Source organism: Lontra canadensis, unplaced genomic scaffold, assembly GCF_010015895.1.
Source record: "Lontra canadensis isolate GAN:19392208 unplaced genomic scaffold, GSC_riverotter_1.0 scaffold100, whole genome shotgun sequence".
Taxonomy (NCBI): Eukaryota; Metazoa; Chordata; class Mammalia; order Carnivora; family Mustelidae; genus Lontra; species Lontra canadensis.
In genome coordinates this window covers 218,622-362,800 of record NW_022631094.1, presented here as the reverse complement: position 1 = coordinate 362,800, position 144,179 = coordinate 218,622, and the positions used below count along the sequence as shown (strand labels likewise).

The 144,179-nt window shown below is 40.4% G+C and overlaps 1 protein-coding gene and 1 pseudogene across 1 annotated transcript; one reads left to right on the top strand and one right to left on the bottom strand.

Annotated features, from left to right (window-relative positions):
- Positions 1-28,776: 28,776 nt before the first annotated feature.
- Positions 28,777-136,091, bottom strand: CCDC3 (coiled-coil domain containing 3). Its single transcript, XM_032837814.1, has 3 exons — positions 135,550-136,091; positions 133,010-133,184; positions 28,777-29,215 (listed from the first exon to the last, which is right to left on the bottom strand). The coding sequence occupies exons 1-3, from the start codon at positions 135,921-135,923 to the stop codon at positions 28,940-28,942; spliced, it is 825 nt and encodes a 274-aa protein (XP_032693705.1). The 5' UTR covers positions 135,924-136,091; the 3' UTR covers positions 28,777-28,939.
- On the top strand, positions 45,661-46,882 carry LOC116855250 (annotated as a pseudogene).
- Positions 136,092-144,179: the final 8,088 nt, after the last annotated feature.

Below are 144,179 nucleotides of genomic sequence, written 5' to 3'. Positions count from 1 at the left end.
TTGTGACAGACCCTGAAGTGAAGAACCCAGCTCAGCTGGGAAACTGTGAGATGATAAATGCAGATGTCTTTAAGCCAATAAAATATATATATTATTATCTCACAGCTTCACTAAGTTATTAGTAATGACATGGTTATTACTCACCTTGTGATAATTTGTTACATAGAATATATACTGGTCTAAAGTATTTGCATTCGGATCAGTTCACCAATATTCAGAGGTGCTCCAAGTACCTGAACTTCTATGTTCTTACCAAGGGGCTTCCCCAAAATAATTTCTCCTAGGATAAAGTGTCCATTCTAAAGATCAATAACCTTATTTTACCTACAGAGTGACTTCTCAGTCCCTGCTGCATATTATCACATGGCAGGTATTTTGTTTCACTTTTTGATTTGATTAGTTTTTAAAAAATTTTTATATTTTTATTTATTTTATTTTTTCAGCGTTCCAAGATTCATTAGTTTTGTTTTTAAATGCCCTGATGCTAGAGCCCCATTCAGGTAGGAGGGGGGTGGATGGGCAGGCATCATTTTATTTACAATTCCTCCATTATTCCTAAGGGCTGCCAGGGTGGAGAGTCACCAGTTTAAAGTCCCATTGTGCAACTGTCTGGCACTTTTAGAATGGCAGTTTTATCTCTGTTTCCAGCATTCAAAGATTTAGAAATATTGAGGTTCACTCAGAGTACCCAACTACCCCATTAAGAAATGTTTTTAATAAAGAAAAGAACATTCAGTATCTGGTTTGAATTTTCTCATTTTACCAGACAGGAAGAAATGAAACGCCAGGCCATCCAGTTCTTGCCCAGTCATCTGGCCTATGGGCATTCATCGCAGAGGGACAGAGAGATGTGGCTAATTCATGACCCTTTAATGGGGAGCAGGATTAATTTGAAAACAACAACAACAACAAAAAAGCAGATCATCAAAGTTTCATTTTAGTTCCTTTGTTTGGCGTCTTCTGTGAGCCTTCAGCAAAAGCTGAAGAAAGCAGCAAAATTATAGTTTTACCCCTTCCCTCTGTTTAGCCTTTAGTGTCAAAGACAACAAGCTCTGTAGACCCCAAGGGGGTGGCAGCCAGGGATGAAAAAAGAAGAGAAGAACAAGGGGCTTTTAAATTCCCTCCCTGGAGGGGAGCCTGGGTGGCTCAGTTGGTTAAGCGGCTGCCTTCTGCTCAGGTCATGATCCCAGTGTCCTGGGATCGCGTCCCACATCGGGCTCCTTGCTTGGCAGGGAACCTGCTTCTGCCTCTGCCTGTGCTCGCTCGCTCTCTCTCCCTCTGTCCCTGACAAATAAGTAAATAAAATCTTTAAAATAAATAAATAAATAAATAATTCCCTCCCTGGAGAGATAATGTCTAAATAACCAGAGTGAGTTTGCCATTTGGTTATTTTCTTGTTTGTTGGCTGTATAAGGTAGCAAGCAAATGGGACCACTTAAGGTGGTTTCCTATGGTCCCATAGTCCAGGAGAGTTGGAAACTAGAAAGAGGATAGATATTTATACACAAAACAGCTTTGGATAAGGGTAGTTCACCTGCTCTAGGACATGAGCCATAGAAGAAACTGCTCTGGTGGTAGGATTTTCCTTGAGGCTAGCAGCTGACCGGACTCTGGAAACCATGGAGTAATCCCCATGGCCCCTGTGATTGGCCAAGGCTAAGGCAAGATGTCAGACTAATACACAGGAAGAGGAGAAAGCCTGAATGATGAAGTCGTACTTGCTTCTCTCCCTTCATGTCCCAGTTGTCACACTTCTGGGAAGCTCAGTATACATTGGAAGGCATTCCTTACCCCTTTATTTTTGGCTTGATGAGCATTCAGTTAGTGTTGCTCAATTGTGCTGACCACTGAGAATTCAGAACAGATTTAGCCACAACTCCTGCCCTGAAGGAGCCCACAAATTAGTTAGGGAAACAAAACTAACCAGAAAGAAATCTAGTCAACACCAGAATGAAACGTATGCCCCAAATGCTTTGGGATCACAGAGGAAGGAGTAATTGGTTCCAATTAAGGGGGGTAAGGAAAACTTCACAAATCAGATTTTAAATGAGTCTTAGTCATTGTGCAGTGAAATATAACTAACACTACTGAACTATACACTTAAAAATGGCTAAGACAGGAAATTTTACATTCAGTGTTTTTTTTTTATTGAATTAAAAAGAAATGATCCTTAAGAAGGACTTAAAATTTAGATTAGACAATCTCCCAAGGTTTCTCAATAGTTACCCACTTATAAACTATAAAGTGCTAAAGAACTAAAAGTGTTGCTATGGGGAATGAGACTCACGGTAGGCTTGGAGCAGATTTTGAAACTTGAATAAGCTTTTCTGAGATAAAGGGAACAAAGAGCAAGACAAAAGGCAGGGCAATAGTATAAACAAAGACATTGGGGCAGACTGAATTTCATCCAGTGTGGCTTAGAACAAGGGAATATAATAAGGGAGGGAAGGCAGAAGGAACTGAAACAATGTTCTTTTTATTGAGATAAAGTTTGTATAACAAAAAATCATATGGTGTATAATTAAACAGTACATTCACAATGTTGCACAAACATCATTAATTCCAATCATTTTTATCACTCCAGAAGAAACCCTGTACCCACTCCCCATTCATCCCATTGCCTGGCAACCACTAATCCATTTTTTGCTTCCCTTTTTCCCCCTCTTTTCTTTCTGGGATTTCCATTATTGTATCTTGGCAAGCTTGGTGTTATCCTACAAGCTCCTTAGTCTCTCTGTTAATTTCTCTTAGTTCCTTTTTATTTCTGTTCATCAGACCGGATAATCTCAACCTATTTTAAGTGTAGTGATTATATATTCTGTCTGTTCAAATCTGCTGTTGAGTCCCTTTAGTGAACTAACTCCAGATTTTCTGTTTCATTCCTTTTTATCATTCGTATCTCTTACTGATATTCTTTATTTAATAAGAGTGTTCTCACTGATTCTATATTTTTGTTCACTATTTGTAGCCTTTAGAATTACTGAAGAGGAAAACCTTCAGGGTTTCCCCTTGAAACCTTCCCTGCCATAATATTCTTAACCCCATGGTTCAGGGATCCAATATGGGCATCTCCCAGATGCTGGGAATACCTATCCCAATCACATACTCAGAAGCTGGGGTAAATAACCACAATACAGCTCCACAAACCCATGAGATTTACTGTAAGATGGACTTGGGCCAAAACACCATTTACAATATGACCCCCTTAAGCAATCCCCTCTGTTGGCTCAAGCATAGCTCAACACCATTGTTCAATCCCATAAAGGTTTTAGGATTTCCTTTTCTCTGGTGCTCATATTTATTCTGGTGAGCACCTGCAGGTCCCTGGTAGACAACTAGGAAGATTTATAGCATCCCGTAATGTTATCACAGTCTCTTTCTTTCCGATCTTTCTGATCTTTCATTTCATCCAGGGGCTTTGTGAAGTATCTCAGGTCTTGGAATTCGTTGAAAAACTAAATAACCCACAATTAGAGACTCAAGGTGGGTTCCTTTTTGAGATATATATTAAAAAAAATATATATATGTATAATATGTACATCAAATATATATCAAATACTTATATATATTTAATGTATATAATATTTATATATCAAATTATATTCCATATTTTATATATATATGTGTATATATATATACACACACACACACATACACATACACATACACACATATATATGTATATATCAGATTTTCAGTCCTGGGAATTCCATGACCAATCATTTAGATGGCTTCCTTGGTCATGCTTTCTGTTAAATACCCACTCTATCTCCAGAAGATGAGTGCATGGCTACATGGTTTCTGTTTGCTAGGATCCCATTTCACATTGAAATCAGGGACCCATTTCGAGGCAGCATCTCCCACTTTCATCTCAGACCTTCAGAAGATAGCTCCCGCCACTTTTAAGCATAGTAACACTCAATAATTTTTCATCTTTCTTGACTTTATTAATATAATTGACATACAATATTAAGTTGAAGGTATACACTGTGTTGACTTGATACATTTATATATTGCAAAAATGATTACCACCATAGTGTTTGTTCACAGCTCCATCACCTCACATATATACCATTGCTTTTTTGTGGTAAAAACATTTAAGATCTACTGTGTTACGGTATGATGCTGAATGAAATAAATCAAACAGAAAACAACAAATAATGTATGATTTCACTTAGTGTGGAATCTAAAAACAAATACCAAAAAGCAGAATCAGACCTATAAATAGAACAAACTGATGGTTGCCATAGAAAAGGGGGTTGGCGGATGAGCTACATGAGTCAGGGGAGGTTGGAGATACAGGCTTCCAGTTACGGAATGAATAAGTCACAGAGGTGAAAGGTACAGCACAGATAACACGGTCAGTAGTATTATAATAGTGTCATATGGTGACACATGGTAGCTACACTTGTGGGGAGTGTAACATAACAGAGTTGTCAAATCACTATGCTGTACACCTGAAACTAATGTAACATTGTGTGTCAACTGTACTTCTGTTAAAAAAGGAAAATGTGGTAAATGTTAAATTGATAAATCTAAATAAAAGGTATATGGTAGTTCATTGTAAAAAAGAAATACTCTTAGCAATTCTGATGTATATAATACACTAACATTATCTATAATCATTGTGCCAAATCAGTCATCTTACAACTATAAGTTTGTAATCTTTGACCAATATTTCCACATTTCTTCCCCTCCATTTTTTACAGCTGAATAACCACCATACATACACATACACACACACACACCCCCCACATCATCTTCATTCATTCATTCATTCATTCATTCATTCATTCCAGAAAGACACTTAGGTTGTTTCCATATCTTGGCTATCATGTATATTGAACATGGGAGTGCAGATGTCTCTCTGAATGCTGTTTTCTTTTCCTTTAAATATATACCCAGAAGCGGGATTGCTGGATCATATGATAGCTCTATTTTTAATTATTTTAAAGATTTTATTTATTTCAGAAAGAGAATGGGCACAACCAGGCAGAGAGGGGGAGGGAGAAGCAGACTTCCCACTGAGCAGGGAGCCTGATGCAGGGTTCAATCTCAGGACACTGGGATCATGACCTGAGCCAAAGGCAGATGCTTAACCAACTGAAACACCCAGGCGCCCTAGTTTTTATTTTTTAAGGAACCATCATACTGCTTTCCATACAGCCTACAACAATTTACATTCCTATCAACAAATACACAATGGTAACCTTTGCCACCCCTTGTTATCTCTTTTTGATGATAGCCATTCTCCCAGGTGTGAGGTAATATCTTGTGGTTTTGATTTGTATTTCCCCATGGTTAGTGATGCTCAGCATCTTTTCATATACCTGTTGGTCACTTGTATGTGTTCTTTGGAGAAATGTCTATTCAGATCCTCTGCTCGTTTTTAAATCTGTTTTTTTTAAAAACTACTGAATTGTCTGAGTTACTTATATACTTTATATACTTATTATCAGAGGCACAATTCACAAATATTTCTCCCATCTAGTAGATTGTCTCCTCATTCTAGTGATTGTAATATATTTTGAAATCATAGAATGTAATCCCTTTAGCTTTGTGTTCTTGCTCTAGATTGCTTTGGCTCTCTGGGTCTTCTGTGATTCCATACAAGTTTTAGCATTGTTTGTTCTATTTCTGTGAAAAAAGGCTATTGTAATTCTTATTGCATTCAATCTGTAGATCACTTTGGGTAGTGCAGACATTTAAACAGTATTCTTCCAATCCAAGAGCATGGAATATCTTTCCATTTAATTGTTTCTTCTTCACTTCATTTTACCAATGTAAATTTTCAGTGTATAATTTTCAGTGTACAGATCTTTTACCTCCTTGATTAAACCTATTCTAAATATTTCACTGTTTTTGATGAGGTGAATGTGATTGTTTTCTTAATCTCTGTTTTTGATAAATCATTGTTAGTGTATAGAAAGGCAACTGATTGGAAATATACTGACATATAGCATTGCATTAGGTTTAGGTTACAACATAATAATTTGACATGTACTTATTGCAAAATGATTATCACCATAAGTTAAACATCCAACACCAAAAAAAAAAAAAAGTTAAAAATTTTGTATGTATGTTAAGGACTTTTAAGAACTACTCCCTTAGCAACTCAAAAAAAAAATACAGAACAAGTATTGTTAATTATAGTCACCATGTTGTACCTTACATTCCCAGGGACTTATTTCTCTTATTAACTGGAAGCATGAGTCTTTCTACCACCTTCACCCATTTAATCTCCTCCCTGCTTGTGGTAGCCACCAAACTCTTCACTGTATAAGTTTGTTTGTTGTTAGATTCTACATATAAGTGATATCATATGTTATTTGTCTTTTTCTGTCTGACTTATTTCACTCAGCATTATGCCTGCAAGGTCCATCTATGTTGTCCCAGATGGCTAAGATTTCCTTCTTTTTTATGACTGAATAATATTCCATTGTACATATGTACACAGCATATTTCCTTTTTCTATTCTCTATCTCTATGAATTTTGGTTGTTTCCATGTCTTTGCTATTGTCAATAATTCCAAAATGAACATGAAGATATAGATACCTTTTTCAGATAGTGATTTTGTTTTTGGATACATAGCCAAAGGCCAAATGGCTGAGTCATATGATAGTTCTATTTTTAATTTTTTGAGGATCCTCCATATTGTTTGTGACCGTGGCTGCGCCAATTTACATTCCAACCAGCAGTGTATAAGAGTTCCTTTTTCTCCACATCCTTACGACACTTACTTCTTGTCTTTTAGATTCTAGTCATTCTGACATGTATAAAGTGATCTCATAATGGTTTTGCTTTGCATTTCCCTGATGATTAATGATGTTGAACATCTTTTCACCTATTGGCCATCTCTATGTCTTCTTTGGGAAAATGTATATTCAGGTTTTCTGTACATTTTTTAATCAGATTGGGGAGATTCTTTTATAGCATTGGTGTATAAGTTCTTTATATGTTTTAACTATTAACCTCTTATTGGCGATATAATTTGCCAACATCTTCTCCCATTCAGTAAGTTGCCTTTCATTTTGTGTTTGTTTCCTTTGCTGTGTAGAAGCTTTTTTATTTTGGTATCATCCCAATAGTTTATTTTTTGCTTTTGTTTTCCTTGCCTGGGAGACCTTTCTAGAAAAATGTTGCTACAGCCAAATCTGAATGCTGCCTGTTTTTTTTTTTTTTTAAGAGTTTTATGATTTCAAGTCTCACATTTAGATCTTTAATCCATTTTTAATTTATCTTTGTGTACGATGTAAGAAGCTACATGTAAGCATGTAGCTGTCCAGTTTTCCCAGCACCATTTATTAAGGAGACTGTCTTTTCCCCCATTGTATATTTTTGCATCTTATGTCATAGATTGACTATATAACATAGGTTTATTTCTGGTCTCAGTGTTCTGTTCCACTGATAAGTCTATTTTTGTTCCAGAACCATACTGTTTAGATTACTACATCTTTGTAGTATATCTTGAAATTTGGAATTGTGATAACTCCAGCTTTATTCTTCTTTCTTTTTTTTTGAAAATTTAAATCTTTAATATGTAATACCTAATCCTCATTATAATCTTAAAAAATCTCTGTTTATACAAATGGAAAGGAAAAGGAATTTGAGCATGCCACTACAAAATAAAATCAATCACACACACACACACACACACACATACACACATTAGGGCTGAGGGAATAAGAAACAAATAAATTAGAACATGCAGAAAACAAATGGTAAAATATATTCTGTATTCATCAGAAATTACTGTAAATATAAGTGGATTATGTACCCCAGTTCTGCATACATTGTCAGAATGAATATATATACTCTGTATAATACATTCAATTTATATTGATAAAGACCCAATTCCATGAAAATGAAAGGTTGTGAAAAGAATACATAATCCATGCAAAGCATAGACAGAAAAATATGAAGTTATGTCAATATCAGCCAAAGTGGACTTTATGTCAGAACTTGTTCTTAAGAGATAAACAGACATTATATATTAGTTATAGTTGAAATTGAACAAAGAAGATATAACAATTATAAGCATATATGCACCAAATATCAAATTCCCATAATATGAAAAGCAAATATTGGAATAACTGTTCTTCTTTCTCAAGATTGTTTTGGCTATTCAGGATCATCTGTGGTTATATATAAATTTTAGTATTATTTGTTATTGGCTTGGGGAAAATGATGTTGAAATTTGATAGGGATTGCACTGAGTTTGTGGATTGGTTTGGAGAATATAGATTCTTTCAATCCATGAGCATGAACTTATCTTTCCATTTGTGTCATTTTCAATTTCTTTCATCAGTGTTCTGTAGTTTTCAGAGTACAGGTCTTTCACTTCCTTGGTTATGTTTATTCCTAGGTATTTTATTCTTTTTGGTGCCATTGTAAGTGGTGTTTTTGTTTTTGTTTTGTTTTTTAATTTCTCCTTTTGCAACTTCATTGTTAGTGTTTAGATACTCTACCAATTTCTGGATATTAATTTTGTATCTTATGACTTTACTAAATGCATTTAGTCTAATTTTTTTTGTAGAATCTTTAGGATTTCTTGTGTACAGAAACGTCACCTGCAAATAGTGACAGTTTAACTTCTTTACCAATATGGATGCCTCATTTCTTTTTCTTATCTGAATCCTGTAGCTAGAATTCGCAGTACTATATCAAATAAAAGTAGCAAGAGTAGACATCCTTGTTTTATTCCTGACTTTACAGGGAAATTATCCACTTTTCACCATTGAATGTAATGTTAGCTGTGTGTTTGTCATATATGTCCTTTATTATGTTGAGGTATGTTCCCTCTAACCCCATTTTCTTGGGATTTTTTATCATGAATGGATGATGAATCTTGTCAAATGCTTTTTCTGCATCTATTGAAATCATGTAAGTTTTGAATCATTTTGTTGATGTGATATGTGAAGTTGATTGACTTGTGACTATTGGACCATTCTTGAATTCCAGGAATAAATAAATGAATTATATAGCCATATAATTTTTCATAGCATTTTCTTATAATCCTTTGTATATCTGTGATGTCAATTGTACTTCTCTCTTGTTTCTAATTGTATTTATTTGGATCATTTCTTTTTTTTTTTCTTAATGAGTCTGAGTAAGGGTTTCTCAATTTTATCTTTTCAAGAACCAGCTCTTGTTTTCACTGATTTTTTTTCTACTGTTTCTTTAGTTTCTATGTCACTTATTTCTGCTCTGATCTTTATTATTTCCTTTCTTTTACTCACTTTGGGCTTTGTTCTCCTTTTTCTAGTTCCTTTTGGTATAATGTTAAATTGTTCATGTGAGCTTCTTATTTTTTTATTGTGTTATGTTAATCACCATAGAGTACATCATTATTTTTGATGTAATGTTCCAAGATTCATTGTTTTTGTATAACACCCAGTGCTCCATGCAATCTGTGCCCTCCTTAATAACCATCACTGGGCCAACCTATCCCTCCATCTCTATTCCCTCCCCTCTAAAACCCTCAGTTTGTTTCTCAGAGTCCAGTCTCTCATGGTTCATCTCCCACTCGGATTCCCCTCGCCCTTCATTTTTCTCTTCCTTCTCCTAATGTCATCCATGCTATTCCTAATGTTCCACAAGAAAGTGAAACCATAGGATAATTGACTTTCTCTGCTTGGCTTACTTCACTTAGCATAATCTCCACTCCCATACATGTTGATGCAAAAGTTGGGTATTCATCCTTTCTGATGGCTGAGTAATATTCCATTGTTTCTCTGGACCACATCTTCTTTATCCATTCATCTGTTGAAGGGCATCTTGGATCTTTCCACAGTTTTGCTATTGTGGACATTGCTGCTATGAACATTGGGGTACATATGGCCCTTCTTTTCACTACATCTTTATCTTTGGGGTAAATACCCAGTAATGCAATTGCTGGGTCATAGGGTAACTCTATTTTTAATTTTTTGAGGAATCTCCACACTGTTTTCAGTGTGGACATACTTTTTTCTCCTTTGATGATCTCTATAATGTAAATACATTTCCTTGTGATGTTATCCAAGAGATCCCTTGGCCTGTCCTTTTTTTTTTTCCTTTTTTTTTCTTTTTTGCTGCTGTTCAGCTTGCACTTCATTACCCTGTCTTACAAAGTGCTGATCCATAATTCCACTAATCTAGTATTGATTTTCTCTGGTGTATTTTTCATCTCATTTATTGTCTTCTTCCACTCTGATTGGTTCTCTTGTACACCTTCTCTTTTTTGAAGGTCTCACTGAGTTCTTCCACTCTTCTCTCTAACCCAGTGAGCATCTTTATAATCATTATTTTAAATTCTCCATAGATACAATGGTATACTACTCAGCCATCAGAAAGGATGAATACCCAATTTTTGCATCAACATGGATGGGACCTGAGGATATTATGCTAAGTGAAATGAGCCAAGCAGAGAAAGTCAATTATCTTATGGTTTCACTTATTTGTGGAACATAAGGAATAGCATGGAGGACATTAGGAGAAGGAAGGGGAGAAGGAAGGGGAAAAGGAAGGGGGGTAAAGATCAGAAGGGGAGATGAAACATGAGAGACTATGGACTCTGAGAAACAAACTGAGGGTTTTAGAGGGGAGAGGGGCGTGGGGATGTGTTAGCCCAGTGATAAGTATTTAGGAGGGCATGGATTGCATGGAACACTGGGTGTTCTATGCAAACAATGAATCATGGAACACTACACCAAAAACTAACGATGTACTGTATGGTGACTAACATAACATAATAAAAAAATTTTCAAAAACTCTTAAGGCATATTGCTTATATCCATTTCACTTAGGTCTTTTTTCTGAGTTTTTTCCTTATTCTTTGGTTTGAAGCATATTCCTCTGTCTCCCCATTTTGCTTGACTTTCTTTGTTTCTAAGAATTAGGTGGAACTGCTACTTCTGCACTTGAAGGAATGGTCTTATGTATGGCCATCCCCTGGGTAGACTGTGTGTGCCTAATGAATTTCACTGGCTGAATGGAGGTGTGGCTGGTGTGTGCTGGGGGTCATGGCACACTCCATGCTAGGGCTTCTCTGGGTAGGATGTCCAAAGCTAAAGTGAGTGCAGGCCAGGGCAGTCCTTAGGCTCTCTACACAGCTGAAGCTGACATGGGTGCAGGCCCTGGGAGTCTGAAGGGTACACACATAGAGGATATGCTGGCAGGACAACTGAAGTGGATGCAAGCCCTAATGACCCCAGGGCTCTGCATACAGAGGGCACCCTGGCAGGATAGCTGAGGCTAGGTGGGTGTAGGCCAGGTGGATCTTGAAGCTCTATGCACAGAGGGTGCCTGGCAGGCCAGCTAGAGCCAGACATGCTGTGCTGGGTGGTCCCAGGGCTCTCCATCCAAAGGGTATCCTGGCAGGACAACTAAAGCCAAAGTAGGTATAGACCAGGGGTGTCCTGGAACCCTACATTAAGAGGATAGCCTAGCAGGATAGCTGAGATGAGGTGAGTGCAGGCCAAAGAGGTCCCTGGCTCTGTGCACAGAGGCCATTCTGACAGGACAGCTGAAGTTGAAGTGGATGGGAGTTGGGGCATCCTAAGGCTCTATGTGTAGAGGTCACTTTAGCAGGATAGCTGAAGTTGAAGTATCTAAGCTGGGGGCTCCTGGGGCTTTCCACACAAATGGTCCCATGGCAGGATAGCTAAAGCTGAACTAGGTATAGGCTGGGTTGTTACAGGGCACACCACAGAGGGAGTGCCCTGGCAGGGTGGCTAAAGCAAAGGTAGGAATCAGCCAGAGGTTCCAGAGCATTCTGTGCAAGAGGTGCTCTGCCAAGCCGTCTGAAGCTGAGGTGGTGCAGACCTGGCATGTTCCAGGATTCTTTGCACTTGTGCTACTTGGCATATCAGCAGGAGTTGTAGTGAAGGCTGACCAGAGACCAGGGCTATCCCAGTGTGTACCATCCTAGGGACTGTCATTGCAGACAACAGGAGCTGGTGCAGGCTAGGAGCCCAGGGCTCACTGAGGCAGGAGCCCACATAGGGCAAAGAGACCCTTCTCCCATTCATGCTATCAAGGCAGAGGGAAAGTGTAAAGTGTGGTGCCCACCAGCCTAGAGAGAATTCCAACAGCTCTTCCACCATTTGGTGAAGTGCAAAGGCTAGCTCTTTTCTGTACTAGTTGCTCTTTTAAATCACGGCTTTTGTATGTGTGTGATCCAGAGTAGACAAATCTGCTCCCCATCCCTCAGTGTTATCCCTCCCCACTGTGGTTTGCAGCAGCATTGGGGAGGGTGTCTTCATTACTGTGACTGTCTCTCTTTCCATTCTATCTTTTGGTGTTCAGAAACTTCAGTCATCCCTTAGTTTTTCTTCAGTGGGAATTGCTCTAAAAATAGGTGTAGATTTGGTGTGTCTGTGAAGGAGGTGAGTTCAGGATCTTCCTATGTTGCCATCTTGGGATTTTCTCTATTTCTTGTCTGTTTGATACTAATTCTAACAGGTGTGAGATATCATACATTGTGGCTTTGATTTTTATTTCCCTAATGATCAGTGATGTTGAGCACCTTTTCATGTACCTGTTAGCCATTTCTATGTCTTCTTGGGAAAAATGTCTATTCAGTTTCTCTGACTACATGATAATTCAATTGTTTGCTCTTTTTCTACTGAGTTGTATGACTTCATAGTGCATTTTGGATATTAACCCCTTATCATTTATATGATTTGCAAATACCTTCTCCCATTCCATAGATTGCCTTTTCATCTCATTGATGGTTTTCTTTGCTGTACAAAAGATTTTTAGGTTTATGTAGTCTGACTTGTTTATATTTGCTTTTGTTGCCTTTGTGGACAAATTCAAAGAAATCTTTGCCAAGACCAATCTTAAGGAGATTATCCATTATTTATTTTTCTGGAGTTTCATGGTTTCAAGTAACATTCAAGTATTTAATCAGTTTTGAGCAATTTTTGTGTATGGTGTGCAAGACAGTGGTTCCATTTCATTCTTTGCATGTAGCTGTCTACTTTTCCTGTCACCATTTATTGAAGAGACTGCTTTCCCTGTTGTATATGCTTGGTCCCTTTGTCATAAATTAATTGACCATAAATAGGTTGGTTTATTTCTGGGTTCTTTATTCTGTTCCGTTGTTCTTTGTCTTTGTTTTTATGCTGATACATACTGTTTTAATAACTATAGCTTTATGATATAGCTTGTAATCAGGCAGCATGATACTCCAGCTTTGTTCTTTTTAACCAAGATCACTTTACCTAGTTGGGGTCTTTCATGGTTCCATACAAATTTTACAATTACTTGTTCTATTTCTGTGAAGAATGCTATTGGGATTTTGATGGGAATTTCATAGAACCTGTAGATCCTTTTGGGTAGTAAGGACATTCAACAATATTCTTTCAATATAAGAATAAAGAATATCTTTCCATTTATTTGTCTTTTTCAGTTTCTTTCATTAATGTCTTACAGGATCAGCATACATACCTTTTACCTCCTTAGTGAAATATATCCCTAGGTATTTTATTCCTCTTGATGCAAATGTCAGTGTGATTGCTTTCCTTACTTTTACTTCTGATAGTTCAATATTAGTGCATAGAAATACAACTGACACATGTATATTGATTTTGTATCTTGCTATTTTACTTATTTTTGGAAGAGTTTCAGAAGGATTGGTATTAGTTCTTAAATTCTTTGAAAGAATAAACCAAGCAAACCTGTCTAGTCCTTTTTTTTTTAAGATTTTATTTATTTGAGGGATAGGAGGCATGTGCAGTGGGGAGGGGTGGAGAAGAAGGAGAAGTAGAATCTCTGCTGAGCAAATAGTCCAATGTGGGGCTCAATCCCAGGACCTTGTGATCATCACCTGAGTCAAAGGCAGCGGCCCAACTGACTGGGCCACCCAGGTCCTCCCTTGGGCTTTTTAAAAAAAATAACAAAGTCAGATTTATTGCTCTGTGTTAAACCAGTTGATATAGGACCCGAAGAGTATGAAGGAAACACAGCGAGTTTATGAACATTTCCTTCCCCACTGGAGTTTTCAGCATCTTAAAAAGCTGATCAGCATACTGCAGATTGTCCCAGACTTTTTGGGAAAATTTTTGATTACTGATGGAATCTCCCTACTATTAATTGGTCTCTTCAGATTCTCTATTTCCTCATAATTCAGTCTTGGTAGGTGTTACATTTCTAGCATTTTCACATTAATTCAACATTGTCCAATTTTTTGACATATAATTGTGCATAGCAGTCTCTTATCCTATATATTTCTATGGTATCAGTTGTAATGTTCCATCTTTCATTTCCAATTTTATTTGTGTCTTTTTCCTTGATGACTCTAGAAGGATTGTCTATTTTGTTTATCTTTCAAAAAACCAGCTCTTAGTTTCACTGACCTTTTATATTGTGACTTTGATCTCTCATTTATTTCTGCTCTGATCTTTGTTATCTCCTTCCTCCTACTAACTTTGGGCTTAAGATTTTCACCTATTTCTAGTTCCTTGAGGTGGAGAGTTAGATTATTTGAGATAATCATTTATCTTGTTTTTTAATGTGTGGATTTGCCATTTAAACTTTCCTTTTAAAAGCATTTTTGCTGCATCCCAAACTTTTTGGTATGTTGTGTTTCTATTTTCATTTGTTTCAAGATATTTTAAAATTTCTCTCATGATTTCTTCTTAGACCCAATTGATAGTTTAGTACCATGCTGTTTTATCTCTACATATTTGTGGCTTTTCTTCTAATTTGTGTGTCTTCTTCTAATTTATTTCTTCTAATTTACTTCTAGTCATATCACTGTGGCCAGAAAAAATGATGTAATTTTAAATCTTTATTAAGACTTGTTTTGTGGCCTAACATGTGGTCTGTCTTAGTGTTCCATGTGTGCTTGAGAAGAACGGGTATTCTGATGCTATTGAATGGAATATTCTTTGAATGTTCATGAAGTCTATCCAGTCAAATGTGTCATTGAAGTCCAGTATTTCCTTACTGATTTTCTCCTGGATAACCTATATATTGATGAAGGTTGAGTATGAAGCCCCTTACTGTTATTATATTGCAGTATATTTCTCTTTTTAGGTTATTAATATTGGTTGATTTTTTTATATTTAGATACTTCTATGCTGAATGGATTAATAGTTATAAACATTATATTCTTTTCTTGGATTAATACCTTTATGATTATATAATGACCTTCTCTCTAACTACAGTCTTTGTCTTAAGGCCTATTTTATCTAATGCAACTATGGCTACATGAGCTTTCTTTTGGTTTCTATATGTATGGAATATCTTTTTCCATCCCTTCATTTTTAGCCTATGTGTGTTCTTAAAGCCAAAGTGAGTCCCTTACAGTCAGCACAGAGATGGGTCTTGTTTTTTTATCCACTCATCCGCTCTATGTCTTTTGGTCTAAGAATTTAGTCTATTTCCATTTAGTGCAATTATTAATAGATTTGAACTTATTGCCATATGTGAATTGTTTTCTGGCTGCTTTGTAATTCTTCTGTTCCTTTCTTCTCTTCTTCTCTGTAAATAGATTATTCCTCTGTAGTGGTATGCTTAGATTCCTTTTTCTTTATCTTTTGTATATCTACTGTAGGGTTTTGCTTTATGGTTACCATGAAGCTTATCTCAAACTCCTAAAAGTTATAAAAGTCACTTTTAAGCTGGTAACAACTTAAGTTTGAGTGTATTCTAAGGCTCTCTATTTTTGCTTCTTCCTTCACATTTTTATTTTTGATGTCACAATTTATACTTTTTATCTTGATTCTCCATTAACAAGTCAATGTAGTTTTAGTTATTTTTAGTACTTTTGCCTTGTAATCTTCATATTGGTTTTATAAGTAATTAACTCACCAATAAAATCTCACTAGACTATTCTGAATTTAACTATATCCATTTATCCTTTCATATGTGTTTTCTGTTATGAATTCATGCCCTTATGTTTCAGCTTAAAGTCTTTTTAACGTTTCTTATAAGGTCGGTCTAGTGTTGCTGAACTCTTTCACTTTTTGCTTGTCTGGCAAACTCTCTTGCAATTATGAAGGATAACGTAAACTCAACTAATTTTTATATAAAGATTTTGTAGCAACATGGACGGGACTGGAAGAGATTATGCTGAGTGAAATAAGTCAAGCAGAGAGAGTCAATTATCATATGGTTTCACTTATTTGTGGAACATAACAAATAGCATGGAGGACATGGGGAGTTAGGAGAAGAGAGTTGGGGGAAATTGGAAGGGGAGGTGAACAATGAGCGACTATGGACTCTGAAAAACAATCTGAAGGGCTTGAAGAGGTGGCAGGGGTGGGAGGTTGGGGGAACCAGGTGGTGGGTATTAGAGAGGGCACGGATTGCATGGAGCACTGGGTGTGGTATAAAAACAATGAATACTGTTATGTTGAAAATTTAAAAAAAATGATTAAAAAAAGATTTTATATCTTGCAACTTTACTGAATTTGTTTATAACTGCGTGTGTGAGTGTGTGTGTAATCTTTAGGGTTTTTAATATGTAATACCATCCTCTCCTTTAATTCTAAAAGACAACTTTGCTGGGTATTCTTGGCTAGTAGATTTTCCTTTTAGCACTTTTTTAAAAAATTATTTTTATTAACATATAATGTATTATTTGCCCCGGGGGTACAGGTCTGTGAATTGTCAGACTTACACACTTCACAGCACTCACTATATCACATACCCTCTCCAATGTCCATAACCCAACTACCCTTTCCATACTCCCCCTCCGCAGCAACCGTCAGTTTGTTTTGTGATATTAAGAGTCTCTTATGGTTTGTCTCCCTCCCAATCCCATCTTGTTTCATTTTTTCCTTCCCTACCCCCCAACCCCCCACCCTGTCTCTTAAATTCCTCATATCAGGGAGATCATATGATAATTATCTTTCTCTGATTGACTTGTTTCTTTCAGCATAATACCCTCTAGTTCCATCCATGTCATTGCAAATGCCAAGATTTCATTTCTTTTGATGGCTACATAGTATTCCATTGTATATATATACACCAAATTTTCTTTATCCATTCATCTGTTGATGGACATCTAGGTTCTTTCCATAGTTTGGCTATTGTGGACATTGCCGCTATAAACATTTGGGTGCATGTGCCCCTTTGGATCACTACATTTGTATCTTTAGGGTAAATACCCAGTAGTGTGATTATTGGGTCAATAGGGTAGCACTATTTTCAACTTTTTGAGGAACCTCCATGCTGTTTTCCAGAGTGGCTGCAACAGTTTGCATTCCCACCAACAGTGTAGGAGGGCTCCCCTTTCTCTGCATCCTCGCCAACATCTGTCATTTCCTGACTTGTTAATTTTAGCCATTCTGACTGGTGTGAGGTGGTATCTCATTGTGGTTTTGATTTGTATTTCCCAGATGCTGAGTGATGTGGAACACTTTTTCATATGTCTTTTGGCCATCTGGATGTCTGCTTTGCAGAAATGTCTGTTCATGTCCTCTGCCCATTTCTTGATTGGATTATTTGTTCTTTGGGTGTTGAGTTTGCTAAGTTCTTTATAGATTTTGGATACTAGCCCTTTATCTGATATGTCATTAGCGAATATCTTCTCCCATTCTGTCAGTTGTCTTTTGGTTTTGTTAACTGTTTCCTTTGTTGTGCAAGAGCTTTTGATCTTGATGAAGTCCCAATAGTTCATTTTTGCCCTTGCTTCCCTTGCCTTTGGCGATGTTTCTAGGAAGAAGTTGCTGCGGAAGAGGTCAAAGAGGCTGCTGCCTGTGTCCTCCTCAAGGATTTTGATGGATTCCTGTCTCACATTGAGGTCCTTCATCTATTTTGAGTTTATTTTTGTATGTGGTGTAAGGAAATGGTCCAGTTTCATCCTTCTGCATGTGGCTGTCCAATTACAACACCATTTGTTGAAGAGACTGCTTTTTTTCCATTGGACATTCTTTCCTGCTTTGTCAAAGATTAGTTGACCATAGGTTTGAGGGTCTATTTCTGGGCTCTCTATTCTGTTCCATTGATCTATGTGTCTGTTTTTGTGCCAGTATCATACTGTCTTGATGATGACAACTTCGTAATAGAGCTTGAAGTCTGGAATTGTGATGCTGCCAACTTTGGTTTTCTTTTTCAACATTCCTCTGGCTATTCGGGGCCTTTTATGGTTCCATATAAATTTTAGGATTATTTGTTTCATTTCTTTGAAAAAAAATTGATGATATTTTGATAGGGATTGCATTAAATGTGTAGATTGCTTTAGATATCATAGACATTTTCACAATATTTGTTCTTCCAGTCCATGAGCATGGAACGTTTTTCCATTTCTTTGTGTCTTCCTCAATTTCTTTCATGAGTACTTTATAGTTTTCTGAGTACAGATTCTTTGCCTCTTTGGTTAGGTTTATTCCTAGGTATCTTATGGCTTTAGGTGCAATTATAAATGGGATCGACTCCTTAATTTCTCTTTCTTCTGTCTTGCTGTTGGTGTATAGATATGCAACTGATTTCTGTGCATTGATTTTTTTAAAAGATTTTATTTATTTATTTGACATACAGAGATGACAAGTAGGCAGAGAGACAGGCAGAGAGAGGGGGAGGAGGTCCCCCACTGAGCAGAGAGCCCAATGCAGGGCTCGATCCCAGGACCCCGAGATCATGACCCAAGCTGAAGGCAGAGGCTTTAACCACTGAGCTGCCCAGGCGCCCCTGTGCATTGATTTTATATCCTGACACTTTACTGAATTCCTGTATGAGTTCTAGAAGTTTTGGGGTAGAGTCTTTTGGGTTTTCCACATACAGTATCATATCATCTGCAAAGAGTGAGAGTTTGACTTCTTCTTTGCCAATTCAGATGCCTTTTATTTCTTTTTGTTGTCTGTTTGCTGATGCTAGGACTTCTAGTACTATGTTGAATAGCAGTGGTAATAGTGAATAGCCCTGCCATGTTCCTGACCTTAGGGGAAAATCTCTGTTTTTCCCCATTGAGAATGATATTCACTGTGGGTTTTTCATAGATGGCTTTGATGATATTAAGGTAAGAACCCTCTATCCCTACACTTTGAAGAGTTTTGATCAAGAAAGGATGCTGTACTTTGTCAAATGCTTTTTCAGCATCTATTGAGAGTATCATATGGTTCTTATTCTTTCTTTTATTAATGTATCACATTGATTGATTTGCAGATGTTGAACCAACCTTGCAGCCCAGGAATAAATCCTACTTGGTTGTGGTGAATAATCCTTTTTTTTCCTTCCATTTTTATTTTTTGGAACAGTTTCTGGAGAATAGGTATTAATTCTTCTTAAAATGTTTGGTAGAATTCCCCTGTGAAGCCATTTGGCTCTGGGCCCTTGTTTGTTGAGAGATTTTTGATGACTGCTTCAATCTCCTTACTGGTTATGTGTACGTTTGGGTTTTCTATTTCTTCCTGGTTCAATTTTGGTAGTTTATACATCTCTAGGAATGCACCCATTTCTTCCAGATTGTCAAATTTGCTGGTGTATAGTAGCTCATAATATGTTCTTATAATTGTTTGTATTTCTTTGGTGTTGGTTGTGATCTCTCCTCTTTCATTCATTTTATTTATGTGGGTCCTTTCGCTTTCCTTTTTGATAAGTCTGGCCAGGGGTTTATCAACCTTATTAATTCTTTCAAAAAACCAGCTCCTAGTTTTGTTGATTTGTTCTATTGTGGGTTTTTTTGGTTTCTATTTCATTGATTTCTGCTCTGATCTTTATTATTTCTCTTCTCCTGCTGGGTTTAGGCTTTCTTTGCTGTCCTTTCTCCAGCTCCTTTAGGTGTAGGGTTAGGTTGTGTACTTGAGACCTTTCTTATTTCTTGAGAAAGGCTTGTATCACTATAGACTTTCCTCTCAGGACCACCTTTGCTGTGTCCCACAGAGTTTGAACAGTTGTATTTTCATTTTCATTTGTTTCCATAAATTTTTAATTCTTCTTTAATTTCCTGGTTGACCCATTCATTTTTTAAAAAAATTTTTATTTCTTTTCAGCATAACAGTATTCATTGTTTTTCACCACACCCAGTGCTCCATGCAATCTGTGCCCTCTCTAATACCCACCACCTGATTCCCCCAACCTCCCACCCCCTGCCCCTTCAAAGCCCTCAGATTGTTTTTCAGAGTCCATAGTCTCTCATGGTTCACCTCCCCTTCCAATTTCCCTCAATTCCCTTCTCCTCTCCATCTCCCCTTGTCCTCCATGCTATTTGTTATGCTCCACAAATAAGTGAAACCATATGATAATTGACTCTCTGCTTGACTTATTTCACTCAGCATAATCTCTTCATTCTTTAGTAGGATGCTCTGTGTATGTGAATTCTTTCCAACTTTCCTCTTGGGATTGAGTTCTAGCTTCAGGGCATTATGTTCTACACATATGCAGGGAATGATCCCAATCTTTTGGGACCAGTTGAGACCTGATTTGTGACCAAGGATGAGATCTATTCTGGAGAATGTTCCATGTGTGCTAGAGAAAAATGTGTATTCTGTTGCTTTGGAATGGCTTTCAACACTTTGAATGCATCATCCCAATCCCTTCTGGCCTGTGAAGTTTCTGCTAATAAACTTGCTGAAAATAGTATGTGGGCTCCTTTGTACATAACAAGTTGTTTTTCTCTTGATGCTTTTTAGATTATCTCCTTGTCTTTAACTTTTGACAATTATAATGTTTTTTACTCTGTAGTCTTCTTTTTTTTTTAATCTGCATTTCTTGAATCTACATGTCTCTTAGGTTAAGGAAGTGTTCAGCCATTATTTCTTTGAATAGACTTTCTGCCCCTTCTTTCTCTCTTTGCTTCCTGGGCCCTTTTAAATATGTATGTTGGTCAGTTTGATGATGTCCCCTAAGTCCCTTAAGCTATCTTTAATCATTTGTCTTTTGCTCCTATGATTGGATGAGTTCTACTTCCCTGTCTCAAGTTCACTGATTTTTTTCTTATGATTTAGTCTGCTTTTCAATGCCTCTATTGAATTTTTAAGTTCAGTAATTATATCCATCAGCATTGTAATCTGTCAGGTATTTTATTATATTTCCTTTCTCTATGTTGAATTCTCACTTTGTTTATGAGTTCTCCTGATTTCTGTGAGCATCTTTAATTTAACTATCAGTTATTTCCCTTACCTCTGTTTCATTAAGATCTGTTTCTGGAGATTCATCTTGTTCTTTAGTTGGGAGTATAGTTTGTTTCTTCATTTCCGTTGACTCTCTGTGTTCGTTCCTGTGCATTAGATAAAACAGCCACCTAAACCGTCTTAACAGTGGTCTCATTGTAGGAGACAAAATTCATCTATCATCCTAGTCCATGTTCCTGGTTGTCTCTTTAACCTTTGTGAATGTTCAAGCCACTATTTTTATTCTTACTAGCTCCCAGTAGTTGAGGGTTGCCAAAACTTGTCAGGGTCCCAAAGGGAAAGATTGCAGTCAGCACCTACATACAAGCAAGTTGGAAGGATCCTTAGGCAGCACCTGGGAAAGTATGTACTTGGGGGCTCAATTTAGGGAGAAATGGATGGTGGGTGTTTTTGCTTCTCTCTTTGCATTGGGCCTAGGAATATCGCTGTGTGTGTAAGGGTGCTCCTAAGCCTGTTAAGAACTGCTTTGTATGCTACAGTTCTGTAGGACTCATGAATGCAAGCCTCATTCTCTATGAGACCCTGGTGATTGAGAAGGCCATCTGTTAGGTGGCAAACACAAAAGCTGGACCAGAGGCATGTACAAGTGCATTCTAGGGAGATCTTAGAGCAGGTAGAGGGATAGGCCAAGATACCAGGTGTCTGCTGGCATCCCTGGTCTTCAAGGAGGTTCCAGTCAGCCTCTAAGTGCACGATAAATTAGAAGGCTGGCCCCCAGGCAGTAGCTTTTGAAGTATGCAAATAGACCCCTTTCAGGGAAAGACTGGAATATGGGCATGTGTGTCTACTTCCTCTATACTGAGTTTGGGGGAAAGGGTTAAAAGTTACCTTTTTGTTTCTTGACAGTTCTGTGGGATTCCTGAATGGAAGCCCCATTGGCTCTCAGAGTCAGGTGAGATAGAGACCTGTCTATTGGCAGCAGCCACAGAAGCAGGGCCTTAGATGTGTGTAGAAGTTCTTTCTATAGGGATACTGGTAACTTGGAGAGGGCTGGTGTGAGAGAGCAGAGTTTGTGTCTACTGGTTTCCTTGGTCGTTGAGAAGGATCACAGCTCCTCCCTGGAGGCTAAACCAAAAACTGCTTCTCAGGCAACAATTTTTTTTTTTTTAATTGAGTAACTGATATACAATATTGTATTATTTTCAAGTATACAATGTAGTGGTTTGATATTTATATACTTTAGTAATGCACCACAATACATCTAGTTCTCACCTGTCACCATACAAACTTGTTACAATATTATTGACTATATTCCTTATGCCATACATTATATCACTGTGTTTTATATATTTTATAATTGGAGTATTCTACCTGTTAATAGGATACCTGTTAATCCCCTTCACCTATTTCATCCATCCTTTCATACCTCTCCCTTTTGGCAATCATTAGTTTGTTCTCTGTATGAGTCTGTCTTTGTTTTGCTTTGTTTGTTCATGTGTTTGGTTTTGTAGATTCTACATATAAGTGAAATCACAATATTTTAATTTCTTTTATTGACCTTAGGACAATAACCTCTAGGTCCATCCATGTTTTTGTAAATGTCAAGATTTCATTCTTTAGTATTATTTAATATTCCATGTGTGTGCATGCACACACATCTTCTTTGTCCATTTCATCTATTGATGGACATTTAGTTTCCTTCCATGTATTAGCTATTCTAAATAATGCTCCAATGAACATAGTTCATATAATTTTTTGAATTAGTGTTATTTTCTTAAGATAAATGTCCAGAAGTGGAATTGGTGGATTGTATAGTATTTCTAATTTTTTGAAGAACCTCTATACTGTTTTCCATAGCAGCTACTATAATTTATATTCCTACCAACAATGCATGAATCTTTCCTTCAGGAGGTTTTATACTTTTCAGATTATGGGTCTTTGTTCTCTTGGTTAAATTTTTCTTGGTTTTTTTTTTTTTTAATTTTATTTTGTATTTATTTGTTTAACTTTTTTTTTTAGTTTCTTTTCATTGTTCCAGAATTCATTGTTTATGCACCACACCCATTGCTCCATGCAATATGTGCCCTCCATAATACCCACCACTAGGTTCACCCAACCTCTCAACCCCCGCCCCTCCAAAACCCTCAGATTGTTTCTCAAAGTCCACAGTGTCTCATGATTCATCTCTCCCTCCAATTTCCCCCAACTCCCTTCTCCTCTCCATCTCCCCATGTCCTCCATGTTATTTCTTATGCTCCACAAATAAGCAAAACCCTATAATTGACTCTCTGCTTGACTTACTTCACTCAACATTTTAAAACTTTTATTGTTATGTTAGACACCATACAATACATCATTAGTTTTTGATGTAGTGTTCCATGATTCATTGCTTGCTTATAACAATCAGTGCTCCATGCAATCCATGTCCTCCTTAATACCCATCACCAGGCTAACACATCCCCCCATCCCCCTCCCCTCTAAAACCCTCAGTTTATTTCTCAGAGTCCATAGTCTCTAATTTTTCATCCCCCCTAATGTCTCCCCCTTCATTTTTCCCTTCCTTCTCCTAATGTCCTCCATGCTATTCCTTATGTTCCACAAATAAATGAAACCATATGATAATTGTCTTTAATGCTTGACTTATTTGACTCAGCATAATCTCCTCTAGTCCCATCCATGTTGAGGCAAAAGTTGGGTATTCATCCTTTCTGATGGCTGAGTAATATTCCATTGTGTATATGGACCATATCGTCTTTATCCATTCATCTGTTGAAGGGCATCTTGGCTCTTTCCACAGTTTGGTTATTGTGGATAGTGCTGCTATGAACATTGGGGTGCATATGGCCCTTCTAAGTATTTTATTATTTTTGATGCAGTTGTAAGTGAAATTGTTTTAATTTCTCTTTCTGAGAGTTTATTAGTGTGTGTAAATGCCACAGAATTTACTATATTGATTTTCTATCTGGCACTTTTATTAATTCACTTATTAGTTGTGATAGTTTTTTGATGCAGGATTTAAGGTTTTCTATATATAGTGTCATGTCATTCTGCAAGTAGTGACAGTTTTACTTTTTCCTTTCCAATTTGGATGACTTTCTTAAAAAATTGAAGTATTATGCCTCCATCAGAAAGGATGAATACCCAACTTTTGTAGTAACATGGACAGGACTGGAAGAGATTATGCTGAGTGAAATAAGTCAAGCAGAGAGTGTCAATTATCATATGGTTTCACTTATTTGTGGAGCATAACAAATACCATGGAGGACAAGGGGAGATGGAGAGGAGAAGGGAATTGAGGGAAATTGGAAGGGGAGGTGAACCATTAGAGACTATGGACTCTGAAAAACAATCTGAAGGGTTTGAAGTGGCGGGGGGTGGGAGGTTGGGGGAATCAGGTGGTGGGTATTAGAGAGGGCACGGATTGCGTGGAGCACTGGGTGTGGTGCAAAAACAATACTGTTACACTGAAAAGAAATTAAAAAAAAAGTGAAGTATATCGACATACAGCATTGAATTATTTTCATATGTAATAGTGGTTGATATTTTTATATACTACAAAATCCCCACAATGTCTAATTACTATCTGTCACCATAAGTGTATTACCATATTATTGACTATATTTCCTATACTGTATATTACATCCCCATGATTTATTTTATAACTGGACATTTGGATATATTAATCCTGTTTACCTCTTTCAACTTTATCCTCTTCCCCTTAAATAGCCAACAGTTTCATTTCCTATATCTTGGGTCCATTTCTGGTTTTTTTCTTCATTTGTTTTTTAAAATTCTACATATAAGTGATCATATGCTATTTGTCTTTTCTGTCTGCCTTATTTCTTAGCATAATACTCATCTTTAATTTCTTTCACCAATGTCTTGCAATGTCAGTGTTCAGATCTTTTATCTCTGGTTAAATATATTTCTAGGTATTCTTTTTCATGCAAACATAAAAGGCATTGTTTTAATTTTTTTCATAGTTCTGTATTAGTATATAAAAGTAAGATTTTTGCTTATCAATTCTGTGTCATGCTATTTGTTTATTCTAACCACTTTTGGTGGCATCTTTAGTGTTTTCTATATATAACAGCATCTGATCTGCAAGTATTGACAATTTTGCATCTTCCAATCTGATGCCTTTCATTTGGATGCCTTTCATTTCATTTTCTTGTCTAATGGCCAGAGCTAGGACTTCCAGTACTATACTGAATGAAAGTGGTAAGAGTGAACATCCCTGTCTTAATATTGATCTTAGAGGAAAAGCTCTCCATTTTTCACCGTTGAGTATGATATTAGCTTTGGGGTTTTCATATATGGCCTTCATTGTGTTGAGGTACATTCCCTCCAGATGCACTTTGTTGTAGTTTTTATCATAAATGGATGTTTATTTTGCCAAACACTTTTCTGGTATCTATTGAGATGATCAAAGTTTTTATCCCTCCTCTTGTTAATAAGAAAATTATATGGAATCCCACCAAATAACCTCTCATTTCTGACATGCATTGGGTCTTTGCGGGGAATAGCAGAAACAACACTTCTATCTTGAGTGCTTACAGAGTGTCAAGAACCAAACTAAGCATTCAAAGGAATGATTTTATTCAATCTTCTGAAAAGCCTTGTTTATTAGCCTCATTTTACATGAGCAAGCATAAAAAGGGAAATCAAGATGGAGTTGAATCCTTGACTGGCCATTTTATACTACTTGTGTTTCACTGGGCAATTAATCTCTTGAAACTCCAGATTCCTCTTTAAGCATGGGGAACAGGACAACTATTTTATAAAGTTATTAGAAATAGTAAATGAGAATATGGTAAAGGAACCTAATACACACTAGGTGCTTGATTTTTAAGACTATTTTAGAATATGGACTGTTGCTGAATCAACAACTTAGGTTATCTCTCCCCTCAGGGAGATGTGGCCTTGCATCACAGATGTGAGAATCCCTGTTACTGGGCAGGTACCAGGAAAAGTGTGACATCAAAAGAAAAAAAAAACCAGTAGGAACAGTCGTCTGGACATTCACATTTAAACACACAGTGGAGGCCCAAGGAACTATCCCATGCTAGCTGTGGCTCACGTGGTGACCTGTGATTCTAGATTCTGACAAAGATTCTAGATTCTGTCTGCCTCTCATTTCATTTGTGACTTTGGAGTTTGAGAAGGTCAAGTGACTTTTCCAAAGTAGAACTCAACAGTGGTTTGCATCTCAGATATGCTCAACCAACCTGTTGTAGTGTTATCAATTTTGAAGTACTTCTTGGATTCTTCTTGCTTAAAAAATTCCTATGGATACAATAAACAGGTTGCAAGGGCTCCAGTAAGATGACAATGCAGCAGATAACAGGGACCTGGGGAGTTTCCTTTGGCAACAGGAAAATATATTTTTGCAGACATTGATTAATGAAGCTTCTTCTCCCCTCTGGGGAGTAGATACCACTGTTTTTCTGCAGGTGGGTTGAAAGGTGGGAACCCTGGGACAGAGAGGTTCAAGCCATATCTCCCCACAGGAACATCAAGAGATTTGAGCTCAGTCTTCTGTGTGTCCCAGGTGTTACTCACAGATGCTTCCCCAGAAGGATCTAAAAAGTACTTTTCCAGGCCAAAGCTGGAATCTCCCTGACCCCAAAGAAACACACATCACCTTACCATTGTGGCTGAAATACTGCTCATATTTATTAAAAAGGCAGAACATAATGCATCTGTAGGGATCCAGGTTCCACAGTTCTCAAAACACTAGCTGTAAATCACCCTTAGGCTTGTCACTCCCTTGGGTGGAAGCCAAATGCTTTAATGAAATGGCCCCAGAAAGACTAAACTATTGTATTGTACTGTGAAGGATACAGCTAATAAAGGAGCAGCAGAAGCTTGGAAATGAAGCAAAAACTGCCATTCTATCCATTCCAGAGTGCAGACCTCTCCCTTTGAGCAGCAGCCTCAAGTAACACAGGTCCATCCTCCCAACCAGCTGCCAGAGCCAAAAAATGTGGTTTTCCTAAAGGAAGTGGAAGGGAAATCTGACCATATAATTGCCATTTCCGGTGGACAGGACAACATAATCAGGTGCTGCAATGTCTGGAGTGGTCTGGGGGCAGATTTCCTGATGAGGAACCTGAAAGTTCTATCTGGAACAGCAAGAGGGACTTGGAGATCTGCAGGTCCATCAGAAGGTAGTCACAAGATGACCATTTGGTTGCCTTCTTAAGAACCCAACTGCCACTGGATGAAATGTACCTAAATTAAGGGCTCAGCTGTTCTATATGTGATTACCCTTCTTACTGGTAGTACTGTCTCTACAGGTTTCTTTCCAAACAGGGTGAAGTGCTCTGAGGTCATGTGCAGACATTACTCCCAGGGGTGGGCAGTCCTGGTGGGTGGAAGGTTTGCATACAGAAGCAGAGACTGGAATGCCTGGAACCCTGTCTGGTATTTCCACCATAGGCATATTTGCCACAAGCATTTTCACTGCATAACTCATTGGGCAGAAGGCAATTTGGCCGTAAAAGATAAACTAACAAAAAATATAAGAGGGACCTTACTAATTTCTTCATTATGTCCTAAGAGAAGTATCTGTTTTCCAAAATCCTAGGATGCATGTTTGTAACTGAGCTTTGTATTACATTATGAAAGCTGTCTACATGACTGTTCATTCTTAGCATAATGATACATGTCTGGTGATAGACATTCAGAAGTTCTATGGGACAGACAAAAAAGCTGTAAAGCATTTGCGTTTTTATAACTGATAAGCTATTATTTTGTATTACAGTATGGTATGCAATCTGGCCTTACAGTCTTATTTCACACTCCCAGTTACTGTATTTTCTATCAAGTTGATATATGGAGTTATCATCCACTGTTTTAAAACCACTATGTAGACTGGTCATAGACTACTAGGAGGGCTAAGCTTCATGTAATATAAAAATGGAACTTAGTTTGCTTTCATGTCTCTATTGACAGTTATTTTCTCTGAGAACAAAATTACCTTACAGCCAATTTAGTTAGGTGGTGAAAATGCTTGCATCAAGCCTCTGGAGAACCGCCTGGAACAAGCTCTTTGGGTGCCTGGTTGGGAATGAGGCAAGGTCACTTGATTCCAATAGGTAAGGAGGTATCTTTGCAGAAGTTAACAGTGTACTGGGTCAACTCACCTCAAATTCAGAGCAGCTGGAAGGAGTTAATGAGCCAACAGTAAGTTTGCATTTAGCAGGGGCTGAGATATTGTGCAGGCTCTTGCCAACTCAGCAACACGGTTTGATAAAGCATGACCAGTCCACAAAGGCAATACCCCTTTAAAGTGACCCCTAGGTATCCTCTTTAACTCTGGGTAACTGGTCTTGGAAATCAGGTATAATTCATCTTGTTCAATTACTCCCCTCTCCCCACTGCACTATTATGAGCTGTGCTTCAGCTGGCTGAAGTAGGGACACCTTGCACATGGTTATTTACAGACATCCTTGGGTGCTTTGCAAGGTTGCCATCCACCTTCCAAAAGTTCCAAGACTTGCTGCAGATCCCTTCTCAAAACTAATGATGGTCCTGGAGCTCAGAGCTGGAGGTCTCACAGCCTCTTCTGCAATAAGGTTGAACCCCTTGATTCTTGTACATGTAGAGATTCTAAAATATTCTTTCCCCCAGACTTTCCAGTGTGCTCCTGAAAGCTGAAGACAGACCCTAGGCAAGCACATGACATTCCAGGATCGTGCTGTCTCTGGACTTCTAAGCACTGGGTCTGGGAGCGAGGCAGGGAGGGGAAGGAGCCCAGCAACTAATAACAAAACTTGCCCATTCAAGTAACTAGACACTACCAAATGCATATTTAAAACATCTACAAGACTTTTTGACCCATGTGCACATTAAAACCTACCATTACTTTACAATCCCTGGCAAGAGGCAACATGTTCCAGCAGAGCCAGGCAAGACCACTACTCAAGCGCTGTTACCCCCGCAGGTACGTGGCACCTGGTGGCTCCTGCCCCAGGGCATTAATGTGTGGGAGGGCACCTGCTGCAGCTGCTAACTTCTCACTGAGCTTCTGGTTCACCAGCTCCAGGTGTCGACCATTCTTCCGTGCCTGCCTTAATGACCTCTTGACCTTCTTCACCCGATCCCGAAGCTGCTTGTTCCGCTTCTCCAGAGTGGCCACCTTCTGCTGCAGCTTCTTGACATGGTCCTCCTCCTCAAACAGAGCCTTCTGCACTGATGAACACATGAGCTGTGGGGGAAAATGCCATGGGAGAGGCAGGTGAGTTTCATAAAGCCTCCCTAGAGGAATTTCCCTGGGTGCTATCAAGTACCCAACAACACAGACTCTGACAGCCAATGGCTCCAGCCCCAGGAAGAGGACAACCCTCAAGTGCCCTTCTTGTTTCACCCTGTGAACCCTGCCCTCTCAGCAAACACAAAGGACCCTCTCTGTACTTCCATAGTTTAATTTTTAAAAGCTATTGCATGGTTTGTCTTTTTATATGTTTACCAACTTGTGTGCTACTGATTCCCTGAGGGGGTTTGTGAGCCTTCACTTTTTCTCTGATTCAGCAATTTTGCCTATTAAATTCTAACCTGAGTTTAAAACATTTTCCAGGGGAGCTGGAGTGTGAGGATCAGCCAAGAGGGCCTTCAGGGTATTTCTACTTATAGGGCTTTGCTGTACTAAGCATCAAATACTCCCACTCTGCAAACTGTTTTGGTCATGGCAGGATGGGCTTGAAGGAAGGGGCACTTTTTAAAACGGAGTTTTTCTTTCTTAACAAAGCCACCCTGGTTCTTTTGGTTTTGTTTTGTTTTTACAGAAAACAAAGATATTCTAAATTTTGTTACGCCAATAAACTAATAAGCAAAAGACCAGGCCCCAAAACAAAAATATACAAAGTGGGACATCTGGCTAGCTCAGCTGGTAGAGCATGTGACTCCCGATCTTGGGGTTCGAGCACCACATGGGTGTAGAGATTAATTTTAAAATATCTTTATTTAAAAAATTCACAAAGAATTGGGATAGTTCACTGGAAAGGAAGCATAAAGATACATGCAAATGAGGGGTATAATGAATTGCTGTTTTTCAGACTGACAAAGTCAAAAAGTTAATTATTAGAGAGATAGGCACTCTTATACTGTGGATAGAGTATAAACCTCTATAAAAAGTGATTTGGCTTTATCTACCAAAATGAAAACTGCATATACCCCATGACCTAGTCATTTTGGAACTTCATCCCACTGTAATATTCCCACTTATACAAACATATACCTACAACAAATAATACTGTTCTAAGGTTGAAGAGTGACATTAGTATCACACAACAGCCTAAGATATCCCTTGTTTTTGTCCCCCAACCCAACAATAAATAGGCATCCATTACTAAACGTTAGTGCCTTTGAGAGACCTATGGGATCCAGCGTCATATGCCAAGGGATTCAGGAGGAGTCTGGGCCACTCATGTATCAGAGAGACCTCATTCCTACCTAGGAACCAGTTCCAGGGTCTCTCAGTCAGAAGACTTCAATAGATTTCTCCAAAGACGACATAAATACAGCCAATAGGTATATGCAACAGTGCTAGACATCACTACTCATTGGAGAAATGAAAATTCATACCACAATTATCATCACTTCCTACTTATTAGAAGGGCTATTATCAAAAAGAAAGATAGGGTTCCAGTTCAAGGTAGTGACAATAAGCAATTCAGTAATATGGCAGGATACAAAATCAATGCACAGAAATCAGTTGCTTTCTTATATACTAACAATTTAACTGTAGAAAGAGAAATTAGAGAATCAATTCCATTTGCAAACTATAAAAGTTGCTACCTGAAGTTCTGCTTTCCAATCAGCATGAATCCAGATGCTGACTGAGATCCTCCCCTTTGAGACAGTGAAAGGTCTTGGCACAATCTCCACTTCTCAAAGCCACTAAAAATAAAGCAGGCTGCTTGGACAGTCACAGGGGTTGAGAGACAGCCAAGAGCTAATAAGCCAGAGAAGAATGGGAGATGTGGCTCTTTTATCTAATGCATAGAAATCAATACAGAGAATAGATCAAAATGAAGAAACAGAGGAATATGTTCCAAACAAAAGAACAAGATAAAACCCCAGAAAAAGATCTTAATGAAATGGAGATAAGTGATGTACCTGGCAAGGAGTTCAAAATAAGTGATAAAGATGTCCACTCAATTCAGGAGAATAACACATGAACCAAGTGAAAAATTCAACAAATATAGAAGAAAGTACCTAATAAAAGGGACAGAGCTGAAGAACACAATAACTGAAGAGAAAAATACTACAGAGGGCTTAAACAGCACACTTGAAAACACAGAAAAAATGATCCACGAATTCAAAGGACAGGGCAGTGTAACTTATCCAGTCAGAACAGCAAAAAGATTAAAAAATAGTGAAGATAGCTGATGGAATTTTGGGGACCCCATAATGTGAATGTTGGTCTGCTTGATGTTATCCCCTAAGAAGAACAGAGAAAGAGGTAGAAAATGTATTTAAAGAATAATGACTGAAAACTTCTCTAACCTGGAGAAATAGGCATGTAGATCTAGGATGGCCAGAATATTAAACAGCATATGAAATAAGATGAACCCAAAGAGATTGATCACAGTGTAGCTCAGTGCTAAATTGTCAAAGACAGGAGAGAATCTTAAAAACAGGAAAAAAAAAACTTACGTACAAGGGAACCCCTACACACCCACACACACGACCATCAGATTCTTCAGAAATTTTCTAGGCCCATAGAGACTTGCATGATGTATACAGGAATACCTGGTTTTGTTGTGTTTCATAAATACTGCATTTTCTGTCAATTTTAAGATCTGTGGCAATTTGCTGAGCAAGTCTATTGGTGCTATTTTTCCAACATTTTTTCACTTTGGTAATTCTGTGTCACAGTGGGTGACTCTTGAACTATTTCAAAATTTTCCATTATTATATGTCCTGGTGACCTCGGATCTTTGATGTTACTTTTATTTGTTCCATATCCACATAAGAAGGCAAATTTAAATGTATGTGTTTTGACTGCTCCACCAAATGGGGGGCCATTTCCCCCATCTCTTTCCCTCACTCTGGGTCTCCCTGTTCCCTGCGACAAAACAATAGTGAAATTAGGCCAGTTTATAAGCCTACAATGGCTTCTAAGTGGATAGTGAAAGGAAGAGTCATATACCTCTCACTTTAAATCAAAAGCTAGAAATAATTAAGCTCAGTGAGGAAGGTATGGCAAAATGTGAAACAGGCTGAAATCTAAACCCCTTATACCCAATAGTTAGCCAACCTGTGAATGCAAAGGGAAAGTTCTTGAAGAAAATTAAAGGTGCTACTCCAGTCAACACAAATGATAAGAAAGAAAAACAGGTTTTTGGCTGATGTGGAGAAAAAAAAAAAAAAAAACAGCTACAGAAGAAAAGTGTGAACTTATCAGAGGCTGGTTCATGAGGTTTAAGGATGACACCATCTCCATAACATCAAAGTACAAGGTGAAGCACAAAGTGAAGATGTAGAAACTGCAGCAAGTTCTCCAGATCTACCTGAGATAATTAATAAAGGCAGCTATACTAAAAGATTTTTAATGGGGATGAAATAGCCTTCTATTGGAAAAAGATGCCATCTAGGGCTTTCATTGCTAGGGAGGAGAAGTTAATGCCTGGCTTCAAAACTTCAAAGGACTGGCTGACTCTTTTGTTAAAGGCTAATGCAGCTGGTGACTTTCAGTTGGAGCCAATGCTTATTTATCATTCTGAAAATCTTATGGCCCTTAGATATTATGTTAAATCTACTCTGTGTTCCATAAATAAAACAAAAAAGCAAGCTGAACACACATGCGTTTACAACATGGTTTACTGAAGATTTTAAGCCCACTGAGACTTGCTCAGGGAAAAAAAAAATATTTCAAGATTTTACTGCTCATTGACAATGTAGCTGGTTACCCAAGAGCTCTGATGGAGATGTACAATGAGATTAATGTTTTCATGTCTGCTAAAACAATAGCCATCTGCAGCCCATGGATCAAGGAGTCATTTCATATTTCAAGTCTACTTATCTAAAAACTATACTTTATAAGGCTATAGTTGCCACAGAGAGTGATTCCTCTGATAATCTGGGCAAAATAAAAACTATTCTAGATGCCATTAAGAACATTCATCATTGATGGAAAAATGTCATAAATCAACATTAACAGGGAGTTTGGAAAAAGTTTATTCCAAACCTCATGGATGACTTTAAAGGGTTCAAAACTTTAAGGAGGAAGTCCCTGCAGATGAGGTGGAAGTAGAAAAGAACTAGAATTAGAAACAATGAATTTTTTGGAACACTGCTTCAAAAACTATTTTTATGGTGATTAACATAATAAAAAATGTTAAAAAAAAAGTGTAGCCTAAAGATTGGACAGAATTGTTACAAAGTCATGATAAAACTTGAACAGATGAGGAGTTACTTCTTACGGACAAAGGAAGTGGTTTCTTGAGATGAAATCTACTTCTGATGAGGATATTATTAAGATTGTTGAAATGAAAATAAATGATTTAGAATATTACATAAACTTAGTTGATAAGCAGCAGGGTTTGAGAGGATTGATTCCAATTTTGACAAGGAAGTTCTACTACAGGTGAAATACTATCAAACAGCATTACATGCTACAGAGGAATGAAAGGAAGAGTCAGTCACTCTGGCAAAGTTCATTGTCATCTTAAAGAAATTGCCCCAGTCACCTCAACCTTTCACAACTACCACTGTAATCAGTTAGTAGTCATTAGTGATTACTACTCCCTGCAAGTTCAGGTGATGTTTAGCAATTTTTAGCAAAGTATTTTTAAATTAAGGTATATAGATAGATATAATACTATTGTGCACTTAACAGACCACAATATAATGTAAACATAACTTTTATATATACTGGGAAACAAAAAACCCCCTCATTTTACTTCCTTTATTGCAACATTCATTTTATTGTGGTAGTCTGCAACAGAACTCACAATATCTCAGAGGTATACCTATAAAGAGTGGAAAGAAAAAAACTGCCAACCAAGAATACCCTACCCAGCAAAACTTTCCTTCAGAATTGAAAGAGAATATTTTCCAGACAAGCAAAAGCACAAGGAATTAATCACCACTAGACCCACCTTTCAAGAAATATTAAAGGTCGTTCTTTAAGCTGGGAAAAAAAAAAAAAGCAGGTAAAAATATATAAAAGTATAAATCTCACTGGTACAGATAAATATAAACTAAAATTCAAAATCAAGTAAGTTTGGGAGTGGGTTAATCATTTATAAAGCCTGTATAAAGGTTAAAACACAAAAGTGGTAAAAATAACTATACACATATTTGTTAATGGATTAAAACGATGTTGTAAATTTTGACATCAAAAACAAAATAGAAGGGGAGAGTTAAAGTATAGAGATTTAGAATGCCTTCAAAAATTAGTTCTTATGATCTTTAAAACACTGTTTTAAGTTGTTTTATATGGACTTCATGGTAACTACAGTACAAAAACCTATAGTAGATACAGATAAGTGTCTCTAAGCATACCACTACAGAATATCATCAAATAACAAAGAGCAATAGAAAAAAAAGGAATAAGAAAGCAACTGACTCTGTTGCTTTCTTATACACTATCAATGAAAATATAGAAAGGGAAATTAGAGAATTGATTCCATTTACTATAGCACCAAAACCATAAGATACCTGGGAATAAACCTAACCAAACAGGTAAAGGATCTTTCCTCAAGGAACTACAGAACACTCATGAAACAAATTGAAGACACAAAAAGATGGAAGACCATTGCATGCTCATGGATCAGAACAATAAACATTTTTAAATGTCTATATTGCCCAGAGTAATCTATACTTTCAATGCCATCCCAATAATTCCACTGGCATTTTTCAAAGTGCTGGAACAAACAATTTTAAAATTTGTATGGAACCAGAAAAGACCCCAAATTGCTAAGGAAAGGTTGAAAAAGAAAAACAAGCCTGAGGGCATCATGTTGCCTGATTTCAAGCTTTACTACAAAGCTATGATGACCAAGACAACATGGTACTGGCACAAAAAAAGACACCTATACCAGTGAAACAGAGTAGAGAGTCCAGATATGGACCCACAACTCTATGGTCAAATAATCTTCAACAAAGCAGGAAAAAATATACAGTGGAAAAAAGACAGTCTCTTCAATAAATGGTGCTGGGAAAACTGGACAGCTATATGCAGAAGAATGAAACTCGACCATTCTCTTACACTGTACACAAAGATAAACTCAAAATGGATAAAAGACCTCAACGTGAGACAGGAATCCATCAGAATCCTAGAGAAGAACATAGGCAGTAACCTCTTCGATATCAGCCACAGCAACTTCTTTCAAGACAGGTCTCCAAAGGCAAAGGAAACAAAAGCAAAAATGAATTTTGGGACTTTGTCAAGATAAGCACAGCAAAGGAAAGAGTCAACAAAACAGAGAGGCAACCCACGGAATGGGAGAAGATATTCGCAAATGACACTACAGATAAAGGGCTGATATCCAAGATCTATAAAGAACTCCTCAAACTCAAGAAAACAGATAATCACGTCAAAAAATGGGCAGAAGACATGAACAGACACTTCTCCAAAGAAGACATACAAATGGCTAACAGACAATGAAAAAAATGTTCATCATCATTAGCCATCAGGGAAATTCAAATCAAAACCACATTGAGATACCACCTTGCACCAGTTAGAATGGCCAAAATTAACAAGACAGTAAACAACATGTGAGGGCATGGAGAAAGGGGAACCTTCTTACACTGTTGGTGGGAATGCAAGTTGGTACAGCCACTTTGGAAAACAGTGTGGAGATTCCTTAAGAAATTAAAAATAGAGCTACCCTATGACCCTGCAATTTCATTACTGGGTATTTACCCCAAAGATACAGATGTAGTGAAAAGAAGGGCCAATGTTCATAGCAGCAATGGCCACAGTGGCCAAACTGTGGAAAAGACCAAGATGTCCTTCAACGGATGAATGGATAAAGAAGATGTTGTCGTATATACTATGGAGTATTATGCCTCCATCAGAAAGGATGAATACCCAACTTTTTTATCAATATGGACGGGACTGGAAGAGATTATTCTGAGGGAAATAAGTCAAGCAGAGAGGGTCAATTATCATATGGTTTTGCTTATTTGTGAAGCATAAGGAATAACACGGAGGACATGGGGAGATGGAGATGAGAAGGGAGTTGGGGGAAATTGGAGGGGGAGAAGAACCATGAGAGACTGTAGACTCTGAGGAACTAAATGAGGGTTTTGGAGGGGAGGGGGCTGGGAGATTGGGTGAGCCTAGTGGTGGGTATTGTGGAGGGCATGTATTGCATGGAGCACTGGATGTGGTACATAAACAATTCTGGGAAACTGAAAAAAAAAAAAGCAAAATGAAACAGATAAGTAATATGGTTGATAAAGATACTCACTGGACTTGAGGGAAAAGTAAATGAACTCAGAACTTCTACAATGGGACAATATAAAACAGAGCCAAAGAATAAGCTAACGGAATTGAAAAGTACACTAGAAGGAATCAACAAGAGATTAGAGGATGCTGAAGAATGGATCAACTTACTGGAAGATGGAGTAATGGAAAGTAATCAAGCTGAGCAGCCAAAATATAAAAGTATATTATAGGAGAAGGGAAGATGGCAGCAGGCAGAGGACCCTTAGTTTGCCCCACCCCAAGAATACAACTAGGTAATTATCAAATCATCCTACATACCCCAGAAATAAACCTGAAAACTGGCAGAACAAACTCCATAACTAAAGGTAGAGAAAAGGCCACATTGAAGAAGATGGAAAGTGCAGAGACATGGTTTGGAGAGAGAAACAGATAGTCATCACCATGGACACAGATAAGGGTGAAAGACAGGAGTGCATAGGGGAAATTAATCCCCACAGCAAGTGGCTTAGAAAGCGAGAGAGGCCAAATTTTCTGATTTTTGGCAACCCGTGGGCTTAAAGTCCGGAGTTTTAAAGGTCATTGGGCTTTGCTTTGAGAGAGCCCAGATTCTGCTATTGGGAGTAAAGACAGGGCAAACAGCCCACAACATACAGCATGGAAACTGATCTGAAGAGCATCTGGGAACACAGTGGGGAGGTTATTTGTACATATCTGAGTGCATCCCAGAGAGGCAGCATTCATAGAGCCATCCCTCACAGGGAACAAAGGAACTGGCAGATGCCATTTCCCTCCCTGGTCCCACAGCATAACCACAGGACCTGCAGGAATCAGTGTAGTGCAGACACGGGCTGACTACTTTGCTTACACCAAACTTCCCCCCACCTACTCCAGTGGAAGTGCCTTCCCAGTCATGACTGCATTAGTCCCAGCATGACAGGCCCTGTTCCCCAGAACATCAACCCAAACCCTTACCCACACCATGTTTCCTGACCCAGGAACTTTGCAGGACATCAGTTCTGACAGTGGTGGTGACAAATTTCATTTCACTAGCAGGCCAGAACACAGCTAGTTAAAAATTGCCTCATTCAGTCCAGGGACAAAACATTGCCCACACATAGAGCCTCTGCAGGTGACTGGCTTGAAAGATAAAGGGGCAAGTGCTAAACAACACAGTGCACACAGCACACACTGGAGATACTCCCTGAAGGTAATCCCTGAGGAATAAGGAACACTATATATCAAGGAACTACAGAATTTCTCCATAAAGCCATTACCCTCAAGAACAGGAGATCTAGCTGACTTTCCTGACAAAGAAGCAGGCACAGAGACTTAGACAAAATGAGAAGACAGAGGAATTTATCCCAAATGAAACATCAGGACAGGACCACAACCAGAGACATGTGAAACAGGAGTAAAATGCTTAATAGAGAGTTTAAAGTAATAATCAAGAAGATAGTCACAGGGCTTGAGAAAAGAGTAGAAGGCATCACTGAGACCAACAAACACAGAGATGAATAACATAGCAGGGATAAAGGACTTAATCAACAAAATGAGAAACATGTTTGGTGAAGAGAACAGCAGGCTGGAAGAAGTAGAGAAATAATGACCTAGAAATCAGAGTAATGGAAAGTAATCAAGCTGAATGAGAGAAAATTATGCAAAATGAGAATACTCAGGCAACTCAATGACTGACTTCATCAAATGCAGTAATATTCACATTATAGGAGTACCCAAGGAAGAGAGAGAAAAGGAGCCAGAGAGTTTATTTGAAGAAATAAGAGCTGAAATTTCCCTTATCTGGGGAAACAGATATCCAAATCTAGGAGGCACACAGAACCCCCAACAAAATCAACAAAGGCAGATCCATACCAAAATATATTGTAATTAAAATGGCAAAATATAGTGACAAAAAATATTAAAAGAAGCAAAGGAAGACAGTAATACACAAAGGAAACCCCTTAAGGCTAGCAGGGGATTTTGCAGCAGAAACTTTCAAAGCAGAAGAGAGTGGCAGGATATATTCAAAGTACTGAATGGGAAAAACTGCAGTCAAGAATACCCTATCCAGTCAAGAATACCCTATCCAGTAAGGATATTACACAGACTAGAAGGAGAGATAAAGAGCTTTCTAGACAAACAAAAACTAAAGGAGTTCATGACCTGCAAGAAATATTAAGGTGGATTCTTTGAGTAGAAAGGAAATCCAGGAGTGATAGTATAAAGGTAGGAAACACAAAAGCCAGGAGGGAAAAAATGAGTGTTTCTGTAAAAAAATAAAGGAACTCACAAAATAAAAGATTTTTAAATATGAAGCCATATACCAAAAAACATGGAGAGGAGTAAACAATGGGTTCAAACGTAAACAACCCTCACCTTAATATAGACTGCTATGTACAGAAAGTGTTACATAAAAACCCAACCACAAACCAAAAACCACTAATAACGGGCACCTAGGTGAGTTGAGCATCCAAATTATGATTTTGGCTCAGGCCATGATCTGAGGGTTGTGAAATCAAACCTCAAGTCAGGCTCCTTACTCAGCAGGGAATCTGCTTAAGGTTCTCTCTCTCTCCCTTTCCCTCTGCACCCGCCCACCCCAGTAGCACTCTCTGTCTCTCAAATTTTTTTTAAAAACCACAAGTAAATATGTAACAAATAAGAAAAAAAATCTAAACAAGAAAGGATGAGAGAAAATCTTCAGAAACAACTGCAAAACAAGTAATGGCTATAAATACATATCTTTTGGGTGTCTGGGTGGCTCAGTGGCTTAAGCCTCTGCATTCAGCTCAGGTCATGATCTCAGGGTTCTGGGATTAAGTCAGGCCCTCTGCTCAGCAGGGAGCCTGCTCTCTCCCCACCCACCTACCTCTCTGCCTACTTGTGATCTCTCTGCAAATAAATAAATAAAACCTTTTAAAAAATAAAAAAATACATATCAAAAATTACTTTGAATGTAAATCCTCCAATCAAAAGACAAAGGGCGAGAGGAGGGATAAAAACAATTAAGGACCCATCTATATGCTGTCTACAAGGGACACATTTTAGACCTAAACCCACCCACATATTGAAAGTGAGGGGATGGAGAAATATTTATCATGCAAATGGATGTCAAAAGAAAGCCAGCCTAGCCAATCTTACATCAGACAAAATAGACTATTTTTGTGATCATTTTTAAATTTATATTCAATTAACCAACAGATAATACATCATTAGTTTCAGATGATAAAACAGATCTGTCTCCAAAGGCAAAGGAAACAAAAGCCAAAATAAACCTTTGGGACTTCATCAAAATCAAAAGCTTCTGCACAGCAAAGGAAACAGTCAAGAAAACAAAGAGGCAACCCATGGAATGGGAGAAGATATTTGCAAATGACAGTACAGACAAAAGATTGACATCCAGGATCTATAAAGAACTCCTCAAACTCAACACACACAAAACAGATAATCATATCAAAAAATGGGCAGAAGATATGAACAGACACTTCTCCAATGAAGACTTACAAATGGCTATCAGACACATGAAAAAATGTTCATCATCACTAGCCATCAGGGAGATTCAAATTAAAACCACATTGAGATACCACCTTACACCAGTTAGAATGGCCAAAATTAGCAAGACAGGAAACAACATGTGTTGGAGGGGATGTGGAGAAAGGGTAACCCTCTTACACTGTTGGTGGGAATGCAAGTTGGTGCAGCCTCTTTGGAGAACAGTGTGGAGATTCCTCAAGAAATTAAAAATAGAACTTCCCTATGACCCTGCCATTGCACTACTGGGTATTTACCTCAAAGATACAGATGTAGTGAAAAGAAGGGCCATCTGTACCCCAATGTTTATAGCAGCAATGGTCACGGTTGCCAAACTGTGGAAAGAACTAAGATGCCCTTCAACGGACGAATGGATAAGGAAGATGTGGTCCATATACACTATGGAATATTATGCCTCCATCAGAAAGGATGAATACCCAACTTTTGTAGCAACATGGACGGGTCTGGAAGAGATGATGCTGAGTGAAATAAGTCAAACAGAGAGAGTCAATTATCATATAGTTTCACTTATTTGTGGAGCATAACAAATAGCATGGAGGACATGGGGAGTTAGGAGAAGGGAGTTGGGGGAAATTGGAAGGGGAGGTATACTATGAGAGACTATGGACTCTGAAAAACAATCTGAAGGGTTTGAAGAGGTGGGGGGGGTGGGAGGTTGGGGGAACCAGGTGGTGGGTATTAGAGAGGGCACGGATTACATGGAGCACTGGGTGTGGTACAAAAACAATGAATACTGTTATGCTGAAAATAAATTTAAAAAATGATTAAAAAAAATGACTGTAACAAGAAACAAAGAAGGACATTAGATAATAATAAGAATTATAAATATTTATGCACCAACATGGGAGGACTCAAATTTATAAAAAGTTACTAACAAAGGAGCAAATTGATAAGAACACAATAATAGTAGGGAACATTAACACCCCACTTAAATCAATAGGCAGATCATCTCAACAGAAGATCAATAAGAAAACAATGGCTTTTCAAGTACACAGGGAACATTCTCCAGAATAGGTCACATATTAGCCCACAAAACAACCCTCAACAAATTCAGGAAGACTGAAGTTATATAAGCCATCTTTTCTGACCACAATGCTATGAAACTAGAATTCAACCACATGAGAAAATCTGTAAAGACCACAAATAAATGCTATTAAATGATCAATGGGTCAAGTGGGAAATAACAGAAGAAATAAAGTACATGGAAACAAATGAAAATTTTTAAAAATAGTTCAAAATCTTTGGGATGCAGTGAAAGTGGTACAAAGAGGGAAGTTTATAGCAATAGAAGCCTACCTCAAGAAGCAAGAAAAATCTCAAACAACCTAACCATACACCTGATGGAGCTAGGAAAAGAACAACTAAACTGAACAGAAAAGAGAAAATAATAAAGATTAGAGTAGAAATAAGTTATACAGAAACTAACAAAACAATAGAACAGATCAATAAAATTGAAAAACTTCTAGGCAGACTTACCAGGAAAAAAAAGAGAAAGGACTCAATAAAATCACAAATAAGAAGAGTAATAATAACCAACACCACAAAAATACACTTATAAGAGGATATTATTAAAAAAAAAAAACAACCCACCATATGCCAACAAGTTGGACAACCTGGAAGAAATTGATGAATTTCTAGAAACATAAACTATCAAAACTGAATTAGGAAGAAATAGAAAGTTTGAAAAGACTGATAACCAGCAAAGAAATTCAATCAGGAATGAAAAAACTCCCAAACAAAACTCCAGGACCAGACAGCTTCAAAAGCAAATTCCAAACATTTAAAGAAGAGTTAATACCTATCCTTCTCAAACTATTCCACAAAACAGAAAAGGAAGGGAAACTTCCAAATTCATTCTATGAGGCCAGTATTAATTACCCTGATACCAAAACCAGATAAAGTCACCACTCAAAAGGATAACTATAGGCCAGTATTTCTGATGAATATAAATGCAAAAATCCTCAAAAGGGGCACCTGGGTGGCTCAGTCAGTTAAGTGTCCAACTCTTGGTTTCAGCTTAAGTCAAGTTCTCAGGGTCATGAGATCAAGCCCTGTGTTTGGCTCCATGCTCAGCTGTCTGCTTGAGATATTCTTTTTCCCTCTGTCCCTACTCCCATCTCATATAAATAAATGTTTAAAAAATCCTCAACAAAATACTAGCAAACCAAACACAATACATTAAAAAATTCATTTACCACAATCAAGTGGGATTCATTCCTGGGCTGCAAGTATGGCTCAATATTTGCAAGTCAATGTGATAGATCACATCAGTAAGAGAAAGGATAAGAACCATATGATCATTTCAATAGATGTGGAAAATCATTTGGCAAAGTACAACACCCATTCATGGTAAAAACCCTTAACAAAGTAGGTTTAGAGAGAACATACCTCAAGATTATAAAGGCCCGATATGAACAAATCACAGCCAACACCATCCTCAGTTGGGAAAAACTGACCTACCCTAAGGTTAGGAACAAAGAGGAATATCCACTTTCACCACTTTTATTCAGCATAGTACTGGAAATTCAAGCCACAGCAATCAGACAACAAAAAGGGATAAGAGACATCCAAATCAACAAAGAATTAATAAAACTTTAACTATTTGCCAATGACATGATATATAGAAAACGCAAGACTCCACCAAAAAACAGATAAACTGACACAAATTCATTGAAGTGACCAGGTACAAAATCAATGTACAGAAATCTGTTGCATTTCTATACACAAATAACAAAGCAGCAGAAATAGAAATCAAACAACCATGCCATTTTCAAGCATACCAAAAACACTAAGATACCTATGAATAAACCTAACCCCAAATAGGTAAAAGACCTGTACTCTAAAAACTAAAATACTGATGAAAGAAATTGAAGATGACACAAAGAAATGGAAAGACATTCCATGCTCATGGACTGGAAGAAAAATATTGTTAAAATGTCTACACTGCCCAAAGCAATCTACACATATAATGCAATCCCTATCAAAATGCCAACAGCATTTTTCACAGAGCTGGAACAAAAAACCCCAAAATGTGTGTGGAATCACAAAAGCCTCCCCAAATAGCCAAAGCAACCTTGAAAAAGAAAAGCAAGGCTGGAGATAGCACAATTCCAGACTTCCAGTTCTGTTACAAAGCTGTAGTAATCAAAACAGTATGACACTGGCACACACACAAAAAGACACATAGATCAATGGAAAAGAACAGAAGTCCCAGAAATAAACCCAGTATTACATGGTCAATCTTTGAGAAAGCAGGAAAGAATATCCATGGGAAAAATACTGTCTCTTCAATAAATGGATTGGGACAACTAGACAACAACATGCAAAAGAATGAACCTGACCAGTGTCTTACACCATACTCAAAAAGAAATTAAAAATGGATTAAAGATCCAAATTCAAGACCTGAAACCATAAAAATCCTAGGAGAGACACAGGCAGTAACTTCTCTGATATTGGCCATAGCAACTTTTTTCTGGATAGGTCTCCTGGGGCAAGAGAAACAAAAGCAAAAATAAACTTTTTGGACTGCATCAAAGTAAGAAGCTTTTGCACAAAAAAGAAACAACAAAACTAAAAGGAAACCTATGGAATGGGAGAAGATATTTGCAAATGACATATCCAGTAAATGGTTAGTATCCAAAATTTATTAAAAAAAAACTGCCAAAAATCTAACACCTCAAAAACAGTCCAGTTTAAAAATGGGCAGGAGACATGAACAGACATTTCTCCAAAAATGACATCCAGATGGCCAACAGACAAATGAAAAAATGCTCAACATCACTCATCATCAGGGAAATACAAATCAAAACCATGATATCACCCCACAGCTGTCAGAATGGCTAAAGTCAACAATACAAGAAACAGCAGGTGTTGGCAAGGATGTGGAGAAAAAGGAACCCTCTTTCACTGTTGGTAAGAATGAAAACTGGTGGTGTAGCTACTATGGAAAACAGTATGAAGGTTCCTCAAAATGTTAAAAATAGAACTACCTTATGATTCAGCAATCATACTACTCATACTGAAAGCATACCAGAACACTAATTCAAAGGGATACATGTACCCCTATGTTTATAGCAACATTATTTATAATAGCTGAGATATGGAAGCAGCCTAAGTGTCCATCAATTGATGAATGGATCAAGAGGATGTGAGATCGATATATACATACATCTATGTATGAGTAATATTGAATATTATTCAGCCACCAAAAGGAATGAAATCTTGCCATTTACAACAACATGGAGCTAGAGAATATTATGCTAAGTGAAAGAAATCATTCAGGGAATAACAAATACCATATGATTTCACTGATGTGGAATTTAAGAAATGAGCAAAGGTAAGAAAAAGATTCAAACTAATACATTCTTAACTAGAGAACAAACTGATGGTTACCAGAAGGGAGGTGGGGGGTGGGAAGGAAATGTGTTAAACAGGTGATGTGGATTAAGAAGTGTACTTGTTGGGAAGGAGCTGGTGATGTATGCAATTGGTAAAGCACTCTATGTACACCTGAAACTAACAAAATAAAAGCTTAAGAGAATATTAAAAATGGGTAGGTTAAAGAGACCTCTGTGACCTCATCAAGCATAATAACATTCCCGTTCTAGGGGTCCCAGGAGGAGAAGAGTGAGACAAAAGAGCAGAAAACCCATCTGAAGAACTAATAGCTACCAACTTCCCTAATCTGGGGGAGGAAACAGAAATCCAGGTCCAGGAAACACAGACCACCCCTAATAAGATGAATTCAGTGAGGTCCACACCAAAACACATAATAATTCAAATAAGGTCCACACCAAAACACATAATAATTCAAATAACTAAGATTAAATGTAAAGACAAAAACTTAAAAGCAATAAAAGAAAAATAGTTACATATAAGGGAAACTCCCTGAGGCTATCATGTGATTTATCAGCAGAAACTTTGCAGGCCAGAAGAGAGTGGCACATTTTTAAAGTGCTGAAAGCAAAATACCTACAGCAAAGAATACTCTACCTGACAAGTTTATTTAATTGGAGAAGAAAAGGCCATAACTAGAAGAAAGTTACAAAAGGAAAAAAAATTGACAGGTAAAAGCAAACACATAGAAAAAGTAATAGATTTATTACTTATAAAGGCAGTATAGAGGTGAACACACAAAACTAGTAAAATTACATCTACAAAATTTAGTCAGGAGATACTCAAAAATATGTAAAGTGTGACATATAAATAAAATGTGGAGACAGCAATAAAAATTGGGTTCTTTTAGAATGGGTTCAAACTTAAGTGACCAGCCACTAAACATAGACTGCTATATACATAAGACGTTATACATAAACCAGAGGGTAACCAAAAACCTGTAACAGATACAAAAATAAATAAGTAAATACATAAGAGAAAGGAAACATGGGAGCCAACCATAACTGTAAAGGAAACCATCAACCCACAAAGCAGGAGAGCAAAAGAGAAAAACAGATTTACAAAACAACCAGATAACAATGAATAAAATGGCAACCAGTATATACTTATCAATAATCACTTTAAATATAAATGGACTCAAGACATACAGACCAAAAGGATTAAAAAAATAAGACCCATCTGTATGCTGCTTATGTGAAACTCACCTTACTCCTAAAGACACAGACTGAAAGTAAAGGATGAGAAAAGAGCTGCTGGTTGTGCATGAGGTTCTCTGAGTTCACTTCCAAGTGCATCTGCAATTCAAAATGTCACTCTCATCCCTCCAAACTATGCCCTCCAACCCCAGTAACCCCAGAGCCTTCCTTGACATGGACACTAGAGGTGAGTAAGTTGGTTGAATTGTCTCAGAATTGTTTGCAGATATTTACCCAAAACTGCAGAAAACTTTCACACATTGCATACAAGAAAAAAAGGCATTGGACCCACCACTGGGAAAACTGTCCATTTCCTAGGATGCCCTTAACATCAAATTATTAAGAAATTTATGATTCAGGGTAAAGACTTCTCAAATCAAATTGAGACAGGTGGAGAAAGTATTTATGGTGCTAAATTTGAAGATGAAAATTTCTATTAGAATGATTGGGAAGGTTTTTCAAACATGGCAGATGCAAGCTACAATATAAGTGGTTCTCAGTTCTTCATCACAACCATCCTGACTCCTCACTTGGATAGGAAATATATGGTATTTGGCCATGTGATTAAAGGAATGGGTGTGGCAAGGATACTAGAAAATGTAGAAGTGAAAGGTGAAAAACCTGCAAAAGTAAATAACAAGACAAAAAATATTGGGAATACTTTTTTCAAATCTCAGAACTGGGAGATGGTTATTAAAAAAATTACACAAAATTCCACCCCTGCCAACTATCTCTCTGCCTGCTTGTTATCTCTCTATTTGTCAAATAAATAAATAAAATCTTTGGGGTGCCTGGGTGGATCAGTGGGTTAAAGCCTCTGCCTTTGGCTCAGGTCATGATCCCAGGGTCCTGCGATTGAGACCTGCATCAGGCTCTCTGCTCAGCAGGGAGCCTGCTTCCCCCACCCCCTCTGCCTGCCTCTCTGCCTACTTGTAATCTCTGTCAAATAAATAAATAAAGTCTTTTAAAAAATACACAAAAGTTTTAAGATATGTGGAGGATTCAAAGACTGTTATTGAGCCAGTAACCTATAGCTTTAAGCGGCATGCTGAATATTGGTGCTTGTAAAGTGAACATGTCAAATTGGCAGGGAGCCATCGACATTTGTTTGGAGGCACTTGAAATAGACCCATTCAATACCAAAGCACTGTACCGTAGAGCTCAAGGATGGCAAGGATTAAAAGACTATGATCAAGCATTGGCTGATCTTAAGAAAGCTCAGGAGATAGCACTGGAAGATAAAGCTAGCCAGGCAGAACTGCTGAAAGTCAAACAAAAGATAAAAGCATAGAAAGAGAAAGAGAAGACAGCATATGCAAAAATGTTTGTCTAATAAATTCAGTTTTATTTAGATATGCACTGATTCTTGTACAAAGGCAATAAGAAAATTTAAATGTTTTTGCCTGTTACATATGATCTCAGAAAATCTGAAAAGACTAATTACTAGTAACAAAATTCAATGGGTAATCAAAAAATTCCAGACCAGAAGGCTTCACATGTGAATTCTATCAACATTTAAAGGATAGTTAATACCTATCTTTCTCAAACTGTTCCAAAAAGTCCAGAACAGAAAAGCTGTTCCACAAGTCCAGCATTCCACAAGGCCAGCATTACCCTAATATAATCTGTAAGGCCAGCATTACCCTGATACCAAAACAAGACAAAGACACTCCAAAAAAAACATAATTAGACCAATATCCCTAATGAACATAGATGCAAAAATCCTCAACAAAATATTAGCAAACCACATTCAATAATATATTAAAAGGTTCATTCACAATAATCAAGTGAGATTTATTCCCAGGAAGTAAGGATGGGTCAATAAATCCCAATCAAATAAAGTGATAGACCACATTAACAAAATGCAGGATAAAAAGCATATGATCATTTCAATACATGCAGAAAAAGCTTTGGACAAAATTCACTATCTCTTCATAATGAAAACTCTTAATAAAATAGGTATAGAAAACACATACCTCAACAGAATAGAGGCTATATATGACAAACACACAGCTAACATCAAACTGAATGGTGAAAGCTTTAAGCTTTTCCCTAAGATCACAAACAAGGAAAGGATGTCCACTCAACATAGTACTGGAAATCCTCACCATTACAGTCAGATAAGAAAAGCAAAAGGTATCCAAATTGGTAAGGAAGAATTGTTTATCTCTGTTTGCAGAGGACATGATACTATAAATAGAAAACCTTAAAATTCCACCAAAAAATGATTAGATCTTATAAATCCATAAAGTTGCAGGATACAAAATCAATACAGGAAATCTGTTGTGTTCTGGTACACTAATAATGCAATAGCAGAACGGGAAATAAAACAATCACATTTACAGCTGCATCAAAGAAAATAAAGTACTTAGAAATAAATTTAACCAAGTAGGTAGAAGGACACTTTATTCTGAAAACTATGACAGTGATAAATGAAATCAAAAGTGACAAAAATAAATAGATATACTATACCTCATGGACTGCAAGAGTATTATTAAAATGCCCATACTACCCAAAGTAATCTACAGGTTCAATGGCAATCCTTATCAAAATACAAATAGTGTTGGGGTTCCTAAGTGGCTCCATCGGTTAGGCATCCAACTCTTGATTTCTGCTCAGGTCATGATCTCAGGGTCAGGGGACTGAGCCCTGAGTCAGGATCTACACTCAGCACGGAATTTGCTTGAGATTTTCTCTTTCTCTCCCTTTGCCCCCCACCTCAAATAAATAAATCTTTTTTAAGAATACAAGTTGTGTTTTCACAGAACTGGAACCAAAAAAATCCTAAAATTTGTATGGAGAGAAGACCCCAAATAGGCAAAGCAACCTTAAGAAAAAACAAACCTGGGGGTTTCACAATATTAGATTTCCAGATATACTACAAAGCTATAGTAATCAAAACAGTATGGTACTGGCACAAAAATTGACACAAAAATAGGCACAAAAAATTTGGTACTGGCACAAAAATTGATCAATAGAACAGAGTTGAGAGGATAGAAATAACTTAATTGACCATATATGTGTGGGTTTATAACAAAAGAAACAAGAACATACAACTGCGGAAAAACAGTCTCTTTAGTTAATGGTGCTGGGAAAACTGGACAACTATGTGCATAAGAAAAACTAAATGAATTACAGACCTAAATATGAGACTGGAAACCTTAAAACTCCTAAAAAAATGCAAAGGCAGTAATCTATTGGACGTTGGCAGTTATTTTTCTGGACCTGTCTTCTCAGCCAAGGGAAACAAAAGCAGAAACAAATTGTGATTACAACAAACTAAAAAGCTTTTGCTCAGTGAAGGAAACCATGAACAAGAGAAAAAGGTGATCTACCAAATGGATGAAAATGTTTACAAATGATGTTATTTGATAAGGGATTAATATCCAAAATATATCAAGAACTTGTTACAACCCATACCAAAAAAGCAAATAATCCAAATCAAAAATGGGCAGAGAATTTGAATAAATACAGAGAACTGGTGGTTGCCAAAGTGGAGGAAGTAGAGGGATGGGCAAAATGGGTGGAGGGTTAAGAGGTACAAACTTCCAATTATAAAATAAGTCAGTCACAGGGATTAAAAGTAGAGGATAGGAAATACAGTCAATAATATCGTAATATACTTATCACGGTATTTCATAATGTATATAATCATTGAAACACTATGTTGTATGCAAGAAATATATATCAACTTTACTTCAATTAGAACTTTCATAAAATAAAAAAAAATAAAGCCAACCTATGGAATAGGAGAAAATATTTGGAAATTATTTATCTAATAAGGGGTTAATAACCAAAATATATAAAGAACTCCTACAACTCAATAGCAAAAAACCATTTGATTAAAAACGGACAGAGGATCTGAATAGATATTTTTCCAAAGAAGATGGCTAACAGGTACACGAAAAGGTGCTCAACATCACTATTCATCAGGGAAATGCAAATCAAAATGACAAGGAGATATCCCCTCAAATCTGTTAGAATGGTCACTATCAAAAAGACAAAAGATAACAGATGTTGGTGAGGATGTGGAGAGAAGGGAACACTTGCGTACTTCTGGTGGGAATATAAATTGCTACAACCACCATGGAAAACAGTATAGAGAGTACTCAAAAAATTAAAAATAGAACTACCATAGGACCCAGCAATTCCCCTTCTGTGTATATATAGATAAGAAATAAAAACAATCTTAAAGAGGTATCTTCACTCCCATGTTTACTGCACCATCGGTCAAAATAGTCAGGATATACTTAAGTGTCCATCAAAGGATGAATGGATAAATAAGATATGGTATACATACACAACGGATTATTACTCCCACTGTGAGAAAGGAAATCTAGCAATCTGTGACAATACAGATGGACCTTGAAGGCATTATGCTAAGTGAAATAAGTCAGAGAAAGATGAGTCCTGTATGATATAACTTATATGTAGAATATAAAAAAACTAAAACATATTCTGAGAAACAGAACAGTAGTTATCAGGGGCTGGGAGGTTGGGGAAATGGGGAGGTGTTGTCAAAAGTTACAAGCTTCCAGTTAATAGATGATAAGTTATAGGAATCTAATGTAAAGATGGTAATTTTAGTTAATGATACTGTATTATATACTTGAAAGTTGCTAAGAGGGTAGATTTTAAATGATCTCGCTGCAAAAGAGAAGGGGTTATTATGTGACATGATGGAAGTGTTATCTAATGCTCAGGTGGTAATCATTTTGCAACATATAAAGCAGTCAAATCAACACACTGTACACCTTGAACTTATATAATGTTAGATTCCAATTCTATCTCAATAAAGCTGGGCAGCGGGAAGAAAATTGAGAGCAATCCAAAACTCCCCATCAAGAGGGATGGTTCAATAAGTTATAGTAAATCCATACAACGGAAACACCTCTTCCATCTGAAAGAAAAAGGCAGCTGTATATAATTGGTACTGTAGCAATATAAAAGTTATGTTCTTATTATAAAATCAAGGCCTGGAGCAGTGTGAATCTTGTGATACAAGAGTATAAAAATATAATAAGGTATCCATATCTGTCTATACCCAAGTATACATACACTGTGTCTGGAAGCAGACAGAAGAAACTGGTAAGGATGGCTGTATCCAGGGATCGATGGGATAGGGGTAAGGAGGAGATTTTCACTGTGTATTCTTTCATACTTTCAGAATTTTCTCTTTTATGTGAGTATTCCCTTTATTGTAAAAAGAAAACAAAACAAAACAAAAAACACAAAACCTTCAAATCACTCTTCCCCTACTTACTCTTCATGTCACCGTTAAGACTTATGCCGCCAAAGTAAGGCTTGAGCTGCAGTTTACTCCTACTTCAAAATCTCCATTGAGCCCCACTGTATACATTGTAGTATAGTGCAATGGTGAAATGGCCAGCCTCTGAGGCCAGACTACTTTAGTTTCAGGTTCCTCCTCTTCCACTGATGAGTGGTGTGACCTTGAGCAAGCTTCTTAAACTCAGGGTGGCGGGATCTGTGCTATACCAGCCAGATGCTGCTGGCCCTACAGCCCTCCACTGAGTCTCTCCAGAAACTGCCCCTGCCCTCAGACAGCCACCTCACCAGAGGTCGCCGCATCTCATTCCTGGGCACCCACATCCAATGACTGGCTGACACAAGGGAATGAAGAGCAGGACGTGCATCCAAACTTAGAACATGGCTGAAAGGAACTCAGCCTTGGAGCTCCCCATGGGGTAGTTTATGGCCTTTGCTAGACTGCACTGCAGTCCAGCTTCCTCTGCCCAACCCTTTCCCTCTGCCCTCTGCCCAAGAGCTCTTTCCTCTCCTTCCCACCCCTTCCCCAGAAGCAATCTAAAAAAACCTCAACCTAAAAAAATCTCCAAAAAAACCCAAACAGGGGCACCTGGGCGGCTCAGTGGGTTAAGCCTCTGCTTTTGGCCCACGTCATGATCTCAGGGTCCGGGATCGAGCCCCACATCGGGCTCTCTGCTCAGCAGGGAGCCTGCTGCCCCCCGCCCCCCCGTCTACTTGTGATCCCTCTCTGTCAAATAAATAAATAAAATCTTAAAAAAAAAAAAAACAAAAAAAACAGGAACCCAACCTGCCCTACTTATCTCAGTGGGGGTAGTGGCAGCTCACAGGGTTGTTTCAAAGATTTAATGAGTTTTACTTGTAAAATGCTTAGAACCACACCCTATGCTATGGTTTGAATGTTTGTATCCCCTCCAAAATTCTAATACTGAAATCCTAATGCCCAATATGATAGTACTGTGAGGTGGGGCCCTTGGGGATGATTAGGTGTTGGCAGCAGAACCCTCATCGATGGGAGTGATACCCTTATAAAAGTGGCCTGAGGATTCCCTTGCCCCTCTTATCCCATGAGGTTCTGACTAGCAATCTGTGACCCAGAAGAGGCTCCACACCCAATGGGGCTGTCACCTTGATCTCAGACTTTCAGCCTCCAAAAGGAGAAAGATACATTTCTGTTGCCTGTAAGTCACCCAATCTGTGGAATTTCATTATGGCATTTCTGACAGATGAAGACCTCCTGGTCCAGCGTAGATGCTCACTAGATGTTAGCCATTACTCTGATATCGAGGTCAATCCTTAAAATCCTCAACCTTTGTGACTGGACTCAGCCAACATCTCCCATCTTACTTTTTATTCTTCTGTTCACACACTTTATGCTCAAAACAACCTGGCTCCTGGTTGTCTTGCTTTTTTCTCATCTCTGGGCCTCTGCCATGTTCCTCCTTCCTCCTGGAGGGCTAGGCTTGCCCAGTTGTGTCTGGAAGTCCTATAACCGTTCCCAAGACCATCTCCTTGCTACTTTCCACAGAGCCTCCAACCATACATCATGTCTGCACAGCACCCACCAAGTATCACACAGCACCGGCAAGATACTCACTGCCCTTGTCACATGACAGACTCATCAAGGCCTGCTATACCTTTGCCCTTGTAGACTCGTCATGCTGGCCATTTGAATCATACCCTGAAAAATCTGAACCCAGTTAAGCATTCCCAAAACATCTGTCATTTAATAGAAGGCTTTGGTCCCCTGGAGCTGCCCCCCTTAGCAAGGGGGAGACCACACATTCAACAGTGCCCTCTTCTGGCCAAAATGAGCCCCTTTGAAGAGAAAGGAAGGTGGGCACAGGTGACATCGGAGGAATTTTTATGTTGTATATGACCAGACATTATCTGTATAACTTACTGAGGCTTTCCTATGGCCACATACTAGGCTAAGCACTTTATACCCACTCTTTCATTAAGTCATGCTCTTTCTAGAAGGTACAGCAGATTCTTCAACCAAGAACAGGATCAGAGCGTCCAAGCAAATTCTATTACAACAAGAGTACTGGGTTTTAACATGTTTGTTCAAACTTTAGAAGGACAGAATCCAATATTGTGTTGGAACATAATATTGAAGAGAAGGTTAAGTTCTATTTTATGACATTCTTCAAAAACTGCATTTTAAAACAGTCAATAAAAGCAGACATAGTGGGATGCAATGAGATCTGTCATCTTGGTAGCACTGTAGTGATCGCTGCTAAGACATCAATATTCTCCAAGGGGCCAGGTGTTCCCTACTCTAAGGAGTTAGACCACTTTCTAAGAGGAAGACTACTTTGACAATGGCCTGAAGAAACCAAGATGGAATGAAGGATCACTTGGAAGTACGTGGCAGGGGTAGTTAAGATGGGATGGACTGGGGGACTGGAGTTCCTTAGTGAATATGTCATTCCTGATCCCTGAAGCCTCTCTTTGAACTGGATAGGGTTTGAGTTGGAGCAGAAAGACACAGAAGGAATCTTGGTAACTTGCCCAATGTCACCAACCCAAACTATGACCCAGGACCCATTCCCAGGCAGAAGGTCTTTCTCTGTGTGGAAAGTGGGCTATGCTTGCAAGTGGAGAGACTCTTCACCCTAAGAATAAGGCTAACTCTATAAAGTGAGGAGGCCATTATCAACAGCTTCTCAAGGAAACCACCTGAATCCTGCCCATCACCTCTTAAGGCAGCAAGAATTTCTACACAAGAGCTATGCTTTCAAATACATGTGTTTCTTTAAGAAGAAATGGGATGCTTTCCAAATGAAATTAATTTCTTTATAAATCTGCTTTTAAAACATATATGAAAAGATGTCATTTGCTCATTTAGCTTTGTGGTAGCTTTTGGTAAGCTGAGGTGGAGAAAGAATGAGTCAAGTTGAATTAGGTATTGCCATATCTTCTTTGAAGAAGAACAAAAGAGAAACAAACTATACTATCAAGACCCCAAAACAACAGACTTTTAATCAACAGCACTGACTGGCTCAGGAGGGGAAAGACCTCGCCCAGGAGAGTTCTGAGTGGCCCAGCATTAGCCTATGGCAGGGATGTCTTTCTCAGGGAAACTTTACATTACCAATGGGGAGCCTGCTTCAGGGTAGATGGGGAGCCTATACTCTTATTCTCAGCGAGACCAAAGGTGGGCTAAAGATACCTCTTCTTCATCTTTTCAAAATAACACCTTTGGAACCATAAAAGCAATGCTTGTTTATCACAAAAAAAACTTTTTTAAACTATGGGACCAAAAAGGAGAAAATCGTCGGTCCTTCTATTGTACTGAGATAGCCACTGTTAACATTTTAATGTATTTCATCCTAGGACTGTGTCTGTGGGTACAGGTCAATACTTAAACAGAGTTGGGATCATGCCACGTTAGACTTAGAACAAGCCACTGGGATCACGCCATGAGTTCTAATTGTTTCCCTTTGGCATTTTGTCATAGTTTTGGGACATTCTTCTGCACACTGCCATTGAGCATTTCAGTGGGAGCTGGGAGAGGGGGAGTCGGGTGGTTGTGCCCAGCTACCATGAACTACAAGACTGCTCACTAGTTGCTAATCCTCCTCTATCCCTAGGACCACAGGCTGACAGGGAAGGACGCCAAAATGGGCCTCCCTGCGTCTGTGAGGCTGAGTGCTCTTAGTATGGTCTTTGGGATGGCCGCCTATCTCCCACAACAGGACAAATCTGGACAGTTTCTCACCTGTGCCTCTACCTCAAACCTTTCTATGTGTTCTCCACTTCTGTTCTGTTCCCAGGGCTCTCAGATGCTAGAAGAATGTTTCATAAGAATATGAAAGATAAAGGAATGCATGCTTGTTACCATCTAGATTGACCACACAGAATCACCACAGAGAATCCATCAAGTCACTTCTAAATGATTTTTAAATTTCTAAACAGTTTCAGCTCCTGTAAATGCACTCATTCCAACAAGAAGCACTTATTATACCATGCCTGGCAATGTATGGTATAACATTTTCCCGAATTATTCTGTGATATACCAATAAACTCTGTATGTAACTAAACAAAAAGTGCATTAAAAATTACTATTACATGGCAGCAGACATAGCAAATACTTAGAGAGGATTCTTGCCTTCCACAGCTGCTTTCAATTTAAAATAACCACCTATAAAGACAAGACAAAGTGTACTTTCTGAAATGTTAAAAATGAGGGAAGGCAAGTCCAAAAGAAACAACATAGACCGACAGCTTTCCTTTTTAACACTTTGTTCCTGTTCTTAGGATTCAAATAAGAGAATGAAAAAAAGGAGAGGATTAAAATCTCAACCAGGGGGCAGCAAACTACGGTCGGTGGACCAAATCAGGCCCCCTGCCTACTTTTGTGAATAAAGTTTTATTGGAACACAGCCACATTCATTTGTTTACATATTGTCTGTGGTTACTTCTGTGCCACAGTAGCAGAGCTGAGTCATTGCGACATAGCCTGCATGGTCCAAAAAGCCTCAAATATTTATTATCTGGCCCTTTGCAGGAAAATCTCCCAAGCCTTAATCTCCAGAGGGGCCTGGACAAATGGAGATGCAAAGACAACAGCTGACAACTGTATGGGTTTGGAGGGGAAACAGCCTGCAACTGAAGAATGAAGGGAGAGCCAAGGGACAGGAAAAACACCCGGTACCCAAGTCCTCCCCCCTCCCCCAAGCTCCTCACTGCTCATACCTCGCCCTTCTCACACCACTCTCAGATCACCGATTTATGATTACTAGTCCAAGCTCTCAGCAATCCCTGTCAAGGATCCTTTTCATGCCATCTACTGGACTGCTGCCAATTACAAACCTCCAGGCAGAAATGAACAGAACAGCTCTCTGCAAAATGATTACCCAACTTTTTCTAAAATGCTTCCTGGGAGACCCTGGAAAGATAATTTCTCTAGAACCTACAAAGCTGCACTGCTCAGGACCGTTCACTATCGGTATGGAGATCCGGGGATCAGATGGTCATACAATTTGTCAATTCTGAATGTTTACATTGTGCTGTGTTTTCTGACCCAGGCAAGGGCCGAAGGAGGGATTCTTTTATTCTCTGTATGATTCAGGAACTCTTGGAGGGGGGTAGTCAGGGGTGGGTAAGCCTCAGCCCAAGTTGTCCAAGGTCTCTTTGCCCTTGTCTTTGTTCCATCATTTCATCATTTGTTCCTTGTCATTATTTTAAACCCCTGAGAGAGATGTGTGAAGAAGTGGGCAGCAGGGCCAAGTCCATGCAGAATGGTTTCCTGAATGATTCAGCACCAAAAGGCTGGATGATACCCAGAGCTACTGGGAGGAAAAAAAAAAAAAAAAAAAAAAAAACAACCCTCCCAAGCCATGGAAATGACAACAGGGCAGTTCTTTTGAGGACTCTCTGGAGAAACAACCTGAGACTCCTACAACTGTATTTGACTTGGCGCCTGGTTCTTTGCTCCACCCAAAGTCAAAAGAGTCACCTTCCTGTGCCAGGAGCCCAACAGATGGGAAAGTGGATGTCCCAAACAAGTTGTGGCTGGAAGGTGAGGGAGGGAGGACTGGCAAAATGGGGTGTGGGGAAAGGCAGGGGTCAGGAGAGGGAGCTGGGGCAGGAGCAGACCGGTGCCCTCTCCACCTGATTCTCCCTGCTCCCCCTCCTCCCCTCCCACCACTCTGCCCAGGCAGGCAGGAGGTGGTTAGTATCCTGGGTAGGAGCGTGTGGATATGAATGCCTCCACCGTGGACTTACTTGGAAGATGAAATCGGGTAGTATGTATAACACATTTGACACAGCACCTAGCATACAGTGAACAATAAATAGAGATTTTACTAATTATTTTTCACCTGCACTTGAGCTTTCCTAATCAAAGTACCGCTCCCTAGCCAGACTGGGCTCCCTCCCATAGCTATGCCTTTGCACATGTAGTTTTTGTTTTTTTGTTTTTTTTTTTGCATGGAAAATCTCCACCAACCCACTCCTCACATTTTTATCCTACTGATAGAATTCTTTGGCTTCTCCAAGTCTCAGTTCAAGAGTCACCTCCTCGGTGAAGCCTTCCCTGACTCCTCCAGACAGAGCCCTGTCACCATTCCCTGATTCCATTAAGTTTATTCCATTGTGCCCTCTTGGCAAACCCAAGTTTCTCCAAAGACCATGAGCCCCTCAAGTACAATGGTTCCAACTTTTGTGTCCAGGACCCCAGCACACAGCATGCACTCAATAAAGGAAGGGAAGTGTGCAGACTGAAACAGAAACAAGTTCAAGGACTTAAAAGTGAGTAATAGAGAAGCAGAAGCTACCTTTTGAAAGAGGTATTGAGTTCATCATGATCTTTCTGAAGTCCTGATTCTTAAGAAAGTCAGTTTTGATTACCTGTTTTGGGACGATCGGGAACTGCTGAAATTAATGCATTTCACTTTTCTGATCTCCCCATCCACCCAGCTGGCTGGGTTGTTTGCTATATCCCTGCACCAAATCCCACAAAACTTGCAGAATAAGAAGGAGAAAAGACCGTGAGTTTTAAGAAGTAATACTGAGCTACAGGACACCTAGGTTAATGGGATCCCATTTCAGAAACTGGCTCCAGGGAGCAGCCATGGCTGGGTGGGGACAGGACGGGCACAGGCCCTTAGAGAGCCAGGGCTTAAGTCCTCAACTGACCCTAATTAAAACCAGAAACTTCTGTGCTGCCTTAGGTCACTAGCTGCCATCATGAAAGGGTAAATTTATTGGTTCAGTTACAGAGAAGTAAAGTTCTATCTTGAGATAATTTCCTACAAAGTGTTGTCCCAAGTGAAGACTACAAAGAGCTTCTCAACTCCTGAGATGCTTGCATGGGGACAAAGGGATTTTTTTTTTTTTTTTTGCCAAAAAAGTTAAGAAATGCTGATATGAGGTCTCTATCTTTGATGTAACACTAACATATCAGCCATGCACATGAGTCCTACGTTAAATACACCTCCTATAACTCTGTTTTACCCCAAATCTTAGCCGACTATGGCAGAGCCCAACAACAGACAGCAAGAACAGACTACAAGGGTGTGGACACTTGGATCCTCTTGGCCAGGGAGGCGCCAGAGCTGCCTGCAGGTCCCCTGCAGCCCACAGCATTTCCCCTGGGGAACTGTTGTTCAAGGTCCACTACAAAAATCCTTTAACGTGGTTGGAAAATGCCATGAGTCTAGGAGTTCAGTAACTTTTAAAATTAATTTTGAAGACATTTTTATTCCCATTCATACATAAGATGAATGAATTTCCTCATTAAAGCCCCACTGTTCTTTCTCTATAAATGTTACACAATCGCATGCTAGTGGACCTCACGATGGAAACCGAACTTGTCCCGTTCTGTGACATTTCAATCTAGTTGCTAAGTTTCTTGTGGGTGAATTTGCATTCCTCCAGAGAGTTTGGCAAGTATCATTTTCCACTGTCTGGGACATAAAGGAGACTGGAGAGCATTAGACCACAGAGTACAGATTTCCAATTCCCAACGCTTTTCCAGACCTACTAAGGGGAGAAAAGAGGGACCTCACAGATCCCCTGGGTAAGAAGACTGCCAGTAGCTCTCAGCAAATGCCATGCACTTTCCAAGGTGCAGTGGAGACAAGACTCCCAAGTAGGCCCATTACAGACTTGCTGATGCCGGGAATCCCTAGGGAGGGATGAGTGCTGTTCGTGGTCACTGGAATCTCAGGTTTTTGTAAATATCTGACCACTTGCTTTCCGATGTGTATGTGCTCGGCCTCTATGGCATCGCAGACTCTGGGAGAGGAAAGCAAAGGGCCTGATAATGCAACCTCCTCCCCCAAACCCAGCTGATGACAGACGTGCTGGTAACTGCGGATAAGGGGCCAAGTCCCTTCCTGCTCCCGCCTGGGGGTGCGGATTCTGAGTGAGGTGCACTGAGCTACTTAATCTCCACGCCTTGGGTCGCTACTGTTGCCCCAGGGAACGGGAGGTCATTGAACAAGTCAAAGCTTCCACCTTGCTCTGTGGGCCTCTGAACTTGATCCAGGGTGATCTAAAGACTGTCCCCTCTGATCTCAGTACCTGCCCGTGAGGATGCTCAGAGTGAGAAGGCTGGGCCATGGCCCCAGCTGCCTACTGAGAAGGTGAACCCAGAGCCAGTCTGCTCCACACCTGCTCTTTCCCCAGCGGCACCAGTGACCCGGCTCCCCTCTCATCTGATGCTCATTTCATGGACTTTCAAGGTCTTGGGTTCTGAATACTTGGGAGTCAATCTTCAAGCTCTTGCATGAAAAGGGCAGCTAAGGACCAGGCTCTTCTTTTCCTGGCATCATCACTGGCTGAAAACCCCAGAGAGCTCCTGCCTCCCGCCCTACTGGGGAATAGGACGGGGATTTACGAGCTCTGAGTGGCTCCTGTTTACTTCTCAGTGACCAATGACTTGTCCACGCGGCCTCATCCAGGGCCTGACTCAGCCTAAAGTCTGCCCGTTTGGGAGAGTTTATCAAACCCAGAAACAGGTTTTTCTGCTACTGAATCAAGACAGGGGGGCCCTGAAGTAGTCTCTTCCTCGAATAGAGAGAGCTGGGGGTGGGATTTGGTGGGATCTAGCTTCAAACTTGGCTCTGCCATTTGCTGGCTATGTCAAGGTTTTCCTTCTTTTGTCAAGTAGACATACTGATAATATTGGTGAGAATACGCGCAGACATAGTTAGTGAGTCTTAAAGCCACAAAATGCCGACTAGTGTTCCTACACATTGTCAGGCTCAGTCAGCTCAGGTCCCAGAATCAATTCACAGTTAATATTAGGTAAAAATATTGGAAAACCTTTAAAGAACAGATGACAAATGGATACTAAAGCAGTGATGGGTTTCTGCCAACTTTCAAGGCCTGTCCTTTCCGGTGTAGTATCAGGCACAAGTCCTTGCTAGCTTGAAAGTTTCAGCAACACGGTCCAGGATAAATTTACATGTGAAAGGCATGACATTACAGAATCCTGCCCAGAGCACAGTTACAGCCAGACTCTGTGACAAATGAAAAGTGGATAGTAGCTGCAGGGAGAAATTTTAAATATGCCTTCATGAGGATTCCATTAGATAAGAAACCTACGTTATTCCTAGCCACCTTCTTCAACAATTTGCTGTTCCATCTTTCTGGAATGCTGTTCTATGACTCTGCATGGCAAGCTCATCTGCAGGGTTCTGGTTCCTGTATCACCTCCTCAGATGTGTTCCCTTACCACCCTGTGACCACCCCTTACCATCCTGTCTGTCACCTCCCTCATTGCTTATCTCAGCGCTCTGCCTATGCTCCGAACAGCACTATCAAGTCCGCTTATCAGGGGTTAATGGTTTCTTTCCTCCGAGACACCATAAAACAAGGACCTCTCTCATTTTTACTGCTATAGCACTAGTGCCTAATACAGTGTCTGGCACACAGTAAGTGCTCCAAAGAGTAACTGTTGGCTGATAACAAGCTATAAAACTATTACATACTAATTCATTTAAAAACTGGGAGCTACTGAAAAACAGAAAGAAAATAAAAAGTCACCCTCGAAGACAACTTTTACAGTGCATGATTTTTTTTTAACCTGGCTATAAACTTGCTTTATTTTCAATTTTCAATTTTGCTTGTAAAACTTACATTTAAGAAAATTACAATCTAAGAATATCATTATTCTATTAACTTTATTATTTTTTATAATTCTTATTTCAGAGAGAAAGCGTGTATGCACCCCCCCCCACACACACACAGAGGCATGCATGTGCGCTTGCCTGTGAGTGGGGGAGGGGCAGAGAAAGAGAGACAATCTTTTTAAAATTAATTAATTTTTAATTTCTTTTCAGCATAACAGAATTCATTGTTTTTGCACCACACCCAGTGCTCCATGCAATATGTGCCCTCTTTAATACCCACCACCTGGCTCCCGCAACCTCCCAACCCTACCCCTTCAAAACCCTCAGGTTATTTTTTTTTAATTTTTTAAATTTATTTTCAGCATACAGTATTCATTGTTTTTGCACCACACCCAGTGCTCCATGCAATCTGTGCCCTCTCCAATACCCATGAAATGGTTCCCCCAACCTCCCACCCCCCGCCCCTTCAAAACCCTCAGATTGTTTTTCAGAGTCCATAGTCTCTCATGGTTCACCTCCCCTTCCAATTTCCCTCAACTCCCTTCTCCTAACTCCCCTTGTCCTCCATGCTATTTGTTATGCTCCACAAATAAGTGAAACCATATGATAATTGACTCTCTCTGCTTGACTTATTTCACTCAGCATCATCTCTTCCAGTCCCGTTCATGTTGCTACAAAAGTTGGGTATTCATCCTTTCTGATGGAGGCATAATACTCCATAGTGTATATGGACCACATCTTCCTTGTCCATTCGCCCGTTGAAGGGCATCTTGGTTCTTTCCAGTTTGTGCAGCCTCTTTGGAGAACAGTGTGGAGATTCCTCAAGAAATTAAAAATAGAGCTTCCCTATGACCCTGCAATTGCACTACTGGGTATTTACCCCAAAGATACAGATGTAGGGAAAAGAAGGGCCATCTGTACCCCAATGTCTATTTTTAATTTTTTGAGGAATCTCCACACTGTTCTCCAAAGAGGCTGCACCAACTTGCATTCCCACCAACAGTGTAAGAGGGTTACCCTTTCTCCACATCCCCTCCAACACATGTTGTTTCCTGTCTTGCTAATTTTGGCCATTCTAACTGGTGTAAAGTGGTATCTCAATGTGGTTTTAATTTGAATCTTCCTGATGGCTAGTGATGATGAACATTTTTTCATGTGTCTGAGAGCCATTTGTATGTCTTCATTGGAGAAGTGTCTGTTCATACCTTCTGCCCATTTTTTGATATGATTATCTGTTTTGTGTGTGTTGAGTTTGAGGAGTTCTTTATAGATCCTGGATATCAACCTTTTGTCTGTACTGACATTTGTAAATATCTTCTCCCATTCCGTGGGTTGCCTCTTTGTTTTCTTGACTGTTTCCTTTGCTGTGCAGAAGCTTTTGATTTTGATGAAGTCCCAAAAGTTCATTTTGGCTTTTGTTTCCTTTGCCTTTGGAGACATATCTTGAAAGAAGTTGCTGTGGCTGATATCGAAGAGGTTACTGCCTATGTTCTCCTCTAGGATTCTGATGGATTCCTGTCTCACGTTGAGATCTTTTATCCATTTTGAGTTTATCTTTGTGTACGGTGTAAGAGAATGGTCGAGTTTCATTCTTCTACATATAGCTGTCCAGTTTTCCCAGCACCATTTATTGAAGAGACTGTCTTTTTTCCACTGTATATTTTTTCCTGCTTTGTCAGAGATTATTTTACCATAGAGTTGAGGGTCCATATCTGGGCTCTCTACTCTGTTCCCCTGGTCTATGTGTCTGTTTTATGCCAGTACCATGCTGTCTTGGTGATCACAGCTTTGTAGTAAAGCTTGAAATCAAGTAACGTGTTGCCCCCAGTTTTATTTTTGTTTTTCAACATTTCCTTAGCGATTCGGGGTCTCTTCTGGTTCCATACAAATTTTAGGATTATTTGCTCCAGCTCTTTGAAAAATACCGGTGGAATTTTGATCGGAATGGCATTAAAAGTATAGATTGCTCTAGGCAGTATAGACATTTTAACAATGTTTATTCTTCCGATCCAGGAGCATGGAATGGTCTTCCATCTTTTTGTGTCTTCTTCAATTTCTTTCATGAGTGTTCTGTAGTTCCTCGAGTACAGATCCTTTACCTCTTTGGTTAGGTTTATTCCCAGGTATCTTATGGTTCTTGGTGCTATAGTAAATGGAATCAATGAGAGAGAGACAATCTTAAGAGGCTCCATGCCCAGTGCAGAGCCCAGTGAAGGACTGATCCTGGTGACCCTGACTGATCATGATCATGACTGATCAAATCATGACCTGAGCCGAAATCAAGGGTCAGATGCTTGGGGCACCTGGGTGGCTCAGTCAGTTAAGTGTCTGCCTTCAGCTCTGGTCATGATCCCAGGGTTCTGAGATCAAGCCCCACATTGGCCTCCCTGATTTTCCCTCTCCCTCTGTCTCTTCCCCTGGCTTGTGCTCTCTCTCACTCACTCTCTCTCTCTCAAATTAATAAATAAAATAAAATTTAAAAAGAGAGATGCTTACCCAGCTGAGCCACTCAGGCACCCCTTCATTAACTATTTTTAATAAAGTTATTTAGTTTACTGATCCATACTCCTTATATTGGGTATACACCCTGCCTAAATGCTGTAGTATTTCAAATGATGTTAAAGAAAAATGAAATTATTAGATTAGATTCTAAGTAAATAAACATTCAAAGAATTTTACTTTATGTTACCAAATTGTTTTCTAAAAGCACTTTGTTTAAGATTTAATTTTTCACATGTATTTCCTGAATTTACCTAGAGTTTATGTGGGTATATGTGATATGACTGCATAAATTTGGGGGCCCAATTTTTTTAATCCAGAGGATGAGTGAAAAACCTTAAAATGGATGGGCACCTGGGTGGCTCAGTGGGTTAAGCCTCTGCCTTTGGCTCAGGTCATGATCTCAGGGTCCTGGGATTGAGACCAGCATCAGGCTCCCTGCTCAGCAGGGGGCCTACTTCCCCCTCTCTCTCTGCCTGCCTCTCTGCCTACTTGTGATCTCTCTCTCCCTGTCAAATAAATAAAATCTTAAAAAAAAACCAACCTTAAAATGGACCTATGCATCTCTGTACATATTTTGAGTAAGTCAAACACTATAGACTAATATTTAATTATCACATAAATTTAAAAATTAGTTCCAAGTTTAGCCATTCGGACTGGTGTGAGGTGCTATGTTGCTGGAGGGTAGGTGGGTGGGGGATGGGGTAACTGGGTGATGGGCATTAAGGAGGGCACGTGATGTGATGAGCACTGGGTGTTATACACAACTCATGAATCACTAAACTCTACCTCTGAAACGAATAATACACTCTATGTTAATTAATTGAATTTAAATTTTAAAAAATTAAAAATTAAAATTAGCTTCAAGTATATTCTTTTCTGATCCATCTCCCTGCCCATTACTTTTCTTTAAATACACTCTTGATTCTATCTCTGTCTTGTTCCTATGGAGGGAATAAAGCCAGGGAATTTCATGTTTCATTCCGGATATAACCTATAAAAGTTGAATAATCCCCTCTTCTCATGCCCTAGCTAGAAAAATATGCACAGTTGTTCCTAATGACACAAACAAGGATGGTCACTGCAGAATTCTTCATAGGACTGAAAAATTGGGAACTTTCCTGCCCATCAATTTATAAAGGAACAACTACATAAACTACAGTCCATCCACCCCATGAAATGCTATGGAAAATAACGCATGAAAGGGGACAGAGTTCAACATATATTATCAAGCTATCAAAAACCATCATGTTCAAGAGCCATTCATGTTGTAGGATAGCATTTATTGGGGAGGGGAAGCCCAAAAATTATCTTTAAGGGGGCACCTGGGTGGCTCAGTGGGTTAAAGCCTCTGCCTTCAGCTCAGGTCATGATCCCAGGGTCCTGGGATCGAGCCCCACATCAGGCTCTCCGCTCAGCAGGGAGCCTGCTTCCTCCTCTCTCTCTGCCTGCCTCTCTGCCTATTTGTGATCTGTCAAATAAAGAAAGAAAGAAATCTTTTAAAAAAATTATCTTTAAGGTCCACAGATTTGTATATAAAGCCCTGCTCAGAGATCTAGAAAGATCCTTACCATTAGCAAGGTTGCCTTTGGGAGGGGCTTGGGTCTGAGTGTATAAGGAAGCTGTGCTTTTATTTGTAACACATTTTTTACACAGATAATGTATTCAAACCTTCTCACATGGACAATTAGACCTTATTAAATAGGGGCGCCTGGGTGGTTCAGTCAGTTAAGCATCTGCCTTCAGCTCAGGTCACGATCCTTGGGTCCTAGGATAGAGCACCGTGTTGGGCTCCCTGCTCAGCAGAGAGCCAATTTCTCTCTCTCCTCCCTGCTCATGCAGTCTCTCACTATCTGTGTCTCTGTCTCTCTCACTCTCTCTCTCAAATAAATAAAATCTTTTTTAAATAAATTATTCAATATTTAGAGGTCATGGTCTTTGAAGGAATAATCAGCTCTTGGGTCACACTCTCTCACATATACCTCGATGCCACAGCACCATGCAGGTCCTTCTGTGGGCGCTCAGCACCAACTCAGCCCTGGTGAGCACCCACAGCGTGAACACTCCACAGAGCAGGCAGACATTCAGCCCCCAGGGAGATGTGCTAGGACAGAGTCCTCACCCTGCAGGAATCACAAAAGATTCTGTCATTTTAGATAAGAAAACAAGGATCAGTAAAGATAATGGATTGCCCAGTGACTAGGAGCCTGGCACAAGTGGCATCTAGGCTCATCAACTGATGGGTCATGAACAGTTGCTAAGCATGCTAACTGTCCCAGCCCATCAATGCCTGGTCAGAGCTGGTTAATGCCTCTTGGAGGGTGTCCCTGGTGATATGGGTACCTCCTTCCCCCAAAGCACTAAGATCCCCAGACTTGGGACTTCATCTTCGCTATATGCCGGTGTTAAACAAAGAGTAACAGTAAGGGCCATTTACTGAGCATCTACTATGTGCCAGGCACTGTCCTGGGGGTCTGCGATATATTCTCTTACTAAATTTTGACATCCGACCCCTACAGTAGGTTGCACTCTCTCCCCCATTTTAGAGATTATAAAAATGATACCCAGATAGCTGAAGTAACTTACCTAGGGCCCCATGGGATGGGATGGAGCTTGAACTTGAAATCAGACCATCTGTCTTAAAAGGCATGCTCTGCACTTCTCCCCTAAACTACCAAGGTTTTCAAAGAAGAAGATTTATTTGCAAACCTGAAGCTCACATGGAGTTTCCAGAGGGGCTTAGCTTTCCTGTCTCGGCTTTTCCCCAACCCCCAACAGCAAACACAAGGGCACACTCTTCTTGCACAACTACCTCCTCCCAGCTGCTCCCCTGAAAACAGAAACTACATAGGATACTCGCTTGGGAGACAGTGGTTCTAATTACCAGAAAGTAAAACTTGAAACCACCATTCCCAAGGACCGCCTTCTCCTCCTCTTCCATAATCCTACTTGAGAGCAGTCTGGATATTCCATTTAAAACAAATTAGGACGGCAACCTGACTGAGGAAGGACGTCAGCCCCAACTTTAAAAAACTCAGTTAAGGAACACAGAATTCCACTCCCATCCCCAAGAAACGTGACCTCTTGACTCATCAACTTGATACACCCTCTGTGGCCAGAGCCGCCCCTGTGCCTTGATGCCGTCTGCTGTGAAGGCAGCCCAGAGCAGGCAACAGCGCCCCCATGCACCCCGACATGGCCACTCACAGAACAGGGAGCCAGAAAGTCCCACCCACTGACAAACTTCACTGCCCAGCGGAAAAGTCAGGCCTTGATTTTTTTTAGTGATTTTTTTTTTCCTATTGTGGTAAAACACAGAGAATATAAAAAGCAACCTTTGAACCCTTTGTATGTATGAAGTTCATGGGCATTTGGTGTGTTCCTGGGGCTGTGCAGCTGCCATCATCGTCCCTCCCCAGGCCACACCTTCAGACTCCCGAAGTATTTCCATCTTGCCCTAACTGCTCTCATTTGATCCATTTCTCCAGATGGTTCTCTGGTTTCCACAGAGGTGCTGTGTTTGCGAGCGAAGCCTGCACTGTGACCAGTCCACGCTGCACAGGCTCCTGCGTGGCCCAGGCTCCACCAGCACACCTGGCTCAACACTGCCCACCCCCCACACCCAAGCAGAGGCCTCAGGGGCTGCCACCTGCACCTGCTCCTGGCCAGGCCCTGCACCTGCCCTCCCTCCTCCTCCTCCTCCTCTAGGCTCTTCTGCACCAGGAGACCCAGGTTACTGTCCAGCACCTTCTTAAGCAGCTGCGTGGCCCTGGGCAGTTGACAGAACCTCGTGGAGCCTATTCACCTCTCCCCAAAATGAGGCCACCATATCTAGCTGGGGTGGGGAGGGAGGGTGTCAAGTTCAGGCACCGGGGTAGCTGTGTCAGATCCTGATGTCCTGCCCCATCTATCCAATAGCAAAGACCTCCTGCTCCCACTCTGGTCCATCACTTTCCTCCCTGTTCTCATCTTCCTCCTTCCCTGCTCTCCTTTTCCTGACTGCCCCACTCCTCTTCGGTGAGACACCCCCCCACTCCACCCCCATGTTCAAGGTATCCCAGGAGGTATAGAAAGTAAATCTCTCAGTTATCTGAACCCTAATGAGCTTGCCTTTCCAACCTCTTCCCTTTGGCAGAATCTGGTTAAAAAAAAAAAAAAAAAAAAGTGCCCACTTAGGTGTCCCATCTCATAGAGCAGAATATGCAAATAGGGCATATTCCCCAAAAGCCAATTCACAGCCTAGAAGGGGAGCCTTCCAGGCTCTGGAAAATGTACTCATGTTCTGATTCTTGCCAAACCATTGATATTCAGACTTTTGACAACCTTTCTTTACTTTCCCTCTTTATGAGACAAGAGAGACAATCCCTTGACAGACTGGAAGAATAAATCGTTTATTTTTAAAAGTCGGGGGTGGGGAGGAGATGATCCAGAGCCTCTGAAAGCCTCAGAACACAGGAAAGAAAATGAGTAGACAAAACCAGATTGGAAAGGCCTTCTACAGACGTCCCATGAGCCCACTGTCTGTAACTTTAATCTTCTAGAAGGGAAAGTAATCTCTGGGTGATGTTCCCTTGTTTGGAGGAACAGATGCTAGTCACTGGCATTAGGTCATTTCTCTGCTCAGCAACCTTCAAAGGCAGTGAGAGCTGCCAGGAGAAGATCCTCACTTAGCTTCCTGATTTAAAATTCCTCTTTCCCAAGCACTAAGTTACAGGCCCACTGAGCTATTCTCAGTGTTCCCTAAGCATGCCCCAAAGATCGCCTCTGAGTCTACTCCTGCTTCTTCCACTCGGCACGTTTCTCCACCGCCATCAGCTTAGCCAGCACCCTCCCCACAGCCAGACTCGGAAGCCGCCTGCAGTCTCTCCCGGATTCCTCCGCAGCATGTAATCTACTCGCTTTGAACCTCATGGCACTAGGAGCTTCTCTGCTTGCATCTGTCTTGCAGAGGCAACAGTGAAAACAATTCTGTTCTATTTTGTTACCAAATACATAGGTCTACCTTTGGGATAGACATCATAGCCACGTACACCTCGTTCCTCTCTCTACACTGGATCATCAGCTCTTTCAAAGCAACAAGTGTGTCTGCTCCTGTCTTCCTCACTCACCACCTCACTCCATGCCTGGAACCTGCTGGGGGCTCAAGAAATGTTACTGTATCAAGCTTCCCCAGTCGTAGCTCTACTCTGAGCCTACAGCCTGTGGACACAACCTCCCCCGCCACGTGGATTTTTGCCAGTATTGATAAGGACACCTGAGCTCAGCAAGGCTCACATCCCCATAGAATGGCTGCACTTTGCGGAGATATCAAGAGGGATGAGAACTTCCTCCCTTCAGCTGATGAAACACTAGTTCTGGTTTGAGATGGATGTGTGAGTCCAAGTTTGTGCCCTGGAAGAGACTGGTCTCAGATGCTAGAGAATTGTCATGGCCTCAGTTTCTGCTTGACATATCTGGCATCATTATCTTAGGCTATACAACCTCCCCGATGAAGCTGTGAGTTTTTAGATCCCTTCTCAATCCCCCAGAAAGCTGCGAAGAAGTCAAAGAGCTGGATATTCCTTATTTCCAATTTAACTTTAAACCACTTGGCCATACATTGTGGCTTAAGACACAAAACACATTGCACCAGGAGCCTGCGAAGACTTTTGAACAGAAACAAGCTTGTTATATGTTATGCTTTAGGAAATCCTATGCTTGTGGGCTGAAGTAGAAATCTTAGAATGCCTTCCGAAGTAGAAATTCGTTGACAAAACAGATTTATAACTCAGTTGCCATGGCAGCCAATCTGTCACGTTTCACTCAGCCTGAGAATATTTAAAACCTGATAGTTCTGAGAAGAGGCTAAGTGGGACAGCCAGGTGTGATCACTGTAAGGGGCCCAGGTTAACATCCATTTTCCTGCTCTTAATCCCCTGCCTTTCTATGGATTTAAAAAAATACCTGACTTCTTCCTCAGAATGTCATTGTTGGGACACAGGCTTTGGGCTTTAACTCCTATTTTTCTGTCACATTCTGTGTGTATGCATAGGTGTGAAACTCTCCAAAATATGTGGGAAACTTGGGTCTCAAGAACATGCAGGATGACCATGGATGAGAATGGAAGAAAATAAATTGAGAGTGGCTACAAATTTTCAAGGAAGACCTACAGTTCTGGAAAAGCCTTCATAGGACAGTGGAAACACTGTCACAGGTGTAGAGGATGGGGGTTAGCCTAAAGTTCTAGAAGCTTCTGTGTGCTGAAGGAGAGGTGCCACCAATGCTGTTCATGGGGAAAGGCAGGTTTGGGAGGCAGAGATAGTCTAAATAAGACATACGGTCCCAGCAGAGTCCAATCGGGGAGCAATAACCCAGAGGGTCTCCATTAGGAAACAGGTTGGTACAGAGGGGGATCCCAGAAAGGCTATAAGCAGCAAAGTGTGCAGAGATGGCTCAAGGTGCTGAGAAATACATCCAGTGGGGGCCTGTACATGTCCCCAAACTGGGGTGTACTCGGACTCTCTAGCTTATATTCAACAAGTAACTGATCCTAGTCGAAAGAACATCAAGACTTCATTTCCCCTCTTCAAAATCCTTTGTGGCCCACAGTTAATCAAGAATCATTTCAACATCCAGACCCACAGAATCACATGTTTCAAGGTCCCATAGGCAACCTCTCACCCAGCGAAGGCAACCCTCAGTATGTCCTGCAACAAGTGGTCAGTCAGTCTCCTGTGGCATGACAATCCAGGCACACCTGGCATCCAGCCCACTATTTTTTTCTAGCACAACAACCTAACCCAAAGGTGAATATACCCACGTACCTTATGACAAAATGTAATATAATTGGTTTTGCCTCTTGCTTCTGGAGTCACACAGACTAAAGCCATTTCCTTTTTACAAGGTAGCATGCCAAAGGTTTGAACACACATCTTACCTTCTCCATGTCCTCTCTATTCTGTGGTAAACACCCCTGAGTGTCTGGACCATTTCTCAGTAGAGTTTTCCAGACCCTTCATGGTCTGACCCTACATCAAAAGAAATTCTCCAAGCCATCCTGATATGGTGCCCAGAGCTGAGTATTGTACTGAAAGATAGTTTGACGATGGGTGTCAAAGCACAAACCTTATATATGAGGAAAGAAGGAGCCGGGAGAGAAAAGCTAGGAAGACCCAGGACTAAGCTACTTAAAACAACAGAGATGATCAAATTGGACACTAAAGCAAAACCCAACTATATATGCTATTTACAAGAAATGAGCTGTAAGTATACAGACATGAATAAGTTCAAAGTAAAACAATGGAAAATGCATACATGCGTATCATGGAAACTATGCATAAGATAGCTGGTGTCACAGGGCACCTGGGTGGCTCAGTCAGTTAAACGTCTGACTCTTGATTTCAGCTCAGGTCATGATCTCATGGGTTGTGAGATCGAGCCCTGCCTTGGGCTCCACGCTGGGCATGAAGCCTGCTTCAGATTCTCCCTCACTCTCTCCCCTCCTACCCATCCACCACCCCACTCACATGCTCTCTTCTCTCTTAAGAAAAAAAGTGGCGGGGGGCACCTGGCTGACTCAGTGGGTTAAGCTTCAGTCTTCAGCTCAGGTCATAATCCCAGGGTCCTGGGATTGAGCCCCCCATCGGGCTCTCTGCTCAGCAGACAGTCTGCTTCTCTCTTTCCCTCTGCCTGCTGGTCTGCCTACTTGTGCTAACTCTGTCAAATAAATAAATAAAATCTAAAAAAAAAATAAAAATAAAAAGCTGGTGTGGCTATGTGGCTATAGGGTTATCAGGAAAGTAGACTCTAGCACATGGAATTATTACCCAAGATAATAGAGGATATTTCATCAAAATAGAGTATATAAATATCAAGGATATTTATATAAGAAATATTAAACATTAAGCTTTACTTAACGTGAAGATACTATAATCATAGACGTTTATATTCCTTGGAAAAAAAAAAAAAAGTATGCCAAGTCAGGAAACACTGATTTAGCACTGAGGGCATTAGAAGATTAGTAAAATATAGTCACTTCCCCAGAGCAACTTCCATCTTGTAAATAAAAAAATTACAAAAACACACACACACACACACACACACACACAAAAACCCTAAGTATTTAAAGACTTTGAAAGTGGATATTAACAGCAAAAAAAAAAAAAAAAAGTCACCCTAATATCCCAGTCTTCTTCCTATCAGCTGATGTGATATTTGCCAGCTCCTACTTTCCATCTCCACCCAGAAAAGGAATCTTTTTTAAAAAAATTTTTTATTATGGAAATTTCCAGACACACATAAAAGTAGAAAGATTGGTATAGTGAACTGCCATGTACTATCATTAGCCTTCAACACTCCCCAGAATTTACCTCTTTTTTTTTAATTTTTAATTTTTTATTCTTTCAGTGTAACAGTATTCATTATTTTTGCACCACACCCAGTGCTCCATGCAATCCGTGCCCTCTACAATACCCACCACCTGGATCCCCCAACCTCTCCCCTGCCCCCACTCCGCTTCAAAACCCTCAGATTGTTTTTCAGAGTCCATAGTCTCTCATGGTTCACCTCCCCTTCCAATTTCCCTCAACTCCCTTCTCCTCTCCATCTCCCCTGTTTCATCTACCCAGTGGCCCTTCCCTTACTATTTTCTGAAAAAGTATTTTAAAGGAAATCCCAGATATCACATAATCTAACCTCAATTACTTTTGTAGGCTTCCCTAGCTGATAAAGGCATTTTTTAAAAAGTGTAACACCTCAAGTGCCTGGGTGGCTTAGTTGATTGAGCCTCCAACTCTTGGTCTCAGCTCAGGTCTTAATTTCAAGGTCCTGAGTTGAGGCCCTGTGTTGGGCCTAGCATGGAGTCTATTTTAAATCTAAAAAAAAAAAAAGAAAAAAGAAAAAAAGCATAACCCCTATAATGTAATAGAATAACAACTCCTTACTATTAGCTAATGCCCAGTACAAATGCCTCACGGATGTCTTTTTTTTTCTTTTGGTTTGTTCAAATTATGATCCAAATAAAGCCCCTATATTGCATTTGGTTGTTTGAGTTCCCGAGTCTTTTTTATGCTATAATAATCCTTTCCTTTTTTTTTTTAAATGCCACTGATTTAAGAGAAACTGGGTCGTTTATACCAAAAGGTACAAAAAAGAGCTCTTTCTGATTAAAAAAAAATCTCATCTAGAGATGATTACTACCACCACATAAATAAAGAGCAATAATATGAAAGTTAAAGAATGAATTCTTTAATACATACTCTTTGTTCCAAAACACTCCAAAGAGATTGCTTCTTGTTGCCCAAGGAATGCACTAAAACTATTTAACTCAATTTGAACCACACTAGAATCCCTTAGACCCCACTCCAATCATCAAGGGCAGAGACATTTTTTCAATTCAATCTCAAGTGAAATCGCATCTGCATTTCAAAAGCACTAATGAGATGCATTAGGTTCTATCCATCTCAAACTACAAGCAAATTCCAGAAAATATAATGAAGCAAGGTCTTCAGAGAGCCCCCTAAGTCTGAAGGAGATGAACACTGCCAAGTCCTAAATAAGTTTCTTCTAACCTCAAGGCCTGCTGGGGCATATGGGAGCCACCAAGGAATGCAGGTGTGCACACCCAGGGCTTCAGCGTGTTCAAACACAGCCAAGCAAATGGCATCTCCATGCTTTTCAAACATAGCTTAATACAGACATACTGAGAGCTTGGAAGAGGTGCCTATGAAAACCATGGCCCAAGGCATGGGGTGTTAGCCAGCCGGCACCACAGGAACTATTTCCGACACTTGCCCACAGCAAACCCAAACTTTATTCTCTCTTAGAGGGCTTAGAAAGCCAAAATCTTGGGAAGAAAACGTTTAAAAGGCCCCAGGCCCAGAATAGAAAAATACACTAAAGAAAACAACGAAAGGAAAGAAAGACAAAGCCTGAAATGACTGCCTTTTCCTGGCTGTTTCCTGCTGAGTATCTGTTTTTTTCAGGAACTGTAAGGCTTGAGAGCCTCCGTAGGCTGCATCAGTGAACTGAAGAAGTGAACCAACAGCCACGTATCATGCCTCCTCCTGCCCACTGGCAGGACTGCATACAGTCACCAAACAGGACGTGGTCTCTTAAATAAGGGAGGTTGCATAACCTCAGTAAGCTCCCCCTGGAACTCCATTTAGGGATGTGTAATTTATACCAATAGTCAAGTCTTAATTTGGATCCGTATCACCTGATCTGCCAGTCTGCCTTCATGCCTCTCTACAGGAGGGGATTCTGCACGCAGGAGCCCCGGCTGGAATCGAGTACGAGGTACCTAGATCATCTGTTCTCTGACCCCCATTCCATTCCCAGAGCAGTAACTGTGAAGCATCACCCCTCCCTGCAGAACTGATTCTGATATGGCAGGGAGGTCCTGTTCCACGGAGGACATTGCTACTCCTCCAACATCCAAGAGAGGGTCTCTATCACCTAAGCACCATTGTTAAAGGATCCTCTTTGGCACCTGCCCCAGAGGGGGTAACAACAACTTGATGGGCACCTGCTTGACCTCAAATGGAGGGGAGTATGATGGGTAACTTTATGTGCCCATTTGGCTGGGCTGAAGGATGCCCAGAGTTAGTAAAACATTTGTGGGTATGACTTTCTGGGAGTTTCTGGGAAAGATTAGCATTTGAATTGGTGGACTGAGTAAAGATCACCCTCCTCAACGTGGGTGGGCATCATCCAATCCCTTGAGGGCCTGACTAGAACAAAAGGGCAGAGGAAGGGCAAAGGCTTGTTTTCTGCTTGAGCAGAGATGTCCACCTTCTCCTGCCCCCTGACACCTACATTTAAGACTGAGGCTTACTCCACTGGTCCCCTGGTTCTCAGGTTTTCGGGTTTGGACTGGAATTACACCACTGGCTCTCCTGGACCCTCGGCTTCCAGAAGGCAGATCATATGAGCCAACCCCTTCTAAGAAGCCTTCCCATATTCCTCTTGGTTCAGTTTCTCTAGAGAACTCTGATATCCACCCTGAAGATCCAGCCAACTGGGACCATCAAACTAAAGAGAACTCTCAAGTTCTACAGGGGGAATGTTGCCTAAACAGGACCCCACCCAACTCCAAGTTTTATTTTTGCACCATGCCATTTTAGACAAACTACTTAACTTGCCTCTGCCTTTTCTTAAGGTCACAAACTTTGATGTGCCAAGGCCACGTGGGGCTCTGACAAGGCCCTTGTACAAAGCAGAGCTTGGGGGCTCTGGGTAAGACTGTAAGGGCCTATTTAGCCAGAGTGGCCCCACCTTGGTTGAACCACCATTTTGTTGTTTATGCAGTAAAACTTAAATTGACCCTGCACCCCCCCAGGGGAACTTATTTAAAAGCAAGTCCGGGAAACCAGTCCCAAGTAACAGCCCAAATACAAAGGTGGGTCAGGTCAGGTGGAGACATTCAATCAGTGTGGGCACATACTGTCTTCTAGCTACCAAAGAGTGTGGTCCCCGCCTTTTGGGCGCCAATTCTCACCAAGGTGATAGGCTAGTGCAAATGTCTACTATGGGGTAAATTGTAATTCAATTGGCCACCCGTGTGTGACCTAGCATAACTCTGCAGCTTTGTGTATTGCAATCTCATTGGCCACCTGTGTGTGGCCAGGCCCAACCATATAGCCTTTGCTCTATAAAAGTTAGTCTGCGAGGCAGGGAGGGGTCGTCCTCTCTGTAAGGGGCGGCCCCAACCAGTCTGTTTGACCGTCGGTCTGATTCTTGATGCTTGGTGCAAAACAAAGCTTTGCTTGACCTTCGCTTTGTATAAGTCTCGCTCCTTTGACCATGGACCCCTTATTGGGGGACCCAACACTGGGGACCCAACAAGACAGCTGCCCTGCTTCAGTAACTCTATGGTTTCCCTGTGATGACACCCATGTACACAGATGCTGGTTAGATTCCACTCTGCCCCTTTCTGCCAAAGCTTCTCTCCACCACTGTCAGCCACATGACACTATCCCCCACAGTATTGCCTCATCCTTCATGGCACCCCAGTTACTGGTTTACCCCTTCTCCACTGGTGCATAAGACCAATATACCTCAAGAATGACCTCATTTAGACAATCCAACACCACGGTCCTGAGCTGGTCAGCTATCTTTTTTTTTTTTTTTTTTTTTTTAAGATTTATTTGGGAGAAAGGAGAGAGAGAGAGAGAGAGAGAGAGAAAGCATGAGAGTAGAGGGGAATGGCAGAGGAAAAGGGCAAGGGATAGGAAGAAGCAGACTCCTTGCTGAGTGGGGAACCCAAGGCCAGGATCTAGCCCAGGACCCTGAGCCAAAGGCAGCTGCTTAACTAACTGAGTCACCCAGGTATGCCTAAACTCTACTTCTTGAGACTGTTTCTATAGATTTAAAATGGGAGTAATGATGCCAGTCTGATAGAATTTGGGGGAGTATCCAACATCGAAAAGTGTATGGAAGCTCTCTGAAAACTGTCTAATACTATACAAAAGCAGGCTAAGAAATCCAAGTGGGAGGGGTAACGTAATCCTCTGCAGGGCCCAATAGGAGAAAATAGGAGAAAGCTAGAATGAGAAAGAATGTTCTGTTTTTTACCTGGCCACTGAAATGTCTTTTAATAATGAGTACATGGAAAGGTAAAGAGCAGTAGAAAGTGGTTTACAAACATAAAATGAGAAATGACAATTAACAGTTACATTTTCAAATAAAAATCACTGTTTGCACATGCTTTTATATATATAGATAAGAGATGCTAACTCGGGAGCAAGTTACAATGATGATTTTCTTAGTGTTCCATAAGTGAACAGTTAGAACAGAATTCCAGATATCATCAAGCTCCTTCCTGCTCCAGGCCAAACCTCAGCCAAATCATTCTCATCAGATAGGTCTCTAATCTTTTTTTGTTAAAAAAAAAAAAAAACAAAAACAAAAACAAAAAAAAAACTGTCCAGGAAAGGGAGATTGTCAAGTTTTTCTACAAAATGGCTCAATATTTCGGTTTCTCTCCTACTCCAGGACAATAGCTCATCTACTTGCAACATGCCCTCAAAGAACATTTGTCACCACAAAAGCAGTTTGCAAACATTTAACAGCGGAAAGTATAATCATCTATTATTTGGAGGGAAAAGCATTACCTAATTTCTAGTGATGAACACTGGGAACAGGAGGAAACAGGCTCTACTCATGATCAGAGTAACAGTGCCCCTTGATTTGTCAATGTTCCCCTGTGCTTAAAAGTCTCTCTCTCCTGTGTTATTAGTAACAGGTTAACATGACAAAGGGGATGGATGTCATTCCAAAACATGCAGAGCTCTCTTCCTGTGCAAGTGACGACTGCCATAGCAAACAGGGGTTATGACAATTGGGTCAACAGCTGAAACTGTGTCCTAGAGCAACAGCTAGGAAGGATTTTAGTCCCTAAGGGACATCTGGCAGCATTCAGAGATAATTTTGGTTGGCATGACTTGGGGAATAATGCTACTGCCATTAGTGATCAGGGTTACTGCCAAACATCCCCAATGCACATGACAGCCCCACAACAAAGAATTATCCATCCCTAAATGTCACTAGTGCTAAGGTTGAGAATCCCCATCCTAGAAAGAGATCGGGAGCATAGAGCAAAGGAGGGACTTGTAAGAATGTGGCTTCAGTGAGAACTCCAGTGACCTGTGTTTGTCCCAGGCTCTGGTCTCACTCTGATTCCACACAGTGAGGGACACAAATCACTCTAAAGCTCTGATAAGGATACTGTATTTGCAAAATTTAATGAATGAGGTCCACCCATAATAAATGCAACCATTATCAGCTATATTAGTTTCTAATTAGTTATTTACAATGTATGGTTGATATAGTGGAATGGGAAAAGCCAGAAATCCTCAAATGTCTGCATTTCAAGAATATGGTCCTACTGGTGAGCTTCCTCTACCCTGGGCTCTTTATCTGGGGTTCTCACCACCCAAAGGGTCTGTGAGTAGAATTCAGAGGCTATGTGGATCTGGGTGGGAAAAATATTACATATTTTTTTCACTAATCTCTAACTGAAATATAGCATTTCACTGTATTATGCATGTAGTGAACAGACCACAACAGTTTGAACAACACCTGACATTTTGTGAGCAATAAAAATCACAGGAACCTTGGGGCACCCTGGTGGGTCGGTCAGTTATACCTTTGACACATGATTTTGGCTCAGGTCATGATCTCAGGGTCATGAGAATGAGCCCCACCTCAGCTCCATCCACAGCATAGAGCCTGCTTAAAAGTCTCTCTCTCCTCCTTCTCTCCTTCAGCCACTTCCTCTGCTCGTACTCCCATGCTCTCTCTCAGGGTTGGGGGGAGAGGAATCACAGAAATCTTCATGTCAATGTTATATCTTATTATTTATGTTCATCATTACTTTGAAATTTTAATTGTTACTAGACCTGTTGCTGGTTCTTATCTTAGTAATTAGTGTGTTAGTAATAGAGCATGTGCTTTTCTATATTGCAAATTTGTTTTTCATAATCTGATAACCTATGTGCATTAAATTGGTTGCCTCTGTAATCCTGGGTATCTAATTTGATGCATTTTAAAATATTCATCTGAAAAGGGGTTCATTAGCAGACTGTCAAGGGCTAGAAGATCAAGGAGCTTAAGAACATAGGATTAAAAATCCTGTTGTGTAGGGATGGAGTATAACTCAGAATAAGTCCATTTCACAGCTTCTTGCTGTGGCTAAGGGACAGCTGACGGTCCTGTGGAAAGTGTGTTCATTGGTCCAGTTCAGATGGAAGGCCTACTTGGTACCCTTGGACAAAAGCTGGTATGGAGCCCTTGGCCTGCACTGAGGCCCACGCAATCTTATACAAGCCCCAGTATGGAACCTCGATCTCAGTCATCCCCCAGAAGGCAAGCCCCTTCAATCTCCCACCCTTTGCCCTACTTCCATTCTAACTTTCTCTATTCTTATGCCCTTGACCCAAGCTCCCCAAATGCTCTTCCCTCCCCAGCCCTGGAACCTTGTAGTGGAGAAAATAAATACCCAAACACCTTCAGCTCATGCAGAGTATGCTCCTTCCATCTGGCTGCTTAGCTGGAGCCCGGCTTCCCAAGAACACAACTTCCTAATCCCTCAGACTCAGGATGGGAAGAGGCTTAGCTTCTTCCTCCCTCAGCAATAGTATTTCCAAACTGTTCCTCCCCTACTCAACCTTTAATAACTCTTGAGCTTTTGGACTCAGGCCATCTGATTTTATCACCTTCTCCATCTCTTCATTTTGTCATCTACTACCTTCTAATCCCCAGCCCCACTTGTGATGCTTTCAGCCTCAAGCCCCTAACCTTGTCAGTATTCCAGGGGATGTTAGTAATCCCATGGCTTAGACACCTAGCCATCTTGTTTCCAGTGACCTTTGCCCACACACGGCCTTAGGCACTTTCTCCTACTGTGTCATCACCTGGAATCTTCCACCTGTAACATCCTGCATCCCATTCTGACCACAAGCTTCTAGAGACAGTACAGTATGGAAATACTGAGTTTTGATGCCAGACTTCTTGGGTTCAAATCCCAGCTCTACCACAATGCACTAACTGGGAAATGATGGACAAATTACTTGATCTTTCCATGCTTGTAAAATGTGAGTAATAATAGTTCTACCTCATAGAGTTACTAAAAGATTCAAATGAGTTTATGTGTGCAAAACATCCATAATAGTGCCTGGCACAAAAACAGAACTACTGAAACACTGGCTTCCATATTTGTACTTACAGATTTCTCATGCCCTCACTTCCTTGGTTGATCCTCAAACCTTGTGAGGCTTCTAATCTCCCAGTCCTCCATTTCTTCAATAGTATCCTTTTACTCCTATCTTTACCTCCTTCCCTAGCCAGCCATACTGTCTCCCATGGTTGCTTAAGAAATATCTGTCTAATGGATGAATGAGTCAATGATCTTTGGCTTCCAACTACATTCCTATCCATATCTTCAGCTCCCCTTGGTCCTTTCTATTGGACACCCTCGACAATACACCAGTCCTAGATCTAACAAAAAAAACTATCTTCTCTCTTCTTACTAGTGTTAACTGCATGCAACACAACTTTAGCTCTGCCCATCATTCCTTTGTGTATCTAGCCAACTCTCTTTCCTGGTCCTGACAACACTGATGTCTTGGCAGATAACTTTGCTTCCCACTTTACAGAGAAATAAAGGCTGACACATACACAAACACATACAGAAGTAAATGCCCCTCAACTTTCTTCCCCATTCTTTAAATGTATCTCCATCCTCTAATCTTCCCATTCTAGTAGAAAAAATATCCTCTTTTTGAGTAAGGTCAGTTTCTACTCCAGTGCTCAACCTCTGTCTAACCCATTGGATCTGTAGCTTTTTTAGTTTTTTTATGCTTTTTTATTAATTCCAGTATGGTTAACCTACAATGCTATGTTAGTTTCAGATGTACAATATAGCGATTCAACAATTGTGTACATTACTCAGTGCTCGTCATAAGAGCACTCTGAATCCTCTTCACCTATTTCATCCATTCCCCCCACCCACCTCTCATCTGATAATCAGTTTGTTCTCTAAAATTAAGAGTCTATTTCTTGGTTCATCTCTTTTTCCTTTGCTCTTTTGTTTCTTAAATTCCACATATGAGTGAAATCATATGGTATTTGTCTTTCTCTGACTCACTTATTTCACTTAGCATTATATATTCCATCCATGTCATTGCAAATGGCAAGATTTCATTCTTTTTTCATAGCTGAATTATCCATTCATCTATCAAACACTCCGGCTACTTCCATAATTTCATTATCATAAATAATGCTGCAATAAAAGTGGGGGTGTATGTATCCCTTTGGATTAGCATTTTAGTAAAATAAATTTACTAAATTACTAATCTGTAGGGTAGTTCCATTTTAGCTTTTTCAGGAACCTCCATATTATTTTACACAGTGGCTGCACCAGTTTGCATTCCCACCAACAGAGCAAGAGGGTTCTCCTCTCTAGATGTGTGCTAACACCTGTTTCTTGTGTAGTTGATTTTAGCCATTCTGACAGGTGTGAGGTGATATTTCATTGTAGTTTTGATTTGCATTTCCCTGATGATGAGTGATATTGAGCATCTTTTGGTCATCTATGTGTTCTTTGGAGAAATGTCTGTTCATGGGATGTCATGTCATCCCATTTTTAATAGGATTATTTGCTTTTAAGGTGTTGAGTTTTATAAGGTCTATTTTTGGTACTAACCCTTATTGGGTATGTCATTTGTAAATATATTCTTCCATTCAGTGGACTGTTTTTTAGTTTTGTTGATTGTTCCCTTTGCTTTGCAGAAACTTTTTGGTGTAGTCCCAATAGTTTATTTTTGTTTTGTTTCTCTTGAGACCTGTAGCTTTTAAGCTCTCTGAGAAGGAAGCTTCATATTTTATAACTAAGATTATTAGGTAATAAATGGCAGGAGTGGATTAATTCTGTCCTGACATCAGCTGGCCTCTAAGAATAAATTAGACACTCTCTGAAGGTCCATCTCACACATGGAAGCCATGTAAAAAAAAAAAAATGTATTGCATGACTTCACAGCGATTCTGACCAAATCATAATGATGAGAAGAGTGACAAACTCAAGGCTGGTCAATCGCATTAAGACTTACAAAAAACAGTTCTTCTTACAGAGAATCACTTAATAAAAATATTAACTAATTGGCTAACCCTAAGAATTTCCAGAACATTAAAATTGTTTGGTACCAGCACAATTCACCAAACGAGGTTGGAGGCCTTTAAAAGTAGCATAGACCTGGCCAGGGTGGATTAAAGTCCCGTCCTAGGACCCTCACCATTTCTAATTTTTCTTCCGCATGAATACACCAGACTGAAATGTCTGGAAATACGCAGATTTTTCTGAAAAGCACAGGACCCTGCTAGCAGATGTTTTACACCGAAAAGAAAACAGCTCAAAATACACCAGACTATTTCGGTTACAGAAGCAACAACGCAAAAAAGAAAAGTAAGGCATCTGGAAAAAGAGTCATTGAAATAGTTTTTTCCCTAAGCCACAGCCCTGTTCCCTGTTTCTCCCAGGACTGAGACTATACCACCAGGACACATGACATGGACAGAGCGGCCGCCTTTCAGGTATATGGCTGGCACACAGGAGACTGCAATGATAGGCTCTGCAGAGCCTTCCCACCACATGACCCTCGAGGGCTTCAAGTCTGCAGAAGTATCCTGAGGGTCAGGGTGAATGTTGCACAGCCCCAGGGGAAAAGTGTAGCAGAAATAATCTAGGGTGTGCAGTCAGACACATCCCAGTTTAAATCCTGCCCAGCCACTAACTAGTTGCCTGACTACCACTCACTTAACCTCTCAGATCCTTATCTGAACATAAGCACATTTCCTCCCTACATTGGTGGTGAGGATTAAGCTAATGATAATTGACCCTCTCCTTTGTCTCCTGACTTGAAAGCCTGTAGCCTGACTTATGGTGTTACTCCTATTTCTGAAGAAAGAACTGATCAACAACAGGGAATGGCCTTGGGAAAGTCTGGAAGTCACTGCATAATTGGACATACAGCTGCCCAGAATAAAGCCCACATATCTCCACCTGCCTTGAGACCGATGTGGTCATGTACATAAGTTCTACCATGGGATGTTAGTGGGAGGACTGTACACAACCACTGGGAAGTGCTTTGTAAAGAGAAAAAGCATGTGTGTACCCTTTCCTCATTCCCTTTGGCTGGAAAGCAGACATGATGGCTGGAGCTGGAGTGGACACTTGGACCATGAGGTGAACTCCATAGTAGAGGCTATGCACAATACAGCAACTAGATGGAAGGCCTTGACCCCATGGAGTACTGTTCCAGTACGGGACTGTCTAATAACTGTCGCATGAGAGAGGAAAAAACTTCTCCCTCAGCCTCCTGAGTTTTCTGGTCCTTGAGTTGAACCTACTCCCACAGAATACAGGCCAATTGACCCAATGTGACATGACTGGCTCGTTTGCTGTGAGAGAAGTTATAACAGGCTCACTATTCTAAGTCAACGGAAGTAATAGCCTGGCTGGCTCTTTGAGGTCATAGTAAATTCTTAGACAAAAGACTATTCCATGAATACCGCTATACCTAGGTTTTCTGACCAGACAAGTATAACCATGGACTGCTCTGAAAGCAGATCACAATCAGTGCAGAGACTGTCGAGAAAGGAAACACTCACACCAGGTTGAGGTTATGATGTTTAGTAATTGTGTAGGCCCAGAGACTGATGCATCAAAAAGGTGGCAAGAATGCACTGGGGATCGCACTGTACAGGTCTGAGCATGCTTCGTGTGCATATCTGACTTCTCTCCTAATGCACCAGCACTTCCTATGTCCCTTGGCTCTCTCCTCCTCAGGACCTGCACCTTTTGACTTCCCCTTCCTGCATCTGCTATTTTCTTCAAGAAAGATCCAGCCCCACCACCTCCTGGAAGCAGGTCCTTTTCTCATCCATCCTTCCAGAAGCTCTCATCTGTGCACTGACCAATCCAAGGGCTCCCTCTGACAAGCTAAAGCTCAACAAATATTTATCAAAACCAACTAAATATGATCAATAGGAATTCAGACCTGAGAAGTTCAAGCTAACAGAAAACTCTATTCAAAGCATCCCCCAGAAGCCTGCAAGTGTGTATATCTGAGAGAGAGAATCAATCCAAGGAGTCACCAAGCTGGTCTGCCCAAGGGATTGTTTTAATTGAAAATAAAGGGCACTGCAGAAATGCTAAGCAAGAGCCCAAAGGAAGGAATCCATCCATCATCCTATCAGATTCTAGCAATTGCCACCGAGATCAGTCCAGGAGCAAATAGCAGAATGAGGTGAAGTATTCTCTATTAAAACCACATGAAATCCTTGGATATGTCAGGGTTGGTGATCCCCAGAAAAATGCATATTTATAATTTTTCCCCTCTTATCCTAGATTTTTTGGGTAAATCTTCTGAACACCATTAGAATAGAGGAGACAAACATTTCTAAATTTCTCTCCTCCTCACCCATATCAGAAACCCTTAAAAGAGTCCATGTACTCCAACTGGAGCCAAGCACACAAGCTCAGACCTGCAGTCTTCTCTGGGGAAAAGTTTTCTGTCAGGATAATTTATTTATTCAGACCTAACTGTGAGGCCCTCTCTAAGGAACAGAGTGTGGGGAGGCCGCTACTTTCCCACCACATCTGAGTCTGTTTAATGCCCAAAGTCATTACCATAGGGCAGCCTGGCTTACCCCACTAGGGGCAGAGAATGCAATAGGGCAAGGAGGACCGGGTTTCCTCTGGTAACACAAAGACTAAATGATCTATAGCTCAGTTTGTATACAGTTGCTTGGGTTCTAAAAGGCCAAGTAGAAGCTGAAACAATTCGTCAACAGCTACTTAGTGAGAACCGAGAGAAATAAAGTTTAAAACCCCATGTCAGCCAACAAGGAATGTTCAATTTCATGCAGTGTTTCTTAGCTTGGAGGCAGTGACCCAGTCACGGTGGGTTGTGAAATCAATTTGGCAGGTCCCTGCCAACATTTGTAAGTAAAGCAGAATCAGACAGGAAGTCTCAGGGCATCACTTGCATGACTTTGTGAAACTTCTTTCTTGGATCTAAAATGTTCTTTGAGCCACAGGCAGAAAATGTTGGGAAGCCACAGATTGAGCAAATAATGGATCAGCCCATGTTCTCCTGGGAACTTCTCCTTTTATGTTTCATGTGTGTTCACCTTCCACGGCATTCAGCCCTGACCTGTAGAGTGACAGATACCATCCTTCTGGTTTTTGCACCAAAACAGCCACGAGCATACCCTTTTGACCGAAAAGGGATAAAAGTACAAAACAGAAAATGACTTCCTGTGGCGACACAGAGAAGAGAACCAAAATGGTTGGGCCAACACAGATAAAACCAAACAACAGGCTTGTGTGGTTCTCCCCAAACCTTCCAGGTGGCTGAACAATGAAGGACCATAGATAGCTCATGGGCACCAGCTGAAACATAAGCTCCACAAGGGAAAAGTTTGTTCAGATCACTGCTCTATCCCTCATTCCTACCACAGTCCCTGGCACAAAGTTGGCCTTCAATAATTGTCACTTGAATGAATAATTGAATAAAGAAATTAGGACAATCCCCAAAACCCAAAATAATTACTTACTGATACAAACAAAACCTAGAAAGACATCATGTTTCACAGAGGTGTAACAAATACACTCAGCTAGATTTAGAAAACTAGTTAGGAACAGAATGAGGATTATCTGCCTCTAGCTTGAAATGTTTGGTTGGCATCTTTTAGACTCAACACTACAGTGACCCATGACACCTCTTCCTACCTTCCTAGTTCCCATCTACCTTTCTAACGGCACCTTTATCCTCCCTCTTGTTCCACCTTAAAACTTATTCTTTAGTAATAATGAACTATTTTGAATTCTCCAAACACATGGGGTCTTTCTGAGACTTAGTGCCATTGCACATTTGGTATCCTTTGCCTGAAACTGTTGCCTCCTTTGAGAGCCCAGACAAATAGAGCCATTCTCCCTGCAGTCCCAGGCCAGGTATGACTCTTCAAAGCCTTTCCTGACCACATGCCCTTAACTCCAGCCTCTACAGAATAAACCAAGTTCTGCACTGTGCTCATATCCATTTTATTTCATATATCCTGTTGCACTTTATTTGGTTATGGTTTTATTCCCCTATGGGATTTTGAGCTTCCTGAGGGTCACATTGGATCTTCTTCAATAAGCTTTTACAAGAGGCATGAATAAATGAATGATCCAGTCAGTCCTCCTGAAGCCCTCTCTGCCCACTCTTAAGTAGCCTACCTCAGCATATCCCTGTAAGTTATATATGTGGGGGAATACTGAGAAAATTCAATTATTAAAATATACACATGCAAATAAAATACTGATATGCCCTGAGGCAAAAGGAAAATAGGAAGTAAATGATTATTCATGTTTTCATAGGAATACCATGGAGATTTATTCATCTGCTGTTCGGGCATCAACTATTTAAATGTAGACAGGGAAAATTCTTACCCTGAGTCTCCCTCTTCATTTGCTGAGGAACAGCGAGCTAAAAGGAGGGCTCACTCAGGTTTTAACCCTGTGTGGTTGTAATTTGGGAGGAGCCCCAGGAGCTCATGGGCACTCAGCCCAAGGGAATGCTCAGACAGGTTGACCCCAAGAGAAAGGAGCTTCCTTCTCCTATGTGGGAAGAAGAGAACAACAGAAGTCATTAAATGACTCTAGTGAAGGAATAGGCACACTTTTTCTGTAAAGGGCAACTTAGTATTTTCAGCTCTGAAGGCCATGTGGCCTGTGACCATTATTTACTTCAGCCATTGTAACATAGAAGCAGCAATATACAATATGTACGGAAACAATTGACCAAAGCTGTGAACCAATAAAATTTTATTTAAACACACTGAATTTTGAATTTCATGCAGTTCCCATATATCACAAAATTTTTTTTTACATTAAAAATTGTGAAAACCATACTTAGCTGAGGAGTCATACAGAAATAGGCCGTGGGCTGGATGTAACCAGTGCACCACGTATGGCCTGTGGGCTGAAGTTTGCCAATCTCTGATCTAGTGTGAAGTCCTGATACATAATAATATCTGAAAACCCTCAGTCAGAAAACAAATACTGTAGTAGTTTACCCAAAATGCCCATTATCTGATCTATTCTAAATTATCGGTATTTCCAGAACTTGGATATTTTAAATCCAAACAAACATGATATTCATAAAAGACTTCATGCAATCCAAATGTTTATTTTGAATGGTCTTATGTGTCCTTCAATGATATAGATTATTGGATAGGATATATAAAATATATTTGCCCAATTATAATCTAACACTCCAAAATGACTGTTATTTGTAAAGACTTAAGGGACCTATACAGTCACGATGCATTTGTCACCTGTGAGACTGCCATGAGAGCCCTGCCAACATCCATTACCATCTGCCTCTCCATTTTTAGCCTGTGGACTAGCCCACCTAGACATCACCAGTTGTCACTCACCAGCCCAGTACTTCACACGATCACTACACACCACCCACGACAGCAGACTGTTTTTCAAATTTTGGGGGATGAATTGTCACTGATTTTTTAAAATGCTTAGAATAATTCTATTATTATTCAGATGTGTCTGGCCTTTAGACTTTTTGATATACCAAACAGAGTTATGATTCACCAAAACTGTTTACTTCTATTTCCATAAAGAGTCACTATAAGATCCCTTTAAGTACTAAATTCTCCTAATTCAAAATCTAATTAACTTTTCAAGGACGTATTTTTTAGGCAACCTATAGTCTTTTGCTTAAGAAAAATCTTCCTACTTGTTCTCCAATTAGGATTCCACTTCTCATGCCTATCCAGAGTTATTACAGGGCAGGGTGCTGGGAGTGAAGAGGGGGAGGTCAGTTCAAAGTGAGGCCTGTGGATCATTTGTTTTGCAACTAAAACCCAGATTCAGTAACTTCATCCTTGTTTCAGTGACTTGTGGCCACCACCTTGCTGTTCTGCCAAACCACCATCCCCATGGTCAAAAAGAAGAAAACATTCTTACCCCATCATTCTATGCCTTTCAAGATATATTGGGCTGTCCCTGAGGAAGCAAAACAAATTAGGCTCTTTAGACCATTTTTCCTCCCTCTAGAATTTTTGTGGAACAGGAATGTGGTTAAGGGACAGTAATAGGCCTTCTGCTCATCACAGCTGGGGAATTGGCATAGAGACCCACTGGGAGACCCAAAGCTGACACTCATCCCCTTCTTCCAGCCCATGGAACTCAGATTTTGTTCACCAGCTCAGAAAAACAGTCTTTCCCAGCTCCAGGAGAGAATCCTGAACAGTCTAAGTTTAGACTCTATGCTAATAACAGAAATCACCTCTCTTTTGCCACAATATAAACCTGGAGCTTCTTAGGGCTTCATCTATTATAGACTAATAATTTAATTTAATTCTGGCCAAGGAAATGACAAAGACCTCTCCTTGAGCAAGCTTTTGGTCATGCACCTTGGAGCCCTGACCAACCAGTCCTCCATCTCGTGCTCAAAAAACAGCAACTTTAGGCACAAAGGACTTGGTCCACTCTACCACAACAGAAAACTCAAGCAAACTCTAACATGGCTTCTAGCTGCCTTCCATCATGTCCCTTGCTTGACCCAGTCTCCCTTGAGTTTCTGTCTGGGGGGAAAAAAAAACACTCAAGGATCTCAGAAGAATTTAACATTTTTTCCACCCAACAACCTCAAAGGCCTCTGATCTTGCTTTTCATAATGTATTTAAAAACTTAGAATTGTGATTCCTTCCACTGTCCATTTGAGATATGTATATATCTCCTACAACCCTGGCCTATCTTTCTCAACAACCTGAAAGACTTATTCCTTTAAAACATTATTACCAGGAAGGATAGGACCCCATAACCTAGTCTCTGTGGTTACTTCGATAAGCTAACTTCGATAGCTTAGGTGGCTAACTTCGATAAGCACCCATTAGCAAGCCCAGATGGCCTATCACACTGACCAACCAATCTATTTTTTTTTTACTTTCTACTTGTCTGTCTCTGTTCAAGCCTCACTTCATCCCCCTCATTCTCCCTTTAAAATACCCAGTCACCTCTACACAGATCAGACGTGCACTTGCATCTCTTTCCCCTATTGCAAAGGCAATGAATGAAATCAGCCTTTACCATCCTTAACTAGTGTTGGGGTTAGCTTTTCTTTAACAGAAATATAAAGGTAAGTCTGCTAAAGGGCTGCGAGAATTTCTTCCCTCTGATCTTAACAAAAATGGAACCCAGAAAGCAAACAAACCCAATAAACCAACAACTCAAGACAATGAAGGAATTTGGGAAGAAACTTCCATTTAAAATAAAGCAGCCATGTGAGGAGGCAATCTCTAGAATTGCAACCTTGCACCATGAGGGGGACAACCTTAAGGGCCAAGCCAGAGAGGCAGAAGACAACCTAAGCATCTGATGGCCCTAAATACCAATCCTGGACCCATGCAGCCTGGGGCTCCTTATTGTAGAAGACTGATAAATACCCTGCCTATTTAAGCTACTGTGATATAGTCTTGAAGTCAATAGATCTTGACTGAACCCACTTGGTAAAAAGCTACCCAGAGAACATGACAGAAAGACAATAGTGCCTGAAGAGTTGTACTGAATGAGACTCAACTGTAGATGACAGACACTCAATCCAAAATTTGAAGACGGGAAAAAGGAATATATTGGCCAATAAAACTGACAAGTCCAGGCCCCACTTTACATTCTGACATAGCTGGACTCAAGTGAGCTGGGCTCAAGAGCTTATGATGCCTTCAGAAGCCCCCTCTTCTCCTCTCCTCTTTTCCCCAGTGTCAACCTCACTCTCAGTGGGTCCATCCCATTTCAAGGTGAAGATGACCACCAACAGCATCAGGGGTTCATTCCTCCTGCCTGGCAACCCCAGTGGGAACAGAGAGCCTCTGTCCCTGCAGTTCCAGCAAATCTCATGGACAATGGCTTAGGTTTCTGCCCATTTCTTAACGACTGAACATGGCCAGGAAATATGGGTTCTAAATTGGCCAGACCTAGATCAGAGATGTGATCAACCCAGTGAAAAAGGACAACCAAGGAAAGTCAGGGTGCCATTACCTAAAACAAGGCAGACAGAAGCAGCAGCTGTCCACAAGTGGGGAATAAAGAATTCAATCTTAGGTTCTGATGATACTACAACTGCCCTAATTTATCATCAACTGGAGCAGGCCACCACTCCCATTCCATCCATCCTCATTATTTTATAAGCTATGAAGAATAGGACTATGCTTTATTATTCCTCAGCAAATACTAATTACCCAAGTGTTCTATATATACTAGGGTGAGGTTGAGCCAAAGATCAGCCCATGGGAAGTCATCTTTATGGACACAGTATCTCCTCCACTCAAACAACAGAATGTCAGAGCTGAAAGACACCTCAAAAATCATCTAGTGCAAACCCCTTGTTTTAAAATAAACAAACATACAAATACCAGAGCCCGAGAAGGTAAGTGTTATGGCTTTATTCTCAAGGCTAGTCAGGGCAAAAGCCAGGGCTGGGGCCTCTTCCAGCCCAATGCTTACCATGGTTTCACATGTTGCCCAGAACACATTCATGTGAGACTCAAGGAAAAGTAGAATTTCCTTTGCTTTCTTAAAAGTTTTCTCAGCATAACTTCTGTCCTTGGGGCGAAAGCAATAAAAAGAACAGACATAAGGCTTCTGAATAACTGTTGTGTTTTTATCCTTTAGTTTTACAGACTTTGGCATTGTTGATTGTTTCTTCCTGTTTCTGTGTGTTTGGGAAGAGGTGGGGAGAAAAGCCAGAATGGAGGAAGGTTGGGCAAGATAGATCACAAGGAGCCAAACCACACACGTCTGAGTCCTGGTGCCGCAGAACATGGAAATCCCCCATCCCTTGGTTCAAGGCTTATCTGTTTATTGACTCAGGGCAGGCAGCTGCAAGGCACAGGAGATTTATAGGTCATTCCAACCCTGACCTATGTGGAACAAATGGAAGTCCGCAACACTCAATATGTGTCCAGAGCTTTTTTACAAGGCTCAAGAACTTTCCACCACAAGGACAAACTATACAGAATCAAAATAGAAGGTGGGGAAGGGGAATACAGCAGTGGGGGTGGGAGGGGCAAAAATTGTGGAAAATGGCTAGGAAGCCCCAGAAGGGGTCAAGTTTGCACAACCCTGCCCTACAGCCAAGGGTCTGGAAAAGTCAACACGGACCCCAAGTACCACTGCTGCCCAAACTCCAACCACCATATCACAAGGTTGGGATATCTGCCCGGACCCCCAGAATGAGCCCTTACTGACCCAACCAGGCAGGACAGTAAACGGAAAAGCATTCTATAGTATAAACAGTGTTCTGTACAAATACAAGGGAGTTTTGCTAACAATTAGATTTTCTTATCCTTCACGATTTGAGTTGGTATTCTTAGACTATAGTATCTCAGTGGGAGAAAAGTAGGTAGGAGGGGGAACAGAAGTGCATAACAGCAGGGGTAGAACCTAGAAATACACCGTCCACTTAACAACATAGATATTCTTTAAGATGTTGGCAGAGAGCACCGCCACCAGGAAATAGCTCTATGTCATGCTGTGAATGAGCATAGGCTTAGAATCCCACAGACCCAGTCCCCAGGCAAGATTCTGCCTTCACCAGCTCAGTGGCTTCAGCAAGTGGCTTAACTCTACCATGCCTCTGTTTTTACATCTACAGTATGAGGGTAATAATAGTATACACATCACAGGGCTGTTGTGAAAACCTAGCGTCACTAGAGCCCTACAAGTGACCGTTACCCGCACTATGTGTCGTTCCCAAGAACATATCAGGACAGAATAGAGCAGGTGGGTCAACTCGTTTCTTAAGACTAGTATTTCCTTTAAAGCCAAAAAATAAGAATAAACCCAAATAGCAGGTAGAGGAAGGGGAAAATCTTTCATCTGTCTTAAATTATCCTAGCTACAGGTGTCCACCTGACAGTAGAATGTGTCATGTCAAATTATCCTAGCTACAGTCTTTGTAGCAAAACTACTAATATAAAAGGTCACTATGAGCCTTTGCAAAGATGTTGGCATACATAATTCCAGGTGTTTTTCCTGTTGCTTCTTCCCAAAGACTCTGAGACCATGGCATGCATGTATCCTAGCTCTCCATCCATGTTTGCTCTTAAGCCTACAACTTAGTACAGCTGGTGAAGTCCATTTGATTGATTTCCAAAGGAGGGCTTTGCATTAGGAAGTTAATGGATTTTATGCTCATAGAACAGTAGACACACAAAGGCTCTCCCACCCCCAAGTACGCAGCTTGAAATCAGTACAGTTCCCATTTCAACCCTCTCCTGGTGATGGAGGTTTGCTCTAACTACCTTCTAACAAAGCTTCCAAATAGCTGGCTGCCGTCTCAATTTCAAAGAGACTATTCAAGAAACAGAGAAACATCCCAGATTCCTTTTTGAAGGGTATAAGTGGGAAGAAATGTAAGCCTCTGATAAAGGATGATTATTTGGATTCGTAGATGCTAAGCGCCAAACCAGATAGAGTGGCAAACATCAGATTTCCTACCATTGATTATAAATAATGGGGCATTACTTTCCGATAAGATTCAAAGTAAAAAAGCATGAAAATAGAAACCGCAGTTTTCACACCAGAGTAAGAGCTCCAAAATTTCTCCCTGGCTTCTTTGGCCTCCCTGAAGTAGAAGGATTTGACATGATTCATTCTACTGTCAGGTGGACACCTTTCCTTTAAAGTCATTTGCTTTGCATTTAAGAAAAACACATAATAGAAAAACACTGAAACATCTCTTCAAGGCTGTGAGAATAAAACTCAAAGCATTGGCGTGAAATGGGTTTTTACATTTAGAACTGCTGCTTCCGGTCTTCTAAAGAAATAGTTTTACAGTTGTCACCTGTCACACTTAAAATGCCATATCAAGTAGCCACAACAAAAACCTAAGTCCCAAATGGCATCAAATGCCAGCAGATACAACAGGGACCCTCTTTAAGTCACACAGCATGAAAATGAACTCTAAAATTCAGAATACAGAGGCGATTTCTCAACGAATGCATCAAATGTGGACCAGAAAGATTATTTTTAGTTACAGCCAAAAAGTTTCAAGAGCCAATTTTTTTCTTTTCCTTTTTCTTAGCTAAGACAGCTATAGTTTGTACATGGTTCCTTACAAGTGTATGTGTGTATATCTCATAAAAAGGTACATACAACACACGATTTTCTACCTCCGTTCTCCCCCCACCCTCCATGAAAAGCAATAAAGTCTAAAGTTTTTATTTGGCTAAAAAACCTCTGTCTGTCTGTCTTTCTTAGACTTCTGCTGTTAAATACCATTTTCAACCAGTGAAAGAAAATAGCTGTGGGAAAGAGACTAGTAGGACTGGAACTCATTAACACTTGGGGCAATAGCATTTTTCCTTTATTTAGAAGGCTGTGCTAACTCCTCCTGATGGAAAGAGGATGACCAAATATGGGCCAGCTGCTCACTTGGCCTCCTCTTTGCCTCCAAGTATCAACTAGATTTCCTCTCGTTTACCTTTACCACCCACCTCTTTTATCTCTAATAAAACACCACCACTCATAATGTTATTTTTCATTGGTGAGGCACTCAGTATCCAACACGTAAACTCATTACAATAGGCACACACATATAAAGCACTTCCCATGTCCCAAGCAGTGTTTGAAGAGTTTTGTATGTGTTCACACATTAAGCCATACATTATGCCACATAGTCTTCACAACAATCCTCTGGGTTTATTTTATTGTTTGGTTCAATATTTTCCCCACCCTAATTAACCCTAATGTTACAGTTCCACCCTTTTTCTCTTGGCCATTACTTCTGGAGGGGCTCTCCCAGGAGGTAGGTCTTATTGTTCCAAGCTAATTAAGGAGACCCCACTAGGTACAGTTATGTGACACACTTCTGGCCAATGACACAAGAGAAAGCCTACTGGTTGTGGGGAAGGGGGGCTGTTTGTGAGAATAACTTTTGTTTTTAATGAAAGCCACATAGAATGAGAGAAGGTCTCCCTCTTTTGGATCCTGTTGGATCTGGAGCTGATGCTTAGAACTGCTGTAGCCTTCTTGCAATGATGAGGGAAGCTAGTCTGAGGACAAGGGCACCAGAGACAGCGTACCAAATCAAGAGAGTCACCTGGGAGGAGCCAGAGCCCTGATTATACTGTGTTTGGAGCTGCCATAACTTTTGTTCTTGCCTCATGTGATAATACATTTCCTCATTGTTTTTCCATTAGTTGATTTCTCTTTTACATGCAGCCAAAGACATCCTTTATGACATAGTTAACTCTACAGACAAAGAAAGAAAAACTAAGAGGGCCAATGACTACCGAAAACTGCACTGCTAGTAAATGTGCCAAGAACACATGGACTTTCAGGACTAAAGTGTATATATAAAATTATTCTAAAAGTGATGAGAAGGACTCTCAAATACCAACATTTTACAAATTGTATACATGCATGTATGCATAATTTTGCAATCACACAAATATACACACTAATCTTGAAATTATGGTTAGCAAGTTCATCACCTAGGATTCAATAAATATTTGATTCCTACTTCTAAAGATTGTTAGATATTAGTTGTGTGTATGTGTGTGTTTGGGTGTGACAGAGAGAGAAAATAGATATAAGCCACTAAAGGTCTCATAAGGCACACGGAAGGCAAATATATTGTCATTTGTTATTAAACTCTAATGCTTTTGACTTTAACAGTTCATCTTAACAAGTGATTAACCATGGTAGGCAAAGTATATACACAGGCAGTAATTTTCTGTTAATCAAGGCTTCTTTTCCCTGAAATCATGAGTCATTAACTCCTGGATACTCATCTTCAAAGAAAAGACTTCATTACTATATACTAACTATAAAAATAACATGTGGAAAAAGGAGATCCGACTCAAGTGGGCAGCAAATGGGATTCAGAAAACCATTTGCTTTGGATCATCAATCACTGAATTTTATGAAAATGAATAAAGAGTTCATTTTAGCTGCTACATATCATTAAGAGTCTCCAGCACAGAAAGTGCATCTCCCATCCAGGCATTTTTCATATAGGTCTTCTTTGCAAGCCTTTTCCCAGATGTTCCTACAGTCATGTCTCAATATACCTGTCATGGTCTATAGACAAGAAGCATCTGGAAGTGATTTAAATAGGCTGCACTGAATTCAGAGCCCATAGCATCCATTCTTGGGCAATCAATTACTTCTAAATGGTACTATATATAGGAGGAATCTCCTCTCCCCTGATGTCTAGTTTCTCTGTAAAGGGTCTTTCATCAGATATAGTTCCTGGTCTCCCCTGAGACACTCACTCACACTGCTCTAGGCACAGGGAGTGAATTCTTACTGGTGTGTTCAGGAACAGGAAGTGAGCATGCATAATTCCATCCTACCCTCACCCCTTATCCTCTTGAGAGCTAGATGATCGCAGGGAGCTGCCAGTCCAGTCTTCTCATCAAAGCTGAAACTGTTAGAGCATCTGAGCCCACAGGCATGGGCTATGGTTTTCCAGGGCTGCCTGTGCTCACCTGGGTGGGCCAATCCATAGAATCCCGAGTTTGGGAATCAGACCACTCACCTACAAAGAGGAACCCCATTTTCCAATAGCATCTTGATCATTTAAAAAAGAATTTTTTTAAACCAATCTTCTACACATTTAAGTTAGAACTTGGGTGAAGAAGCCAAGGATGACTTATTGAGTTCATCCAAATATCAACATTTTCCAAAAATGGAGAGGCTTCACAGCACCATGCTTTTGTATAGTGCTTGATGGCAGTCAAAGCAATCTCTGGTATTTTATCTCTTTGGACCATCTCAACAAACCTGGGAGGAAGACAGGTTTTATTATCCCAATTGGACACCGGCGTGGAAATGGAGACCCAGAAATTTTAAATGATCTGTCCAGGGTAGAGTTCCACACAATGTTCCAGATCTCAATGTTCCATGCTTCTTTTTCTTTTCTTTTTTTTTTTCTGGAATAGCTTTCCCTCCCAGCTTCCTCTAGCACCACAAGAGTCTAATGAGCTGAGTGGCTTATGCAAGATGTGGACACAGGCTCTTTTCAACTCCCCAGAATAGAAGTTCTGCTTTTTAAAGGCTACCTCAATACATGACATAGTGCATTGACTTTAGCGCCACTTCATAAATAGCCTAATTTACCAGAAGCCCCAAGTTTTGCAAGCTTCAGAGTTTTGCAAGCTTCAGAGGCTTCTACCAGGCAAAAAAGATAATTAAATTACTTTTTGTGTCATTTTAAGTGACCTACTTTTCATTCTTAATCAGTATGTCTCTACACAAATTAGAGACTCTTACAAAGTTCCTTAAAAGTCACTCTATAAATTGACTAATAAACTAAGTAATTATAAAGCACTTGGCAAAGCCTGGCAAATCATTAAATCCTGGCTTCTCACCTTCTCGGTGCCATAATTTAAATTGAGAATCTATCTACTTACAGGTGTAGTGTCAAGGCTAATCTCTCAAATATAGAAATCGACTAAGTTAGCATATTTTAGAGGGAAGTCCTTGACAGCCATTACATGGCATCAGACACTAAGTTATCTACTGCCTCCCTGCCATTCCTGGGTAAAGCCTTGTAGACTCTATTTACACCATGGAGTAAAACTACCTTGCTAAATAAACGGGAAAGGGGCCATTGTGATTAGCTGCACCAATGCCTAGGCAGAAGACACAAGTGGCTAATATCCTTTCTAAAATGAACTAGGACATTTTGTCCTAACAGGTCCTGCACAGTGAACAGAAATCTCTCTTTGAGGACCTCAGACCACTCTCATAGCACAACTTCTCATCATAGATCACTGTAGGTAGAGCTTTCAAAAACTGGGAAGTTGCTCCCTCGGATCCTAAATGACTTTCTTCTTGCCAAATCCAATGTCCTAACCATGCCTTGAATTTCAGCTCTTGACACTACTGCCCTCTTCCTCCTGATTGTCTCCATCTGTGGATGCCACCACACTGTGGTCTTCTGCTTATCCACCCATGGTTCTCATGGATCGCCAACTGTCTGATGAGTCTTATCCCTGTTTTCAGCCCCAACTGCAGCCACGCCCCAAGGCTGGGTTCTTCCCTGTCTTCTCCAAGATGGACTCGCTCTTCCTCATGGCTCCAACCATCTCTCTCCCAGGCTGGGAATGTATCTTCTCACCTCTCATCCTCACTGCCTATAAGCAATCCTTATTGTCAAACCATCCCCTTAAACCATCCACAACCTGGACCAAGCTCATTATTTCCACCCCAAGGCTTCCAAGGCAGCTCCCCTCCCCAACTTCATTTGTGGTATTTTTTGTCATTATATTCACAGCCACACAGGCTTACACTCCAAGAAAGCACAGTGTACTCAGGATTCATTCACACCTTACCCTCAATTTCCAAACCAAACTCTGAATGCCCTCCAGTTTCTGCCATAGGTCTGGGCCATTTATTTGAGCTTCTCCCTTATTCTCCAGCCTGGCATTCTAGATGCCCTGCTGGACCTCACTACCTACCCTGAGCTACATCCCTTTCTTTGCTGGAGCCCTGTCTTAGTTCTTGCCAAGTCCCCACCCACCAAGGTAAAAAACCTATCCCATAGTCACTTAGAACCCCCAGATTCCTTTAAAATGTGGAACCCAAATCAGCTCAGTCTGGGGTGAACAGCACAGCAGAGGGAAATAGAGTGGTACAGAAGAATGCCAACTTCAGATCTGGACTGACCTGGGTTTGAATCCCACTGATGTAACTCACTTACGAATGTGACTGGGCAGACTTCTCCAAGCCTGGTTCTTCATCTGTGAAATGGGACAACATCAACCTTGCTTTCAGAATTGTGAGGAGTAAAGGAAATCCTAAGAACAATGATAGCAACTATTATTTATGGAGCCCTTAATTGTGCACAGCTAGGGACCCAGAGTAGACAAAGAAAGCAAAGCTTACAGCTTGTTTTATTTCTTGAAGACCTGAGGTCTCTTCTGCTAATAAACAGTCTGCTGGATCACAGTGGGAATAGGAGATTAGCTAAGACTTGCCCTTAAGTGTGTAAGAAGCACAATACCATAGCACAACACAAACACCTAACCCAGAATGGATCCTGGTACAGGGTCCACTGCAGCAGCCCAACACACAAGGTGAGTTACAAGGCTGAACAGAGGAGGCTCAACAAAGAGTCCAATCAAGGTGGGAGACCTAAGCAATGGAAAAGAGCAGGATAGCAAGCAACACATTTTGGCCTCATCCCTCAGGAGATACTTTGGGGAAGGCCACTGGTCCTTGCCTGTCTGGACTGGCACTCTCTGTTCAAGGAAGATAGGGGAAGCAAGCATACTCTTCCAATAGGGAAGTTTCCTCGAAAAGGTCAGAGGCAGTGATTATCTTAGGGGCTCCCAGTGCCACCTGAAAACTTGCTGTTTCCATGTCATTGAGGAGGTAGCCTCTCACTCATGGCATAAGTTTCCCAACTTGTACTGGACTTTGAACTTCCAGATTAACATGATCCAGGTCTCATATGCCCAAGACCTCTTATTAATGATACCCTAGCTCTTTTCCAAGCAGCATGATGTTGAAAAAAGGAGGGAAAAAAGCACCAAATAAAACATTAGAGAATCTGAATTTTTTTTCCTACCTGTTACCAAGCTATATGACCTGGAGTAAGTAGGTCACTTACTTCCAGGTTCTCACCTATAATGTCATCTGTGGTTGTGAAGTTCCAAAGAGAAGTAAAAACACCCACGAACTAAGCAGACAGCCACAAAGGTCCAAGATGGTCAAACACATCCAGCAGCCCTTCTAATGGTAGGGAAGAAGGAGCAATGGCCAGAGGATCCCAAATCTGAAATAACCTCAGCCACTACAATGAAATTTTTTGGACAGGAAAGGCCTGTTGGGTATGCTGAAAAAAGTAATAATTGTATCCATGCAGAAATCCATGCAGGGCCAGGTTCTCAAACTTCCTGTTTGGAGTTTCCATTTATTAGAAGGGCTGCTTTCTGAAGCAGAAAGCCAGTTGGCCAAGCCAGTTGGCATGCTTCATGAAAAGCGTCATCGACAGAACATAAGAAGAGGACAGTTCAGGGCAGGCCACAGGTTTCCACTACCACCAAAATGGCTATCCTGCTGGAAGGGACTGGCCACATTCCTCTCCTCCCATTGTTCTGTGAAATTGTTTTTACAGTTGTTATCTCTACCAGCAGAGGGGATGGAGCTGACTGATAGTAGATTGATATATTTAAGTGATAGCAATCATATGGAATATGGAAAACATACATGTGGCCCTTGTATCCACTGAAAGTTGGCCTCATAACTTCCTTGAAAAGACAGAGGGGTGTGGAGGGCAGGGAAGGAGGTAATGGCAAGTGAAGGGCATGGGGCAAAGACTGATTGAGCTCTGCTTGTGAATCAACAGTGGGACTGAGACCCAAGCTCAGAGTTAGGAAGCCCCAAACTGAACTGTGTTCCCAAGCCAACAGGATATCCCCAGCTTTCTAGGAGAAAGGAAGGTAGGCCAAAGGGTCATTAAAGAGGACTAGTTTTTGATAGTAATAGGATCTCCCCCTTGAATCCCAAAAAAGAAACCGGTGCATTGTTTTAAGAGAGTTGTTCCCACAGCCCAAAAAAGCCCCAGGTGTATCTGAGCCTATGGTCTTCTCATTTCCTTCTTGCCCTAGAGGCCCATCCCTCAAGGTCTCATAAGGACACATTCCTACCAGCTCCTACAATGGTAGCAAACAACCTTATGGAGAGCTAGATCTGATTTCTCCCAGGCACATGGGAAGAAAACTGGGCTGACTCTATGCAACAGAGATGGGTGGGTGAGAAAAGAGGAGCAGGATAAATACAGCTTCCAAAGGCAGCTGGTCCAAACAATCCACACCCCTTCCAGGAAACTTCTTGAAACCCAAACTGAAAGTAGAGTAATGGAAGGAGAAAATGGAAGTATGGGGGAGAAGACAGAAGATAATCACAGTAATAAAAATAGAGCCATTATTCACTGAACCCTTACTGTAAGTGCATTAAGTATATGCATGAGTTAATATAAAGTAGGTTATATCATCCCATCTTTCCATATTAGTAGACTGATCCCAGAGCTCATACTGACATTCACATTGATGGTTCACATTCACAGGTCTTTAAAAAAAAATACCCCTGAGACTTCCAAGTGTGATTAACTGTCACTTTGAGTAACCAAATAGAAAATGGTAGTATGTCTTGAAATGCCATCCTGTGTCGCAAAATGGGAGCATGGCATGCTGCTGTTGAAAGCTTCTGCAAGGCTGTAGGTGAGAGAAATAGATGCAGCCCTGAGCAGCCCTGGGGCAACCTCTGGTACTGACCCACCAGCAGAAACACGTACCCTTCTGAGCACCTGGGTCCTTGCTGCCCACTACATGGGTGGGGTCCCATCATTTTAGATCACTGACCAACTTTGGGGCTTTTTGTGGGCTTTTGGGTCTTGATATCTTGGATTCCTCACTGAGTCTCAGTAGAGCACAAAGCACAGCCATATTCTTGAATCCTATCCAGGGGCAATGACTGATGACCAGATTTGGATCTTCCTGGGATTTCATTAGAATTAGAGCATAGTCTCCTCTGTAACACGTCTGCTAACAGTCCTCCCCCAGTTTAAGAGTTGACAGGAAGTGTTTGAAAATGGTAATTGTATCAGAGACTTGTGGTATTTAGTGTTTTACATACACTGGCTCATGAAATCATAACCCTATCAAGATAGGTATTATTGTACCTTCCTTGCAGGTGAAGAATCCTGACAAATGAAGAATCTCAGGCTCTCATGGTTAAGAGATTCTCAGTTCAAAAAGCTAGCAAGATCAGGAGCCAAGTCCATCCTAAATGATTATCATTATGTGGGCTTCTCTGATCTCTCCCACCCATAGGTTTAAATCGTTTAGTGCTGGGACACCTGGATTACGCTGTTAAGTGTCCAACTCCTGGTTTCAGTTCATGTCATGATCTCAGGGTCATGAGATCAAGCCCCACTTTGGGCTCCACCCTCAGCAGGGAGTCTGCTTGAGTTTCCCTCCCTCTCCCCCTCCCCCTGCTCACATGCTCTCCAAAATAAATTAAAAATTTTTAAATTATCTAGTGCTATAGGCTTTAAACCCCTGTTCACATCTTCTTCCCAAGCCCCTGACTTGGCAGACAGCAGGGACTGGTCCCCGCCCCACATAAATATCATCCACCCAAGTCTTTCTGTCCTTGGCCCATCTCAGAGATGCTAGTGAGGAAGGTCCTCACTAACCCTCCCACCAACCCTTTACACACACCTGCACATCCCAGGCCTCTGTAAGCCCTCCAATAGAAACAAACTAAGGATTGTGGGGGGCTGAGCCACCAGCCCAAGTTCTGAACATACAAGAACCTTCCCATGTTCTGCTCAGCTCCCACTCCCCCTGCTATGTGGGCATTAGTTCAGCCTTATAAAGGAACAGGAAACAATGGGTTTCAGGAGGCTTTGAAGAAAAAGGATTAAAGAGAAAGCGAATCCACCAAACCAATCTACCCTTGGTTGCTTTTCAGTTAGAGAAAGGATGGGCATAACAATACTGAACCACCCCTCCCCTGGTCTTGGGACTCAAAATCTTCCTTTGTGTAGAGGACCAAACCTGCAGCAGGAAGCTCTGAAGGCAGGTGCCCACTGCCAGGCCTCAGGTGGGCAAGTCCTGCTAACAGTAGTTCTTTTGTTGCCAACACCCTCTGCCACTCAAAGGGGTGCCCCTAGTAGTTGACGGAAAAAATGGACACATGGTACCTTCAATCTACCACTTTCACAGAACTACCTTAAGGCATTTCACTCTTATTAACCTTTAACTATGTTACTGAGGGTTATAGAGTTAACTCAGTCCCAGTTTGCATATGCAAAATTTAACTTACCCAGGTTTCAATGAGGTAGGCTAGAAATTCGGGATAGGGTGCAGTCATGGGAACTTAATCCCTAAAACACACCTTCCCATACTGCTTCCTAGTGACTTAAAGACAAATGAGAATCCCCACAAGGCTAAGATTGCTATTATTTGCTGCTAAGTCCCTATGTCTCTCCAGAAGGGGTCCAGACAGCAGACCAATGCCATCCCAAGCAACTCACACCCTTGCTCTCTCTGCTCAAAGCCATGTGCCTTGGTTTGCTGAGAAGAAACCTTGTTCATGTCTCTGGAAACTCGGGTCTCTGCCCTGTTTCCCTTAGATGGAATGGTAGAAAAATGAGCAAGGCCAGCAGCTTAAGTGAGGGAAGGGCAGTCTATGGTCAGCAGATTATGCAGAAGCTTCAATGAAAGCAAGTGACAATTAGGAGCCGGTAGGTGAACATTCACTCACTTGCTTACTGAGCAGTTGCTGAGCAATTGCTGTGTGTTAAGCTCCAGGAGACAAAGATGAGGAAGACATGGTCCCTAACACTTGACTATGTACTATAATGGAGGAGTGAAAGTTGAGGAGTGGCAGAGATGGGAAACAGCAGTAACTATGAATTCTAAGAATTCTACCACATTAAGTTTAAATTATCAAGATAAGAATCCACAGCCACAAAGAAACAGGTTATAAAATTTATTTTTCTTCATCTGATCCATGAACCTACTTTTATTCATAATCTCACAATGCAAATAGATAAAAACATACATAGATCTCTAAATATGCCCTGTCCAATATGCAAAATCATCTAATTCTTGCTAAGAAATCCAGTAAGACTGAGGGGGAGAGAGGAATGAATTGATAGAGCATAGGGGAATCTTAGGACACTGAAACCACTCAGTTTGATACTATAATGATAGACACATGTCATTATACATTGGTCCAGACCCATGGAATGTACAACACCAAAACTGAACCCTAATGTAAACTATGGACTTTAGGTGATGATGATGAGTCAATACAGGTTCATCAACTGCAACATATACACAACTCTGATAGAGACGTTAATAATGGAGGAGGCTGTGCCTAATTTGGGGCAGAAGTTATATGGGAAATATCTGTTCCTTCTATTTAATTTTACAGTGAACCTGAAACTGCTCTAAAAAATTGAACATTTTCCCCTTCTTTTGGGGAAGTCTCTTATACTGTTAGTGGGAAGGCAAACGGGTACAGCCACTCTGGAAAACAGTATGGATGTTCCTCAAGAAGTTAAAAATAGAGCTATCCCACAACCCCACAATTGGACTACTGGGTATTTACACCAAAGAAGGGGCATCTAGACCACAATGTTCATAGTAGCAATGTCCACAACAGCCCAACTGTGGAAGAGCCAAAGATGTCCTTAACAGATGAATAGATAAAAATAATATGGTTCATATATACAATGCAATATTACTCAGCCAACCATCAGAAAGAATGAATAACTACCATTTACATCAACATGGACAGAACTAGAAAGTATTAGGCTAAATGAAATAAGTCAATCAGACAAAGACAATTATCATATGGTTTTACTCATATGTGGAATAGAAGAAACTGCACAGATAATCAGGGGAAGAGAGGGAAAACTGAATGGGAAGAAGTCAGAGAGGGACACAAATCATGAGACCCTTACTCTGGGAAATAAACAGGGTTGTAGGAAGGGAGGTGGGGGGGATGGGTAACTGGATGATAGATATTAAGGGGGTACATGAAATGAAGAGCAGTTGATATTCTATGCAACTGATGAATCACTAAACACTACATCAAATTTAATGATGTACTGTATGTCAGCTAATTAAAATAAAAATATTTTTTTAAAAATCCAGTAAGACCATTGGACCATAATATTGATACATGGCTTAATCTATTTAGCCTACTTTAAAAATTATTAAATAGGGCATATTATCAATAATTACTTTGAATATAAATGGACTAAACAATCCAAAGACAGAGGATGATAGAATGGATAAAAAAACAAGACCTACCCACAAGCTGCCTACAGGAGATTCATTTTAGACCTAAAGACACCCACAGATTGAAAATGAGGGATGAAGAAATATCTATCATGTAAATGGATGTCCAAAGAAAGCTGGAGTATCAATACTTATATCAGACAATTAAAGCAAAGACTGTAACAAGAGACAAAGAAGGACGCTATAAAATAATAAAGGGTACGATCCAACAAGAAAATAAAACAATTGTAAATATTTATGCATCCAACATAAGAGGACCCAAATACATAAAAAAGTTAACAAACATAAAAGAACTAACCAATAATGATACAATAATAGTTGAGGACTTTAATACCCCACTTACACCAGTGAACAGATCATCTAAACAGAAAATCAACAAGGCAACAATGGCTTTGAATGACACACTGGAACAGATGGATTTAACAGATATATGCAGAACATTCCATTCTAAACAGAATAGACATTCCTTTCAAGTGCACAGAATATTCTGTAGACTAGATCACTCATTAGCCCACAGAACTAGCCTGAACAAATTCAAGAAGATCAAAGTCACACCAAGCATCTTTTATGAACACAATGCTATGAAACTACAAACCAACCACAAGAAATCATCTGGAAAAACCACAAATAGCACAGAGGATAAATAACATGTTACTAAACAATGAAGGGCCAATCAGGAAATGAAAGGAAGAAATAAAAATGTACCTGAAAAAAAATGAAAAGGAAAATGTAATAGTCCAAAACCTTTGGGATACAGCAAAATCAGAGTGAAGAGGAAAGTTTATAGCACTACAGGCCTACCTCAAGAAGCAAGAGCAATCACAAACAATCTAACCTTATACCTAAAGTATCTAGAAAAAGAACAAACAAAACCTAAAACCAGCAAAGGAAGAAAATAATAAAGATTGGAGCAGAAACAAATGATACAGAATCTTAAACAGTACAATTGAACAGATCAATGAAACCCAGAGCTGGTTCTTTGAAAAAAAAATTTTGATAAAACCTCTAGTCAGACTCATCAAGAAAAAAAGATAAGGGACCCAAATAACTAAGATCACAAATCAGAGAAGAGAAATAACAATCACCACCACAGAAATACAGTCATAAAAGAATATTATGAAAAACCATATGCCAACAAATTGGATGACCTAAAGGAAATGGGTAAATTCCTAGAAACATGAACTACCCACACTGAAAAAGGAATAGAATATTTTAACAGACTGATAACCAGCAAAGAAATCAAATCAATAATCAAAAAAATTTCAACAAACTGAAGTCCAGAACCACATGACTTCACAGGCAAATTCTAGAAAACATTTGAAAAATAGTTAATACTTATTATTCTCAAATTATTCAAAAAAAAAATAGAAAAGGAAAGCAAACTTCCAGATTTCTTCTATGAGGCCAGTATCATCCTGATACCAAATTAGATAAAGATACCACTCAAGAAGAGAACTGTAGGCCAATATCCCTCATGAACATAGATGCAAAAGTTCTCAACATAATATCAACAAACTGAATTTAATAATACATTAAAAAAATATTCACCACAATCAAGTGGGAGTTGCAAGGGTGATCTGATATTCACAAAAGTCAATGTGATACATCACAATAAATAAGGATCAGAACCATATAATCATTTCAACAGATGCAGAAAAAGCATTTGACAAACTACAACATACATTCAAGATAAAAAACCCTCAACAAAGTAGGTTTAGACAGAACATACCTCAACATAATAAAGGCCATATGTGAAAAACCCACAGCTAACACCATCCCTAATGGGAGAAAACAGAGCTTTCCCCCTGGGGTCAGGAACAAGACAGGGATGTCTACTCTCACCACTTTCATTCAACATAATGACTGGATGTCCTAGGCACAGCAATCAGACAATAAAGAAGAAATCAAAGGCATCCAAATCAATTAGAAAGAAGTAAAATTTTCACTATTTGCAGATGACAGGATACGACATATAGAAAACCCAAAAGACTCCATTAAAAAAAAAAACAACAAAAAACTGCTAGAACCGATGCATGAATTCACTAAAGTTGTAGGATACATAATCAATATACATAAATCTGTTGCACTTTTATACACCAATAATGAAGCAGCAGAAAATTAGGAAAACCATCCCATTTACAATTGCACCAAAAATAAGATACCTAGGAATAAGCCTAACCAAAGAGGTGAAAAACCTGTACTCTGAAAACTACAAACACTGATAGAAGAAATTGAAGAGGATGCAAAGAAACGGATGAACATTCCATGCTCATGGATTTGAAGAATATCATTAAAATGTCTGTACTATCCAAAGCAATCTACACATTTACTACAATCCATAACAAAATACCAACCTCATTTTCCACACAACTAAAACAATTTTCAAATGTGTATGGAAGCACAAAAGACCCGGAAAAGCCGAAACAGTCTTAAAAAAGAAAAGGCAAAGTTGGAGACATCACAATTCCAGACTTCAAGTTATATTACAAAGCTGTAGTAATCAAAACAGTATGGTATTGGCACAAAAACAGACACATAGATCAATGGAACCGAATAGAAAACCCAGAAATAAACCCACAACTAAATGGTCAACTAATCTTGAAAAAAGTAGGAAAAAGTATCCAATGGGAAAAAGACTCTCTTCAGTAAACGGTGCTGGGAAAACGGGACAGCAACATGAAGAAAAATGAAACTGGACCACCATCTTTCACCATACTCAAAAATAAATTCAAAATGGGTGAATGATCTAAATGGAAGACCCGAAACCATAAAAATCCTGGAAGAGAACACTAGCAGTAACCACTTTGACATCAGCAATAGCAACTGCTTTCTTATCTTGTCTCCTGAGGCAAGGGAAAAAAAAGGAAAAATAAACTCTTGGGTCTACATCAAACTAAAAAGCTTCTATATGGCAAAGGAAACAAAACTATGGAATGGGAGAAGATATTTACAAATGATATATCTGATCAAGGATTAGTATCCAAAATATAGACAAAACCTTTAAAAACTCAACACCCAAAAAACAAATAGTCCAATTTAAAAATAGGCAGAATACATGAACAGGCATGAAAAGCTGTTCATCATCACTAATCATCAGGGAAATGCAAATCAAACTACAATGAGATCTCACCTTGTACCTGTCAGGATGGTTAAAATCAACACAAGAAACAACAAGTGTTGGTGAGGATGTGGAGAAAACAGAACCCTCTCACATTGTTGGTGGAAATAAAAACTGGAGCAGGCACTCTGGCCAACAATATGGCGGTTCCTCAAAAAGTTAAAAATAGAACTACCAGCAATTGCCCTACAGGGTATTTACCCAAAGAATACAGGAACACAATTTCAAAGGGATACTTTCATTCCTAAGCTTACAGCAGCAGTATTTACAATAGCCAAGGTAAGGAAGTAGTCCAAGTGTCCATCGACTGATGAATGGATAAATCTATACAATGGAATATTATTCAGCCATAAAAAAGAATGAATTCTTGCCATTTGCAACAACATGGATGGAGCTGGAGTATAACACTAAGCAAAATTATCCCAAGACAAATACCATGTGATTTCACTCATACATGGAATTTAAGAAACAAAACAAATGAGCAAATTGGAAAAAAAAAAAGACAAATCAAGAAATAGCTTCTTAATTATAGAGAACTGATGATTAGAGGGAAGTGGGGGTGGGGAATAGGTTAAATCCGTGATGGGGATTAAGGAGTACACTTGCTATGAGCTCCAGGTGATGAATGGACTTTTTTAATCACTATATTGTACACCTGAAACCAATATAACACTATGTTAACTAACAAATTACAATAAACTTTTAAAAAATGACTACACAGGTGGCTTATAAATAAAAATTTACTTCTCACAGTCATAGAGGTAAAGAATTCCAAGTGAAAGTTGCCAGCACAATTGCTGGCTACATAGGACCACTTACCTTGCCTACCATCTGGGGGGGTCTAAGATTTAAAGAGATGAGATGTCCACTTGGAAGTCCCAAGTTTCTTGATCTGCAAAGTCTACACACACACACACACACACACACACACACACACACACACCGCATTCTAAAATTGTGATTAAATGACCCAAAATGCATGCCATTTGGGGATTTACCAAATTATAGATCTCCCATTCACCAGCTAGACACTTCTTACTCTGCACCATGTGTGTTGTGTAAATATCTCATTTAAATCTCAAAATAATCCTGCGAAAAGAGATCATGATCCCAGTTTTGTGGATAAAGCAGCTGAGGCTCAGAGACGCTGAATGACCTACCTACAGTCACACAATTAGTTTGGATCAGTACTAAGATTCAGCCACTGGGTCTGTCTTAGTCCATCACTCAAGATGGTACCCATCACTTGAAATGTACACAAAAAAGCCCAAGTTGCACCTTCTGTATTGTTCTCAATCACCCTAGTGCCTGGTGAGATCAACACTGATGAGGACAGCAAACCCACTGCCCCACTAAGTAGCCGATCAAAATGCGGACAAAACCATCTAAAGCTAATTTCCTCAGGTCTCCAGAAAGCAGAACATTCTAGCTGTGAAGGAAACCTATCAGCAACATGAATTGGCTAGAGGGGGGATAAAATGACCTTCACTAGAGGATTTCAATGAATTAATGTTTCTTCTAACATAAAATCCAAGCCTTCATGGGGTCTTTCCAATAAGGCTTTATACACAGTTTGCAAACACAAGGAAAGACACCTCGTGACTCCTTCAGTCATATTACTAGTTCATCATTAGTAGAGACATACTAAGTTCCTAGTGTCCATGAGAAGAATCACATTTAAAAGATAGGATTCCTGCTCTTTAACAGCTTATAACCTAATTATACAGATTCTTATAAAAGACACACCTAGCATAAATGTGGCTGAATATTCCTGGGGAATAATCTTTTTCCTAGAGAAAAAGACTCAGGCCTGGGCTGTGCATCACTGGGATCAGCCACATGGCTTGAGTGACCCATTGTAGCATCAAGAAAAGCTATTTTTCCCCTCTTGCTTGAAAGACCTGCTCTACTTACCTTAATTCTTTAAAAAAAAAAAAATCAAAAGCTTTCAAATCTACAAGTTTACAGAAAACAAATAAATAACATCCCTCCTACCGTTTTATCACTTAACCTTGACCAATTCCATGGGATGAGTTCAAGTGTCTAGCAAAGCCTAGGGGTTACACCACATGGATCAGACAAGTGTGGGGGTGGGAAGGGGTGCTGGACAATGGTACGCTGAGAAAGAGACCGGGCAGGAAGCCGTGGGCATCCAGCAGGCAGCCAACCTGGGTCTTCAGGGAGAATCCAGAGAGGAAAACCAGACAGATAGCACAGAGCCCAACCTTGTCTCCAAGAAAATACAACCAACGCACAGAAAACAGAGACATCAACCCTTCTCTCCAGCCAGAGAACAAGTGGAAAAGGACCCTCTCCTCAGAGGAAATAAACAGACATAACTCAGAAAGCATGTACAGAGTTACCATCTGGTACTATGGAAAAAATGTCCCTCCTTTACTTTTTATGTGCATGTGGGTGGCTGTGTGCACATGTGTGATTTTGTGTGTGTGTACATATGTGTGTGCTCACCCCCCCCTTTGCTATGACTGGCTTTACTACAAAGCTGTGAAAAAGGCTTGCACATTTTTGGAACCCTATACTAGTTTCTAATTGGTTAATATTTGTATCACTCAGTTTTGATCATTGTATTTAAAATCAAAATAACATCACTAGGGCACATGCTAAGAGTTATAGCTGTGGGTGGGTCTTTGTTTTCCTAGGGAATTCTTCGGTGATGTTGCATTAAGAGATCAGATTAGGTGGCTTCTCAGCTCCTTCTAGTGCCTGACATTCTTCATCCTGTATCTGTGCAGAAAAAAAAAAAAAAATGGACTGACCCTGAGTGCACCCCAGGGACAGTGACCCTTGGAACATTTTGGCAGCATCCAGGTCTGCCCAAGCCCCAGGAGGGAAAGCATGGCTCTGTCCTGTGTCACAGCTGATTTAACTGAAAGAGAAGAACCAGCCCGGGGAACCGAAGCTTGACAGTGTCCCTGAGGGTCTGTCCAGTGACAGCCAGAGCAGTATGGGGGACACAGGGGAGACTTCCTATGGCCCAAGATTCACAAGCAGCCTTTGTTCTAACCACTGAGATCAACCCCCAGAAATGTCCCCTCCCCTGCAAAACCACAGTGTGTGCTGAGAAAAACGAGAGCTGAAGCTGCTGATGGGTTGCCAGGCAGGAAAATGCAGAAGCAAAGGGCTTACAGAGAGGAGGAGAGGGTGTGGGGATTAAGGCAGAGATTTTTTGCCTTTGCAGGAAAGCTTGCATGAGCTAAGACATCCACAGGGAGAGCTCAGATGGTGGCAGATTTTCCACTTCCAAGACAGAAGGGGGAAAAGTGATCACCATTTCTTATTGAAAACCACATCCCGATGGCCAGAGATGTTACAAAACTCTTGTGCCTCTTTGCAAAGCCCCTGCACAGTCAACACATTCAGCCTCCTTGTCCACATGGGGACAATGAAACATTAAGAAAGTATTTAAGAAACAAAGAAACTGCAGGAGACTTTGGGAATAGAAATCACAACTTTTATTTCCCAGCCCGCAAGACTCTCGGAATGCTTTATTTCCTTCACTTCCTGTCCTGGAGCACATTTCCATAGTAACTCTCCATGACCATGGTGCCTCCTATGGCCAAGTGGAGGCTGGCTAGAGGATTCTCCACCAAAAGGTTGCAGCAGTCCCTTCAAGAACCACACTCCCATTATTCCCTCTCTTTCCATATCAGTATACAGAGATGGAGGTACTCTAGAAAGGTTTTGGGATTGAAGTGTGAACTTCATTATAGAAGAAATGAAGAATTAAGGAAGAAATGAAGCCACTCAGTGAAGCTTCTTAACAAACTAGGATGAGCATTTGTCTGGCTGACTTCCGGCTTTCTGAAATGGGTGCTATAACTGATGGCATCTGGGAGGCAGTCCACAGGACCAGAGCACAAATTATGTACAAAGCTCTGAGTTTAATTACCCCTATGTTCCATGCCATAATGACCTACCATGGCCCATTCTGCTGGTGGAGGAACAGAGTCATGTTGAGATTGTGTGTTTATCAGTGAATTAAACATGAGATTGACCTAGCATGGTTCAAAATCCGCAGCTATAGTAACAAGCTACAACATGGATAAAGTTTGAGGACAACATGTTAAGTAAAATAAGCCAATTACAGAAGGACAAATACAAAATGACTCCACTTATATGAGGTATCTAAAGTAGTCAAACTCCTAGAAGCTACAAAAATGGTGGTTACCAAGGGTTATGGGTGAGGCAGGGATGGGGAGCTGCTATTCAGTGGGTCTAGAGTTTCAGTCATGCAAAATGAAAAGTTTCAGAGATCTGCTATAAGGTGATATGCATATAGTTAACAAATCAGGGTGTACAGTACAGTCTTAACAGGATAGATTTCATGGTATATATTTTGTACCACCATAAAAAATTTATAGCTGTGAGTGGCTTCACAGCTATGTCTCTGATCCACTTAAAGTGTTACTTCAAGAAGTTTGAGGATGTTTAATTTATAAAGGGAAAGGTCTACAGCCATAGGTGTAGTAGGAAGGACAAACATAGATAAAAAGACCTGAATAGATATGGCTTATTGGGTGAAATATGGATGAAAAGTTGCTCAACATCATTAGTCATTAAGGAAATACAATGGCCACAGTGTAAAGACAGCCCTCAGACTGAGAGAAAATGTGTGTAAATCATATGTCTGGTAAGAGTCTATGCAGTGGAAATTCTTGACATTAAGTTTTTCAATATCATGTAAGTTTCTGACATTTAACTTTTGGTTGTCAAGGCATCCATTTCAAAGACCTCCATCTTGAATAAATACACTGCCAGCTGGCTGAACAACTAGATAAGAAACCAGTCTGCTCACCCACCGTTAAGTTCCCCTTCTATAAAGCCCTGGATAATCTAGATAAACAGCCATGTGAGTGACCCCACTTTCCCCTTCCCATGCCCCAATTCCTGTTCTTATGTTTTCAATTGCCCAATGAAGAATAAACCTTTAAAACCCTAGCCACTTTGCCCTCAGACCCTAATAAATGTAGATCCCTGGATCCATGCTCCTCTCTCTCTCCCTCTATCCCTGTGACCTTGCTGTGTAGCCCTCAGTGTGCTGTGTCCTCCAGAACCTGCAATAAACCCCGGGGCTCCCTCTCCCCCCCCACCCCCTGAGTTGCCTCATGGTTGCTGCTGAGGTCTATTTTGAATCATAATAAAAGCCACAGGGTTCAGTCCAGCCACAACATGGGCTCCAGTAGGTAACATGTCTGTGGGGGCTTCAACCCCAAGAGTACAGGCCTGGGCAAGCACCTCAGACATGCCTAGCCAGGAGCATTAGTATCAATAGGCTGTGATCTGATGCATTAGTCTAGTATATATGGAACATTTTAGGAACTATTACAACCCAATGACAAAAACACAACCCAATTAAAAACTGGGCAAAAGACTTGAATAGGTGTTTCTTCAAAACAGTTACATACAAGTGGCCAATAAGCACAGAAGATGCTCAACCTTAGTTATTAGGAAAATACAAATCAAAACCATGAGGTATCTCTTCATTCCCAGCAGGATGGCTAGAATTAGTAAGAAATACTAATAAGTGTTGGTGAAGATATGGAGAAACTGAATCCCTCATACACTGGTGTGGATGTAAAATGGTATAGTTGCTGTAGGGTAACAGTTAGGGGGTTCCTCAAAAGGCTAACTATAGAGTTACCATATAACCCAGCAATTCCAGTCCTAGATATAGACCCAAGAGAAATGAAAATGTGTATCTAACAAAAACTTATACATGAATGTTCACAGCAGCATTATTTCTAAACAGGAAAAGTGGAAACCATTCAAATGTCCATCCACTGATGAACGAACAAAATGTGGTCTAACCACAGAGTGGAATATTATTCAACTTATAAAGGAATGAAGTATGGATTCATATTACAACATGGATCTATGCTGAAAACATTATGCTAAATTAAAGTAGCAAGACACAAAAGGCCACATACCATAAGACTCTGCTTACAGGAAGTGTCCAAAATAGGCAAAACCACAGACCTGGAAGATTAGTAGTTGCCAGAGGCTAGGAAGAGGGCAGAATTCCAAGTGACTGATAGTGGGTACTGGGTCTCTTTTTGGATGGATGGAAAGGTTTTGGAAACGGATGATGGTGATGGTTGCACACATGTGTGAATGTACTAAGAAGCCACTGAGTTGTACACTTTAAAAAGGGGAGTTTTATGGCCTGTGAATTAGAGCTCAATAAATAAAAAGGAAGCTGAGACCTCTATGTGATAGCACCTACACACCTATCTGAATGGCTAAAAGCAAAAACAGTGGCCAAAACCAAACACTATGAGAATACCAAAAGCTGGCAACAATGCAAAAAACTGGACCACTCACACTCATTGTTGGTGGGAATATAAATGATTCAGCCACTTTGGTAAACAGTTTACATATTTCTTCTAAAATGAAAAATGACCTTCCACATGACTTTCCACATGACCCAGGAATTTACTGCAAAAAAATGAAAACTTAGGTCCATATCAAAACCTTGTCTGAATATTCAGGATAGCTTTATTTATAATAGCTAATTACTGGAAACTACCTAAATGTCCTTTAGTGAGTGAATGCTTTAACAAGGATGGTATATCCATAATACAGAATATTACTCAGCAATAAAAATCAATATAACTTGGATTAAGCCCAGAAAAAGGATGCAAAAAAAAATCTCAAAATGTTACATACATTGTATGTACATACACACATAGAAGTGTGGCACACTTCTAGAAACCCTGAAACAAAATTCTAGACAAAGAGGGAGCAGATTAGTACTTGCCCGTGCACAGGAATGGTCAAGAGAGAAGGTATAGTTATAAAGAGGTAGCACGAGAGAACCTTGGGGAGATAGGATAGTCCTGTATTTTAATTGTGGTGATAAGGACAGAAAACCACGCATGTGACAAAATTTCACAGAGTTTTGTGTGTGCTGGTGCGTTAACTGGTAACATCTGAATCAGCAGGTTTTATCAGTCATTACCTGGTTTTGCTTCTGCATTGTAGTTACCCAAGTTGTTTGCAATACAGCAGAACACTGCACTTTCTTTGCAAACATCTGTCAAACTAATTTTTCTAAATTAAAGGTTTTTTTAAAGTAACTGTACAGTGATGCCTTAGTCAACGTTGAAGAGTAATGGTTGTGTTTCAGTAACTCGTATTTGATGGCAAAGGAAACGATAGCCTTCATGGTACAGCAACAAGCCATCACCTCTGCAGGTCAGAGGGAATCTTCCTCTTAGTGTGAACTGCCCATACTCAAAAACGAGTGAAGAACTTCCAGTATGGACCCGTCTTGCCCCCGGTTGCCCCTGCATGCAGCTCTACTGCGCTCTAACACACGTTCAGTCTGAACTCTAGGCCTTCATTCACACCCCTCCTCCCCACCTATCCAAACCCATCCCATCACATAAGGCCCAGCAGCAGTATCCAGCCTTCTATGTGGGTTAACAGTATCTCTAACTGGATACTAGAGTTCAAACTCAGGTTTTCTTCTATATTCTTCTATATTCTCCACAATACCTGACACAGTGCCAAGAATCCAGGGGGTACTCAAAAATCATCATTGATAGAGAATCAAGGTCTATCACCCTCAAGATCTTTTATTCTTACGCTTGTGCTCTATGTGATGGAGACCAGGCATATACATAGAGGCATGAGAGCCATGATAGAATGTTTCACACATACTTGGTACTTTGTATATGTTTAAATAGGTCCTTTCATTTATTACAGTGCCACGGATGGAGCCTAATAGGTATTATCAGACCCATTTTGTAGATAAGGGAAAAGAGTTCAGAGTGGTTAAGTGATATGCAATGTCACACTTGGTACTGACTTGAGTTAGAATTCAAGACTCATTTGAAAGCCCTATCAAGATGCAAATTGCCACTGTAAAACTTTTTTTTATTTAATATACAGTGTGATATTAGTTAAGCATCGATATGATTCAACAATTCTACACATTTCTCAGTGCTCATAAGTGTACTTTTAATCCCCCATTTCTCCCATCCCCCCCACCCCCACCCCAGCAAGCACCAGTTTGTTCTTTGTATTTAAGAGTTTGCTTTGTTAGTTAGAATGGCCAAAATTAACAAGACAGTAAACAAGTGTTGGAAAGGATATGGAGAAAGGGGAACCCTCTCACACTGTTGGTGGGAATGCAAGTTGATGCAGCCACTTTGGAAAACAGTACGGAGATTTCTTAAGAAATTAAAAATAGAACTACCCTATGACCTGGCAATTGCACTACTGGGTATTTACCCCAAAGATACAGATGTAGTGAAAAGAAGGACCATCTGTACCCCAATGTTCATAGCAGCAATGGCCACAGGGACCAAACTGTGGAAACAGCCAAGATGACCTTCAACAGATGAATGGATAAAGAAGATATGGTCCATATATACAGTGGAGTATGATGCCTCCATCAGAAAGTATGAATACCCAACTTTTGTATCAACATGGACAGGACTGGAAGAGATTATGCTGAGTGAAATGAGTCAAGCAGAGAGAGTCAATTATCATATGGTTTCACTTACTTGCAGAGCATAACGAATAACATGGAGGACATTGGGAGAAGGAGGGGGTGAGTTGGGGGAAATCGGAGGGGGAGACGAACCATGAGAGACTGTGGACTCAGAAAAAAACTGGGGGTTTTGGGGGGGGGGGGGCTCGGGGGATGGTTGAGTGGTAGTGGGTATTATGGAGGGCACGTACTGCACGGAACACTGGGTGTTATACATAAACAATGAATCCTGGAACACTGAAAAAATTAGATTTTTTAAAAAGAGTCTGGTTTGTTGTTGTCTTGTTTCTTTGTTTTGTTCCTTACATTCCACATACAAGTGAAGTCACATGGTATTAGTCTTAAAGCTTTATTTTTAAGGAGGCAAATTATTAGTTGGTAGATGCAGATCTTAAAGTCAGTGTAACATTTTGCTGCACAAAATAGTATATTTAGCCAACACCTTGATGACGGCCAAGGCACACAGCAGAGGTCTTAAAAGGTAGGGACAGAAGATTGCACCAATCAACAGCAGATTGGAAGAACACGCTCTACTTCCAAAGTATACCCTGAATCCAGCCATTTCTCTCCAGTGCCACTGCTGTCCCCTAATCAAGCTATTATCACCCAGATCAGATTGCTCCATTCAATGGCTCCCCAGAGCACAAAGGGCTACACTTCTTACCCTTGCTTGGACAACTCTCAATAGTCTGGCTCCTGCTCACCTCTCCTAATTAACTTTGTTCCATTCTTTCCCCAGCAATGCTCCCTTCTCATTTTCCCATCCCTCATGTATGTCAAGCAGTTTCAGCCTTGGCTAATGACATTGGTTTTTTCTTTACCTGAGATGCTCTTCTGCCTGATCTTTGTATGGCTGGCCCTGTGGGATTCAGATTTCAGTTTGTTATCTCCTCAACCTTAAGTACCTACCTGTTCTTCTCCAACATACCATCCTCTTAATTCTTTGTCAAACACCTATGATTATCTGACATTTTTCTTGTTGACCCAGGTATCAATGGATGTATTGACTGTCCCTCCCTTGCTGGCTCCAGTGTAATATAAGCCTCAAAAGAGCAGGGAACTCTTTTCCTCTTGTGTTTTTTGTTGTTGTTGTTGTTTGTTTGTTTTTTATTATGTTCAGTTAGTCACTGTTTAGTACATAATTAGTTTTTGATATAGTATTCAATGATTCATTAATTATGTATAATATCCAGTGCTCACCACAGCACGTGCCCACCTCAATACCCATCACCCTGTTACCCCCTCCTCCTGAGACCCCCAGATTGTTTCTCAGGTTCCATAGTCTCCATGGTTCATCTCCCTCTCTGATTTCTCCCCCTTCAGATTTCCATCCCTTCCTATGGTCTTCCGTGCTATCGCTTATGTTCCACATATGAGTGAAACCATATGATAATTGTCTTTCTCTGCTTGGCTTACTTCACTTAATAGAATCCCTTCCAGTTCCACCCATGTTGATTCAAATGGTGGGTATTCATCATTTCTGACGGTTGAGTAACATTCCATTGTGTATATGGACCACATCTTCTTTATCCATTCATCTGTTGAAGGGCATCTCAACTCCTTCCACAGTTTGGCTGTTTTGGACATTGCTGCTATGAACTTTAGGGTACACATGCCCCTTCTTTTCACATAAATACCTAGTAGTGCAATTGCTGAGTCCTAGGGTAGATCTATTCTTAACATCTTGAGGAATTTCCATACTGTTTTCCAAGAGTGACTGCACCAGCTTGCACTTCCACCAACAGTGAAGAGGGTTACTTTTCTCCACATCCTCTCCAACATTTGTTGTTTCCTGTGTTAATCTTTGTCATTCTAATTGGTGTAAGGTGGTATCTCAATGTGGTTTTTATCTATATTTTCCTGATGGCTAATGATGATGAACATTTTTTCATGTGTCTGTTAGCCATATGTATATCTTTTTTAGAGAAGTGTCTGTTCATGTCTCCTGCCCATTTTTTGACTGGGTTATTGGTTTTTTGAATGTTGAGTCTGAGAAGTTCTTTATAGATCTTGGATATAAGGCCTTTATCTCTTTTTTTTTTTTCTAAATTCTCAGTGCCTCACATATGATACGTATTTAATAAATATGCATCAAATAAAGGTATGAATGAATGAAACAGACCACCACCCTATATACTTCAGTTTTGGCTCTTTCTGGCCAAAGAAATGGTCTATTAATGATAGTCTGAGAGTAAGTTAAGAGTTTTCACCTAAAAGGTAAGTGAATATTCATCCTTTCTGATGGCTGAGTAATATTCCATTGTATATATGGACCATATCTTCTTTATCCATTCATCTGTTGAAGGGCATCTTGGCTCTTTCCACAGTTTGGCTATTGTAGACATTGCTGCGATGAACATTGGGGGTACAGATGGCCCTTCTTTTCACTACATCTGTATCTACATCTGGTAGTATGCACAACCCAGTAGTGCAATTGCCAGGTCATAGGGTAGCTCTATTTTTAATTTTTCAAGGAATCTCCACACTGTTTTCCAAAGTGGTGCACCAACTTGCATTCCCACCAATAGTGTAAGAGGGTTCCCCTTTCTCCACATCTTCTCCAACATTTGGTTTTTCCTGCCTTGTTACTTTTGCCATTCTAACTGGTATATGGGACTGGAGGAGATTATGCTGAGCAAAATAAGTCAAGCAGAAAAGTCAATTATCATATGGTTTCACTTACTTGTAGAACATAAGGAATAACATGGAGGATATTAGGAGAAGGAAAGGAAAAGTGAAGGGAGGGGGAATCGGAGGGGGAGACGAACCATGAGAGACTGTGGACTCCGAGAAACAAACTGAGGGTTTTGGGGGACGCAGATGGGTGAGCCTGGTGGTGGGTATTAAGAAGGGCACGTACTGCATGGAGCACTGGGTGTTACACATAAACAATGAACCTTGGAACACTGCATCAAAAACTAATGATGTACTTTATGGTGACTAACAGAAAACAATAAAAAATTTTGTAAAAGAGATATAAAAAAAAGAAAAGGTAAGTGAGTAACATGACACTACATACCTCAAAAACACTTTGAACACAGTCTATTACAGGTCATCTTACAACATCCAGATCAAGCCCCATCTCTTCTCTGAACTCTTCCTAGACACCAAGACTTTACTGATCCCTTCTTTCTCTGACTTTCTAAAGCTTTTATTGTCTTCATCATCAGTCATGTAAATTTGGAGATTAAGTAGCACAACAGTAGGAGGGCCTACCATGTGAGGGAACTGGGCTAGGTCCTGGAAATACAATGAATTAGTAGTTTACATAGAATTTATACTGTGGATGGGAGACATAGGTATTAAAACAGTATTTGCACTAATGATTACTTAATTATATTTGTGATAAGTACCACAAAGAAAATTAAATTTGTGCTAATGGCATAATTGGAGGACAAACCCAGACCAGCTGTATAAAGGAAGGAAAGAAAGTACAAAGTGGGTCAGAGATGTAACAGTTACTCTACAGGCAGATTTGGGAGGCAAGAGACCACTGAGCAGGAAGGATGAAGATCATAAATAACATGGACTTGAAGTAAGGAGATCATGGTTTCACTTCCAGTTCTGTCACTACTTCCCCACATTCCACTTGACTTGTCCAGGTTCATGTGATTCAATGGCGTTATTAAGAACAGAAGTAATGTTTAGAGGGTTCTACAAACACTAAAGAATAAAACCCCTTCATTTTCTAGAAATGAAATAATTCCGAAGAATATTAAGCATATATTAATTATGTCCTAAGCACAAAGATCCATAAAGGTGAATGGCTTTGCCCAAGATTAACATTAGTTAGTAGGTAGTGTCTCAATTAGAAACCGTAGCTCCAGAATCCCAGCCTTGGATTCTTTCCAAAGGCATCCAAGGTCTTCCACAATGTGATCCAACCGTAACTATGCATTTTTCCACTATTCTCAATCATGGATGCCCAGCTGCTGAAATCACCCCCAGCTCAATGCTTACTCCAGGTCTTCTGAAATTTTGGCCCCCAATGTGAGGTCACATAGTTTTACAGTTCAGACTGAAACGTCCCCTACCCTTGAGGGCTCAACTACCACTTCCTCTTGTACTACTCTCCCATCATTAATTTGGTTTATAGCAGTGGTTCTCAAAGTGTGAGGATTCTTGGGAAATCTCAAGATCCTTTCAGTGCATCCAAGAGATCAAACTATTTTCAGTATAATACTGAAAGGTCTTTGTCACTGTACTGAGATTTGCACTGTTGACACAGAAGCAAAGTTAAGTAAAACTACTGGCACCTGGTACAAATCAAGGCACTAGCAACAAGTTATACTAATAGTTAATTGTGTTCTTCAGTGCTATGTTGGCAGAAAAGAAAAGTCACGCTTAATGTTTTTGATAAAGCAGTAAAAATCATTAATTAAATCCTGACCCTTGAACACACATTGTTTAATACTGTGTGTGAAGAAATCAGAAGCATACATAAAGCACCACTGCTGCTTATCAAAGCACAATGGCGATCTCAAGGAAAAACACTCAGGGGACTGAGTTGTGAGCTGATCTAGTGGCTTTCTTCCTGAAACACTATTTTCACTTAAAAAATTGCAAACTATACTTACTCAAATTTGAGTATCCAATAGACATTTTCTTTAAAAGGATAAAGTGGGACACCTGGATGGCTCAGTGGGGTAAGCCTCTGCTTTCAGCTCAGGTCATGATCTCAGGGTCCTGGGATCAAGCCCCACATCAGGCTCTCTGCTCAGCGGGGAGCTTACTTCTCCCCGCTCTCTGTCTGCTTGTGATCTCTCTGTGTCAAATAAATAAATGAATGAATAAAAATAAAATGGATAAAGTAAGCCTGTCACTTCAAAGAAAAACACTCACAGTATTTGTTGCCAGTGACAAAATTCAAGATTTCAAGCAAAAACTTGAATTTTAAGAAACCTGCCTCTGTATGCTTATTTTCCCAATGCTCTAAGACTTTGATGAGATCGATGATGATATTCATAGGATTTTTTAATATTGTATAACTAAAAGTCTCAACATTTGCCAGATCTGTGTAATTCTGTGAACTAATTTTCCATATAGTCAATTTGTCATGTTACAAAATCATGCAGGAGTAAAAAATTCCATTTAAAGTGCAAAACCGACTGAAGATGGATTTTCCTGTAGGAATGCAAAAAGTTCATTGATAAGGTTTCAGTTTCAGCACTGCAGCTAGCTTTTAGGAGACCCACTTTTTGAGTTCTGATGTGGTATTTTCTTGATTTTATTATTTTCTTGATTAACTGCGGACTCAAACCTTTAAAAACTTTAAAAACTACAGATCCTCTTTCCCATTTCTATTTGCTTTTGATCATGAAGAGGGGAAGGGGGAAATCAAGTAAATGCTGTTCTTTCCCTCCCTGCAATGTTTTACTCAAGCTTGACCAGATGTTCTTAATGGGCCAAATCAAAGATCGACTTCCAGTGCCATTCAAAATAAAATAAGCTGAACACAGCCTATGGCTCCTCCTGATTTCCATTAAAATCTTTGCACCAAACACAAAAGGCAACCACCTGAGGACTCTGAAAACTACACAGTTAGAGACAATGAAACCTGAACCAACAGAGGCTGAATCATTGTACTCAATAACAATAACGCCAGGACAAATCACTCACTCCTATCCAGAAGACCCAGAAAAGGGGTCCCAGTGTACTAAACAGCACAGACTAAGTCTCTGGATTTCTTCTCTTTTTCTCATGTTTCTTCTAACTTACCCTCGGGTCTGCATGCTCATCATGATAAAGGGAAATAGAAATGGGTAACCCGAACAGACTCATCAAAGAAATTTAATGAGTGGTTAAAAACCTTCCAACAACTCCAGGATCAAATAACTCACTGGAAAATTCTACCAAACTTATTACGGACCTAATTGTGTCCCTCCAAAATTTGTAACTTGAAGCCCTGATACCCCAATACCTCAGAATGTGACTCTTTGGAGACAAGGCCTTGAAAGAAGTGAAGGCCATTCAGGTGTGCCCCAATCCCACATGAATAGTATCTTTCTAAGTAGAGGAGATGAGGCTGCCTGGAGAGACAGTATGGATGCTCACATACAAATAACATGTGAAGAGGCAGCAAGAGGGCAGCCATCTGCAAACTAAGAAGTGAAGCCTCAAAGAAACCCAACCCTACTGGCACCTTGATCTTGACTTCTTGCTTCCAGAACGGAGAAAAAAAATTATTGTTTAAACCACCAATTGTATGGTATTTTGTCATGGTATCTCTAGTAAACTAGTACACAAATATTTAATAACCACAACAACAATAAACATCAATTCTACACATCTACACAATCTCATCCAAAAAAATCTTAAATCTAAAATCTCATCCAAGAAGAAGGAACAAAACTCATTTTGTGAAGTTAATATTACCCTAATACCCTTTTTTGAGTATAAGAAAACTACAAATATTTCTCATGAACAGAGGTGTAAAAAAAATCCTCAACAAAGTATTAGCAAAGTAAGTCCATCAATATATAAATAGCAGGGCTTATCCTGAGAATATAAATGTGTTTCTGTACTTGAATATCAATGTAGTTTTCCTTTATTAACAAACTAAGGGAAAAAATCTCATGATCATCTCAGATGCAGAAAGACCTTTAAACAAAATTCAACTTCAACTCATGGTTAAAGTTCTTATCTAACTAGAAAGAAAAGTGAGCATCCTTAACCTGATAAAAGTTATCTACAGAAAAAAACTACAGCTAACATACTTAAAATAGGCAGTCCATTCTCACCAACACTATGCAGATCATATGGTAAGTCCTAGCCAATGCAGAACAAAGTCACACAGATCTGAAAGGAAGAAATAAACTATTTATTGACAAAATGATCATGTACATAGAAAATGCAATCTATAAAAATCTTTTAGAACTAATAAGTGAGATTACCAAGACTGTGAGTTACAAGGTTACTATGAAAAATATATCAATTGTATTTCCATAGACAAGCAACCTTAAATGAACCTTAAAAGGAGTACCATTGATTGTAACACCAATAAATAAATGAATAAATAATGAGGTATAGAGCTAATAAAATATGTATAGGATCTATATGCTGCAATTTTAAATATGTAAAAGTACTAAAGAGGAATCATAGAGCTAAACAATACAATAACTGAACTGAAAATTTCAATAAAGTAGCTCAATACCAGACAATAACAAGTGCCAGAAAGGACTGGTAAGCTTGAATACAGAGCAGTGGAAATCATCTAAACAAGGAACAAAAAGAAAAAAATTAAAAAGAGCAAAGATAGCTTAAGAGACCATCAATAAGACTGACTGATACGCATTATGGGAGCCCCAAAAGGATGAGATAAAGGGGCAAAAAGCTTACTCAAAGAAATAATGGCTGAGAACTTCCCATACCTGGGGAAATAGATATCCAGATCCAGGACACCTAACAAATACCAATAAGATATACCTCAAGAAGCCCATACCAAGACACATTATTATCAAACTGTCAAAATTTAAAGATAAAGGTAGAATTTTGAAAGCAAGAAGAGAAAGGTGACTTGTGACACTCCCTCCCCAAAAAGACTATTGGGGATTTTTCAGTAGAAAAGTTGCAGGCTAAAAACAAGTGGGTAATATATTCAAAAGACTGAAAGAAAATGCCAACGAAGAATAACTTTCAAAAATGAGAGGGAGATAAAGTCTTCCTGAGTCAAACAAATGCTTAGAGAGTTCACCACATGCCTTACAAAAAACATGCTAAACAGAATTCAAGTTTAAATAAAAGACCCTTAACAGAAACCTAAGGGATTAAGTATGAAACACATTTGTTAAGGTAAATATATAGACAAAAACAGAATACTGCAGTAATATAAAAATAGTAGACAAATTACTCCTACTTCTATAAAAGCTAAAAAGCAGAAGTATTAGAAACTAAAACTAAATTTTGTTAATGACTTTATTTATCAAAGTAATCGTGACATTATGAACACAGCATGTGGGATTAGGATCAAGATGGCAGAAGAGGAGGATCCTGAACTCACCTCATTCAACAACACACCAAGTCTGCAATTACATATAGGCAAATCTCTTAAAGAATAACCTAAAGACTACCAGAACAACTCTTCCATGCCAAAGATATAAAGACTGCAATGAAAAGGGTAGGAATGGCAGACACAGTCTAGTCAGGACCCATACCGCTAGCATGGTATCTCACAAGCAGGAGGGATTATCACAGGGATTGAAGTCCTCCATGAGAAGGGAGGGGTTCAAACCCCAGATAGGGTATCTTAGGGACCCACACCAAGATGAGCCACCATAATGTCTGGCTTTCAAAAAAAGAAAAGGTGGGGGGGGGGCGGCTCTTGGGTGGCTCAGTCAGTTAAGTATCTGCCTTCATCTCAGGTCATGATCCCAGAGTCCTGGGATGGAGGCTTGCATTGAGCTCACTGCTCAGCAGGGAGTCTGCTTCTCCCTCTACCATTCCCCCCTGCTCATAATCTCTCTTTCTCTTTCTCTCTCTCTCTCTCTCAAATAAACAAAATCTTAAAAAAAAAAATCAGTGGAGCTTAACTCTAGGAGAGAAGGGCTATATAGAACACAATGACTACACTCTTAAAGGGCCCATATATAAACTCACTTGTTCCAAGACCCAGCAGTGAGAAAACAGTTTGATAACCACCTGGACCACACATGAAGGACATTCGTTGACCAATTTTAGGGCATGTGTCAGAAGGGCACAGATCTGTAGGAATTTTATCCAGGAATATAATTGCTGGCAGGTGCCATTTTTCTTGCTCTCCTTCTGCCTAGCTAGCCTGACCTGGACAGAAACGAGTTCTGACACTTCCCATCTTCCTTACTAGCGCCATTGGCCCTACCCCTGCATTCCACTGCAAATATGTCCTGCCCAACCCACCCACCCCAGCAGGTACCCATCCAATGCAGCTCCAGCCACACCACACCTGGCGGGTGGCCTTGACAGAATGCCCCTCCACCCACTGAAAGCACCTCCTACCAAGCACACATCCCCAGCCAAAATCAGTACCCTCCCATCAGCTCCTGCTGTGTCAGATGTGCCCCCCCCCCCGCATCAGTTCCTACCCAGCTGCACCCAGCATGTGGTCTCGGCTGGGACCAGCACCCCTAAAAAGTGGCTCCTGTCCCCCCATACCTAGCCAAATGGCCTCAGAACCAGTGCTCCTCCAAAGCAGCTCCTGCCCAGGGAGAGGGAATAAAGCCTTATGGAACAGTGCACACTACAACTGCAGGTAGGACTTTTGGCCAGCTACTCTACTTGTCAACTCCACCTGCAATCATAGCCCACATGTCTCAGCCCAGCCACAACAGGAGGGTGCAGGTACCTACTCAGGGGACACCCCTGGAACACGTGATTCTGGGGACCAGTTGAACTGTACTTCTGTACTCCATGGGACTCCTTCAAGACCATGAAATGTCTTCCTTATCTACCTAATACGCAGAGACAACATATCTACCTGTCTACCTAACACACAGAGAGCTAGGCACAATGGAGAGAGAGGAGAATTTTCCAAATGAAAGAACAAGACAAAACCCCAGAAAAAGAACTAAATGAAATGGAGATAAACAATGTACCTCTTGGGAATTCAAAGTAATTGCCATAAAGATGCTCAACAAACTTAAGAGAAGAATGGATCAACACAATCGGAACTTCAATAAAGAAAATATTTAAAAGCAGTCAGAGTTGAAGAAAACAAATGGAGGGTATTATGCTAAATAAAATAAGTCAATCAGAGAAAAATAATTATAGGATTTTACTCATATGTGGCACATAAGGAATGGTGCAGAGGACAAAAGGGGAAAGGAGGGAAAACTGAATGGGAAGAAATCTGAGAGGGAGAAAAACTATTGGACACTCTTAACTCTAGGAAACAAACTCAAGGTTCTGGAAAGGGAGGTGGGTGGGGGAATGGGGTAACTGGGTGATGGGCATTAAGGACGGCACATTATGTGATGAGCACTGGATGTTATACACAACTAATGAATCATTGAACATTATATCAAAAATTAGTGATGTACTCTATGTTGGCTAATTGAATTTCAATTAAAGAGAGTATATGATAACAAATGAAAAATCCACTAGAAGGAATAAACAGCATATTCAAGGACACAGAAGAAATGAACAGTGATCTGGAAGAGAAGGTAGTGGAAATGTTCCAGGATGAACATAAAAAAGAAAAACAAATTTTTTAAAATGAGGTTAGTTTAAGGGACCTCTGGGACAACATCAAGGAGATTATCTTTCTCATTATATGGTTCCAGAAAGAGAAGAGAAAGGGGCAGAAAGCTTGTTTAAAGAAATAATAGCTGAGATCTTCCCTAACCTGGTGAAGGAAACAGACATCCAGGTCCAAGAATTGGAGAGCCCCAAACAAGATGAACCTGAAGATGTTCACACTAAGACACATAAAAATTATAATGTCAAGAGTGAAAGATAAAGGAGAATCTTAAAGGCAGCAACAACAACAACAAAAGCAACTAGTTATATACAAGGGAATACCCCTAAGACCATGAGCAGATTTTTCAGCTGAAACTTTATATGCCGGAAGGGAGTACAGAGAAGTATAATCTACATGCTAAAAGGGAAAAAAAAATCTATAACCAAGAGTACTCTACCTTGCAAAATATATCATTCAGAAGTGAAAGAGAAGGAGTTTCCCAGAGAAGCCGAAGCTAAAGGAGTTCATCACCACTCAAGTGGCCTTATAAGAAATGTTAAAGTACTTCTTGAAGCAGAAAAGAGGCCATAAACAAACTTAAAACTGTGAAAGGAAAAATCTCATTGATAAAAGCAAACATAAAGGTAGTGTATTGACTATTTATAAAACTATTATGAAAATTTAAGGACAAATAGCAAAATCAACTAGATCTATAGTAATTATTTAAGGGATACACAAAATAAAAACTTAATATATGGCATAAATTACATAAAATGTGGGGGATATTAATGTAGTGCTCTTAGAATGTGTTAGACCTTATACAACTGAAAACTTAAAATAGACTGTTATGCATAGGATATTTTATATAAACTTCGTGGTGACCACAAACCAAAAATCTTTAATAGATACACAAATAACAAAGAGAAAGAAATCCAAGCATAACAATAAAGTCATCAAAGCACAAGGGAAGAAAGCAACAGAAGAACTATAAAAACACCATATACGAAAAATAAACTCAAAATGGATTACAGACCTAAATGTGAAATCTGAAACCATAAAATTTCTAGAAGAAAATACAGGCAATAATTTCTCTGACATTGACCACAGAAACATTTTTCTAGATAGGTCTCCTCTGGCAAAGGGGTAAAAAGCAAAACTAAACCATTGCAAGTATATAAACATAAAAAGTTTTTACACAGCAAAGGAAACAACAAAACAATATGGCAACCTACTGAGTGAAAGTAGATATTCACAAATGATACATCTCATAAGGGGTTAGTATCCAAAATATATAAAAGAACAACTCAACACCAAAAAAACAAATAGTCCAATTTAAAAATGGGCAAAAGATCTAAATGGACATTTTCCAAAGAAGACATACAAATGGCCAACAGACACATGAAAAGATGTTCTACAACACTCATCATCAGCATAATGCAAATTAAAACCACAATGAGGTATCACTTTATACCTGTCAGAATGGCTAAAAATCAAAAAGACAAGAAATGACAAGTATTGGCAAGGATGTGGACAAAAAGGAACCCTGGTACACTGTTAGCAGGACTCCAAATTGATGTAGTCACTGTAGAAAACAGTATGAAGGGTTCTCCAAAAATAGAAAATACAATTATCATATGACCCAGTAATTCAACTACCAGGTATTTACCCAAAGAATACAGAAATGCTAATTCAAAAAGATATATGCACCCCTATGTCACTCCAGCACTATTTATAATAGTCAAGATATGGAAAAAACCCAAGTGTCCATTCACAGGTTAACAGAAAATGATGGGTATATAGACACAATGGAATATTACTCAGCCATAACAAGGAGATCTTGCCATTTACAACAACATGGATGGATTTAGAAGGTATGATGCTAAGTGAAATCAATCAGTCAGAAAAATACCATAGGATTTCTCTCATATGTGAAATTTAAGAAAACAAGCAAACAAAAATAAAAAACTAAAATGTCTGTTTTTTTAAATTTTATTTATTTGAGAGAGAGTGAAAGCAAGCACACAAAAGAGAGAAAGACAGAACAAGCAGGGAGAGATGCAAAGGGAGAGGGAGAAGCAGACACCCACCCCAACCCATCCCCCTGAGCAGGGAGCCTGAGGTGGAGCTCGATTCCAGGACTTTGGGATCACAACCTGAACCGAAGGCAGATGCTTAACCAACTGAGTCATTCTATATAACCCAAAATGGACTCTTAAATACATAGAGCAAACTGGTTGTTGCCAAAGAGGAAAGTGAGGGACTAGGTGAAATAAAGAGAATTAAAGGTACACCTATCATGACAAGCACTGAGAAGTATAGAGAATTACTGAACAAATATAACATCATATGTTAGTTATATTTTTAAAAAATTAAAGTACTACCAAAAAAACCCATAAATCAACAAAATAAAAGTACATAGCTACCAATGATTACTTTAAATGTAAATTGTCTAAATGCTCCAATCAAAAACATATGGTAACAATAGATAAAAAAAAGACTCTATATGCTGCCTACAAGAGACTCACTTCAAACCTAAAGATACATATAGACTGAAACTGAAGGGATGGAAAAAGATATTCCACGCAAATGAAAATTTAAAAAAAAAAAACAAAAACTGGGGTAGCAATACTTACTAAATGAAATAGACTTGAAACAAAGACAGTCACAAGAGACAAAGAAAGGCATTGCATAACAAAGAAATCAATCCAACAAAAGGACATAACAATAATAAATATCTATGCACCTAACATAGAAGCACTTGAATAGATCAAGCAAATAGTAACAGACATAAAAGAAATTGACAGTAATACATTAAGAGTGCAACTTTAACACTCTACTAATGGCATTGAAACATTATCTAGACAAGGAATCAATAAGGAAATGGTGGATTTAAATGACACGTTAGACCAGAGAGGCTGAACAGACATATATGGAACAATTCATCCAACTGCAAAATACACATTCTCTTCAAGTACACATGGAACATTCTCCAGGATAGATTACAAGTTAGACTACAAAACAAGTATCAATAAATTTAAAAGGACTAAATTTATATCAAACATCTTTTCTGACCACAAAAGATATGAAACTAGAAATTACAAGGAAAAAAACTCAAAAAAATACACATAGAGGCTAAACAACATGCTACTAATCCAAAAGGGAAATCAAAAAACACCTGAGACAAATGAAAATAGAAACGCTATGTTCAAAAATCTGAGACATGGCAAAGGCAGTTCTAAGGGGATGTTTATAGTGATGCAGGCCTATGTCAAAAGAAAACAAAACAAAACCTCAAACAATCTAAATTTACACCTACAGCAACTAGACAAAGAAGAACAAAGCCCAAAGTTAGAAGATGGGACAATATAAAGATCAGAGGGGCCATAAATAATATAGAGATTAAAATTACTATAGAAAAGATCAATCTAAGAATGGGTGTTTGAAAGATAAAACTGATAAACCCTTAACCAACTCATCAAGGAAAAAAAAAAAGAGAACTCACACTGATAAATGAAAAAGAAGTTACAATTAACACCACAGAAGTACAAGGGATAAGACATGACTACCAACAGTTATATACCAACAAATTGTAAAATCTAGGAGAAACACATGAATTCCTAAAAACATATAAACTTCCAGGACTGAATCAGGAAGAAATGTAAAATCTGAATGCACTATTAGCAACAAAACTGAATCAGTAATCAAAAATTCCCAAAATTCCAGGAGCAGACAATTTCACAGGTGAATTTTAGTGAACATTTAAAGTAAATACCTATCCTTCTCAAACTATTCACACAAATTAAAGCAACGTTTCCAAATTCATTCTACAAGGCCAGCATTACTCTGTTATCAAAGCCAGAAACACTACAAAAAAAATTGTAGGTTAATATTCCTGATGAGCAGAGATGCAAAAATCTTCAAGCAAATATTAACAAAACCCAGTTCAAAACTTATTAGAAGGACCATTCACCACAAATAAGTGGCATTTATTCCAGGAATGATCCAACATCCACAAAAACTTGATAATTTATGATAAAGAATCTCAACAAAGTGAGTACAGAAGGAACATCCCTCAACATAATAAATACCATATATGAAAAACCACAGGTAACATCAGGTAAGCGGAAAACTTACCCTTACAATCAGGAACAAGACAAGGTTATGTCCATTCCCATCACTTTAATTCAACATAGTACTGGAAGTCCTCACCTTAGAAATTAGACAAGAAAGAAAAGGCATCCAGATTGGAAAGGAAGAAGTAAAATGGTCTCTATGTGCAAATGATAGGACAATAAATATAGGAAATGCTAATATACAAAATTTATATATAGACATCTGTTCCATTTCTATACACTGATAATGAATTATCAGAAAGAGAAATTAAGAAAACAATCCCATTGACAATTGCATCAAAAATAATAAAACGTTGGGGCACCTGGGTGGCTCAGTGGGTTAAAACCTCTTCCTTCGGCTCAGGTCATGATCCCGGGGTTTTGGGATCAAGCCCCGCATGGGGCTCTCTGCTCAGCGGGGAGCCTGCTTCCCCCCATCTCTCTCTCTCTGCCTGCTTCTCTGCCTACTGTGATCTCTGTCTGTCAAATAAATAAATAAAATCTTTAAAAACAAAACAAAACAAAATAATAATAATAAAATACCCAAGAATAAATTTAACCAAGAAGAGGAAATATCTGTACTATGAAAATTATAAAGCACTAATGAAATAAGTTGAAGACACAAATGGAAAGATATACCATGCTCATGGATTGGAAGAATTAGTATTGTTAAAATATCCATACTACCCAAAGCAATTTACACATTCAGTGTAATCCCTATCAGAATGCCAACAGCAAGAATATGCTATAGGGAAAAAACAGTCTCTTCGATAGTGTTGGAAAAAGTGAATGGCTACATGAAGAATGAAACTGAACCACTTCCTTACACCACCCATACAAAAATAAACTCTAAATGGATTAAAAACTCTAAGTGCAAGACCTGAAACTAAAAAACCCCTAAAAAGAAAACATAAGCAGTAAACTCTTGAACGTCGGTCTGAGCATAATTTTTGTGTAAGTCTCCTCAGGCAAAAGCAAAAAAAGCAGAAATAAAAAATTGAGATTGCATCAAACTAAAGCCTTTTGCACAGTGAAGGAAACCATTAACAAAATAAAGAGGCAACCTACTGAATGAAAGCATATATTTGCAAAGGATATATTCAATAATAGGTTAATAGCCAAAACATACAAAGAACTCACAGAACACCAAAAAACAACTGGATTTTAAAATGGGCAGAGGATAGCAAAGGAAACAATCAACAAAACTAAAATAAAACCTGTAGAATGGGAGAACATATTCACAAATGACAGGTAAAGGGCTAGTATCCAAAAATATATAAAGAACTTACCAAGCTCAATACCCAAAAAACTAAGAAAATCCAGTCAAGAAATGGGCAGAAGACATGAACAGACACTTCTCCAAGGAAGACATACAAATTGCTGACACATGAAAAAACACTCAAATCACTCAGCATCAGGGAAATCCAAATCAGAACTACAATGAGAAACCACTTCCTACCAGTCAGAATGGCTAAAATTCACCACTCAGGAAACAAATGTTGGCAAGGATGTGGAGAAAGGGAAACCCTCTTACACTTCTGGGGGGAATGCAAGCTGGTACAGCCACTCTGGAAAACAGTATGGAGGTTCCTTTAGATGTTAAAAATAGAGCTACCCTACCACCCAGCAATTACACTACTAGATATTTATCCAAAGGATACAAAAATAGTGATCCAAAGGGGCACGCACATCCCAATGTTTATAGCAGCAAAGTCCACAATAGCCAATATACAGAAATAGCCCAGATGTCCACTGACCAATGAACGAATAAAGATGTGGTGTATATATGTATGCAATGGAATTCTACTCAGCCATCAAAAAGAATGAAATCTTGCCACTTGCAACGTTGTGGATGGAACTAGATGGTATTATGCTAAGCAAAAGAGTCAGAAAAAGACTGACCATGAAAAGGCTGAAAGACTGACCAGAAAAAGACATACCATGTGATTTCACTCATGAGGAATTTAAAAGACAAAGCAGATGAACAAAGAGCAAGGGAAGGAAAAATAAAATAAGACAAAAACAAAGGGAGGCAAATCCCAAGAGAATATGAACTACAGGAAACAAAGGGTTGCTGGAAGGTGGGAGAATGGAGTAATTGGAATGATGGGCATTAAGGAGTGCACTTGACATAACGAACACTGAGTGTTAAATGCAACTGATCAATCACCACATTCTACCCCTAAAACTAATAATATGCTATATGTTAACTAAATTGAATTTAATTTTTTTAAAAATGGGCAGAGGACCTGACTAGACACTTTTCCAGGGACACATAGAGGGTCAACACACACACACAAAGATGCTCAACATCACTAATCATCAGGGAAATGTAACCCAAAAGCACCATGAATTATCACCTCACACATGTTAGGACAGCTATTATCCAAAACCTAGAAGATACCACGTGTTGGCAAGGATGTGGAGAAGAGGTAGGTCCCTCAAACAGTGTTGGTGCGAATGTAAACTTCATACAGCTGAAACAGTATGGACCTTCCTTAAAAAACTAAAAATAGAACTACCAAATGACCCAGCAATCCCACTTCTGGGTATAAACCCAAACTGGATGATATCAGTACCTTGAAGGCTTAGTTGCATTCCCACGTTCAGTGAAGCATTTTTCACAATAGCCAAGATAGGGAAACAACCTACATGTTCACTGACAGATGAAGGGATAAAGAAACTGTGGTATATATATGCACAAAGATTACTTAGCCTTCATAAAGGAGATCCTGCCATTTCCAACAATGGATGAAGGATGGACCTTGAGTGCATTATGTAACGTGAAATAAGTGAGAGTAAGACAATTAGCATATGAGTTTTTTTTTAAGATTTTATTTATTTGACAGAGTGAGAGATCACAAGTAGGCAGAGAGGCAGGCAGAGAGAGAGGGGGAAGCAGGCTCCCTGCTGAGCAGAGAGCCCCATGCAGGGCTCGATCCCAGGACCCTGGGATCATGACCTGAGCTGAAGGCAGAGGCTTAACCCACTGAGCCACCCAGGCACCCCATGAGCTCATTTTTTTAAATTTCTTATTTTTTTATTGTTATATTAGTCACCATACAGTACATCATTAGTTTCTGATGTAATATTCCATGATTCATTGTTTGTGTATAATACCCAGCACTCCGTGCAATACATGCCCTCCTTAATATCCACCCAAAGATACAGATGAAGTGAAAAGAAGGGCCACATGCATCCAATGTTCACAGCAGAAATGTCCACAATAGCCAAACTGTGGAAAGAGTGGAGATGCCCTTCGATAGACAAATGCAGAAAGAAGACGTGGTCCATATACACAATGGAATATTACTCAGCCTTCAGGAGACCAGGGACTTTGTATTTTTGCCATTGCTACTTCTCCCCTATCTGCCAAGAGTTGAATTTCCTCAATTAGCTAAGCTTCACTATTCCAGTCCGTAAAAAGAAGATAGTAACACCTTCTTGCTGGTGGTGGAATGTTTTCGACATTGAAAAACTAGCATCTAATACAGTAGCTGCTGTATAGTAGACATACAATATTGGCTAAAGATTAGACACTTGCAGTCCTACCAAATGAGGTATGTATAATATCCTACATGTCCACACTCTTTGGAATAACATACTGGAAACCGACCTAGTCACCTATTAACAGAGGACTTGATTAAATATATTGTGACATATGCACACAATGGAACACACTACACAGCCTGTAAGGCAACTTTATCTGTATTGATGTAGAAAAAATCTTCAAGATCTACTTGTGAATAAAAGCAACATATAGCCAAGTGTGCATGGTGGGCTGCCATTTGTGTCAAAGACTACAGTAAATAATACAAGTTTGAATTATCTTTTGGGTGAAAATGCTCTAACATTTATAAGAAACAAGTAACAGTAGCTACTGGTTGGAAGAGGAGGAGGAAGAGAAACTCCACTACCATTTTAACACTTCTAGATCTGGGGACCCATGTGAGCTACTTAACATGCGCAAACTAGTTCATCAATCCATCAAGATAGTCCTTGTCCTATTGGATACCTAAAACCCCACATCAGAATCTCCCAACCATCTGTCACACTGCCCTAAAAACATTTCAGATGGGAGACTGGGCCTGGCCACTTCCTCTAGAGTCCCAGTCCTACAATCATCCCAGCTCAAGTATAGCAAGGCCATTTGTGAAAGGGACAGTCTTTAAAATCTCCCAGCTCTGGCATCGGTCTCAGATGGGCAGACCCTTTTTATATTTTCAGATTATCTTAACTCTTACATTCCAGCCTGCTTTGGCTACCCTGTACCTCTGAAGTCTTCATAACTAGAGTTAATGATCATGGATGTGTTAGCTAAGACAACCATTTCCTTGAGGACTTTCTCTTCACCCCAGAAGAATCCCTAGATTATGCCATCAATAAGAGTAATGATATAATAGTCATAACGGCTCTCAGGTACTGAGTACTTTGTCAGTCACTAGGTTAAAGGCTTTAACATTTTCATTTTTTTACTTTTTTTTTTAACAATGTTAAATCATATTGCATCAACTCCATGATGTAGATTGTTTCCATTTTACAGGAGAGGAAACTGAGGCTGTGTGCCAAACTTCATTCCATCTGTTCTCTCACTTTATGAGGAATCCCAACCAACTAGTCAAGCCCCAGGAATCCAGTTTATGAACAGTGTTCTTTTTTTAACTTTTTTTTTTTTTTTAACTGCAGGGTAACAGGAGGGATAATACTCTTTGGTCTGGGCTTCTGGAAGAATACACTTGACTCCTTTGGTCATAAAATTCAGACAACATGTAGCGAGTCTGTTATTTTGCTGTGACACAGGGAACAGCCAATTCTTACCCTATTGTCTTCCTGGATCTCCCAGTCGCTGGAAAAAGTTGCCAGTTGCTGCCCCTGAGAACAGTTCGAAAACTGGAAAAGACTGGAAAACATCCTTCGGTTCTCTTGAGTGTCCGGAAAGATGGCATCCTGGAAATTGACTCCGTGAGGCAAGAGATTGTAATTCTCATCCATCCTAATGGGGAAAAAAAGGAAAAATCTCAACTCTAGACTAGACATCCATAGGGCATACCAGCTTTCATCAAGAGCTGTAAAGACTGGCAATCTTGCCATTACACTAGTTCTCACGTGGCTCTCATTCGAGGACTTACCATTTCTAAATGTTTCTCTGCCTCACGTTACAGGAGGCGATCCTTAAGGTTTTCCCAAAGGAGAGTCTGGGTGAAGGGTTGTGGGGGTGGGGGTGTGCATATGGGTTTGTCTACTTGTAGATCTCCCAAGTGGCCTTCTTTCTCACTGGGTGTTCCTTGTTTCTTGACCAAAGGAAAGCCAGTTCTAATGACCCAGGTTCGAATCCTGCCATTGCTACTGCTCTTCTGTCAAGAGTTGAATTTCCTCTATTAGCTAAGCTTCACTATTCCAGTCTGTAAAAAGAGAATAACACCTTCTTGCTGGTGGTGGAAGGACTGCACTAGATCAAGTAGCTGGCATAGAGTGAGTACGGTAGAGATCTTAACATTGTTATAGAGCTCAGAGTAAACGGTGTTGGAAAGAGAAAGAAATCCCGTAGAGGGAGAGGAGGTCAAAGTTACCCTTCAGTACAAAGAAGGGATGGAGGCCTCGCCAGGGAGCCTCCACTGCCACTTTCCCCTGTGACACTGCCCAGAATCTGTTCTCATCTCACTGGGTCCCAGAATAACAGGGGAGGAATGATTTGTATGCGGCTGTTAACGCACTCAGGGCAACACAGCCCTGTGAAATGGAAATCTGTCAGACTACCAGTTGACTCTGTATTTCTGCCCTAACTTTTTGTAAATATGTCAGAGGGAAAGATTAAAGAGCTGGCTGACCACCACACAGCCACCGGACAAAGCTCTTCCATGATAAAAATCAGAGGAAAAATCATGTCTGCTTAAGTTCTCCAGCTCTTTTTTTTCTTTGGAAAAGAAAGTTTCAGTGATTAATAGTTTTATAGCTGAGGTCTCAGTGTCCTTCCTAAGGAAATACATGAAAAAGCGGAGTTGAGTTTCTTTGCATCAAGGATACTATCTCACTCCTTGCTGACTTTATTTAGAAACTATACTTCCTCAGCAATTAAAGAAAAAAAAAACTTAATCTCACTAAACCACTCAAGCCAACACGAAGCACGCCACGTATTCTAAACTTAGAGGTTCTGGCTTCAATACGGGAAACATGTGTTGCCATGAGCTTATGAACGCCCCCCGGGTGCATCTTACTTTTTTTTTTTCTTTCTCAGCAGGATGTGAAGTCTCAAGAACTAAAATTGAGTCTGCAGACTGGGGTCACAGTCATTCCAACTGTCCTTGCTGCCACTTCACAGACTGGGAAAACTGGAACCATTACCAGTCTCAACTGTGGATTAATTCCCTCACTAGTTTAATACGGAGGTTACATTCTAGTTCAAGGCTTCTCTCAGCTGTTCTATACCACCCTGATTCAACTGGAGACAGCCAATGCATCCAGGGTTCCACCTGTTCTCCATTTCAAACTGCAAACCCATCGACTGAATTCTTATACACGTGAATTCCGTCTTGACTGCAGGCCAGCTTTCATGGAACTTAACAAGATTCCAGGAGCCTCCAGTCAGAGAGCACCGCCTGCCTGTTTCACCTATACTCTTCAAAGCACTCTGAACCAGACACCCCTCCAGAAGGCCCCCACAGAAACCTTTGCTATTTTGCAAAGCCCAGCGCTGAGGTCCGATGGTGGTGGATAAAGAGTCAAACAAAAACAGCTGGGCTGCATTCCACACCATGCCTATCTTGGCATTTCAGCAGGTGGGGAAAAGAGGGACTATTCCTTCTGCATCTAACCTGCACCAGGTGTTCTGTGTAATTGTGCGCTAGTCTCAACCGAGCTGGTTTCTCACATTATGGAAGTGAGGACAGGGAGGTTCTTCAAAAGACAATTTTCTCAAAAAAAAAAAAAAAATCGCAGGAGGAGCAGAGCCAGAATTCCAACGAGTCTGATTTCAAAATTTGGGGTTTTTTTTCCCCCTCCTCACCATCCCAAGCTACTTCCAGGGAATCCAATTAAAAGTATACATTTAAAGGAGAAGAGTCAAATGGATTTTTGGAAACCACCTTGGGCTTTTGCCTGAAACAATCTTCTACGCTTTAAGCACAGAAATCAAACCTCGTTTTGTTTTTAACAGCCTTAGCCAAATGCACCCAGGACCTTTGTCAGACGTCCCACGGAGTAGGAGAGAATAAAGAGGAAGGAAAAGGAGCCCAAGGCGTATTCCCAAATGGCACGGACAGGATTCCCTGGTGTTCCGGGCCTGGCTCCAGATAACGGTGCCCTCGGGAGGTCATGAAATAGCTGGAGGAGGAGGTGTGGGCGGGAGGTGCCGCGCTCACCTGAGGAAGAAGAAATAGGAGTAGTCCTGGACCACGGTGTGGGAGTGACATGAGAAGTAGCCCAGGCCGGTGAGGTTGAGTCTGGAGCCTGCGGGCACCTCGAGCATGCTGCCCCACGCCTGGTCGCACAGCATCTCGATCTCGGCCGAGTAGAAGAGCCCCGCGTCGCTGGCCTCGTACTGCCATGGCAGGTAGTTGTACAGGCCGTGCACCTCCTGGTGCAGCGCCAGCACCTTGGCGTACACGATGATCTCGGCCAGCTCCGCGCGGCAGCCCTCGCTCAGGGGTCTCCACTCGGAGGGCAGCTGGCAGCCGCGGGTGGTCCCGAGCCGGCCGGCCAGGCAGAACGCCGCGAGCAGCAGCGGGCGCAGCATGCCGGCGGCGGGAGCTGGTGGCTGGAGCGGGCGGAGGGCGCGGCCGGGTTCGGCGCTGCGCCCTGTGCGCACTAGCCTGGGCGCATGGCAGGGACGCCCGGGACTGGCAGGACAGAGCGGGATGGCGCGGCCGCGGCAAACAGGAGGCGTCGGGGAGCCTGGAGAGCCCGCTCCGGCCGACAGCGCCGCCCCGCCGGCGGGCGAAGGGCAGCCCTGAGCGCTGAGCTCGGAGCTGCTCTCTCCACCGCCGAGCTTATCGCGCCCGGCCCTCGCCCGCGACGCTTTAAAGGGTCTCGGGGCGGGCCAGCTGCCCGCCTCCTGCCCAGCCCCCCCGCGACGGGGCGTGGGCGGCGGCAGGAGGGGGCGGGGAGGCGGCCGGGGCGGGCATGGGCCCCGGGCCAGGGGCGCTCGGGAGCCGCGGGGTGCGGTGTCCGTACCCCCTGGCCCGGCGCGGAGTCGGGGGAGTGCGGAGCCTGCGCTGGAAGGTCGCTCGCTGCCGGGAGCGGCGGCCCAGCCCTCCTCCCTGGCCCCACGGATGCGCTGGGTCAGAGCTTTCCAAGCGGAAAGCCTGTTCCAAACGCGTGGCCTGCAGACGACAATCGTTGTGGCTTTGCATGAGTCTTCGGCAGATGCGTTTACATTTTCTGTGTCGTTCTTTTAGAGTCAAAATGCGTAGAAATCAACTTATGTTTCATGGAGGTTCATTCGGAAACAGCGTGGGCTAATAAACTTTTTTGGAGATCTCTCTTTCGCTCTCTTTCAAGTTGCTTATTTTATGATAATCTTAGGAAAGCCTTAATAAAAGATCTGAAAAGCCATTTTGTCCTGATTTTGCTAAAGCGGCATGATTTATATAATTCCTACTTCCAGATTCCGAACACCCTACACCCGAGGAATAAATTAAGAAGTAAATTCCAACCAGCTTTTCACAAGTCAGTGCGTGAGTCTGATGAGACTCAGGCTCAGCAGTCTCTCTCTCTCTCAAGTCAGTAGCTCCTTTTATGTCCAAATGGCGAAGTGTTCCTGATATAGTAAGGAAAAAAGAGGACATTAATTTATAACTATATAATATTTTTATATATGCAATACATCGTGCATATAATCATGCATGTAATATGCATTCCATGGTACTTGTCCTACATATTGTATGTAATATATATTTATAATAAATATGTAAGCAGAACTGCCTTAACATGGAAGACTCCTTGTGCCCTAATCATCTTATTTACTAGGGTTTCTGCAAGTGTGAGTCTCGAAGCCCCGCTAAATTTTTCCGTGCCTTGAAGGGAAAGTTCTTAGGGAATTCTGTAAGGAAAGGTGAGGAGAAAAGAGGATAAAGCAGCAGGAGAGGAAGTTTCAATGCTGGGCTTCACCTCCCTAAGGCCCCCATCTTCTTCCTCTGATCCTTAAATCTTTAGTTAGCGCAATTTAACTCGTGAATGCTTGTTGTGACTCTAGTCTTTCAAAGGCAACTCTGTCGTCCAGATCCCACTAGGACTGAAACTGGAAGAAGAAACCGTGAGAAGGGCAGGCTCAGGCAAAAGGGGACAAACAAGGGAGGGCTTCGGGCACCCCCAGAAATGGAATGATCAGGACTTCACCCAGCACTGCCCAGCTGGTAAGGGAATGGGAAGCTCCAATTGCCCCACAATCATATTAGTCCAGAATCTGATCAGTGACTCAGTCAACCAAGTACTTATTCCTACAAAGTCCTCTATGATTAGCCTAAAAGCAGACAGAAGTAACAGTGAAGGCTTCTCACAGATAATAACTAGTACCTGCATATCTAGTAGTCAGCCTAGGGCTTTGATGAATTTTGCAGGGAAAAAAAAAACAATTATCATTAGATGGAATCAAGTGAACAGTAGTCCTGATAGTGTTTATGACCCCCCCACACACACCCCATGGTAGATACCAGACTTTCACACGATGGGTAAATGGTGTTCAAGGATGATCTCGGACACCATATATCAGCACTGCTCATTTGTCTCACTGAGCATGTAAATTAGGAAACTTCATCATGTCTTGCTCTTAGACTACTCAGGCCACCATGACAAAATACACAGACTAGACGGCTTAATCAGCAGACATTTCTCTTGTTGCAGTTCTAGAGGCCAGAAGTCTAAGATTAAGACATCATCAGGGTTGGTTTCTGGGGAGGGCTCTCTTCCAGGCTTGTAGACAGCTGCCTCACCCTCTGTGTCTTCATGTGGCCTCTTCTTCCCTGCATGGAGAGAGAGAGAGAGAGAGATGTGATGTCTCTTCCTCCTTGTATAAGGACACCAATCCTATCAGATTAGAGGCCCACCCATGTGACCTAAAGAAGTAATTACCTCCCTAAAGTCTTCATCTCCAAATGCAGTCTCTTTGGGGGTTAGGATTCCACATGTGAATTTGGGAGGAGAGGGAAGGAGACACAATTTGGTCCATTACAGATATTTAGCAGGCATTCTGAAGGTTTGCCAGAGAAAGAGAGATAGAGGATATAAAATGGTCTGTATTCCTGGCAAGTAGACGTTGAGCAAGCATGGCTAAATGATTATATTAATTGCTAACGTGTATTCATTGCTTACTGTGGTCCAAGCACTACTGTAAGGACTTTGAATGTGTTATCTTAATTAAATCTCCAAACAAGACTCCAAAGTACATACCACCATCATCCTTGTTTTGTAGATAAGGAAACTTGGGCACAGAGAGGTTAATTGACATACACGAGATCACAGAATTGGAAAGTGACTGAGCCGGGATTCAAACCCCAGTATCAGACACCAGAATATGTGCATTTAACTACAACATGAGAATACAGACGAAAGAGGCACTGTTGTAAAGGTGCAAGTGGAGGGACATCTGGGTGGCTAACTTGGTTGAGCATCCAACTGGTGATTTCGGCTCCGGACACCATCTTGGGATCATGGGATCGAGTCCCACACCCGGCTCCGTGCTCCACAGGGATTCTACTCGAAGATTCTCTCCCTCCGCCCCTCCCCACTCTTTAAAATAAATGGGGCACCTCGGTGGCTCAGTCATCAAGCCTCTGCCTTTGGCTCAGGTCCTGATCCCAGGGTCCTAGGATGGAGCCCAGCATCAGGCTCCCTGCTCAGCTGGAAGTCTGCTTCTCCCTCTATCACTCCCCCTGTTTGTGTTCCATCTCTGGCTGTCAAATAAATAAACAAAAATCTTTAAAAAATAAAGGTGCAAGTGAGCCGTTCATCTTGAAGTGAACGTATGCATAGTAATAACATTAGCATAGTCACCAGGGATGGCTAAAGCAGTATGTCACTGGACTAACATTAATTTTGTGTTAACCAGCAACCCAGCTCTGTGTTAGTCTTCTGCCACAACTTACAGATAGGATGGTATGCAAGCGTTTCAACTGCATCTTCAAGAGTCTCAGAAGCCTGGGAAAGATTTGTCCACTTCAACATTCTTGAAACCATGACTTTTCTTTCCATTTAGACAAGCAAATAAAAAAATCTGTATGCATGGCTGATTTCTCTCTTCTTGTATAAACTTGACAGAATCAAAACTCTTCCAATAATACCCAGAATGTATTATCCAGAAACGAGCACCTTTGAGAGACTGTCTTTCTCCTGGACTCTTCACAGAAATGTCAGTGATGCTTCTCTTCTCCTCAGTCAGGTCTGGCAGAGCACCACAGTGACTGAGGTGATTCACCTGGGGCCATAGGGAGTCCTCTGGAGAGCATCTTCTCTTTGCGGACTAAGAATTCCATCCAAGTAGAACACAAGGCAGCCAGGGTGGGAAGCAAAAATTCTACCAATGAATGATTGGGCTTACAAGTGAATGAACCACTTCCACTCCTTGATTCCAAGACCCATATGTTCTGACTGGGGGGAAACACCACCTTGGATTATTCTCTGTTTCAAAGCATATCCGGTATTCTTTTTCTTTTTCTTTTAAGATTTTATCTACTTATTTGAGAGAGAGAGAACGAGAGCACAGAGGGAGAGTGAGAAGGAGAAGCAGACTTCCTGCTGAGCAGGAAGCCTAATGTGGGACTCTATCCCAGGACCCTGAGATCATAACCTGAATCGAAGGCAGATGCTTAACTGACTGAGCCACTCAGGCAGCCCTTGGTATTCTTTAATATAGCACCCATTTCTTTCAAGGCATGCCTCTCGACTGACACAAATGAGTCTTCAGTGAGCCATTCTATTACATTAGTAAGCTTTCAAAATTTGTCTAATTGCTTCTAATTGATGGAGTATGGAGAAGACCACTTAATTCCATGGCCAAGAGCCCATTGCTGCATTCCTTTTGCTATAAAAGAAGCAGTGCTATGGAAATCACCAATCAGAAACAGTGTTACGGGAAGTACCACGATGGGGGTAAGGGGTTCTGTGAGTCCATAGACTCCGCTACTAGCGGAGGCATTGTCGGGCAGAAAAGGTGTATTCAGGTCTGGAACATGTCTATTCCACTGAGGACAAATCTCTGCCCTCTCCAGGATGGAATAGGTCCAATGTAATCAGCCTGCCATGAGGTGACTGGTTGGTTCCCCCAGTGAAGGGGACCATAGTAGGGAATCAGTATTGGTCTCTTGCTAACACAGTAGGCTCTCAGCAGTGGTGTTTGCCAGGTCAGCCTTGGTAAGAGCAAATCCATGCTGTCAAACCAATGAATAGACTCTATCCCTACCACCATAGCTGCTCTTTTCATGCACCCATTGAGCAAGCACTGGAGTGGCTGTGAAAAGAGAATGACATCCACAGAATACATGATTTGTCCACCTAATTACTGAGAGCTTCTCTTCAGTGAATGCCTTTGGTCATCATTTACCTGGGACACAAACATCTTTATAATCTGATCTTCCAAGAGGTCCATCCATAGACCTCTTTCCCAGACATCCTTGTCACCCATTTTCCAAATCTATTCTTTTTTCAAATACCTAGCAATATGTGATGGTTAATTTTATGTATCAGTTTAAATGGGCCAAAGAGCACCCAGATTAAACATTATTTCTGAGTGTGTCTGTGAGGATGTTTCCAGATGAGATTAGCATTTGAATTAGTGGACTCAACAAAGTAAGCAGCCCTCCCCAGTACAGGTCAGACCCCATCCAATCCACTGAGGGACTGAATAGAACAGAAAGTGGAAGGAGGAATTTGCAACCCTGTCTTTTTTCTCCCTGCATCACTCCTTTAGCTGAGATGTCTCATCTCATCTTCTACCCTCAGAATTGCACCATTAGTTCCCATGGTTCTCAGTGCCTGGGACTCAGACTGATATACATACCACTATTTTTTAAAAAGAAAGTAGTCATATCCAGCACAAGGCATAGATATGCTCCTAGATCCTAGAGCTTGGTGCTGTGACTATATGGTCAGTGCTTGCCCAGAGTCCTTACAGCATAACCATTTGCCACAGACACTTTAAGTATCATTGGACCTAATGGGTAAAATGTCCCAAGGGATACAGTGGCTTATACTACAGCCTGAACTTGTGGCAGGGCATTCTTTTGCTCATCTCTACTTAGAACTGGTAGCCTTATCGTTGATTCTGTAGATGATCCAAGTAGCACATGCAAATGCTGTGTATAATGTATATGTTGCTCACCAAGAATTTTGCCTTTTTTTCATTGTAGGTGGTTCAAAGAACAGCAACTCGACCATCCCTCAGGAAAAGTGACACTTAAACTTCTGGAAACTTCGCTGAGGTCACAGGCAAATAAATTTTTCTAAGATCTATCTCTCACCTTCTAGTTCCCATTAGGAAGGCCCCTCGAGTATCTGCTACTTTGTGAACATCAGAGCCAATCATCATAATGTCACCAGCGAGGTAGAGTTTGATATTTTGTAACATGTCAGGACAATCACGGTCTTGGCAGAAAAAATGCAGCAAAGAACAGAATTGGCCTAGCCTGAGGCAGAACTGGGAAAGTGTATTGTTAGTCCTGACGAGTAAAGGCAAACTATTTCTGGTGGTCTTCACAAATTGGTATAGAGAAAAAGACATATACCAGGTCAACAGTGGCAAAGCAAATGTCAAAGAACATGTCAATTTGCCCCAGGAAAGATACACCTGGGGTAGCATCTGAAATTTTAGTTACCACCTTCTGCAGTAGAAGTTGCTCCTTCTTCAAGATGCATGTGATTTTTGCCCAGGCCAAACTGATGAGTTCAATGGAGATGTGATAAGTATCGTGTTTTGTGTAGGTCTCAGCTGGAAACCAGGGTCTGGACCAACCCCATGCAATAACCTCAACAATAACCATCAGGGCACTTTGAAAAGCAAGTCTGTTACTTACAAGTCCTGCAAATTACATAGCACACCTGAGGCTACACGGCAAGGTCATGGGTAGAAAAAGATCAGGGACCTGGAGTTCTGCTTTTATTGGAGTTGAGAATAGATTGCCTAGTGTTTAGCAGGCTCCTTCTTCATCGGTGAATTTAAAACACAAGAGCAGAAATTTTTAGCCTGGGACTAGAAAAACCAGGAGCTCCAATGCTCAGTTATCAAAATCAACTGACATCTCTAAAAAGAATGGAGCCTGGGGGCAGCTTGACTCTTCATCTAGCCCTGTGGCTGGCACTGTCTTTATTCAAGATAGCTGTCTTTGATGTGCAGGCCTCTTTGAAGTGCATGCCTCTGCCATCAAAGCTTAAATCAGACATTTGCATCACAAAAAGGAAAAAAGAAAAAAATAACGGTCATGTCTTCCATGACTTGCATTTTTTTCATGTCTTCCACAACTTGCACTTTTTTTCATGCCTTCAGCAGCATTATTTTTACGATCCCTGCCGCCCCCATCACCCTGGGGTGCAGTATTACTTCTGACTTCCTTTCTTGGTATGACTGGAAATCCTAGGGGCTTCCACGTATCCCTTCCTACCCTAGTGGCCATCGCCCAAGGGTCAGAGAGCACATATGGGGATTCTGCCAGTTGTCAATCCTGTCTATTCCATGTGTACCTCCAGAAACCGGGAAAATAACCACTAGCTGAGTCTCTGAACCAAAGTGGCCTAATATGGGCCTGATTTGAGCTACACATCATCTATAATCTGAACACCATAAAATTTCACTTTGGCTGTGGGGCCCTCTGGGATTAAGATCATTTCAGAGCTGGTTTCTAAAAATCCCCAAAACATCTTGGTATTTCCTTTTTCCAATGGACAGTCATTCTAGTAAATTGTCTCCGGTCCTTTTAAAGAAATCTTAGAAGATAATTACAATGTATGTTGGTAGCAGTGGTATCAAGGGTACATGGTCTACCTTTCAATCAAAGGGCTCTGTCTCTGTGACTTTACCTATATCTGGAAACTGGGTAAGAGACCTCAAGCCTCCTCGGTGGCAACTTAAGTCTGGCTTTCTACTGTGAGGCTTACAGTTTTTCCTGTTCTGTAGATCAAGCAATATTTTAGTAGACTCCTTATAATTACTTCTGAGGGACACCATTATCAACTAGCCACTGCCAACGATCTCCAACATTCAAAACATTCTTATTAGTAGTATGCCCTCCCTATCCTTTATAGTATCGGCGCTAACCTTGCCTTAGGCAGTTAAATGTACTATTTGTCCCCTGCTACTTCAAAATCCCATCACCCCCTTTAAAATCAGGGAACCCTAAATGGTGGCATCCCCTAAAGTCAGACCTTGCCTAGAAAGGAGAGCAGGCACAGAGATTTTTAGGGATGCAGCTGCTCCCCTCATTTATATTTCATTGCTTTTGTGAAGGGAGTGTCTTTGGGTCATCTTGTGAAATATAGTTGGGAGCTGGCTGTGCGGGTCACACATAAAACATTCAGTTCAATATTCCTAACTTCTTAAGCCTTTGGAGTCTCTCCTCCACATTAAGCCATGGAAGCTCTGACATCTCAACCTCATTAAATATATGCTATCATTGAATCTAAATTTTCATCAACCAATCAAGAAAACTCTTAGAGCCACCTCTAGCAGTACACTGAATCTATACTCTCTAATAAATACATCAATATCAATAAATTTGGCCAGAACTAGCGTTACACCCCTCCCACCTTAGTTCTGTCCAGATTCTGTTGATACATATTGGCAAAGTCTTGCAATTCCTTTAGTGGGTAGGCTATTTCATTCTGGGTCATAGTCGTACCTGTCCACTGAAGTATACTGAGGTTTGACCTAATTACAGCTCTAGCTGACTTTAACTGTGGCTATAGCTGCCCTATGGGAGACTCTTCTGCACTAATTGAGCAGGACCATCCAAAGATGGAGAGACCCAGTACTGCCAATATGTCATTTCCTTCTAAAATAAGCTTAACA

Coding starts and splice junctions, on each gene's coding strand:
- CCDC3 (XM_032837814.1), bottom strand. CDS start 135,923: ATGCTGCGCCCGCTGCTGCTCGCGGCGTTCTGCCTGGCCGGCCGGCTC. Junction 133,185..135,549: donor TCCTATTTCTTCTTCCTCAG/GTGAGCGCGGCA, acceptor TTTCCCCATTAG/GATGGATGAGAATTACAATC. Junction 29,216..133,009: donor AGATCCAGGAAGACAATAGG/GTAAGAATTGGC, acceptor TTTCCCCCACAG/CTCATGTGTTCATCAGTGCA.